Source organism: Perca flavescens, chromosome 15 (genome assembly GCF_004354835.1).
Source record: "Perca flavescens isolate YP-PL-M2 chromosome 15, PFLA_1.0, whole genome shotgun sequence".
Classification (NCBI taxonomy): domain Eukaryota; kingdom Metazoa; phylum Chordata; class Actinopteri; order Perciformes; family Percidae; genus Perca; species Perca flavescens.
Genome location: NC_041345.1, coordinates 20,095,385 through 20,200,914, shown reverse-complemented (window position 1 = coordinate 20,200,914; position 105,530 = coordinate 20,095,385). Strand labels below are relative to the sequence as shown.

At 40.2% G+C, this 105,530-nt stretch overlaps 10 protein-coding genes across 21 annotated transcripts in view; 6 read left to right on the top strand and 4 right to left on the bottom strand.

The window, feature by feature from the left end:
* Window positions 1-1,635: 1,635 nt before the first annotated feature.
* On the bottom strand, window positions 1,636-11,631 carry ddx42 (DEAD (Asp-Glu-Ala-Asp) box helicase 42). 3 transcript variants are annotated; one of them, XM_028598923.1, is made up of 18 exons: window positions 11,450-11,631; window positions 9,596-9,809; window positions 9,319-9,469; window positions 9,151-9,212; window positions 8,695-8,731; window positions 8,193-8,345; window positions 7,990-8,094; window positions 7,658-7,777; window positions 6,533-6,709; window positions 6,284-6,412; window positions 6,074-6,173; window positions 5,944-5,991; window positions 5,745-5,842; window positions 4,486-4,762; window positions 4,070-4,296; window positions 3,874-3,984; window positions 3,291-3,398; window positions 1,636-2,884 (listed from the first exon to the last, which is right to left on the bottom strand). In XM_028598923.1, the coding sequence occupies exons 2-18, from the start codon at window positions 9,805-9,807 to the stop codon at window positions 2,240-2,242; spliced, it is 2,760 nt and encodes a 919-aa protein (XP_028454724.1). In that variant the 5' UTR covers window positions 9,808-9,809; window positions 11,450-11,631; the 3' UTR covers window positions 1,636-2,239. The 3 variants fall into 3 exon arrangements, with proteins under 3 accessions (XP_028454724.1, XP_028454723.1, XP_028454725.1); XM_028598922.1 differs by having other exon boundaries at window positions 9,596-9,814; window positions 11,450-11,629; XM_028598924.1 differs by lacking the exons at window positions 8,695-8,731; window positions 9,319-9,469; window positions 9,596-9,809; window positions 11,450-11,631.
* strada (STE20 related adaptor alpha) lies at window positions 10,364-25,408 on the top strand. 4 transcript variants are annotated; one of them, XM_028598926.1, is made up of 13 exons: window positions 10,364-10,647; window positions 13,595-13,652; window positions 14,129-14,186; window positions 17,021-17,049; window positions 19,497-19,599; window positions 20,024-20,145; window positions 20,395-20,503; window positions 20,627-20,750; window positions 22,768-22,939; window positions 23,209-23,313; window positions 23,543-23,796; window positions 23,899-23,941; window positions 24,396-25,408. In XM_028598926.1, the coding sequence occupies exons 2-13, from the start codon at window positions 13,641-13,643 to the stop codon at window positions 24,549-24,551; spliced, it is 1,287 nt and encodes a 428-aa protein (XP_028454727.1). In that variant the 5' UTR covers window positions 10,364-10,647; window positions 13,595-13,640; the 3' UTR covers window positions 24,552-25,408. The 4 variants fall into 4 exon arrangements, with proteins under 4 accessions (XP_028454727.1, XP_028454726.1, XP_028454728.1 ...); XM_028598925.1 differs by lacking the exon at window positions 10,364-10,647 and adding an exon at window positions 11,332-11,678; XM_028598927.1 differs by lacking the exons at window positions 10,364-10,647; window positions 14,129-14,186; window positions 17,021-17,049 and adding an exon at window positions 11,334-11,678.
* Window positions 25,409-25,442: 34 nt separating this feature from the next.
* rnf113a (ring finger protein 113A) lies at window positions 25,443-28,318 on the bottom strand. The gene is made up of 10 exons (XM_028598917.1): window positions 28,118-28,318; window positions 27,599-27,678; window positions 27,424-27,522; window positions 26,964-27,071; window positions 26,492-26,601; window positions 26,276-26,382; window positions 26,078-26,167; window positions 25,899-25,992; window positions 25,706-25,812; window positions 25,443-25,595 (listed from the first exon to the last, which is right to left on the bottom strand). The coding sequence occupies exons 1-10, from the start codon at window positions 28,221-28,223 to the stop codon at window positions 25,528-25,530; spliced, it is 969 nt and encodes a 322-aa protein (XP_028454718.1). The 5' UTR covers window positions 28,224-28,318; the 3' UTR covers window positions 25,443-25,527.
* On the top strand, window positions 27,768-43,882 carry rundc3aa (RUN domain containing 3Aa). 5 transcript variants are annotated; one of them, XM_028598912.1, is made up of 12 exons: window positions 27,768-27,928; window positions 29,217-29,458; window positions 38,229-38,356; window positions 38,729-38,862; window positions 38,982-39,067; window positions 39,341-39,430; window positions 40,106-40,186; window positions 40,274-40,439; window positions 40,534-40,691; window positions 41,942-42,055; window positions 42,163-42,269; window positions 42,670-43,882. In XM_028598912.1, the coding sequence occupies exons 2-12, from the start codon at window positions 29,352-29,354 to the stop codon at window positions 42,810-42,812; spliced, it is 1,314 nt and encodes a 437-aa protein (XP_028454713.1). In that variant the 5' UTR covers window positions 27,768-27,928; window positions 29,217-29,351; the 3' UTR covers window positions 42,813-43,882. The 5 variants fall into 5 exon arrangements, with proteins under 5 accessions (XP_028454713.1, XP_028454712.1, XP_028454711.1 ...); XM_028598911.1 differs by having other exon boundaries at window positions 29,214-29,458; XM_028598910.1 differs by having other exon boundaries at window positions 29,170-29,458.
* On the bottom strand, window positions 34,849-35,806 carry LOC114569092 (autotransporter adhesin EhaG-like). Its single transcript, XM_028598920.1, has one exon. The coding sequence runs from the start codon at window positions 35,693-35,695 to the stop codon at window positions 35,447-35,449; it is 249 nt and encodes an 82-aa protein (XP_028454721.1). The 5' UTR covers window positions 35,696-35,806; the 3' UTR covers window positions 34,849-35,446.
* On the bottom strand, window positions 36,874-37,720 carry zwi (zwilling). The gene has a single exon (XM_028598921.1). It carries the CDS (start codon window positions 37,651-37,653, stop codon window positions 37,405-37,407), a length of 249 nt encoding a protein of 82 aa, XP_028454722.1. The 5' UTR covers window positions 37,654-37,720; the 3' UTR covers window positions 36,874-37,404.
* An 862-nt stretch (window positions 43,883-44,744) lies between the features above and the next one.
* Window positions 44,745-53,364, top strand: fam117aa (family with sequence similarity 117 member Aa). Of its 3 annotated transcripts, XM_028598914.1 has the most exons (8): window positions 44,745-45,292; window positions 46,698-46,843; window positions 49,264-49,359; window positions 49,544-49,657; window positions 50,459-50,575; window positions 50,818-51,049; window positions 51,175-51,349; window positions 51,990-53,364. In XM_028598914.1, exons 1-8 carry the CDS (start codon window positions 45,169-45,171, stop codon window positions 52,207-52,209), a joined length of 1,224 nt encoding a protein of 407 aa, XP_028454715.1. In that variant the 5' UTR covers window positions 44,745-45,168; the 3' UTR covers window positions 52,210-53,364. The 3 variants fall into 3 exon arrangements, with proteins under 3 accessions (XP_028454715.1, XP_028454717.1, XP_028454716.1); XM_028598916.1 differs by lacking the exons at window positions 44,745-45,292; window positions 46,698-46,843 and adding an exon at window positions 47,227-48,610; XM_028598915.1 differs by lacking the exons at window positions 44,745-45,292; window positions 46,698-46,843 and adding an exon at window positions 47,231-48,754.
* Window positions 53,365-54,159: 795 nt separating this feature from the next.
* Window positions 54,160-60,550, top strand: slc35b1 (solute carrier family 35 member B1). The gene is made up of 10 exons (XM_028599522.1): window positions 54,160-54,446; window positions 54,529-54,779; window positions 55,712-55,815; window positions 56,378-56,508; window positions 56,616-56,646; window positions 57,019-57,179; window positions 57,315-57,441; window positions 59,004-59,110; window positions 59,263-59,416; window positions 59,866-60,550. The coding sequence occupies exons 2-10, from the start codon at window positions 54,655-54,657 to the stop codon at window positions 59,916-59,918; spliced, it is 993 nt and encodes a 330-aa protein (XP_028455323.1). The 5' UTR covers window positions 54,160-54,446; window positions 54,529-54,654; the 3' UTR covers window positions 59,919-60,550.
* Window positions 60,551-61,430: 880 nt separating this feature from the next.
* Window positions 61,431-63,319, top strand: ndufa4a (NDUFA4 mitochondrial complex associated a). Its single transcript, XM_028599603.1, has 4 exons — window positions 61,431-61,612; window positions 62,256-62,344; window positions 62,586-62,646; window positions 63,038-63,319. Exons 1-4 carry the CDS (start codon window positions 61,571-61,573, stop codon window positions 63,092-63,094), a joined length of 249 nt encoding a protein of 82 aa, XP_028455404.1. The 5' UTR covers window positions 61,431-61,570; the 3' UTR covers window positions 63,095-63,319.
* A 26,115-nt stretch (window positions 63,320-89,434) lies between these two features.
* The window catches only part of LOC114568978 (speckle-type POZ protein), a 98,691-nt gene continuing 82,595 nt past the window's right edge, over window positions 89,435-105,530 (top strand). Inside the window, 1 exon segment of the mRNA XM_075447448.1 lies at window positions 89,435-89,557. The gene's annotated coding sequence lies outside the window, so the exon portion shown is untranslated.

Below are 105,530 nucleotides of genomic sequence, written 5' to 3'. Positions count from 1 at the left end.
TACTACTAACAAAAATACTATAATGTACATTAGCTATATTATTGATGCATTGAGTACATTGTTGATTTGCATCATCAACAACATATCTAGCTAACTAGGTTATCAAATAAATGTAGTTGAGCATATTTGTATCTAAATTGTAGTGGAGTATTATAGTGGAGTAGAAGTATATAGTAGCATAAAATAGAAATGCTCAAGTAAAGTACAAGTACCTCAAAATTGTGCTTAAGTACAGTACTTGAGTAAATGTAGATACTTTCCACCACTGCTAACCTTTATTTAAGTTTGTAACTGCTCTCAGGTAAATTATAATTGTTTGGATTTTAGTGTTTTTATTGTTGATCATATTCCTCCTGAATTTGTTTTGTGTTTTTGAACATACAGCTAGTTGGTCTTCCCATGTCTATGCCATAACTAAGTCTAAACACTATTATCTACCTAATTATCATTTTGGCTGAAAAATAACACACAAAAACAACAAGGATGAGTATTTCCATGTTATGCTGCTTTATGCTACTCTACTACAATTCAGAGGGAAATATTGTACAATTTTCTCCACTACATTTATTTAACAGCTAAAGTGACTACTTTGCACACAAAACATATGATCTGCTTACAAAATATGATGCATAATAATATTTTCAAACAAATCAGACAAGATTGGCCATTGTAAGACTTCCGGCCAATACTTTAATACAGCAAAAATAAATCTAACTGTTGCAATCAGAAACGTATTAACAGGAATGATGGTTTTAATAGTTCTGTAGTGATCACTGTCGAAGACTACAACTCAACATTATTAGTGTTATCAGTGTTGATAACATTCCCTTTGTCATCAGACAAAAACAACGGGGAGTTAAAGGGTTGATTCAAGTGCATTTCGAATCATGGTTGTTCACTGTCCCCTAGTGGTCACAGTGAGGAACTGCAATGCTAAATTTTTTCGTGGCTAACTGTTGTATAACCGTTATTTAAGTCAATATTTACAACTTATTATCATTGTGCAATAATAATATTATTATTGCACTATTATTGCAATATTAACTCTACAAATGAAAACTTGTTTTAACAATTTTCTGATCTAAAGATCAGTTTAACTTGCTAAAGCGGTAGCTTCCGGTGTCATTTGGAGAAATAGGATAGCATGCTACTGCTACCGGTAAATACTTTCAAAATAAATACATTTCTTTCCAAATCTGCACTAAAATCTGAATACATACATAGTATTTTATGGCAATATTATAACTTACTCTCCAACAAAATACTTTTAATGCAACAAGTCTTATGAAATCTATTTTTTCACAGTGAACTGTGCCTCACATCCAGGGTTAAACATTTTTCATCTACCAGCCAAATGGCTAGTGAATGTTCAAATTTTACCTGCAATTCAATAGATTACCATTGTTTTTTTGGGCTGGTGAGTGAAGCAAATATACCAGCTACTTACATATTTTACCAGCATTTGGCTGGTGCTAATTTTGAACCATTCTTACATCGCATGCCTGATGCTGTCTGCCCCATGAATGAAACATTATAGGACAAAATAAGCACAAAATAACCAATTCAAGCAGTGCAGTGGTTTTCAGTCACAAAAGAGTGACATAGTTTAACTGTCATAGCAAGCAGATACAAAAGTAGATGCCAAAGGAGTCTTTTAATCAAAATATCACATTTTCCATGTTTGAACACTTCCTCTCATACAAACAAATGCATCTTCTTGAAAAACATTTCAAAAGCATAGACAGACTAAATGCCAAAGAAAGGCACTTCACTAGAACTTGAATACAAGACACAAAAAGAGCTATACATAGTTTAAACGTGTACGTGTGTGACTGTGAAGTTACAAGTTAGTTTTTTAGATTAACAAAATGCAAACACACAAACACACTTGGCAAAAATAAAGCTTCAGGTTTGCAAGCACAAAATAATGTTAGGAGCTCAGTGATGGGAAACAAAGCAAAAACCAACATGTCCTATATGTACAGTGACCGTCTCTGAGCTGTTTGTGTTTATCTGTCTGACACACTCTGTTGAGCGCTGACCAAATCATGAGGTCCTAACCAACCTGACAGAAGCGTCAGTACACTATTATTTGAAATAAGTCCACAAAATTCCCCCTACAGTCCTGTGCTTTTGTCCGCCTCTGATATGCTCTGCTATCTGCCTACACAACAGACAAGCTCATCATCGAGCAGTTGGTTGCACATATTATTCTATTGATGGGTTTATTTTATTTTCTTCAGTTGTCCCACCTGCTCTTTCTACGCTTTGGTGGTTCAGGGACAGCAAAGCTATCATCTCCTCTGTCCCTGCCCTCCCCATTCCCCCTGTCTCCCCCATCCCTCTCACTCCTCCGGTCATCTCTGTCCCTCTTGCTCGCATCACCGTTGCGACTATCGCTGTGGCGGCTGCTGCTGCTGTAGCGGTCCCGGTCCCCGTGGCGGTCACGATCTCTGTCGCCATAGCGATCCCGGTCTCCGTCTCCATGCCGATCCTGGTCTCCGTCTCCATGCCGATCCCGGTCTCCATAGCGATCCTCTCCACTGTGTCGATCGCTCCTGTCGCTGTGGCGGTGGTAACTATCGTGGCGCCCTCGGTCCTCCCCGTGTCTGTCTCGTGGGATGTCTCTCTGTGGGGGAGGTGCAGGCGGAGGGTAGCTCGGCTGTGAACTGGTTTGACTGGTGGGCACAGAGCTCAGGGAGCCAGCGCTGGTGAAGCCAGACATGGACAAGGCGGCGCTCTGGGACCTTTCTGAACTGTTGGGGGACTCAGTCGGCACAGAGCTCAGGCTGCCGGCACTGGTCCAGCACGACGAGCTATTAGACTTGGTGGTGAGCTTTGGAGGGCCGCTGGACGCAGCCACAAAGTGGCTTTTATACTGAGCCTAGAAGAAAAAGAGACATTGAGAGGACAAGATTAGCTGCCTGGGAGGCAAAACAAGAAATCCTTACTTTGAAACTTTAAAATAAGGATTGCACATAGACTGTAAAAGAAATAAGGAATTACCCTGCATCACAACACAAAATGACCAAAATATATTTGCAGGATGATAATAGTAGTATGCTGACTTATATATTATATATTTCTTGGCCAGGTGCTGAGATTTCTGCTTCTGAAAAGTCACTCTGCTGCTTACGCCGTTTGAAAATTTCAAGACTGTGTGCTAGGAGTGACTGACTGGCACAACACAACTCTCTCCCTCATAATAAAAGTAACAATACAATCGTTTTTTAGTAATATGTTAAAATGAATGAATTGAAGGCAGAACGACAGACAGGAGAGAGTTCTACCTGGAAGGCTTGTTTCATCGCAGACATGCGATCTCCCATAGCCCCAGTGGCTGGTTTGCTGTAACCTTCAAAGTTACTAGTGGAAGACAACAAGCTGCTGCTGCGTTCCTGCAAAAACAACATAGTTACTCACATCCCTTTTAATTTTCTCCAAATATCACCACGAAACTCAGGAAAAAAGAAAAAAAAAAGAATTATCTAAACCATCATAGAACATTTAATGCTGTCAGAGGGTCAACATTTACAGGTATTACTATGAATATTAGTGCAATTCAGAGAAAGATATTGTACAATTTTCTACACTACATTTATTTAACAGTTACAGTGACTACTTTGCACACAAAACATATGATCTGCTTACAAAATATGATGCATAATAATATTTTCAAACATGAAGTCAGACAAGATTGGCCATTGTAAGACTTCTGGCCAATACTTTAATACATCAAAATTAATCTAACTGTAGCAATCACAAAAGTATTAAAAGAAATTAAGGCTTTAATAGTTCTGTAGTGATCACTGTTGAAGACTACAACATATATTAGTGCAGCAAAAAAGCACAGTGTGGTAATTAGTTACTCACAGAACTTTCAGCCCCCAGGCCTGGTCTCTCTCTGTAACCAAGACCACCTCCACCAATATTCATCTTTTTTCCTTTACCACCCTTGAATCGGGATTTCCTGAACCAGGGATTCTGGGAAATAAATGTGAAGAAAACGGAATTGAAAATATTCAATTTACTTTACAGCTTTTTTTATTCTTTGACATATTTATCTTACCTGCATGGCTAAATCCATCAGTTCTTTGGAAACGGCTTGATTAGCTCCCTCTAGATTTCTCACGAGGTCACCAGCAAATGTGGTGTCTTTGTTGGTGAGGAGAGTGTAAGCGACACCCTTCTCACCAGCGCGACCAGTTCGACCAATCCTGTGTGTGTGCGTGTCGATGTCTCGTGCCACGTCGTAGTTCACCACTGTGCGAATGGATGGGATGTCCAGACCACGAGCTGCAGAGGAATGCAAACAGGAAGCAGAAAAGTGTTGATACTATAGTTTTGATACTTGGCTCTCGATATACAATAGTCTGAACTGTCACTTCACTGAGCAAGTGTTCTAAATGGAAAGAGACAAGGACGGAAAGAAATGGGAGGTAGAAAACTTCTCCCATTTCCCTCACCACCTCCTCTTGTACTCACCAGCTACATCAGTGGCCACCAGAACAGGCAAATTCTGCTTCTTGAAGTCGCTGATGACCTTGTTCCTCTCACTCTGGTCCATGTCTCCGTGTAGTAGGCCCAGGCTGTAGCCCTCCTGGGTCAGATTAGTAGCCAGTTCCTCACAGTTTGCCTTCTTGGTAACAAAGATAAGAACTGAGCCGGAGGAGGTGAACTCGACCAGCCGCCGAGTCAGCCATCCCCATTTATCTGTCGAGCTGGGCAGCATCTCCACCATCTGGGTGACATCCTCATTGGCCTAGTCAGAGAAGTAAGGTAATTAAAACATGGGATCTGCGTGTTAAAGCGTGTCTTTATCGAAATTGTATTACATTTTAATGAAAGTGGAAATACTGTACACCTAAAAACATAAAACCTTTGCTACATCAATATTTTACCAGGACAAAATTATCTCTGCCTTTCAAACAGTGACTTTTTCAAGTCACACTTAAAAGGTCCAATTTGTAGGAATTTCTCCCATCTATCGTTGAGATCATATATCGCAATCAACTCTCTCGCACCACACAGTTCAATGTACGTATTACAGCTTCGGAAGCCTTCACGCTTCAAAAAGCTGGTCTCTTGCTCTTTTCAATATCCTTTTCTTTTTCTGGGTGAAGAACACTCCTGTTCCTGAAATTTGGATTTTGAATAAGTGTGGTCCTCCATGTTTCCTTCTTTAAACTTGCCGGGGCCAGGAAGCGACGATACCCATTAGCAGCATTAGCAGCACCTGTGAGTTTATCATGTGACAGCGAAAACGCGAAAGGCGGAGCATTATGTCCTGTATGTCCCTTACCGGCTAACGTATTTCAAGATGGCGCATGAATATGGAGTGTTTACCCCAGTTCATGCAAATGCAAATGTTAAATTTGCATTTGCAAATGTGCTCGATTGAAGAAATTCTTAGTCGACTAACACTCATTCAATTGTATCGACTAATCGATTAGTTGATTTAATCGACAGATCTGTAAATCTGAGTTTCTCCGCAAAGAGTCATGCAAAAGCACCACTTTAATTCTTGTGTTTACGAGATGTGCGCATATGTTTTTTGGAAATAAGTCATCCAGCATGAAAAAAGCATAAAACATAACTAAGTATTGTAACTGTGTTTTCATTTTGTAGCCTTGAATTTTTGTTTTGGGAATTTGAGGCACAGTGAACAAGGAATAATTTATCTCTTAGTGTAGCTACATCTTTAGTAAAAAAGTTTGTTTGCAGATATGTATGATGCTGCATACCTCTCCGATGTCTCCCTGCACCACACGAATAGGATCTACCAAGATGTCTCTGGCCAGTCTCTCTATCTTCTTTCGGAAAGTAGCGCTAAACAGAAGGGCTGAGAAGGAAATCATATTGAGAATTATACAAAAAAAAAACGCTCTGAAGCCTTGCTATCTATGACAATGAAACACCTAATACTTAAGGAAACCCACTTACTCTGTCTGTCTGGGCGGACATGGCTAGCAACAGATCTAACCTGATATTCTGAAAGGGAAAAGAGAAATAAGCTGCAGTGCACAAAACAGGTTTAAACATCTCTGATACAGCACTGATAATGCCAACCCACCAAAGCCCATATCAAACATGCGATCTGCCTCATCAAACACCAGATATGACACTCTCTGCAGGGACGTGGCCTTCTTCTTAACGTGGTCAATCAGACGACCCTGTGAAAACACACAGAAACCGTAAATCTCTCATTCGTTATGGAAGTGGAGTGTGAATTTTCTTCTTAGAAGGTGGGTTAAAGACAAAAGCTGGTTGTCTCTTTTCTTACCGGAGTGCACACCACAATCTCGGCTCCCTCCTGCAGAGCTTTGGCCTGCTCCCACATGCTGCCTCCTCCATAAACCGCCACAGAACGCAAAGAGTAGGCTTTCCCAAAACGCTTACATTCTGCATGGATCTGGCAATGTGACACACATCAGTGGAACAACTCGCTTAACAATGTTTATTTTAGTTAACACTACAGCAAATATCCTCTATACGTTTACAAAGCCTGACTCAGTCCCTTCCCATTTCTCACCTGCTGACAAAGCTCTCTGGTGGGACACACAATGATGGCGATGGGCCCTTCTCCTGCCTCCAGTTCCTTTTGGTCCATGATGTGAACCAGCATGGGCCAGATAAAAGCTGCAGTTTTGCCACTGCCAGTTTTTGCAATACCAATCATGTCACGTCCAGACAGAGCTATGGGCACACCCTAAAACCCAGATTGAGAACAAAAACAACAAAGATTCATTATGAAATCATCAAAAAAACATTTGATATTAAACTATGTTGCAACATTAAACAAGTATTGTACCGACAGAAAAAGGGCCTTTTCAGTAACCTGGGCGGTCTATGCAGTAGAATGGCGCAAAATTGTTTTTTTTTTTTTTTAAATTGGTGCTGCATGGCTAGAAAAATCAGAGAAAAGGGGCTGTGGTATTCCCTATCACTCAAAAATGTAGAAAACATACAACTACCAGAATGCACTGCGCAGCACCAGACCAATCAACGCACCCACTGGTGGGTGACAAGGATGTCACAGAATCAATAGGGCGGTGGGCTGGTAACAAGCAACCATGTCTTACAGTTAAACGGTAAGCTAAAATATGTTTCTGAAAACATTTCAGGCAAGACATAGGCAATACATTAACAGATAATTGGTTGATATTTGATTAGAGCTGCCTAGTTTTACCATTTCATCTGGGGTTTTTGCCTCTGTTTTCGCAATACAGGAAACAGTAAGGAGCCCACTTTCTGTTCCCAAACTCTCATATTTGCGCTAAACAATGCACTGAAATAGGTTTCTGAAAACATTTTAGGCAAGAAATATTCAATACAGTGACATAATTTTGGGTTTATATTTGATCAGCACTGTCTACTTTTAGAGTTTGGTCTGAGTTTGAGAACGAGAGAGAAGGGTAGTTGTCTCTCTCAATCTGATTCTATAATCTTTGTATCTGCATGCAGAAGTACATTCTGTAGTTTGAGCAGCAGCGTCATTTGGCATTTTTCTGCTGGCCTGTGAGTATGGAGATCTGGGCACTGGTAAAATGGAGGCAAGTTTAACATAGTTCATTTACACATACTATCAATATTATTATGGTACAAAGTTGGTTGAATATTGGCTAAGTATCCCTTCAAGATAAACGTGCAGCATTACCTGGCACTGAATCGGTGTGGGCTGAGTGTACTCAGACTTGCGGATTTGGTGCATTAGTTGCTCATCAAAGTTGAAGTGGGCAAAGCTAGTGCAAGGTTTTGGAGGGGCAGCACCAGATACCTGAAAGAGACAAAAAAAAAATAAGAACAAATTTAAAGACATTCAAAACAATTACAATGACAATTTACACATGACAAAGGCTCTCCAAAGAGCAATAAGTGTTGCTAAAAGTTTGACCAAAATAACTAAATCAAAGTAATAATTACTATGACATGTGTATCATTTCAGCCATATAACATTTATATACTTGTGTGCATAAATCCTGGACTTACCCGTAGGTTCAATTTGTGCCTTAACTCTAACACTTGGGTTCCAGTCAAGTTGCTGACCTCTTCATGCTCATTGTAGAAGTTTTTCTCAAAGGGTGGGTAATCAATCTATAGGAAAAACATGACACACGTTAAAGACATAAAATGGTGATCCATTATTGAGACAACTAAAACTGTCTGTGCTCAATCAGTAGTGTCAACTGTACCTCGGAGTGGTCAATGGGAGGAAGCGGCAAGATTATTTTCTTGGTAGTAGAGGCGATTGGGTTACCATCACTGTCATAGTCAATGTTTTCATCCTCTTCCTCCAGGGTCAGCCCGGCTGTGGGATTCTCTGCCATGTAGCGAAAGTAGGCTTCCTGCAGAGAGCACAGCATTTCAAGGTAAAATTGAGCCAGCGTCCAGGCACCAGTAACTGACAGGAGACATTCAGCTCAACAGAAGGACAGCTTTACTATTCACAATCTGATATCATCATATGACATTTCCTTACATAAACATGCTTTTAAACAATTTCTAAACAACAATAATATTCTACACAAGAAAACCAACTCCATCACAATAATCCTAAATGCAACCTGCATGTTCAAATAGATGGGAAAGCAGGGGGGCTTTATAACATTAGAGAAGGTAGATTTAGAGAATGTTTGGTCTGAAGACCTCTGATCAACGATGTAGTGGATGAAGAACTTTGGAGGGCTCACTCACTTGTTCATCTTCTTCTTCAATGTCATCACGAATACCCCTGAAATGACAAGCGGAGAAAAAAAAAACTTCCCTGCGGCTCGTTCATACACCCAAGACAGCCCACATCCCATTATGACTAAGGTCCGTGCTTACCTGATGATATCTATTAAGCCAGCAAAAAAATTGCTGGATGTGCCATGCTTTGTGCCAGAAATAGAATAAACTTAAGATATGTCTGCATTTGCCACATTGCTACTGGTAGTTAAGACAGTGAATAGTACAGGAGTATACAAATTAACATTATTATCATCATCTCAAATTAGTGGGCTTATAATTTCGCTCACAAAATAATAATTCATGTGGGCAATCCTTTTCTTTCCCCTTATGGTCAAATTTAAATTTAAGCACATACATAAGGACCTCAGAAGTGACTAAAAATCAAACAAATGAAAACATCTGAGCACATTTGAATCTTACTTGGCTGACTTTTTCTCCTTTTCCTTTTCCTCCAGTTTCCTCATGTCTTTAGCTGCTTGGTCCTGGAGGAGAAAAGAAAACAAGATTTTTAGAGCAAACTGCAGATTAAGCATTTGGAAGCATATTCTAGTTTGCCTCTTATCTGCCGAACTGTAATTCTCTTCTCACCTCAACCTCTGCCATGAAGGCATCCAGTGGGTCATCTTCACTGTCTGACCCACCACCAGACTGCATCTGCTGCCGTGTGGGTGAGTTCTCAGCTGGGATGTACGGCAGATCCACATTGCTGCTGGATTCCTCCTCATCATCTTCAAAATACCTTGTTGAAAATGACAAAGATGCAGTTTTCTAAATATTTAACACAACAAATCACTTTATATACTGATATGGGGTTGAACTGAACATATGTAGAAGTGTATATGTATGTGAAAGATGCAACACTCACGCATTTTCCTCATCAAAATTAGCTCTTTTTGTCCCTATTTTGTAGAACGATGGGAGCTGCTGGCCCCTCCCATATCCACTTGATCCTGGAGGTCCTCCAAATGTTGTGTGAGATTTCTGAGGAAGGCTGGGTTCTTCTTTTCGCCCTGCAAGGGAAAAACCTCCAAACCCAAACCCTCGCTTCACACCCGGACCACCTTTGTTCCAGTTCATGGCTGTGCTGTGAAAACATAGGGGGTGGGGGGGGACACAAGCCTTTAAGATACCTCTGTTATTACACCAAATCTCATTGCATTCATTTGTTCTTGGCCTGGTTCTTTATTGAAGGTATTACCAATTAAACATGACTTAGCACTTGTCTGAATCATGGAAAACTCTTGTCAGCTTGCCATTTAGTCAACAGTCCGGAGCCCCCCAGGGATGTGTTTTGAGTCCACTGCTGTACTCCCTGTACACACATGACTGTGTAGCCACTTTTGACTCCAACACCATCATCAAGTTTGCCGACAACACAGTTGTGGTGGTCCTGATCACAGACAACAATGATCAGGCCTACCTGAAAGAAGTAGAGAGCCTGACCTGCTGGTGTCAGGACAACAACCTACTCCTGAATGTCAGCAAGACTAAAGAGATGATAATGGACTTTGGGAAGAAGCAGGGAAGGAACTTCACCCTCCTTAATAGCAACAGGTCCTTGGTGGAGAGGGTGGACAGCTTCAAGTACCAGAGAGTCTGACCTGGGCACTGCATACAACAATGACTCAGTGGTGAGGAAGGCAAGGCAGAGACGGTTTCATCTCAGGGGAACATCAATGCCTGGTACGGAAACAGCACCGAACAGGACTGCAAGGCCCTGCAGTGTTTTTTTCCAACTGAACACACAATAGACGGTGCCCTACACTGCCTGAAGGACATTTACCTTACGTTTTAATTAGCAAAAAACGTGTACACTGCAACTTCTTAATAGGTTATAGGATATACACTTTCCTAACCTCTCCTAAGTTTTCATGTTGTGCACGCTATCGACGGAGCAACAGCAGACTTGAGTATATGGTGGGTAGGTGACACATGAATCCTTAATGTTGCCTATGGTTTTCTGTATCACCTCAAATTACTTCAGTTTTCACATTTGTTTATCATTATTAGCCAAAAGGCCAAGTAGTAAATGATTAGCCCTGACTGTCATTCACTTTGCTAGTTGATTTGAATTGCAACTAACAAAAAAAAAACGACTTAACTAGCAACCTCACAGAAAAACCCTTTGAATACGTTTTGTTACCCCCAACGCAGCAACGTTAGCGCAGCATTAGCTTAACAACACAGTGTGTGCATAGCTACAAGTCATATCTAGCTACGTAGCGAGATGTGAGAAGACATTTCCACTCACGTCCATGGATAAACGCATGTTTCCCAAAAAGCAATAATACATTACATTAATCAGGCATAATTTAAATTGTACTTTGCAGCAGGAGACAACGTTATCAGGCTTAGAAACTGACGTAACCGCGTTAACATAAAGCTAATTAGCCATTAGCTTAACACGGCGGTACAAAGCAATACAACATTATGATTTACTTGCTGGCTAAGGGCGATTAATTAGATTTAGAGTAACTTGATAACACGACAACATTAGCCACGATGATCTACACATAACGTTAGCATTAGCTCAAGGCCGCAAAATGAGCTAGGCCGTGATGTGATGGGGGTGTGCCATATAGTACGGGTGTGCGAGGCTAGGGTCAACACCGTGAATTTAGTGTAGTTGGGCTGCATTTGACAACCGATATACGACAACATTATTCGTTGACTGAATGTATCAATTATTTTGTAACAGTGGCTAACAGGGCTTATTTACCTTTTTCTGATGCCAGTAAACGCTCCAGTGTTTTCAGTAGATCAAGCGGTGCTTACGTCATCTGTGCGCGCAACGTGCCTGTGGTTGTTGGAGTGCGACGACGACGATCAACCAAAGCGTAGTGGAGAACTGCCAAAAACATCTCGCTGGAGAGGATGGCTAGCTGAATAAGTTATCATAAAATACAATTGCACTCCAGCCAGGCATTGCTGTTCTAAACTTTATATAGGTAAGTTATTAAGTCAATAAAATAATGCACTTCTTGTTGCTAAAATAAGTCAAGATAGCTCTTTAGCTAACGCAAATCTACTATTGCTAGCCCTGCGCATTTTATTAGCAAGCCATTTACAAGAACTGAGCTCTACTTGTGACGATTTCGATATTAGTGATTTGTTTTTGCTTGGTCTGTTCAGATTACTTCGCTTGCTATCGTTGGAAGTCAGCATCTCTGTGTTTGCATTTTAACCACTATTTTTCAAGCGTGAATGTTGATTGGTTTCAGCCCCACATAAGCATAACGATATAATCACTCAAAGCCACCACTAACTACTGAGAGATCATCTGGCTGGTGGATTTTGTTTTACTATATAAGGTTTAATAATCACTCTAATAACGTATATGCATAACATGCATTAGGCATGACAAGTTAACATGTTTGCTTAAGTAATTTCACTAAGTATCACTTACATTTTAAAATATTTATGTTCTACAGATGTGTGCTGTTTGTCAGGATATATTTATTCTATGATATAATTCTAAAGTGTAGTAATGATAATCACTCTCATCGACAAAGAGGATTCAACTAAAGGTTAAATCTCACCTGATTTCAGTGTTACCATTTATTTCTTATAAATAGAGTACATATAGTTAAAGAAGGGAGGGAGGTATACTTTATTAATACCTTGAAGGGGAACTACATTTTTCACTCTGTTTTTTTTTATATATATATATATATATATATATATATATATACACACACACACACACACACACAGAGAATACACACATGCACAAACAGGACCTATACACATGCATTAATGTATGGAGAGATGTAAGAGTGGGGGGTCTGTCCCATAGGATGGCGCCCTGAAAGTTTATCAGATATATTCCAACTTCCATTGTTACTGAATCAGGAGCACCCCAGGTATCCTTCATACATTTATACAGATGCTTGTAAAACATATATTATTATATATATTTTTTTTAGGTTTTCAGATTACACTACACTGTTGTCTTTGTTATGCACTGAAGATGATCCTAGTATTTACCACTATTGTACAAATAATTGTTGGTCTCCCTGTGAATTCTAATGCTCTACCAGCTACTGTCCATAACACACAAATTAAACAAGTTTTAATATTCAGGCATCGATGCTGCTTTATCTTGGAGTGCAAATATAGATTATATATGTAGTAAGGTCCAACAACGTTTTTATTTTCTTTGGAGACTGGTCATTTGGAGCAAAGACACTGATTCTGTTATTGTTTTTCCTGTCTATAATAAGGAATGTTATGCAGTATGTAATCAGTGCATGGTTCAGTTGTCTCTGTTCAGCTCAAAGCTAAACTGGCTAAACTGCTATGTATCTGTGCATCAAACAATTAAGTCAAGTTTTCAAACTGTGTATAATAAAAGACCCCTGTCTCTGGCTGGTAATATTAGCCTACTTCATAACCCTGTCATATTTTATTTAAAGAATATCAGCTTTTGCCATTAAACAGAAGATTTACAGTACCACAGGCTCGACTAAACAGACTGCGGAACTCTTTTGTTACTCTTGTATCAGAATTTAGGTCCGGAGTAGGCCTCAATGTATCTGTATCGAGTAGGCATTGAATGTGATTGTGAATGATTACATTGATTACATTGCAGCTACTTATCATAATGTCTGATGGAATATACTGTACCTGTATGTTTGTAGCATTTGTTTTGTTGTTTGGTTTAATGTTGTGTTTTGTTAAGTATGTGAAACAGTGTATGCCTTGGGATGCATTTATTAAAGATTCTGATATTAAAGTGAAATCAAATCAGATAAAATAAAATAATTAATATGATAGACCAACCACAAGTGACTTTTGTCCCCAGCAGGAGTAGACCAAATGAAGACATCTTCTACTTCACAGTTTTTTTTACTTGTCTTCACAGGTATTCCCTGGACGTGTTTTCACGTGTAACACACTCAAGAGGATCCATGTCTTTTCTTGTAAGTGTTTGCCAAGTACCTCCTATTTTAGACATAGGCCAATTTAGGGATTCAATTTAATCCTAGATCTAGGATTTAAATCTACACTACTTGTATGTTTTTAATCAATATTTTCATTGAAGCCTAATCCCTATAAGGGAAATCTGACATTTACAATATAATTACCATGTCATCGTATGACAGCTTTCATTGCAAACAGCCAGACACTATTGTTATCATGAAGAGACAATAACGTACAGTTATCTTCTCTTCAGACGAAAGTATTGCTAGGCTTTTTTATTTTTATTTTTTATTTAATTGAGCTTTCTGTGATATTCTCTTTAATATAAGAGACAGAAAACTTTTACAGCTGCAAATTTGGAAGTCAACATGAATCATCTTTAAATATGTTTATGTTTCTGTGGAACATTTCTTTATTCTTGCTTGCATTTTCTCTCTTCTCTCCTTGTCTGGTATTAACCCTTTGTGTCTGTCAGCGTTGGGTAACTGAGAAACTGAGTGTGGAGAGCCTGCGGGATTTGGAGTTATTTGGAGGTGAGGTCCAATGCATACTGAGAAACAAAATGTTTCAACATTCCCAAACCACTGCTTACACACTAGGCCCTTCATGAGCACAAACAGAAAACAACATTCTGCTCTAGTTGAAGCTTTGCTCTGCTTCTCAGATGTCCTCCTAGAATTACTTAATTCATTATTTTGAAAGCTTTCCATCCAGTAAATCACTCATTTGTTACCTGTCTTAAGTGTTACTGCCTTATTGTTGCTGTTTGCTGCAATAATTTATGAGAAAATGGCCATTTTATTTAATGCTTCTTGTGAATGTGTTTATCTCACGTGTAAAAAGGCTGCCTACTTGTTTTTGGCTTTCAAATATTTTTAATTTGCCATTATACCTAAATCATTCTGAAGTTACCTCTTGTGGTAACTCATGTCTTTAACCACATTTGCTTTATTGAGAAATAACGTTTGAATTTAGTCAGAACTCTTTGCTCTTCAGATAAAGATACAACAAAGTATAGAACTCAGTGTGGTGCTATAATGAAATTACTATAAATATGAGCTGATAACTGGGAAAACGTATACATCAGTGGTAATTACGAATAAGATATACATGTTTTTGCGTGGGCTGGTGTATCTCCTACATGGTATAATGAAGGGCAGAATAATAGCAGTCCAGGGGGAGAAGAATCTGAATCAACAGTTACATGTAATTGGTGGTACAATAAACATCTATAGTGTTATCAGCTGCTGCATGATGCACAATAACCGGCCTAAAAGAGTTTGATATGCTGAACTCTGTACAGCAGCAGCAGGACACCTTTGTTTTAACCAGAGTATCAGACAAGCGGGTTGTTGGAGGCGATGACTCTCACATACTCATGTCACGACCGGTAGCGTTTCATTTTTGCTCCGACAGTGTGTGCGTAATATTTTTATCACAGTAGAAAAGATGAGTGAGTATATGTAATATCGACAATGGTTAATAAATGTGTTGGGGCTTAGTTTTGCCCTTTTAATGTGTGGTACTATGTTGTGTACCAGGGCTCTAGACCACTCGCAACAAATCTACACATTGTCCCTGTCAGGCAAAAACCTTGTATGTCTAAAACGGTTGCTTTGTGGAGAATGAAAAAAAAGGCTAATTTGAAAAAACTTGTGTGGAGCTATTTACCTCAGATGAAATCGCTTCGTCACTGTTTAAATATTTGTAAAACCCACAGACCAACGTAAAAGGTGACTGATAGCATTGATTTATGACAAAATATGGAGAGTCAAGGTTTCTGCCTGACGGCGACAAAATCTACACTCTGTATGAAACCCTCCCAAAGACACTCCAATGATGAGCAGGCCATAGATCTTCCTGCTGACACATTTTGTCAAATGTTTCATTGTGGGGTGGATCCTTAGACACACAGTTGGAGAAAAACAAACAAAATGGTTGACATTGTACCTGAACCCTAGTCTGGCTATCACCAGATCCAGCTCAAGCTTTTTAAGATTATTTTTTAGGCATTTTCGGCCTTTATTTTTGACAGGACAGATGAAGATATGAAAGAGGAGACAGAGGGGGAATGACATGCAGCAAAAGGCCGCAGGTCAGAGTCGAACCTGGGCCTGCTGCATTGAGGAGTAAACCTCTATATATGGGCGCCTGCTCTACCAACTGAGCTATCTGGGCACCCCAAGCTCAATCTTTTAAGATTGAACATTAGTCTGGGGAGTCTGCTCTGTATTTTCTACTGCACAAGAGGCGTGATCAACGGGCATAGTTCCAATGACTCTGTACGAAATTGGATAGTCCTTCAACCAATCGGACCAACGATCCGGGTGACGTAGCAGCGACAGCGGCATCATCGGGTTGCTGTGCTTCGTTGGCCGCCATGTTGAATGTAAACAAGAAGCTGCTTGGTCGCTTCTCTATCGTCATCGTGTTAAACCTGCCAATAGCGCGCCAGGTGGATAAGCCAGTTTGTGATTGGTCCCCGCAAAATTGTAACGGAAGCAGGATAGATAAACGTACAGGTTTCCAGCCTGAGCTGCAGGGCCCGGCAGATCGGGCTGGGTTTACCCAGTCTACCTGAACCTGTGACTGCCACAACTATTCAGACTGGGATACTTACTTCTTTAATTAGTTTTTCACCTTTGGCTTGGCTCCAGAAGTGCTTCTCTGGAGGGATTGGAGGTTAAGTGTCTAGGAACTAGTTTGGGCAAATACGATATGAAACCTTTTCCAATCAACCTGAAGCTTAGACATCACATTTGTGGCTGTTTATCAGTGGTTTGATTATCTGTTTAAGTGTAATGTTTCTCCTCATTAATAATTAGTATAATTTGTGGCACATTATTAAAGCTTTTGTGTATTATGGAAAGGTTCTGGGGTGCTTTAATTCTTTGCCTTATTTTCTTGCTGGCAGATCATTACTCATTGTTGCATGCTTTTTGAAGTGTATCATTTCTCATATGGCTGTGCTGTATTGTCATTGCTGCATAATATTTGGGAAGAACCTGCAGGGTTTAGCTGGATTGTTTTTCTTTCTTTTTTTCATTTGCTTTGGTAATAAACGATTTGATTAAGTCTGTTATGCCGATGTAAGCAGTTTACTGGGGTGAGAATTTTTGCAGTTGCAGTTTAATCATAATCCCACAAGTTACCATGAAAACCATCTGACTTGATAATGATGCGTCACTTTGTGGCTGGTCACCTAAGACAAAGCTGCTGGTTCAGACATCAAATTCTGCAGCATGTGGCAAACTCCCACTGCCAGATGCTGCACTTCCCAGTTCAAGAGCTGTTCTAAACCCGGCTCCTTCTCCTTCTTTGTGTTTGTACATGTCTTTATGTCATTGATGTGGTTTTTCTACCCCAGAGCAAGCTCAGGGACTCTCTCACAGGAAAGTAAGTGTGGTACTCCTGTCATCATCATCCCCCATCTGCCCTTTGTGTATGGGCGTGCATGCATGTGTATGTGCGCACACAGATTTAGATGTAGAGGAATCCACAACCCCTGCCCCCCCCCCCCCCTTGAGGCTTTGCACATGTATGTATGCATGGGTGTCTAGTTCATGACACACGCTGTACATGCTCATAGCTCAGAAGGTCACCTCACTCACTAGTGGAATAGAAAGAGAATAATGAAGTCTAATGTAAAAAGTCCTGTCTGAGTCCTTTGTGTGCTGTTAAAATGCTGCACTCCAGGTAACTGCACTGTTTTGGATTTTGGTGTCACCTCACTAACAGTCTAATTTTGTGTTGAGTGTTTTGCGTTTTGACACTGCTATCTGTGTTGACGGTCTGTTGAGTTGATGGCGAACTTCTTGTGTCACAATTTGATGTCAGACACTGTGTGTCCCTGCAGGCTCTAGATGGATGGAGTTCCATGTGTTCAGCTTTAGCAATGCATGGCAACCCCTTCTGAATCTGATCAAGATGGCAGTTTGTACAGCAACCTATGTGATTAGATCACCATTTACAGATGTTCCCTTACCTGATGGCTACTGCAGAATGTTTGGCTTTGCCGTCATGCCAGTTTTAATGTAAACTCTGTAAAGTTATAGTAGTATAAGTATGGCAAAAGGCATCGTTTGGCTTCACATCCAGAGAACTGGAGCAACTCTTGGTTTTATCTGTATTTTCAGAGTTCTGTGTCTGATCTTGATCTTGAAGCCACTTCCGGTCCGTAGGATACTATATTATGCTCGAGGAAGTGCACTATTCTGATTTTGAATGTGTGTCTTCATTCTGGTCACCATGGAAACAATCCAAATATTCATTCAGCTTGCCTTAATTTGCCTTCACAGCTTGCTACTGCAATCTGTCCATTTCCATCATTTTTTGACATTCAAATGATGGAAATCAGGAGTCCTCACTGCCAAGAATATTAAGTTTTCTCTACATTGTGTTTGTGATGCAACTAACACAGGGCAGCTTAGGCTACATATGTGTAGACCACACTGTGGGATTCTTTATTTGCTGTTCTGTTTATAGTATTGTTGTTGTTGTTGTTATTATTATTATTATTATTATTATTATTATTATTATTATTATTATAAGCAGTATTTCATCTGCTATTATCATTTCTGTCATTCGCCATAAAAACAACACAGTTTTATATTGAGGGCATCTATGGTATTGGAATATTTTTTAATTACTAGACCGACAGTAGACACTTGTATTCACTAAATATTTTTTCCGAAGATGGTTTGAGTGCCAGTATGTGTTACCAATGTTTTCCAATTCCATTTTTTTTTTTCTTTGGCTAGTGTCAGGGGTCACGCTAACGCACCTTGATGACACACCTCCACGCCTGTCTTCTAGTGATCTTTTAACAGTTCTCACACTACCTTCTTACACTACCGTTCAAAAGTTTGGAATGAGCTGTTTTCTTTCCTTAAATAATATTTTAACAGAGATAAAAACAAACAGTATAATTAAGACAGAAAATGTATTATTTACATTTGAAATAGTTTTGGTCCAAAAAGAAGAATAATTAGATGATTAAAACTTCCATTTAGTCAATGTCCCAACAGTGTTACATGTCTGGGGCGAATACTGTTGGAACTTTGATTTTGGATTTGTTTTTCAGTCCAGAAAAGCATAAGTGACCCTCGGTCATTATTGAACGACAACGGTGCAATTTGACTCTTAATATTGAGTTAGTGTGTTTTTCTTTGAGCCCTCTGCAGTATAGTCGGTGGTTAGATTAAAGAGGTTTAAACAGGGATTTGTTAGTCCATAGTATGTTCAGATGATTTTCCTTGATCCTGTTCCAATAGTACTAACCCTAGACTAACCTATTTCTATTGTGAAGTCTGAAGAACAGTTTTACTAAAGCAACACATTCCCTGTTAATTCCAGCTTGGTCTGCATTACTGTGCGCCTGCCACCTAAACAGGAACCTGTTTACTTAAATCTGCACACATTTTGATGCTAAGCTTCCAGTTTCTTTTACCAAGGACTGCTGATTTATTCTATTCTTATTCAACTGTTTCTCAGAGGGATCTTTGTCTCTTTCTGCCCGGTCAGTTGTCAGTCTGGTTGAATCATTGAACAGCATTTTGTTCTCCATGTACAAAACTAACCCTTCATACATATTTGTAAAGAGGACTTTCTACAACCTAAACGCATCAAATACTATTCAAAAGTATAGAGTAGTCCTCCTAGACATCGGACTGTACACAATCAAGCTTCTGTGGCAGGAGATTATAAATGTTTGAACGGTAGTGTATGGCCAACCCTCCAGTAGTCGCTCACAAGTTCTTTAACACAGTCCTGCACTGTAGTTAGTGAAGTCATGTGTCACAGCCCATCTTCAGTCACTCTTGTTTCCTTCCTTCTACCTTCAGGCCCATGAGGACAGCCAGGAGAGTCTGACCCCCCTCCCACATCGGGACACCATGGGTAGCTTCCTCCCTGACAGCAGCTCCTACGAGCTCCTCACCGTTATCGGTATGTAAAGGCTAAGACACAGCCGGACTGGGCTGCGCGTATTGATTTTAAGACACATACGTTTCATTCTGTTTTTCTGTTAGCAGAAAGGTATTAGAAGTAGTAATATAGTAGTATTAGCTAAAGTACAGCCTCTTGTGACATACTGATTTTATAAAATGAATTCACTGCGTCATTATATTAAAAAATAAAACTTCAAAACATCTTGGGTTTTTTTTTGTGATTGGTATCTAAATGGTAAAAATGTTATTCTTTCACTTTGACAATATCGTTTTTGAACAGTAGCTAAACAGCACTATTTCCAAGATATGCATTTGTTGTTGTTGATAACATCATTACAACATAAATACTCGACCCCCGACGACTGTAGCATACTTGTGTAACAATTAGATGAATAGTTTATTAAATGAAGTCTGTGTTTTAGGCCGGGGCTTGGACGACTTGATGACAGTGAACCTGGCTCGATACAAACCCACCGGGGAGCACGTAGCCATCCGACGGATTGACTTGGAGCCGTGCACTAATGACATGGTTACCTACCTGCAGGTCTGCATCAGCACTCGATCCCATCAACCTGCCATGACTCAACTCCTCCCATAGTCTTTGTCTCTCTCCTGTTATAAATAAATCCCCCTTCTTTCATCTCACTGCTGCATTGGGAATACTCTGTCGGTGTTCTCATTAACTTTTCTTGTCTTTACTGCTCACCCTCTTATGCCTAATTAGATTCACAGTCATCTGCACAGTCGTCGTCTTGACATAATAAGATGCAGTTTCCTTTTCTCTGCCTCCTAGGGCGAACTACATGTATCAAAGTTGTTTCACCACTCCAGTATTCTACCCTACAAGAGCGTCTTCATAGCTGAGAATGAGCTGTGGGTCATCACCCCCTTCATGGCTTATGGTAAGAAATACACTTAAACTGTCACTGTATTTTATTATTCATAATAAACACATTTCACAATAGCCTGCACTAATAGAGGACATCTTTCAACTCATGGTTATCTGTGTTTGATGGTGCTTTCAGGGTCAGCCAGAGATCTGATCTGCACACATTTTGCTGATGGAATGACTGAGCTGACAATTGCATACATTTTACTGGGCATGCTCAAAGCTCTTGAATACATCCACCACATGGGATATGTGCACCGGTAAGATACACTTCCACATTGGGTTTGGGGTTTTTATGTCTTTTCTATCACGTATAATTTTACACCAAATCAAAATTAAACAAAAATGTTTGGAAACTGTTCAAGAAATATTAAATGTTTATCCTGGAATTGTGTAACACAGTATGTACAGTACAGGCCAAAAGTTTGGACACACCTTCTCATTCAATGTGTTTCTTTATTTTCATGACTATTTACATTGTAGATTCTCACTGAAGGCATCAAAACTATGAATGAACACGTGGAATTATGTACTTAACAAAAGAGTGTGAAATAACTGAAAACACGTCTTATATTTTAGATTCTTCAAAGTAGCCACCTTTGCTTTTTTTGATAACTCTGCAAACCCTTGGTGTTCTCTCAATGAGCTTCATGAGGTAGTCACCTGAAATGGTTTTCACTTCACAGGTGTGCTTTGTCAGGGTTAATTAGTGGAATTTGTTCCCTTATTAATAAAAAAGCAAAGGGTGGCTACTTTGAAGAATCTAAAATATAAGACATGTTTTAGGGCTGGGCGATATGGACCAAAAGTCATATCCCGATATATTTTGGCTGAATATCGATAAACGATATATATCCCGATATTTATTTCCGCAAAGTGAGAGCAGTTCAGTCAAAGCCAAAGCCAAATATGACATGTCACAAGTAGTTTCATAGAAACCGGCTATTTCAGTGAACAGTTGCAAAATCAAATGAATAAATATTAAACAGGTTTCTTCACCTTATTCATGATTAAATGCTCAACTGTTCAAATAACAATATAATTTAAACATAAATATTGTATAACAACAGGAGTATCATTTTTTTTTTTAAATCAAAGCTCCATAAGGTGCACATTTAAATAAAAAAATATCTTTTAGTAAAAAGCCTATAAAATAAAAGAGGCCAATCCAAAAGGAGTCAGCAGCTTGCTTGGAGCAAGGATCAAATTTGAACTATATTGATATATGCGACATTGGTCTAATTCCATATCTCATTTAAAAATATATCAATATATTTTTTATATGGATATATCGCCCAGCCCTACGTTGACTTTAAGACATCAGCAAATATTGTATATATGTCGTTGGTAGGGCTGGGCGATATGGAGAAAATCAGACATCACGATATTCTTGACAAAATACCTTGATATCGATATTGCGGCGATATTCTAAGGTTGACAGTTGGTGCTTTAACAAAATACTTAGATTTTTGCTAAATAATCATCAGTAATGTGGATATAATGACTAAGTGGGTAAAGGCAAATAATAGAACAGCTAGAACAGTCTGATAAGTTCAGAAAATGACATCACTTTACTGTAATGCAGCCTTTAAAACCAGGAAAAGACAACACTTATCTCATATCACGATATTACGATATCCAAAATCTAAGACGATATATAGTCTCATCTCACGATATTGATATAATATCGATATATCGCCCAGCCCTAACATGTTTTCAGTTATTTCACACTTTTTTGTTAAGTACATAATTCCATATGTGTTCATTCATAGTTTTGATGCCTTCAGTGAGAATCTACAATGTAAATAGTCATGAAAATAAAAAGGAAACTCATTGAATGAGAAGGTGTGTCCAAACTTTTGGCCTGTACTGTATGACATCATAGGACACTAAAACACACCACTGAAAGCCAAACTAATGATTTTTGTAGGTTTAGGGGAGGGTGGAGGAGGTCTTGTTGCAGGTTTTATAGATTGACACTATGAAGCTGTTGCATAAGATCAACTTTGACCTAAAACAATAAAAGCAACAAACCTATTCAAACAGTTATCAGGAATCTAAATAAAAAAGCTGCACATTGTAGCATTACTTGTTATTGGCATGACTAACCAGTTGGGGAGATATGATGTCATAGTTGGAGATTAGTCAGCATCTGTTGTTTTCTTGTGCTGGTTTCTGGACCTGTGCATTGTGTTTTATTATATTTACAGTACTGATAAACCAACATGCCAGTCTACATGACATTCAGTGTTTTAAACTGTCTTTGGTTATGTGTAGGAGTGTGAAGGCCAGCCATGTGTTGATCTCAGCTGACGGACAGGTCTGCATGTCAGGTCTACGGAGCATCTTCAGTCTGATCCGTCATGGCCAGAGGGCCAGAGTTGTCCATGACTTTCCCCAGTATAGTGTTAAGGTGCTCCCCTGGCTCAGCCCTGAGGTGCTGCAGCAGGTACAGCACTTCATTCCTTCACAATCAAGCATTTTATAATACTGTGATAATACCGTCTTTGCCTCTGGTCCACAAGTTTTGGAAATGCTGTTCTACAGCCAAAGTTCAAGAGTAACATTAAATTGTAATTTCCCCACTGGGGATCAATGAACGGTATAATTATTATTATTATTATTATTAACAAAAGTTATCTATGATGCATTTAGCAGAAAAAGTAAAATGAAATAGCGAAATAGTAAATTAAATTTTGAATGTGAATGTTTTCTCAGAACCTGCAGGGCTACGACTCTCGGTCAGACATCTACAGCCTCGGCATCACAGCCTGTGAACTGGCCAATGGACATGTGCCCTTCAAAGACATGCCAGCTACACAGGTGAGAAAAAGACCTAGCAACTCCCTACCTGTTCTTCTGCATCACAATATCTGTTTGTAGCCAGAAATTTAGGGACAAACTGGTGAAATACATTTTTTTCAGTATTAAAAATATTTACGAGTATGAAAGGGCTATATCTTTAAAATTGAAAGGTAAAGGTCTGTATGTTGTTTTCCTGAAATCAAAGGGTAGGTTAACCAACTCCTCCATATCCACTTCACTTCCACAGATGCTGCTGGAGAAGCTAAATGGAACGGTGCCGTGTTTACTGGACACTACCACTATCCCACCAGAGGAGCTGTCAATGAAACCGTCTCGCTCTGGGGCTGACTCCGGGATCTGCGAGTGTCCAGGAGCTGGAGGTGGTCGCCACTCCAACGGAGAGCCCTCCTCCTCGTCAGGGGGACACCCCTACAACCGGACGTTCTCCCCGCACTTCCACGCCTTTGTCGAGCTGTGTCTACAGCGAGAGCCAGAAAAGAGGTTGGCCTATCTCTTCCTACATGCTTAAATATAGTACAGGACATGTTGTAGAATATTAACGGCTCAAGGCACTAACTCTTTTCCCTTTGTTTTCCTTTTCAGACCATCTGCCACCACTCTCATAGGTCATCCCTTCTTCAAACAGGTGTGTAAAATACCAGGTTAATCTTGACATTATCACTCATGAAAACAAATCTGGTCTGGCTACACCGATTATCTATTCTGGGATGTTTGTATTTCTTTAAACCAATCACAACCGTCTTGGGGGTCGCTAAGCCTGAGATGCAGCGACAGTGCCCTTGCAAAATAGATAGCAGAAGGAGAGGGACATGTGCCGGATGTCAGCAATGTACATCCGGTGAGCTAGACTAGCTCTGGTACAACAAACTTATATTTTTAGCTCAGCAGCTAAAAACCAATACGATTTCCTTTGGATGTCTTTTCTTGTAACTTACTACACTTCTGGTTGAAACAGGACTTAGTGGTGTTATAGTACAGAGAGAGATGTTTTTTTTTATTGTACATTTACTCTATGGTGACATTAAAAAAAAGTAATATTTAAAGATTGTCCTCCAAATGTTATTTCTTCCCCCTCTCAGATCAAACGCCGGCCTTCGGAGGCGCTGCCTGAGCTGTTGCGGCCTGTGTCGGCAATCACCAGCTTGGAGATCTCCCAGCTGCAGGACTCTCCCTCCGGACTGGCCAGTCTGGAGTCAGGTCTCAGCCACCTGGAGGTGGACGACTGGGACTTCTGACAGTGGAGGACTAGGTGGGGAGTCGCTCGTGGTATTCTGATGAAACGCTTTCTGAGCATACTGGACGAGATTTGTTTTTGTAATGGTCCCCTTGTAAATAATTTAAATCTCAAACTAAAAGGAGTTGCTGTTCTTAAAAGCCAGTAGCCATCTTGTCGGGTTTTAATTCCTCACAAACTTTTGTTCTCTACATGTAAACAGACTCTTGCCATCAGCAATGCACTGACCTCTCTCTCTCTCTCTCTCTCACACACACACACACACACACACACACACACAGAATGTACTTACACCTCCATCTGGAGCCAAAACCCAACAGGATTCTTCTTTTCCTCATGCTGTTGCTGAGGTTTCAGAGGACAATCTATGGAGCCTCAAATGTTTAAGTTAGTACTAAATATTCAGAGGGGACACTCCACCTCTTGTTTGAACATGGCCACTTGATGTGGCCCATCTGCTCAGTGAGACCACCATAAGGGTGCACACCGGTCCTCACAGCTCACTCAGCCCCTCTCTACACCAGATGGAAGGTTTCGACTTTGTCCCAAGGGTCAACTAAATGAACAGCACGTATACACATTTCTTACCTCTCTCTGCTTGTGTTACAGTGTAAACTACATCTCATGCTTTACACATCGCTTTTGTCACACAGAGGTTAAGCATAACATCAGTTTTGTTTATCCTTCAGAGCATAGAAGTGTGTATTTCCTTGAACTTACTCTGGGTGTGTTACTTATGTCACAAGTGAACGTTACATTGGTGCTTGTTTTGTCTGCATGTGCATTTGAAAGTGAGGGCAAAGAAAATTGTTGCAAATGTCAAACTTGACTTTTAACAATAAACATTGTTCACTTCGATGTTTTAACTTGATGGTACCACACAGTGAGGCAGTTGTCTTAAAAAAAAATTCTTTTATTTTATTCAAAATGTACACAGACAAACACATAAGGGGAGGGTTGACAAGGTTCAGATGTTGTTAATCTTCCTCATCCGATGGTGGCTGGTCTGTTGCGGCATTGCGTTTTTCCATCTTGGCCATCAACTCTGGAATAACAGGAAAATAATAGATTGAAGGGAGTCATTGAGTTGCATTCATCATTAATTTCTAGTAGTTTATTCCCCCATCTCAAAAGGTCTTGACAGCATCTACTTACCCTTTGCAGGGTTGAAGACACCGTTGGTTTGAGTGTTGCAGACATAGCAACGCTTGGACTTGCGGTAATGCTGAAGAGCACAGACCTCGCAAAAGTAGTGCTTACACCTGGGAGATATTTAACTGGTTAACAGATTGCAGCTGGTAATAAACAAGGCTCTGCACAGTCAAGAAGCAGAGGAAATGAGTCTTACTTTGTGATGATGGGATTCTTAAAGGACTCCCTGCAGATGAAGCATTTAAAGGGCAAATCCTCATCGTCACTGCTCACCTCGTAGTTCTCCTCATCTAGATGAAAGCACAGTATTGTTCAGGAAATGCTTATGCAGCAGGCATAAACAAAAATGACATGAAATCACCCCCCTGAACTCACCATTTGCTCCATATCTGCCCTCTTCCAGTTCCCGCTCGATTTGCCAGCCATGTTTGTAGTCTGATCTGTCGTGGAGAAACTTGCAGCTGTCTAATAGCAAGAGAGAACATTAAGAACACTAAAAGGTCAATATGTTAAAGAGTTTTAGTTATTCAACATATGGCTTTTATAATTTAATGTTACAAATCTCATACCCACCTCCAAAACCACAGAAACCAGTTTCCTTATAGTCTTTGCAGATGTCTGGCTGGTAGTCCCACCTGACTGTGGCTCTCAGGTGTTCAGGAGCTCGGATTGGTCCTTTTCTGTTCAAAAATGATATGCATCGACAATAATTGATTACACATTAGCATTCATAGGTGATGAAGCGTTTCATGAAAGCATTTGGTGAATATGTCTTGCCTTAATACATACCTGACCATGCCAGAGGAGGCATTGCCCATGGTGGTATCTTTGGGCTTGATGAATTTTTGGTAGTTATTGATGCCGCGGTAGATTTTGTCGTCCTCTTTACCCGTCAGCTCCTGTTGAAGGGGTACAAAACGGATTATACAGTCAGTAGGAAAATTTATAATTATATAATTATTTGGCAGAAAAACTGTAAGTTAACATTTAGCAAGATGCTACTTTTTATCTTTTATGAAAAGCTTTGTGAGGAAAAAAATCAAAATCACAATTTGATTTCAGGTATTACTTTGTGTAGTTATAAATTTAAAACTCAAATTTAATTTTAAATGTAATATTTGTTGCTAATATACAAATACTGAATATTTAACTAAAACATCTATCAAAATGTACAAAGAAACACTCCATTAATGTAGATTAAAATTTAGCTTTTTGCAAAAAAAATGTGCCATTAATAATAACATTGTGTAATCCCCTATACCTCCTGGATTTTCTGACTCCTCTCAAAGATCGCCTGAGCGTCGTTGTCTCTCTCTGTGTCCAGCTCATATGTAGCAGTTGCACCCATGTCCTCAGGTCCCTCTGGTTTCTTTTTTGGGGCAAGATTGAGAGAATAACAGAGTGAAAAAAAAGATTTGTACAGTACTTCCATCAAGCCAACGGATTGTGGCTTCACAACAACATACCTGTCTGTGAATGGACAAAAACAAACGTTTTAAGTTAATTTATCAGAACTCAGACAAACACGGATGCAGATGGAGAACAACACTTTTCGGCCACTGAGCAGCTTCACTGGGAGAAGCTGGGAGGTTACTTACCTCGCTCATTGGCATCTTAATATAGTTACTGTTTCTCATATACTTTCCCTGACAGGGGGATTTAAACTGTATAGTTCCTGTGACTCTTACAAAATGCAATAAGAGAAAAATGCCTCAACTTACTGCTGATCGTGTGGACTTGTAGGCAACAGTGATCTTCTTCTCCTCTTTGTCTCCTTCATTTTCACTGGACGATTCTTCATCTCTCTCCACCTTCTTTGTCTGAACAGGGACAAGACCAGGGTCAGGCCTTACTATTAAACTAAAAATGGATTTTGAAATATTATAATTATTGTACCCTTTGAATCATGGGGTTGACTCGAGTGTCTTTCTTTCCTTTTCTGACCACAGAGCTCTGGTCCTCATCACTGTTGCCATCTGAAAAAAGAATGAGTTAAACTTATTTTTTTGCATCTTCTCTTGAAGTCGGAATGCTGTTCTCCATAAATGAAAGCTCTAACTTTTTACAGGCTGCCCAAACATGTCACATAACCTTCCATATTCCGAGGGAGCTGGAACGCAGCAAAAATGAGGGAATTGTTTTTTTTTGTGTGTGACGAACATTTGAACAACCTGCCCACAATTTACAGAGTTGCTCTCATCTTTCGGTTCGCCTGGCTCTTATCAGGTGAATGTTATTGTTTTAATAAGTAAATTAATACAAAAACGGACAAATACTTGCCAGTTAACGTAAATGTTAAGATGACGTAGCTAGCTAGTTTGTGTTTGACAATTAAAGACCGGTGACAAAGCCACAGCGTTCCTAGCCCAAGGGATTCTCATCCTGAAAAACATTAGCTAAACGATAAATGACTACCTTTGTCGCTGTCGCTTGCTTTTCTCTTTCGTCCGGAGAATTTCTTAGTAGATTTTTTGAACAGAAAAGTGCATGGACCCGCTTTTGGCTCTTCAGACTCCGCCATCTTGCCTTCTCTTCGATATAAACAATCGCTATCACCACAGCGCCCTCTAGTGCCTTGGAGTCTTGGTTAGTGGCCGTCTGCTGGTCAAGGTGACAATCACTACTGTCCATAATTTATTCTAAAACCAACACATATTCAACATATTATTACATTAAACAGTATTCTTAAATGTACTTTTTTTCTCACAAACATGATGCCTTCACTGCTCACAGAAATATGGCAATTGTATAATAGATTTTACTGGTTATTGCTGTATTGTTTTTCTTCTGCATGTGTGGTATGACACCATATACTGATACTGAAGTTGTGCCCCTCTGTAAACCAACATTCTTTAATCAGTCAATTAATTATCCATGTAGGCCTACACTATTTTTGGATGTTCTTCTTAACACTATTTTTTCACTTCATTGAACTATGCAAAACAAGGAGATATCAGATAAAAGTCTAGCCTATAGCAGCTCTAGAATTGTAATATAAAGCAAGTGCAATAAACATAAACAAATGAACTATAATAGAAAATAAATAACAACGATTTTACAAAATACTGTTACCAGAAGATAGGCTATTTTGTTTGTCACAATGATTAAAATGCATTAAAAACATATCCACATCAATTCAAAAAATTGGGGATTTTATTTATTTATTTTTGAATATGATACTTTCCTAACAGATAAAAGCGTTTTGCAAGTAGGTAAACTAAAAATTAACATATGTATTTTAGGGTTTATTTAAGTATTTAGCCTGAAATGAATTTACTAATATACAAAAGTACGTGAAGGCATCACTTATCTCAGCTGTGCCAAGCAAGTGCATAACGTTCGCTGACTACAACAGGAAATAAATGTGAAAATAAAAGTATTGTTATTCGACAATCAACACAGTAAAAACGCAAATGAATGAGGGTGATTTTTATTTCGAAAGTTCTAACCGGAACTTATACATTTAGTCATCTCTGGTCGTCGCTGCTCTGTCCTCCTCCTCCTCCTCCAGCAGCAGCAGCAGCAGCATCATCATCATCATCCGTGGCTCCCCGAAGAGGACAGCGGGTGTTTGTAGGACACAGGGCCCGCGGAGGGAGGGGTCCTGGCCTGGACACGGATCCCGAAGAGGCCCCGGGGCCGCCGCTGGATGGAGTCGGGCTGCATTCACACAGCAATGGCTATGGGTCTGACATCGAAAAAGCCGTCTGCTCGGAGCGTCGGTGTGGAGCGAAAGAACCTCATCACGGTTTGCAGGTATACCTCACGACTCTGTCGATTTACAGCATTACAAGTAGCCTACCAGTCCCTGCATGCTGCTCACTTCACAATTTTATGACGACCACAATGGAGGATGTGTATTTATTACTGGGGTGAAACAGCGGGCAGCAGTACACACAATATATGGAAAATAATGCAGGAAAAATGACATATTTCTAGAAATGCTAGGGATGAAGAGGAGTCAGGTGCATTTTCACCTTCACATACCCCTGCTATCACACCCGCTTCTGTTCTATTCTATATTCCCTTAATCTTCAATGTTGTCCTTTGAATTTCCTGGATGCACTTTGCTGTAGCATAGCTCTAAAGATCATATAATTGGTATCACGTTTATGAAGGATTATGCAGGATAAAACCTCTTAAAGGAAAGTCTCTTTTAATTTAAACAGGTTGAGACACCTGCTTGATTCCATACTGATAGATGCAGCTTCAACGGATAAAACATGAGACTAGTCAGCTAATTTTGTCTATAATAGAGCTGGACAGAAAATACAACAGCCAACAGCATGTTTCCTCCTCCATCACAGTGAGGTTGATTGCCTGAATGGGACAAGGGCATTGGGAGCAGTGCAAGGACTCCTCCCCCATCAGTGTCCCTCAACCTACACAGTACAGCAAGTGCTGATGGACCGCGATGTGCAGTCTCATAAATCACTGGTCAGAGTGGTTAGGGCTGTAAACTCATGTGCATCAGAGAGCTGAGATGACCCTGAACTCACGTATCCAGTTGCTCATGTAAATTACATCTCTTGGATTTTACTCGGCGAGTAATGAGGCTTCTTTCACAGTAGTGGCATTTATTTTTTTATGTAAATAGTTGACATTTTAAGTCATCTGTTGTGTATCTCAGTATGATCTAAATCAGTAGTTTCCAACCTTTTTTTGTCTTGTGACCCCCCCTAAAATGAAAATGTAACCCCTAATTGGAGATTGAGTCCATAATGTGAACATGATCGGTGAGTAGTTTGACCAAAGACTGATTTTTGTTTTTCTTATTTTGAATAAGATTTTTCAGGTGCCCAGAGGATGTGAATGTATCCAGTACCTCAGAAGAAAAAAAGCACACATTTAGAGAAAAGTCAGAAATAATAAATATATATTTTTCCTTCTTATCCCTTAAATCATCTTGTGACCCTCAGATAGGAAACCCCTGATCTAAATAGCCTGCATGAAGTCTTGTATAGATTTAAGTACGCTTAAAATCTATTGTAGTATTTCTATAAATATTCTTTTTTGGATGAAACTGTCCCTGACGGACTCAATAATATATTAGTGATGACCTGTTTTATGGTGTTTTAGTCAAATAATGTAATGTTTTGCATTGATAAGTGTTCTTGAATTAATAATAGTGTTCTTACACTGAGTAGCTGTTATGTTTTGAGGATGCCCCCCTGATATTATCTGCAGGATGACTATAATTATTAAACTGCAAATAAACTGCAGTCATGAATGGTACTTCTGAAAATACACATTTTTATTATTATTGTCTCAGTGTTGTACATAGCAATGTCTTAAAAAATATTTTCATTATCAGTTAATCTGCTGATTATTTTCTTGATTCATTGATTCATTGATTAACAGTTTAGAATATAAAATGTCTGAAAAATACTATGACATATTTATCTTCTTAGAGCTTAAGGTGACATCTTCAGATAGCTTGTATATAGCTTTTATTCTATATCACTAGAGACTTGTAGGAAAATTACAGCTTTACTTTGACACTTTCATGGTGCTCTCGTAAAATGTATTATAGCATTGCTTTATGTCTTGAATTGTAAATTGACTATAGTCATAAATGGTACTGCAGACAGCAACGTAATTATATTTGTGAAGTGTGTGCAGGCGTTCTGCCAAAGTGACGTTATGCATCCACATCCTGCTCTTACCTCCTTTCTGTTTTATTTCTAAAGAATTCAAACTGTCTTTGGCCTCATTCATGAACATAGTCAAAAGTAAAAAAACCAACAAAGTCAAAGTCCAGACTCTCCAATAGACACACAATCAAGCGTTTTTATTCCAGTACCTTTCTGTCCAAGGTCCTGTCTGCCTTTTAGTGACTCATACAGTGAAACAAAACACAAAACATCACAAAGAGCATGCCTGCAAAGAAAGAAAAGTTTTCACAATAGACTCACAACACAAAGATTAGCGAGGGAACAAAAACACTGTTGTTTTCAGGTTGGCCTGACCGTGCTAAGACCAATTTAAGCATTTAAGCATTTTTAATGACAAACACACACGACAACACATAAATAAATCTCAAACTGCTTTTCATCAGTACTGCTTACTACACAGCATCTTTCCACTTTCTAATGAACAACATGACATTGATTAGGTTCAGTTGGAGGGAAACTTCTTCCAGGCAGATCTGCATCTCTTCATTCATGATGTTTCTGACCTTTTTAAGAAAAATGTTTTTCCTCTTGATGCCATTCTGGTCAGCGTTGATTCAAGTAGTCAAAGGTTGTTGTGTGTTTGTACAGTCTCACTGGAGAGAGATCCTGAATCAGCAGGGGGCCCCTGGCTGTGCATTAAATCAGGCTGGGCATCACGTTGGTGCAGAATACAGGGTCCAGGCTCTGTCGTGCTGCTGAGACACAGCTACACAGCTTGAACTGCTGCCTGGCTACAGTAACTACGCTGACGTTAGTGCTAGATTAGTACACCAGGTCAAGCTTTTATTTCCCCCCCCAATACATGTATGTGTATATAAAGTCTGACCTCTTTCACCTTTACTGTCACATCATACATGTTTAAAATACAATCAGCACACACAGAGATTAACATTTTCACAAGTCATTTGATGAAGTTATGTTTTTTTCTGGGACTATAGAGAAGGGGGCTGTTTCTGTTCAGGTGTGGGGGTCAAAAAATTCACTTGTTGTTGTCACGTTCCCCTGTCTGTTACCAGGGGTCTTAACAAAGACAAACTGGCATCACAGTTCTTTAAAAAAAAAAAGAAAGTGTATTTGCGTGATCTGGCATAATGTGGGTCACAAGTACCAGGCACAGAGGTCTGCTCAGTGTTTCAGTGCCTCGTGTTTACAGTGTATACTTAACAGAATGAGCCCATTTGAATAGCAACACATATGTACAGCAATAGACATTTGTGTATAGTAAAAGGAAAACCTGGTCAAACGTTTGCACCACCACAGGAAACTGTTTCTGCATGAGGCCTGTGTCACTTAAAGATCTTACAATAAAGACTTAAAATTAAGAAAAAATAATAGAAGACACTGCTGCGGTCAGGTGAAAAAGTTGCAACTTCAAAATGTCAACTAAGAAGAGTATTCAGGCATTTTTGAGTTCATCATTAAATGTTTTCACCAGGTTAAAACTTGTCTTATTAAAAAAAATGTCCTTCTGCAGTCACACTGAGGGGTAATACATTAAAACAATAATGATTTTAGCTGCAATGTTTTTTACCCGACAGCATCAGAAAATCCAAAGATGCTTTGTCTTAATTGCTTTGAAGAGACTTGGGTGATATTTATCATGTCCATAGTGACAGCAGTGTCATCATGATCTACTGTATCTTTGTGCTGTTGCCACTAGCAACAGGTTTTATCTTTTACATGGCAGGGCTAAGGCTTCCTGCAGTCGGTGGGAATTTTCATGCAAGTCCAGTTTGTTTATCTGAGCCAAAATATTGAAGATCAACAGTCACTAGGCAATTTGTTTACAGGCAACAGGCTGTTCTGTAATGTTTACAATTTACGGTTTTGTTGCTTTAGTCTGGCTAAGAGCTCTCATGCCATCGTCCGCGACTGGAAGAACAATGTTGCCGTGGACACGGTGAACCTAAGAAAACATAGATAAGATGAGTGAGACTTGATGTAAGCTGCTCTCCCTTCAGCTGCTTCCTGTAAACAAAAGGAACGGGGAGGAAAAGGAGTGACGGAGGGTGGCGATGTGGTGCATCTTGGCTGAGGTTTGAGCTCTTCCGGGGCGTGGCTCGAGAGTAGAGAATAAAATTTCCTGTCTCATGGACATGTTTCTGCAAGTGGGTGGCTCTTTGTGCTTTAAATTATTATTTTTTTTAATTCTATACAATAGTAATGGGTGCCACTTTCCACCTCTCAGTTCCATTTTTATAGAATGATAGGAAACGTCAACAAATCTTTGCATGTCTGGAATAACAGTTGAGTTTCTGTGCAGCCTTCTTTTGCATTTTTACTGATTTCCGGAGCTACACTTATTTTTACCATCAAGTATGTGAAATAACAGCAGAAGTTTTTGTGGGTTTGACTAAACATTCGGGCGTCTCTCATCTGTGGATCAGCCTACTCTCTCACCACCACTTTCACTTATTCTTCATTCTACTCTCCCTGTCAGGTTCAAACATCTGCTTTACACTCTCAGCGCTTCTCAGCCCAACACCCTCACTGTCCATCTTGCACACTTATCCCTCTACACCTCCTCTGACCATGAAACACTTTGCCCGGGACGCTTATTCACAGATGGGGCCGGTGAGAGAGAGACACACCCTGCTGTAGTTTCATTTTTACATCTTTTAGTCTATTCGGATTTGGTGCAAATTTATCGTTCTTGTCTTAATATTTATCAAAGCACACGCATTTTTTTTTTATCTTGGCTGTTTGTGCAGATCCAGTACAGGACAGGACGACTCCCCGACAGTCCAGGACGATAAACAACAGCACTGACTGGTGTTACACAATGCTGCGGCCAGTAGGGAGTCTGCCTGTGTCATCTGATCCTGCTGGTTATGCGAAAACTAAAGAGAGAGACAGAAAGAGGGAGAAGGAGAAAGGAGTCAGGGAAAAAAGAATTAAATGAAAGCTAAGAGGGTTAATGTGAAGCATTGTGTGTTAAGATAAGGTTTCACTGCTGATAAATGTAATTTTGGTTATCCTAGGTGGTGCTGCAGATCAAACACACATGTGTAAGTACAGTAGAGGGGTGAGAAAGGAGAACAAGAGGGCATTTAAAGAGAGCTGAGAGTGGGCTTGGCAGCGATCCATGCTGAGTGAGAGGGGGCACAAAAGAAGCTTGTCAGAAGGCCTTGCAGTTGTTTTTCAGTGTCAAATCGTACCAAGAGCATGTTGCCATTCCACTCCATTCATTTGCATTTGAGGCACGCCAGCAATTCCCCTTCAGATCAAAGGACTTCAGTTAATTTAAAATAATCTGCTGTAATGTTCCTCTTGAGAGAACGCTGCCACTTTATCAGGTCAGAGAGGCCTTTTGCAACAGTTGACTTTCTTCTGTTATGATTTTAAATGCTATCACATCAACAAACGCATAGCCATTAATCAGTGGTTCCCATACTGGGCCCTGGGAACCACTGGGGACACTTGGTGGTTTTCCAAGGGCTTGGCACTCTGTATAATGAGGAATTGCTTGATTTTATAAATGTTTCTGTCATTGGAAGTCTTCACAAATATGACCAGATTTGACCCTATGTTTCACTACCCACTTTTCATGTTAAGTTTTAGACAGAATAGTACAATTATCTACAAAATCAACTTTTCTGAGGGAATTACTTAATAAAGTAATGTCAAGGAGCTGATCTCTTTGGGGAGCTTAAATGTGGCAATGGTTGTGAATCTCGCCCCAACACACAATATTTGTGCTAACTGGCCAACAGACATCACCTGCCAAGTGGATTTTTTGACCATGTGGGTCATGGTGGGGTAGACATTAGAGCACATAACATGCTGGAGCTCTATTATACCTTGAAACCTGACTGACCTAGTTGTTCTTTGCAGATAACATTACGAGACAGAATGTAGATGCCACTGACCTGTTTCCTCGATAAATCCGGCACGACCAAAAAACAAGTCAAAGGTCCAAAAGTAAATTTAATCCAGTTTTGGCTCTCAGTTGGAACAGGTCTTGTGCAGATGCTGTAGTGGTGTCCAAATGTTTTCTGTGATGGTGCTTCTTTCTTCTTCTTTTTTGTGACATTTTTTCCCCCCACCCCACGACTAGGTCCCCTCTCATCTAGAGCGTCTTGCGTTTTGGGAAGATGGCTTTCCGAAAAGAGGTGGTGGTGGTGCCTCTGCTGAAAGAGGCGCCCCCCAGGGCGATCTTGGTCTTTCCGCTGGTGATGGTGGAGGAGCCCAGAGATGTTGTGCTCTTTCCCCTGGTAATGGAGGAGGTCCCCATAGCAAGCTTGGACTTTCCCCTCTTTATGGTGGTGTTGCCCAGAGTTAAGGCCGTCTTCCCCTCGGTGAAGCTGGTGTTGCCCATTGAGGAGAAGCTCGTCTTCCTGACCCAGATTCGACGCTAGGGTTCGGGGCTCACTCAACGCAAAGCATCGCACACTCATGCAGCACGTCCTGCTCTGCCCCTCGGGGGTAATAGTAACATCAGCTACAATCCAGAGCAGACCAGAATGCTAAGCGTGGATAGTGCGACCCCCGTGTCGCATAATGCCTTCGTTGAGATGATCGACGTGGGCTCTGGAAGGCCACATACCACCCATGTGTCCCTGTGAATGGACAGAGGCAGCCGTAGGTGGCCACAGCCTATCTGGGGGGACAGGGACAGTGGAGTGATTGTCCCATCTCCACGACGACACCGGCCGGTTGAAGGACACATTGTTGCAAAAGGGGCAATCTGTGGTGACATCACTTTCTTCCGAGCCATTGTTCCCTATAGCCTCTGATTGTAAGACATAGCCTCTGTGTTTGTACGACTGTATACAGTATACCATATGTGAAATAAGTCGCACAGTGTCATATTTTAAAATGGGAAAGGAGGAATGTGTTCATGTTTTCCACATGTAGTTGAGTCTTTGATTGCACTCCTGTATTTGTGTCGTCCCTCCATATGAAATATGGGTGTCGTTCCCTCGGTTGATGTTTACCACCCATTTGTGTCCTTGCTGAACTGATCGTTTGCAACTCATTATAGCATTTGAGTCTTTAATTTCTACTATTTATGTCGTTTAGATCCTAGAATATCTCCCATATACTCAGATCTATTTACAAAACAATCAAGCCAAGCAGTGTTTAGACATGTTACTTTTATAAGCATTGTTACATCAACCAGCTTTTACAGTTTTCTAGTTCAAAACTGTGTTTTCTGGTGGAAATATGGCAGCATATAGTTATGGAAATGCAGGCAATCAATCGATCTTATCAGCGTGCACAAAAATACCACATTTGTACCAAAGATGTAGACATGGTGATGACTGTACATGCACAATTTACAGGAGAACAGTGCTGATGAAAAACACACACTGTAGTGTCTCCACATACATCCCACATGGCTGTTTCACAGTTTCCCTCCCTTCCAAGTAGACACACCATAAACCATCATCTCATCGCTGTCACATTTGCATAACACGCTCAGCATGGCTTTGGAGAATCTCACTCTTGATTGCAAACCCATTAGATCTCACTTAGCACTTTCTTACTCGGGAATCTACCTTGTCCAAACGGGTAACAGATGATGTCATGCCACATTGGCCTGTACACACATTGATCAAAAAACATAGCAGCTCTTTTTTTATTGACTACTGACCTGCTAAAACTGACCAGATAGAAATATCCCTGGGTTTTTGTTTAAAGTGTGTGCAGGAATCATGTGTGAAAATCCCAGTAGATGTTGCTGTGCGTTTCTTTGCCCCTGATGAGGGTGGCTTTGACCACAGACACAGACTTGGTCCCATGGGTGAAGGTCAGGGTGGTGAGAGAGCTTGTGGTCTCCCCTCGTGTAACAGAGGTTTTGCCCACCGCTATGCTGGTGTTGCCCAAAGTTATGGTGGTTCTGCTCCAGAAGATCGATGATTTACCCCAGGAGATGGCGTACTTAGTCCTCAGTATCGAAAACCTGCCTTTGGTGAAGGAGGTCTTGCTTGACAAGAATGAGGTTTTCCACTCATTGTTAGAGTCTTTTTTGGACTGCTTGGTTGCTTTGCGTGTCTTAGCCCCGGCTTCAAGGGTCCTTTCCATCTAGGTGTTCTTACGCTTGGACATCAAGGCTTTGCGGAAGGAGGTGGTTGTGGTTCCCCGGCTGAAGCTTGCCCGTCCCAGAGCCACCGTCGTCTTTTGCCTTTGGATGGTGGAGTCTCCCATGGAGGTGGTGGTCACTCCCCTGAAGATGGAGGAGTTGCCCATGGCTACAGTAGTCTTTCCCCTGGCTATAGAGGTGCTTCCCACTGCCAGGGCAGTCTTGCCCTCGGTGATGCTAGTGTTGCCCATCGAAGCGGAGGCAGTCAGCCCGAGCCCGTGCCTGGATGTCGGCTCCTAACATGCAAGCTGCATAACTGCCTGTGGTGCAGCAGGGTCAAAAGCCAAACTAAAGCAGCCGCAGCGGCTGCCCTAAATAGATCAGACCACCGTGTATAGATGAGGGGGAGGGAATTATTTGATCATTCTTTGATGCTGACCGGTCCCTCAGAGAGACAAGACCCAAAGGGACCTGGAAGCACAGCATGCACAAGGGCTGAAAAAGACAGGGGGTTAATTGTATTGTTTTCATGATAACACTGCCAAAGCACTGAAGGGGTACATTGTGTAGTACACAAGACAATTGGGGTGACCTCAGTATGATAAGATGGCGTGGTTCCCAAAATAAGAAAAAAAAAACCTGCCTCCCCGCTAAATACAGTAGTACATTTGTCTGCTTGGGTACAGTACACGGCTGCGTTTCATCGGCTTGTGCAGCACACAACCAACAGAAAGTTCAAATCCGTCACATTTGCAAGTAGAGTGTTTCTCCATTGCATTGTATCGGGTTTTTCTAATTCCTCTTTCTCTGTGTGCTTCTGTTTCAGATTCTCTGTAAAGACTCTCCTAGAAAAGTACACTGCAGAGCCTATAGATGACTCATCTGAGGAGTTTATTAACTTTGCCGCCATTTTAGAGCACATCCTCAGCCACCGCTTCAAAGGTAACACTGCAGGTAACATATGGTACAGGAAAAGATGTACAAATCAGTTAATATGACTTGGAATGAATGAATGAGACAATAAAAACCCAGATATGTAATATTTATTCTAAAACTGGAATAGATTGGGGAATCCGACCTGCTGCCCTTTGCTGCGTGTCATCCCCCATCTCTCTCCCCCTGTCATATCTATCCACTGTCAAATAAAGGGAAAAGCCCCCAAAAAATAATCTTTAAAAAAGAAGATTGCAGGTTAATGTCTGCTTACTGCAGACATTAACCAAAATTAACTTTTTATCAAGAGGGCAACAATGTGTATGATTGTTCAGTTAGCTGCACTGCTTGCAGAAATGATTCATTGCTGTGTTTTAATCTTTTTCGGACCAGGTTCAGGAAGCTGGTTCAGCTCAGATGGACAGCGCAGTTTCTGGGAATATATTCGGCTGGCGTGCAGCAAGGTTCAGAACAACTGCATCGCCAGCATCGAAAACATAGAGAACATCAGCACATCACGAGCAAAGGCAAGGACATTTGTATGCAGAATCGTGTGCATGACTGAATGTGTGTATGTGGGATATTGCAAGAGAGAGCAGCAAAGAAAGCTCTTCTGTTCCTACTCACTTCTCGCGTTGTCCTACAGGGACGTGCATGGATTCGAGTGGCGCTGATGGAGAAACGTCTGTCTGAATATGTGTCCACTGCTCTGAGGGACACGAGAACAACCAGGTCAGAAAGGGACAATCAACCAATTTAGTTTATTTTAGTTTTTGATTCTAAGTGACACCTGCTGCAGGGATGCTACACCTTCATGGTGGCTATGTCTGTTCATCCTAATCACTCAAATTAATAGAAATCCCTGTCTTTGCACCAGAGGAAAGTACATGCCTGCTATGATGCTTAACATGAAATATATATCGTAAAATGCAGACAGAATCTCAGTTGTATCAGTATTATATCTGAAAGTTAAAGGGTGATTATTATCACCTCTTCACCTGGCAGGAGGTTCTATGATGATGGAGCCATTATGCTGAGAGAGGAGGCCCAAGTCCTGACTGGCATGCTGATTGGACTGAGTGCCATTGATTTCAGGTAAAGACACACACTGCAGATGCTGCTGTACAGGTTTCAATATATAAGTACACCAGTACACCCCAGGCTTTTATTTGAATCAACAGTTACTGTAGGTGGTATGTATTTGTTAGCTGTTTTAAGTATCCTAAGTAGGTTAGTCTTCGAACTTTCTCTGCCCAATATTTAGGGATTAAAAAGTAATCAAGTAGTATTGTGAATTTGAGTATAGCACAGTACAGATTAACAGATTATACTGAAAAAAATAGGCATTTCAAACCTATTTTATTACTTTTTTAATAGGACTATATTGAATAAATATTAACATATCTGTCTTAGGCATCTTCCTCGTGTACCCCACATGAATTCGCAATATATTTCTAACTCCTTTTCTACTCTGTTAAAGTATTAGCAGGTAGTATGTATTCATGAATAAATAAATAAATAATCGTGATAAGAAGATGTATACGTACTTTCTCATGTTTCATGTATTTCTGTATCAATTATATAAGTGAAAGTATGTCTGACACATATACAGTATAAAAGGAGCATAGTGCATGCATTGTATACATATAAAGCCAAACATTTTTGCATATGTGACTTCCATACTTCATTTCAATAATTGATATTTGCTGAAAATATACACAACTCTTTTTCAGTCACAAAGCAAGTTAGTTTTTTTTTGTCTTTGTGCAGTTTTTGCTTGAAGGGGGAGACTCTGGATGGGAAATCCTCAGCTGTGATTGACTACACACCTTACCTGAAGTTCACTCAGAGGTAAGACTGATCCTGCCTCTACAATTTTAGCGTCACATTTTTCATGCATGTACGACGCTGCAACACTGTCGCCTCTCTGCTGTGTAGCTACGACTACCTGAGTGATGAGGAGGACCGTCGCAGTGTGGACAGCAGTAACAGCGAGGAAAGTGTCCCCGAGCATCCGTACATCCCCTTGGTGACGGACGAGGAGAGCTGGAGCAACAAGTGTCGCAAAATGGAGCAGAGGTTTAAGATCGTCTATGCCCAGAAGGTGACTACCAACAGCTGCTAGAACCAAGTTAATGCTGTTTATTCTTGTTTATTCTACGCACACAAATCCCCGTCTACTTACTGTGATGTCGCAGGGTTACCTGGAGGAGCTGGTGCGTCTGCGGGAGTCACAGCTAAAGAACGTGGAAACGGAGAACAAGCGTCTGAGAGCCAAGGTGGAGGAGCTGACGGTCCAGACCAAGCAGGAGAAGAAGGAGCTGGAGGCCGTCGTGCTCGAGCTGCAAGCACAACTGTGAGAAACACAAACTTTTGGAAAGACATTCACCGAATGAAAAAGCTCCAACAATAACTATGTGCTCCAGACTTCATCACTCAACATTTATTTGTTTGATTCATCTTTCCAGCATTATACATTATGTGCACGCAAGGTTTAGAAGAGGAGTTAAAGTTGGAGTTTTAAAATAACCTTAAAACTAAAACAAATTGTAATTTTTTATGGAAATCTTTCCTCAGTAGAAAATAAAGGATTGCTCTATTAACCTAGTTAATGTAACTAGTCAATATGAAAAGAAACTGAAAATGTTATGCAGATGCAATTTCTGATTATCCCAGTTTATGATGCAATACTCATATACGGTAATATGCAATATTTTGCTCTGACACATCTGATTTGAATTGTTTTAAAATACAATAAAAAAAACAGACCTAAAGGTGCAATACTTAATATTGTTACAGCACCCAGTAGCACCCCCAAATCCCAAGATTTCCTCCCAAGCTTACCGTTGATGTTTTAAACTCAACTATAAACTTTGTCAAATTTGGGGGGGAACTATGGGTTGCTGTAACAACATCAGGAAGTAGTGTTATATTAAAGGTCCGATGGCATGAAAATTTCACTTTATGAGGTTTTTTATCATTAATATGAGTTCTCCCAGCCTGTCTATGGTCCACCATTGGCTAGAAACGGTGATAGGTGTAAACCGAGCCCTGGGTATCCTGCTCTGCCTTTGAGAAAATGAAAGCTCAGATGGGCCGATCTGGAATCTTCTCCTTATGAGATCATAAGGAGCGAGGTTACCTCCCCTTTTTCTGCTTTGCCCGCCCAGAGAATTTGGCCCACCCATGAGAGAGAGACATCATGGCTTTCAAACGAGCAAAGTGTCAGTTGATCAAGGCCACACCCCCACCCTCCACCTTGCCCCCCCCCTCTCTTCCTCAATAGCTACAGACACAGAAATGGCACATACTAAGGAAAGCTCATTGTGGGACTGGCTCTAGTGGCTGTAATTCTGCACCAAGTCTGAATTTCGGGAAAGAGACTTCAGATACAGTATTAGGGGACCACTAAGGTCTATATAAAAGCATCCAAAGAGCACCATGTCACGGGACCTTTAATGAGACACAAAACAAGTGTCTCGTTGCGTTCACAAGAGATAAGTGATTTATTTAACTGCCACCTTTGATGTTCAGGTACATATTTGCTTGCTAAAATGAAAAGTATTACTTCTGAAATTAATTATTTGTGCTCTGTGCTTCACGCAGCTCTGCCCTCATGCCCTGTGATTCCTCCCATCTGGCTAAAGATCTCTCCATCCCGCTAGTCAACCAGTGGTCCACCATCACAAACAACCAGGGCGATGTCAAGCTTTTCCGCAGGTAAACTTACACAAACAGCATGATTCTATTTTTAGCAGATGCTTTTAGCTGCAGTTAATGTAGAGAACTTTAGATATGTGTGTCACAATGATGTTTTGTCCATCCAGGAGGAGTTTCCACAGTTTGGAGCAACTTTCTGCTGAAGTCAGTCTGAACTCCGACTCCCAGAGGACTGATGGGAAACAGAATGGAGATGCTGGCTGGACTTCAGCAGGTAAAAAATACTTTTCACTGCTACTACAGTCATCATTCAACATGTTCATGCAACATTTAAACCTGCAGGGATTTGTAGTGTACTGTAAATCTGTCAGCCATGTTATGCAGTATTCCTGGGTAACTGAACAAACTAACACAAAAAAAAAACATTTTGAATCAGCTATATTTTACTTGTTTTACTCCAGTATAGAAAACACAGTAGTAAAGTAACATTTCTGCTTGAGTAGGAATATATTTCCATAAAAGCCTTCCAGAGGCAGCCACCCATGCACACGTACATACATACTCATACAAAGGCAGGCTTGATGGCTGTTTATGGTGTTTCATGTGGGCAGCTTGAACAATGCACGATCACAGGCTCAATTTGATTGTGCTTTTTCTCTGTTTTCTCCCTGTAGGAAAAGACAACACTCCCTCCATGCTGGGTTTGTGTGGCTCTCTGGCCTCTTTACCAAGCTCCAAGTCCCTGGCCAGCCTCAAGTCCAACGAGTGTTTGGTCAACATCAGCGCTGAACCCAGCCCTGCGCTCACTCCCAGCTAGGAGCTCCACAACAACAACAACAACAACAACAACGACAATGGAGATTTAACCCCCAACCTTTCTGCCTGCCTGGTGATGCTGCGTTGCTCATAAACCCGACTAAAACCCTGCTCCCACAATCCACCAAGACCATTAACAGCTCCATGAGAACAGGATGAAGATGAGAATGAAGTCACTTCTTTCCCTTCTCCTCGCCTTATCCGCTCAACTCCTCTCTCCCACAACCACTTTGTACTATCTGTGAATCCCTTCATCCAAGATCATGCGATTCCTCTGCAAACTTTCGTCAGACCTATTTTCTAAAGCATCCGTTTATTTCCTTAAATTGTATTGCCACCTTGCTCCTTATTTGAACATCAATGTTCTTCCCTTATATGGTGTCGCCTCTGTGTTTGTAGGCCTGTTTTATTAAGTTTCATGTCAAAATGTAACCAAACTTGCAGCTACTTGCAAAGAGAGATGTGATGATCAGATACAGATTATCCATATAAAGTAGAGGATGGGTTGTACAGACTGTGCTCACAGTGACACCACTGAGAAGTATGTTTATGGGTGTGACTGAATGGTGCCTGCCACCCCTGAACGTGCACATCATTCCCGCTTCAGTAATCAACCACTGTTTAAATCTGTGCAGCTATTTATTGAATCTATCAAATCATAAGCTACCACATATGTTTATTTATCTGATTTTATCAAATGCAACAGCAGTATGTTCTTTCAACATGTATGCAATGGGTTATTTTTTGTGATTTTAAAGAAAATCGTTTCAAAATGGGAGGTAAATGGAGATGTTGGATGGGGCAGCCAGTTGCATGGGACAAATGTGCTCTGGCTCCATCTTGTGGTTTACGATTATAAGGTTTAATATATTGCATTAATGCCAAGATTGCTTATTACTTCCTAAGAACAACCTGAGGGTATTAAAGAGAAAAACATAGGTAGCTAATTTATAAAATGCCACAGCACCTTTCAGAGAGCACCACAGTTAACAGCGCATCAGATAGTGTGAGAACACATTATTCATGCAACTGAAATGAAATGGCTGTTAAATACAGGGTTTATAAAACATCTACACGCCCACTGGATTCATTTTTCCTCATGTCATTTTATATGATGCTATAACCATATACACATGCTCAATATATCTTTCAGGAGAACAATAATAGAAATACAAAAATGGGGCACGATACAAAAGTTAGCTTAAAGCCTTTTGGTCATTATTCAAACCATATCTGTACATCAATATTAGAATTGAATGTGCTGTAACTAGTAGGAACATATACATCATTAGTATTATTGAATAATTTGGGTGAGTTTGTATTGCACTTATTGTCTATAAAACATAGTGCACTCTTTACATTTGGTATGATTTTAATTATGTTAGAAACTTTGACAACAGTTGAGGCCTTTTTTTATGTTTCGTGTGGTTTTGTTGCATCAATAATAACAAATCTAAACAAAAACTATTGTTTAAAGGGTGTAAACGGTATAAAAAGACCCAGACAAAAATTTGTATTAAGGATAAGCAAGTTAAAAACTCACTGTGAATGCATGTGTTATGAACATATGTGCTTATTTAGATAGGAAAAAATAGTTGTTGGGAGACTATATGACAATGCCATGATATCAAACAGAACATCATTTTCAAGTGTTTATTTTTTGAGTTTGGACCCTCTGAGCCTCTGTAGTGACCTTTAAGGGTCCCTGAACCACACTTTGGGGACCACACACACAGCCACACACAGACAGACACCATGGTTGGGGGTGTGTGTGTGTGTGTGTGTGTGTGTGTGTGTGTGTGTGTGTGTGTGTGTATGTTGGGGGGGGGGGTTCCCTTTAGGAGACAGATGGATGTGATGACCAATAAGTGTTCAGTAGTATTCTGCAGCAACCAACCAGATCGTCCTGCCTTGGAATCATATACTGCACAAGAGTTGCTCAGGTTGAGCAGAGCTCTTGGCTGTTGTGTTGTCACTTTGCATACATGGTGAGCGAGCAGCAGTGTGTGAGAGCAGCGCGTGGTCTCTGCTGGTGTTCTCTTCAGACAGCGACGTGAAGGCTAATATGCGCGATTTATTACGATGCGTTAAACTGCAGAGCTGCACTCCGCTCGTCTCTGCTGCTCCTTCGACCCGAAAGTAAGCAACAAAAATCATGGTCATCATCATCATCACAAAAGAAAGCTCAAGCTGGGTGCCCAAGAAGAGGCCCGATCACAGTTTTGAATCATAACTGTGGGTGAACTGAATGTGGGCAGACAGTAAAGCCAGCGCCGCGCAGAGTTGCAGTGAACGACGGGACGAAAAAAAGCAAATTGCCGTGTGGGTGTTTTCGTAAGCGGAGCTCGGAGTGGGGGATGTCGGGCAGAAGTGGAGGAGCGCCTCGGGGATGCAGCAACCCCAGCCTGCTGCCCCTCAGAGCCACGGTGCCATACCAGCTCCAGAGGGGCTCCGCTCTCCTCTGCCGGGAGGTCAAGACGGGTAAATACACACTCAGGAGGAGGGGGGTTACATCTGCGTTCACTTCCATGTGGTCCACTGTTAAAAAAAGTGTATTATCAGTATCGAAATTATGTTACTTATGGCCAAGGGTTTAATTTACTAACTGTCTTTCCTTCCCTATCACTTCTCTTTTTTCCCCTTTATTGTAGGCCTATCACAAAGGAAAGTAGAGCTGAGATGATCAGTCGATCAATCAATTGACAGAAAATTAATCAGCCACTTTTTTGATAGTCCATTAATCGCTTGAGTCACGTCGTCAAACATTTGCTTCTCCAGTGTGAAGATCTGCTGCTTTTCTTTGTCTTATATCATTGTAAATTCAATATTTTTTTAGAGTTTGGACAAAAACTGGGGCTCTGAAAAACTGTGATGGACATTTTATAGACAAAATCGGTTAATCGAGAAATGAATCAGCAGATTAATCAATAATGCAAATACTGTTAGTTGGTTGCAGCCCTAAAGGAAAGCATATGATATCAGTCACAGGCACTCACCAAATGAAATTAAAAAAGTGTTGATGAAGCCATTTTTAAATAAATAAGTTCTTCATTCATTATTCAGAAATAAGTATTTAATTAATTAATTAATTAATTAATTAATTAAAAGGCAACTATTAACCAACTCAAACTTTTCACTTGATTTGTGATCTAAAAAGTAAAATTCCAACATGCTATGAGAAAGTTAAGTCAACAATGAAGGCTGCTAACCCTGAAACAGAACACTGTTCTCATAATGTTATTAGGACACTCAGTCGCCCTTTTGCACTCTGACCTGTGGGATCTCTGCTGCATGCTTCACGCTAACACACTAGCAGCTTCACAAAGCCTCTTTGTCGTCCTTCAACTGTATCCATGCAAGTGGCATCTGCATGTAGTGGTGTTTATTTATACATCCTATCTGCCCTGCAACATGACAACATACTGTGTGTGTGTTTTTTGGTGGTAGATATACTTGTATAGCATGTGTCGACTGCCAGTGTTGTGTAGTTGAATGGTTTTGCAGGTCAAAGGCATGGTCCACACCTGCCAGAGATTACAAAGAGCCACACACACACACACACACACACACACACACACACACACACACACACACACACACACACACACACACACACACACATACACACACACAACTCTGCATACTGCATGCTCATTGGAAGCCTGGGAGCAATGTTATGAACAGCTAACACTGGTGTTAAAATACGTTTTAGCTTCTCTAAAATGAGATTTCATACACCTGCAGTGTTACTACAAGCTAAGCGTGATCAGACAGGCATGAGTTTTTATTACGTCTGCAAGACGGACATTGTTCAGGCAAGTATTGAGGCTTATACAACACCAACATGCTCACTGACTTTAATATGTTTTATTTCTGTTCTTTAAAGCTGACAGGACCACAGCTCGCCCACCGAAACCCACCATCCGCCGAACTCTTTCTTTGGATGCCATCGTTGGACCCTATCTGCAGGGACAGTGGCCCAAAGAGGCAGAGAGCACGGCTGTTACCTGTGTCAATGACAAAGCCACACAGGTGATTCATATTTATTAATATATCATGACACTGTCAAGTTATTGTTGATACCTTGGTGTAATTACTGTAATAACCAGGTCTAGATGAGTGGCAGGCTGTTATACCAGAGCTGATACTGGTATAAGAACACTTTCCCCATAAAACCTGTTGCTTCATGTTGCAGACAGGAGACCAAATGTTCTCTCTCGGATTTCTATAGAGGACAAGATATCTGACATTGGCTCTGCAGGTGTCTGGTGGTTCCAGTTCGACGCTGAGGATGGAAGGCAGCCAACTGGAAATAGTCGTTTTTGTTCTTCTTTAAATTCTGCTGTTCTTCCCTCGCTTCCCCCCCCCCCCCTGCAACTGTATCTGCTCCTAACTAGTGCACAAAGCCCCGACTAACATCACCAAGCTCTGCAGCTTCGTCTTCGTCTCCTGACACAATTTAAACTCGAGCGAACCCCCTTTGCTTCCATTGTAAGGAACAGACCCCTTCTGACCTCATTATACAGACACCCCATCCCCCAGCACTCTCCTCAACCGCACACACACACACACACACATGCACACCAACACCACCCCACCCAGCACCTCCTTGCCATAGTAATGCCATAGTTCTTCTGCATTACTTTCATTCTTCATCTCAGATGTGGATTTATATTTCATGAAGATTTTAAAGTTATTCTATTATAGTCAGTTAGTCAGTCAGTTAGTTTTTATTTCTTTGTCATGCCAACAGTGGTCAACCCCACATGGGATTACAAGACATCGCTATTTATCAAACATTATCAAACACACCTCTTCCATTAACATTTATACAAAATCAAAAGAAAAAATCAATATACTTTCAAATAACATTATGTGAAAGATTTCTAATAAATTGTACACAGAATAACCCTTATCAATGTAGTTAACCCTTTTAAACTATGCTGTAATTTGACAGCTTTGTGCTACAGATGTGCATATGTATGTGTGCGGGCAACCTTTAATACAACACCACTGTTTAATGCTAATATTAATCAATAAGTTCGTAGATTGAAAGAAAATAATTGCCAAGAATTTGAATAACCCAAGTAGATGTACTGTATAAGGCATTTATCAAGAAAAAATGCTAAATATTATCTACCAGCAGCCTTCCAAATGTGTGCTTTTTTATAATTTATATAATTTTAAGTTGAATATCATTTGGTTTTGGACTGTTGATTAGCTAAACAAGCAATATGATTTGACATTTTGCGGACTGATTAATTGTTAGTCAAAATAATCCTGTTCCTATTATTGTGGCCATATTGCTAACAGGAATTAAGTATACATGAATGAGTTGTCCAAGCTAGAAACACTAGCCAGACCAAATGTTCTGCTACCTTGAGTCTTTTTATAGGTTTGTGTCCCATGATCCCCATGTTCATGTTTTGGGCAGGGTGGGGTTGTTGGTGTTGGATGATTGGGGGGGTTGGCAGCTGTAACTCTACACCGATGTCACTGTATGACGATTCATGCCGCGTTCTAACTTATTTAGCCAGGCGATGCACTACGTCCACTGAACAGGACAAGATGGTGTCGGTGTTTTCCTGCAGGCAGTTATGGCACCAGTATTTCTCTGAGCTTTGAGGCTGACACCTAAATAACAGGTTGTATTTTGGGGACAGAAAACCATGACAGAGCCTTACTGCAGACAGTGAGAGCTGAATGTGTAATGTTAGCTGTCTTATGAATGGCATGGACACCAGTGAGTGGATCATTGTCTGCAGCTGTGTGAAGCAGTTGACTGGAGGCACCAGAACTGTGAGTATCTGATCCTGTGGCTCAACTCAGCCTGGGTTTCACCTGGTGATGATGAACTGCCAGTCGTCTGCTCCCAGCCAACAGTCGGGAGTGGTCAACCAGACTCCCTCTGGTAGAAAATCAAGAGTCAATGTGAAGAAATCGGTATGGTCATATGAGTGAAAGTGATACGTTAAGGAGTTGTGATTAACAAAAGAAGAAGTGTGCAAAATTCTCCTTGTTTTCTGTTTGTCTTTGTTGTATTTCCTCTACAGTACGTGACTTTGTGAATAATTGAGTGCACTGAGGTGTTGAATGCCGATACTTGCACTGTATTTATAGTCTTTACAATGATTGTGGTTTGGATGTTTTCAAATGTGTGTAGAAGCGGGGCTGTTTTGCAGCTCAGGGTGGTTTTCTCTTCGCCTTCCTCTGTACAGCTGTTGTGGGGCAGGTGCACAAGACAGCTGTGGGGCTACACTTCTGGGTTGTACTCTCAAGTTGTACTGTTGATTGGAGTTCACTGGGTTTAACAGAAAGTATAAAGAGGCTTCCAAAAGGTTGGCCAGAATTGCTGCCAAAAAAAGGCCTTTTGCGACCAAAGCCTCAAAAGGTTTGTGAGAAAAACACTGGACTCTTTATTCACCACAATGTAATCATATTTTTTTTCAAAGACTCCAAGTTCCTGGGCAGAGGAGACCCGAGGGAGGAAAAGTGCCGGCAAACACAAGCGCTCAGCATCGTGGGGCAGTGCAGAGCACCTGAGGGAGGCGAGTACTTGTTTATCACTACAGCAGTTCTATAATCAGGTCTTCTCTCACCCTCTTTATTATGCATCCTCCCACCAATGGCATGAAGCATTAAAGGCCCCTGAGGGGAAAGCGAATAAGCTCTCCCTTTTCAGAATGTATAGTAGTGACTCCTAAATCATTTTTCTTTCTACTCTACCCTCAGGTGGCCAAGCTGAGGAACCAGTTGCAGAAGCGCTCCCGCCACGTCCCTCCCTCAGCAGGATATGAGCTCCCCCACAACCCCCTGCCAGCAGGTCATGCAGCAGGCATAACTCAGGTAGCCCATTGCTCTTTTGTCTTTTGATGACAGAAAGAACAAAGTTTTTATGATGACTACTGATGCCAAAACGGTCTACAAACAGGCAGACTGGGAAGCGCTTAGTAACAGGGATATAAAAAACAGCAGTGCTTTTCTTAGGAACTGCTGTCATCACGTCTCTGTGTTGCCATGCTGTCACAGAAAGACATTCTGAAACCAGCATATCATGCTGTCACAAGGGCAAAATGCTCAGGCAGACATTGGCAGGTCTCTATTATATATATTTAAATTATTTATAATCCATTAAGGTAATAAACAGCGTTAAAATAAAGCACTAATAGTCAGTGTGGCTGATCTGGCTTGTACTAGCTCCTATTTGTACCCAAATATGCACAAACCTGACACACACACAGTCGGTATACAAATACATTTTGTAAAAATGATGAAACACTAAGTGTTTCTTTGTATTTCAGTATTAACTAAAGCCAGGCACACAGCTGTTGTGTTCACTGTTGCTGGTTGACATGTACACCAACATGGAGCAGGAGGAGTTCAGTGAACATCCCAATGTATTTTAGAGTCGGTTTAACACTGAATATTGTTGGGAGAAAATTAGCTTTCTTTTTGCTTTTGGAGGCATTTTATGACTGGTCACTGATCTGAAATTGGGGGAGAGAAATTTCCGTTTTTTTAAACACAGCCAGTATAGAACCAGAACAACAACACAATTTTACACAATTCAAGAAACACCATTGCTTTTAAAGTAAACAATTAAGCACGCTCCCTCAAGTTTTGCCTGTATTTGACTGTTTTCTCCAGACACTGCCCCTGATACCCCTGAACAGACTCGCTCCACGACTGCGACGTAGTGTTGAAGGCCTCAACTTGGAGCTGGAAGAGGTGTTTGTTTCTGAGAAACCTGAGGAGCTGCACGAGGTTAGGCCACTGAGCTATGCTTACAACCACTGAGGGTTAGAGTAAAGATTAGTAAACTATTGAAAGTAAATAATTACTTTTGTATCTAACTTTTGATACTGAGACTGTTTTATAATACCCAGGGGGCCTACATTTTGACCTAATGTCTATTTAGCTGCATAGCACAGGTTAGCAATCCTAAGAGGATGAGCTGGTTGGCATGAAACACCTTAATTATAATTGTTTTCTCTTGAATATTCCAGATTCTGGATATCCCAGATGGTCACAGGGCCCCTGTCCCTGTCCAGAGATGCAGCAGTGGCTCTCAGAGTGAGCCCTCCCCTGGCCCCCTGGATCTGGATCCTTCCCTCTTCTCTCCTTCTCAGTCCCCCTGTCCTTTAGATCCATTGCTTGTGTCTCCTTCAAATTCCCCTTCTCCATTGAACCCATCTCTTCTGTCTCCGTCACTGTCTCCCTGTCCCATTGGAGAGCCAGGTTAGACAACTCTACTTTTTTTGTGATGTACTTTTTAACTGTATGATGAGGTTTAAAACAGCTATGTATAATTTTCGTATTATTAATCAGAGTTTGGATATTTCTGTTCTGTTTCTGTCATGCAGAGCCAGTGGACTGTGAGACGCTGTGTCCCGCTCCGTCCACATCACTCCCTTCATTTGCACTGGACCCTCCTCTGTTGCAGCCCTGCTCTTCCGCTCCTCGGCCAAACAAAACTCACGGCTTCCAGCGCGAGCCGCCAGAAGGCTGCGAGCGAGTACGAGTGTGCGAGGAGGCATTGTAAGTGAACACCTTTTTAGACCAAAACATTATGCATAGATCACATGATCATGTATTTCGTAGTCACTGTAGCTAGTAAGCCAATAGGGGCCAAACATTTACTTTGGGAACCCACCAAAACCCCCTAAAGTACCAAGAAAGCAAAAGAGCATATCATTAAAACTCTAAATCAGATCAAACCAAAACTAATTTGAGACAAATTATCTACACCAGTTTTTTTAACATAGGTTGGCAGAAGATCACTGTGTGTGTGGACATATAGTTTACGTGATACAAATTTCTGTAACTTCAGCTTTCTGCAGTCCATTTTTAAATTTCAATTTTCCAGCATGGGCACATATTTTGATTGAAATTAGAGCTAAATGACAAGTTGGTTATTTGATTGACAATAAATTGTGCTGTAACTATTTTTATGATATTTAAATAATTTGATCAAGTAAATATGTCAAACATTACTGGTTCCAGCTTCTCAAATGTGGGAATTTCCCTGTTTTTATATATTTCAAAATTCTAAATTGAATCTATTTGGGCCATGGACTAAATAATTCTTAATTTATTAAACTATACACGCAAAGCTGTGGTTTTAGAGACCTTAATTATCCAGTATCCTGGGTTACATGCCAACTCTCCATCTCTTTAGCTCCAGGGCTGCCTGTCAGGATGAGCCTCTCCTTCAGCCATCCTGCCCTGACCCCAACAAGGTCAACTTTACCCCCCATGGAGGCTCCGCTTTCTGCCCTGTCAGTCTTCTAAAGCCCCTCCTGCCCTCCATGGACCTCCTCTTCCGTGGGCTGTCAGTCTCTCCGGTCACCGGCTGCCCAGGTCAGGCCTCTCCTACCAGGCACCTGGGCATGCAGTAGGTGGATATCTGAGTAGAGCATCATCTCAGGGCTAAACCACACTGCACTGCCAGAACCTGCAGAAACTGGATTTGTTTTACAGATACACTTGGCTCATCAATGCTGTAACGTGCCATGATCACTGTGATCAAAACAAGAGACTGTGATTTATACTTCAGATTGACTTTTAACTAAAATCTGGCTGTTTTACTGATTATTTCCACCTGCAGGATGTTTTGTTTAAGCTGATATTTACCTCATCCGTATTTAGTATTCCCAATGTGAGCTGTGGATTAACTACAGGACTGGAAATGTGTTTGTTTTTTTATGGCTGACTAAGTTTTTGATAAAACTTAATATTGTTTTAGTTGTGCATCAGCAGTTTAAACAAAGACTGCAGTCTGCTGGGGATGTTTTCATTTTAAATTTAAAATAAGTGAATTCAGAGTAAAAAAAAAAAACCAAGCACCTACAACATACAAGTATTACTTTTTTACTATCCTTTACTGTTTATTAAAGAAGTGTTAAGCTTAGATGAACTTTCAGGTTAATTTGAGAAACTTGATGGGTTTGTTCCTGAAATTTCAGAAAATCTGTTTGTTTGAAGAGACATATTTTTTGGCCCATAGTTTAATGGTGGCCTGCTTTTCTACAAATGTATTTCTAAGAAGATATATATTTTTGTATCTTTTTAAGGAGTTATGAGGCTGGAGATACTGTTGTATTCACTGAAAGAATTTGCCTTCTGTTTATACTTTGTTTTATAAGCAGGAATGGATGTTTTATTAGCTTTACTTGCCTAAGGGGGGGCATTGTTCTAACCAAATGTTTGCAATTTTGTCAACTTTTTAAGAATTTGAGTGGGTCAAGCTGAGTTTAAAAAAGTTTTTCTTTGGACACGTGGTTCTGGTCAGAAATGGATGTGGTTTAGGTTGATTCTATCTGAGTTCATGTTCAAATGGATAACACACTGTCTTTGTCAGCATGATCCTATGCAACACTCATATAAAAAAACATAGCCTACCTATAGTTGAAAAAATAGGTATTTTTTTGTCAGACCTGTTTTCTCAGACCTGATTATGCACCCTTTAATTGTTTAGTGTGCTGTTGTTGGCATTGTGAAGAAAGTAAAATAACGAGATGTCCTAGCCGTTTAAAAACCTTCTGTACTCCTTATCATTCCTGTGGTGTTGTTGTTACTTGCATTTGACACGTGGATTTGCGGCTTTTTAATCAAAGCACCGCCTTTTTTCACCAATATCTGCTTTGTGATTGGTCAAGAGAGGATCTGTCTTGCCTTACATGGACCAATAAGTGTAATCCACATCCTAGGACGACAAAAAGGCACGCAACGTTTTCGAGGAAGGACCTCATTTTTTGTAATAGCTGCCTTTGCAACTGCCACACGACATAACACAGTCAATGAAATTATAACAGAACAATTCATATTTCTGCAGTGGTGGAAAGTAACTAAGTACATTTACTCAAGTACCGTACTTAAGTATAATTTTGTTGTACTTGTACTTGAGTGTCTACTTTATACTTTTACTCCACTACAATGTGGAGGCAAATATTATACTTGACTTGTTACTCTACTACATTTATTTAACAACTTTAGTTACTTTGCAGATTTAGATTATTAATACAAAATATAAATCAACTAATAAATGATCATGTATTATTATAGATTAAGCTACCAGCAGTATACCGCAATTAAAATAAAATGCAACTGCAACATAAGTGATGTACACATTCCAATAATATTATATATATCATTGTGAAATGGGCCATTCTGCATAGTGAGTACTTTTACTTCCGGTACTTTAAGTATATTTTGATACCAATACTTTTGAGTACATTTGTTTACACACTAAAGTTTAGCGTCTACACACATACACACACTCATGTATTTGTGTTCAAAATTTAATTAATTAAACTAATAACATAAACATGTAATTGTTCAGGCATAGCTGTTGACACCACTGAGGTCCTTTCATAAAATCAATTTTCCTGACGCTACCATATACTGTCTATGGACGCTACCGCTTTTTTCTCTACTAATTATAGTCTTTAATTTCTAAATGAAAATACGAACTGCACTTGCCTGACAGGACAGCTAACTTACAGAAACCCAGGTGGGAATGGGATGTTTTTGAATTTACAGCTGTCCTGGAGGAGAAATTTAGATACATCAGAATGACACAAAACAAACACATGACATGATATTTGAGTGTCTGTGCAGCTCCAGACAATTCAAGGTAACGTTACCGTTAGCAAGCTTTGGCAATTAACAATTACTGTGCACAAGAAGGTTTGAAGGCAGAACCGTTACTACCACAGAAACACCTAAGGTGAAAACGCGACCACCATATACCGGCTCGCCTCATCGTGGAGCGGGACGTCGGTGTGAGGGGCGCGGGGAGCGGAGCGGTGTCGGTTAACATACCCGGACTGTTGGACGATAGCATGGCTGCGGGAAAGGGAGCTGGGAAGCCTGCCTCGATGTGGGACAACATGCGGATACGGTTCATTGTTTGCTTCCTCGGAGTCTTCGTGTGTTACTTTTACTACGGAATATTACAAGAAACTATGTAAGTAACAGTTAGCTAGTTTACCTATTTGGTTTATTTCACAGTTCTGTTCTGTGCCAAACTCCATTCATAAATCCTCCAATTGTAATGGTGGCTTTCAAGCCGACAGTTCCCGAATCAATACGAGCCATTACGTAGCTAGCTAGCTATATATAATGCACAACAAAGTACAGCATATGCTAGCTAGTGCGTTCAAACTGTTCGTTATGCAACGTCATCCGAGGTATTAACGTTGACTTTACCAACGCAAAAAGGCAAATCGGACATTAAATCGTCCGATTTTGTAATGGAGTTTGGCTTGACATTCTGGTTATATTAAGTGTATTGACCCATGCACCCTCTATTCATAGTTCACTAAAGTTGTGTGTCATTATTCTTCATAGATAGATTATTATCTGATTAAATGTTTATTAACATTCGACTGTAAAAAATAAACGAGTAATTTGTGGTTGTCTATAAAAAGTGAATGAAATAAGGGGAGCTCAGTTACTATTGCATGTCACATACTGAGGAATGAGACAGATGTTATGTTGTCACTAACAGGGATCATATATGGTTTCAAAATGATGACTCGAAACTGGTGTCTCACCCAAGCAGCCCTTTCACAAACCTAAATGATTGACTTCCATTATACATAGTTATTAAACAACATTACCGTTTCCCATGAGTTCTTGACGATTGCCCATTGACACCAGCAAGCAAGCTGCTAAAGATTCTTGCCCCCCTAACAAAATGTCACCACCACCAGCCCACCCTCTTAGTTGTAACTTAATGCATTATGGTGTCTTCTTTCTGGGGGGGGCCTTTTCATAGCTTGGGGACTCACGAGAGCACTCCACTCTTTAACATATAAACACCCATGCTTCTGCCAGGAATGCCATTGTCTGTGATCTGTTGCACTCAACCCAGTGTTGTCTCTCTGACTCTTCCAGCACGCGAGGTGATTATGGACAGGGAGACCAACAGGAGAAGTTCAGATTTGCCCGGACATTGGTCCTTATCCAGTGCATTGTCAGTGCTCTGTTTGCTAAGATCTGTGAGTATTTGCTGCACAGAATAGACACAAAAACTTTTTTTGGCAACGATTTTTAAAATTGATTCTTTTCCCTAGAATGTTGATTTTCTATTCATTTATTTTTTACCAATGATTCACCTAAATATTTTCTGTTATTATATGGTACCGCTGACGCCCACTACATCATACCCGTTTCCAGCAAAACGGAGCAAAAGCAGAAATACATGTTATGTACTTCTTTACAAATGAAATAAATGTCACACTGACATGTGATGTGCATTCTTCTTAGAAAAGAAATTAGTTTTTAGAAATGTCTTATGATATATTGTCTCTGAAGTATATTATTTAACTTTTCAACTTTTGTTTTTGTTAAAGAAGGAAATGAAAATTTCAATACTATCAAATCACAATACTTCTAGAATCGCAATAAATAAAAATCGCAATACAAATCAAATCGGCACCCATGTATCTGAAAGAATCAAATCGGGACAGAAGCCCTAGTCCTAAAAACTAATAAAAGTGGTTAAAAAAAACAAACATCCAAAATATATTTCTGAAGCCAACTCTTCCTCTTTATCATCAGTGATCCAGTTTTTTGAGGGCTCCAAGCCAGATCACACCAAGAGCTGGCTCTATGGGCTGTGTTCCCTCTCTTATCTTGGAGCCATGGTGTCCAGTAACTCTGCCCTTCAATATGTCAACTACCCCACACAGGTGAGTCTGCACTTTTTAGATAGGGCAGTGTCAGTTGGTTAACATGGTTCTTATGGATTTATTAATGCTTGGTGCCATCGTATCCTAAAACTATGTTTTTCTGATAGGTGTTGGGGAAATCCTGCAAGCCCATACCAGGTAAATCTGATAATATCACTTGTAGTTAGCCTTCTGCTTTCTGCCTACATACAAGAGTGATTCTGTTCTATATTGTTCTAAACTGATCAAGGACACCTTGAGTAAGCAACTTCTTTTGGCACATATCCATTGTTTGTACGTGAAGGTTATAAAACTAGTTATCTCTTGTTACAAATAGAGAAATACACACACACACACACACACACACACACACACACACACACACACACACTCTTTCACAATCCACATTTTCCACTCTCAGGGGTAAAGGTCTGACATTGTATCCAGGGTAGGATTACCTCAAACCCTAGAGATGTCCCCTTGGTATCCATTGTTAAAACCGTCCATCATGTCGTTGTCGTGTTGTTGTAGTGATGATCCTCGGTGTGACAATACTAAGGAAGAAGTACCCACTGGCAAAGTATCTGTGTGTGCTGCTTATTGTGAGCGGTGTAGCACTGTTCCTCTACAAACCCAACAAGAGCTCAGCCATTTCAGATGACCATGTTTTTGGGTTTGGAGAGATTCTGTTGGTGAGTTAATATAGCTTTATATTCCATCCACTTACACCCTGATCCATCTGTGTCTTCCAACTGTAGCCATAGTTACTGTGACATTTCTATGGCATTTGTCTCATGGCTTGGATGGTGCGTTTCGCTCTGTCGTAGCTGATCTCTCTGACATTGGACGGTCTGACTGGTGTGGCCCAGGACCACATGAGGGCTCGCTTCCAGACAAGTGCCAACCACATGATGCTGAACATCAACATGTGGTCCACTCTGGTGCTGGGGCTAGGTGAGTCCAGCAACCATGCTCTTTGCCCAATTCTCATCCAAATGAATATGTGCCGTGAAGTGCCAGGAAGCATGGAAGGCTTCATTCCAACCAAAACTACACCGGGCTGATTGGCACACCTGCAGCCAGAGAGGAGAAACTAATCAGCAAAATTACCTTGATCTGGCAAATTGTCAGAGAACGCTAAAAGCGAAGATTTTAATATTTGTTAGGCTTTTTGATAATTTTCAAACCCCAAACAATGTAAAAATTGTTGTTATATTAAACTGCTGTAGTGTTTGTATATCCTGCCATTTGGCACATATTTGCTTGTTCTTGAGCTAAAACTTGTAATTGTCATATTGTGTTAACATGCTCACCAGTGCCACATTATACAAGTTACTTGGGTATTCTGCAGTTTTGCACATGTACTGTAAAATGTATCTTGACAAGACTGAAAAGGTCTAAAATTAATTAGGCTCAGATTAATTAACATGTCTTGAATACAAGTTGAGGTATTTTATTACCGTGCTGGTATATAAGTCATATCGCTTTATGGTGTTTTCGTATCAACAGCTGAATTATAGCATTGCTGTCAAGTGTTATGTCATTATTAGTTGTGTTGATTTGTAGTGTCATAAAAATAATTCAGAAATGGAACGCTGCTGGGATGCAGTAGCTTATGGCAGTCCGGCTAAGTAAAAAAACAAGAAGCTCTTTAGCTGAAGACTATTCTCTCAGGAGCCCAAAACTCATTAATTCAGTCAACTCAAAGTGTTCAGTGTTATCTTTATAGATAAGGAATCCTGCACTTCAAAGCCCCGCAGTTCAGTGAGGAGGTTGCTGTAATATGCTGAAGAGTAAAGCACATAAAAATAATACAATTTAATGAGGTGCTTTCTAAGGTTAGGCACTAATGGGCTGTGAGATAAAGACCAAAAGGTCAAAGCCAGTGTGAGAACTGAGAAACACTTTTTGGGGGGGGGGGGGCATTTCCACCTTAATGATAGGAAAGGAATGCATGGGGGAGAGAGAGGGAAGCCATGCAGGAAATCGTCCCAGGTCGGACTCGAACCCTGGACCTTCTGCATTGAGGCACGAACCTCTGTATATGTGTGCCCGCTCTACCGACTGAGCTATCCTGGCCACAGAACTGAGAAACTCTTATCATTCTTATAGCTAAACTAATTGACAGTGCCTGTCTCCCTCTTTCGTAGGATTACATTACATTAAAAAAAACATATTTTTTCAAAGGTGATTTTTAGAGGTCCTCAGGTTTAGTTTCTGCACACACCTAAAGACACTCCTGCTGCCTTTTTATCAGAAGTCGATAAGCTTTGAAGGGCTGGTATTTCCCAAGATACAAAGGTATTCCTATATTTCCACTCCCACAACAACTCCACACCAAGGCTTCATCTAACTGCTGTTACTGTATTCCACCACTTGGTGATGCTGTATGCCCACACTATGATCTGGTTGTCTTAGCACATCAGTGCCAAGGATAAGGCAACTATATGTAAGATTATGTTCAATTACAGAGTTGTTTTTGAAATGACATTTTCTGACTATTTTCTTCCTCTCAGCGGTATTGTGGACAGGGGAGGTATGGGAGTTCCTAAGTTTTACTGAACGCCACCCGAGCATCATCTACAACATTCTTCTGTTTGGACTGACCAGTGCTTTAGGCCAGGTGGGTGGATGGATACTTGTATGAGATGATGGAAAGTGTTGTGTTGCTCCCTTGGAAGAAATCCTTTACTTGGATCAAAGTTTTTTGTCTAAAATCTAAATTACATTTCTTAATTTTTATTATTTTTATTTTTTCTAAACTCTTTTTACCAGACCTTCATCTTCATGACGGTGGTGTATTTTGGCCCTCTGACCTGCTCCATTGTCACCACCACAAGGAAGTTCTTCACCATCCTTGGCTCGGTTATTCTGTTTGGCAACGTCATGAGTACGATGCAGTGGCTTGGCACCATCCTGGTGTTCCTTGGTGAGAGTTAATTCTGGTTTAACACACTGTTCCCCTCTCTGCATTTTTCTCATTAATGCATTGTATCACTGAAAAATTGATGACTGACTATAACACTAGAAAATGCTTGCAAAAACATGGTTGAAGCCTTCAACTGTAGTCTGAGGCAATTACTGTATGTGTTTGTTATAACAAACAATTAGGTCCAATTGGGGAATCCTTCCCACGCAAACAATTTTATTGAGTGGTAAATTATTCATTGAGAGTATAGCTGAAGGCGAGTCAGTAAAATATAACACAGACCTTGTTTAAAAAGAAACCGAAAAGAAGGTGGAATGCTCAAATTATTTGTTTTCATTGGGTACATTGGTAATTTTATTGTTTTAATTCCCGAGTGTACAATCATTTCTGTTTAGCTGCTAAGGCTTTTCTTTGCTCCTTAATCACACCTAATGGTTTTCTCTCTTTAGGTCTTGGATTTGATGCTAAATTTGGCAAAGTACCTAAGAAGACGACGCACTAAAACATCTGGAGCACACGAGAGAAAGACAGAAACATTGCAAAAGGAAACACTATAGCCAGTATTTTATTTTCATAAGACGTTCTGCACAGGAATACTGTATGTGCCTATGATTTGTTTAATATGGTCAGATTTTTAACTTAACTGTATTTAAAAGAGAGTCCAGCTTCTGTTGTGTACTGTTGATATATCGAAGAGACACGTTTTACTTGGGATCAAGTCCTGAATGAACTTTGACCACAAGATACCACACTTTTGTGGGGGAATTTGGACTGGCTGAAATACACAGGTGGAAATTACTGTATTTAGACAAATCTTATGTTTCTGAAACCAGCTCACCTCCCTTGGGCGGAAATTAAAACCAAACAAGGCATAAGGCATATGTTTTCCATCATTTAACTCATGAACTTGCCACCGAATAAGGCTTGGTTTACAAATTGTTGCTTGAATATGCGTAATTATCACACGTAGTTTATTTCTTGGCAAACAATCAGCCAAGCATCATGCCATTTATAAAATATTAACTGTTGTATGTAGCCTGTTGTGTTTTGTCCAATCTTACTATTGAACTGTTTTTACTTTTATTTTCTACAAGTTGAAAATTACTTGCCATAAAAAGAAAAATTGTGATATTTCATGGTGATTTACTTATTATTAAACAGACTGCACTTGATTGGTTCACATCAGTCAGTTGAGATACTCTGATTAGATGCTGCTTGGTGGAAATGACTGTAAAATAGCCAACAAACACTAAAGCTACAAGGGAAAATAATTACCACCAGAAACCTGATCTGTTAGCCAACTGATTAAAAGTAGGAAAAGGAAACATCGCCCCCTGCTTGTAAGCCTAGTGATGATCATGCACAATTTATCTGGAGGGTGGCGGTAGTACAATAAGTTAGTCCGCATCCGCCGTTAAACAAGCAACTGAAGAAGAAGACGATCGCCCCCTGCTGTAACCATACTGTCTATGACTGTAACACTATGATAGACCGTTCACCTGCTCACACTGATGCAAGAGACGGGAGCAGTGAACTATTTTATCTCCCATCATGTCACTGACATCAATTCAATTGACATGTTATTTATTTTTCATTGAATGCTGCCATTTTAATTATCTAAAGATAATTCAACTAATGAAGTATGAGATACAGTTCATCATACTACAACTAGATAAATAAAATGATCAGATGTAGCCACGGGGACGTTAGTGAAACATGATTAAACACACATTTTAGAGTGTAACAATAATGTTTGTGTTACCTATAACGTTAGGTGTATGAATGGGTTTTGTTTTGGGTTAGAAATCTGGTGATTGTAGCAACATTTCAACCACTTCAGCTTTGCCAGTATAAAATACTGTTTGAAAATAAAAAAGGAAGCGAAACATCAGCATATATTGATGAAACCCTACAAATTTAATCGACATTTATTACATCCAGTATGACATAAAACCTCTACATAGTACACAATAATTAATAATTACGTGTTTTCGCCACCGTCAGTCAGGCGTTATGCCTAGCATCCTGTCTGTGTTTCTTTGGCCTTTTCTTCCGAGCGAGCCATAGACAGATCGCAGATTAAGTAGTGCGTTTTGGCAGGACTGTCCGTAATCCGTTTATTTCTGCTCAAAATCGGCACCCACTAACGTCGAAATGCTCGCTACAATGCGCAAACAGCTTAGAAGTCACCCAGCTGTAAGTATAGCCCGGTTATATACAGTAAATATTCATGTTAGAGGTTTTAAACCTTGGATCTGGGAATTTGTGTTGCTAATTTAACCTAGCTAAACTAGTTAGCTAGCTAGCTTCAGCAAGCTAGCAAGCTAGTACTCTTGACTTTGACCCCTCTGACTTTGAGAAAATATGAAAATATGCTTTACTGTTTTTTTTTATTCTGCAGCAATTATAGAGTAAAACACGGTTTCCCAAATGTAGCAAGTGCCAAGACCTTTGGCAGATTATGTTTTGGAGTCAAATCAGGTCACAGCTTCACCCACAAGACGATAGCAGCTGATTACCAGCCGAGAAGAGGGTCTGTTGTGCTGAAAAGAGCAACTTGTGCTACATTACTGGTTAGCTGGCTAGGTAGCGTTAGCAACTAGCTAGCATTTCTATGTGTTTACTAGAACTTTTTCTAGTTATTTCTGTACAGTTTATTTGACTTGAGTAAGTTGGACTGAAAGAAAGTTGTACACATGCAACGGTCCGTTTCCATGCTGTTTTGCAGGGCAGTGTTTTCTGTTTACACAAGATGTGAGCAGGCTCCGTGTGTTTAGCTTCTTCCTTGAGCTTTGACGGTTTGCCTTTATGTTGATGAAGGTTTCTTTGTCATCTACAGCTGATCCCCCTTTTATTCTTCATCGGTGGAGGGGCAGCCATGTCCATGATGTACCTTGCTCGTCTGGCCTTGAGAAACCCTGATGTCAGGTGAGGACTCTAGTCGTTACACAGGAATTCTTCTTATTCTATTTTTGTTTTTTGCCCTTTTTCCAAAATGGCAAATGGGGTGGTTATCTGCATATATTAAGATTTGCAGATGAGAAAAACGGTAAAGAAGCTGACAGTTGTAACTCAAATAAATATGTTGCTACTCACCCATGAATGTCTATGTCAAGTTACGGTCTATGTGGATTAATCTTTCATAATGTGTACCTGATTTCTCCTCCAGCTGGGATCGCAAGAACAACCCAGAGCCCTGGAACAAGATGGCCCCAACTGATCAGTACAAGGTGTGCCTTAGTCACCTCTTCAGAAATCTTAATTATCATGCTGTGTTCCAGTCTTGATTGTCTTTGCTGAAGCGTAGGTGGTTATATTCAGGGTTTACAGTATGGATCTTTGCCAGACTAGTTGCTGAGCCATGGATTATTCCTTCAGTGGAATTAATCAAATTACATAATCTGGTTAACCCTGACTTGTAGTAACAAATCCGATGAAGTCATTAACCGCTCACACTTGATCAAGGTAAAAGTATTCAGTATACTTTATTATAAGACCATTTTATGAATCACCTTTTGAAATTGATTCTGTAACATGGAGGGAAAGTATTGCATTATGTTGTGCATTTTTTGTGAAATATCTGTTGAGTAAAGTTTTTTTATTTATTTTTTTTATTCTCAGTTTTACGCAGTTAACTTGGACTACAGCAAGCTGAAGAAGCAGGGCCCTGATTTCTAATCTGCTGGACCAAACAAACCACAAAGATGAGCTGATCCACACAGCCCCATTTTGAACTTCCTCACAACAACCTGAGGGATGCAGAGGCTAAACCCGCACAATTAATCATATTTAAGTTTCCTCATTGCATTCTATTGGCATTTGGAAGCCATGTCTCTTATTTCTCATTTTTGATGGTCATCAATAAAGTGAGAGTCTCTTCTCCTCCATACAGGAAAAAAAAACTGTTTCATTTATTCTGATTTTATTTTTGGGCACTTTGAGTTCCATGTCATTTATCTTGGTTCATGTCTTAATTTGTGTTGTCACTTTAAGGCATCAAACATATACATATTTGCATGACCACCCTCCACACTGTGTTTACAGTTATGTCATGCTCTGCTGTTACTATATGGGCTCGGCTTTCACCTTATTTCACCTTGTCCTGCCTTCACCTAGCTGCTGGTGAGTTATGTACTACTCTTCTTGGCTGCCATCCAGAGTCTTTCGGTATGGTGGGAGCAGACTTTAACCTGCTCGCATTTGAGCAGTGGGCTTCCTCTGGTGGCAGCTGTAGCAGGGGGGGAGAGAGAGATGGGGGATGACACACAACAAAGGGCACCCGGTCGCATTCGAACCGGCACCAAAACCACTATATATGGGCGCCCACTCTACCAACTGAGCTATCTGGGTTCCCTGCCCTGTGCTTTTAATGCAAATGTGACGTAAGCTTTCAGAAGATGCTGCTTAAAGGGAAGAATGAGAGAACATGGCTCTCTCCCTGCAAAGGTCGACTTGTTTGTTTAAAGCAATAACCTGTTCATGTGTAACACTCTGAGCGGTGGAAACAGTGGTAGGACATGTGGAGGTGTTTCTCCTTATAGAATGCCATCACTCTCAGCCAGATGAGTATGTAAATGTCAACAGGTTGGGCTGGCCCATATGCAGCTCAGGGAAAATGCATCAAGGATGAGCAGCCAACGCAGTGCAGAAAATGTCAAGGAGACCTTCATATTTGAAAAGAAGCCCACATCTAAATCTTCACCCGCCCTCTCCACGACTGGAGTGCTCACATATCTCTTTTTCTTCACCTGGGGAAATAAGAATTAACTTCTGGCACAGCATGTAACCATGCTTCATTTTGGAACTTTTGAGTTGTTTCAGTTCGAAGTAATAATAGTCCTTGGGATTGAAAGTAACACAAAAGTTCCGTTATTTTCCTGAGCTCAATTATTTGTTGATGTAACCTGTGGTTTTCATCTTAATAGAAGCAAAATGAGAGCAAGTGACATGCTGTGGCTGAATGTTTGAGGGGGACAAAAAAATGAATGAGTCATTTTCAGATAAAACTTTTTTTTTTCTGCAGAGTACCAACAAAACTAATTGATTCCATCTTGAAATGTGAAAAGGTCGAGGTTTCCTGAATTTACTTGATGCATTCTTGTAATAAACAGTTAAATTGCAAAAAGAAACATCTCGGAAGTAAATTCAACCAAAAGTTTGCCATCCAGCATCTGTACAGTACAGAAAATATTGCAAATCAGGGCTTTGATATACTTTACTAAACTTCACAAATGTTTAAATGTTTTGCATCTGTGATTTTATAAGTCAATATTGCTACAACTGACGAATAAAATGCCTTGAAATGAAGACTTGTTTTCATGGCTGTTGAAATCAACAAGGCGAGTGAGTGTGACGCTGTACGTCAAAATGCTAACATGCTCACAATGAAAATGCTAACATGGTAATGTCTTTTTTTTTTTTTTTTTTTATTTTTTGGGGCATTTTCAGCCTTTATTTTTGACATGACAGATGAAACCTGGGCCTGCTGCATCGAGGAGTAAACTTCTGTGGGCGCCTGCTCTACCACGTTGTGATGTTTAACTGGTGTATGTTTACTATGTTCACCATCTTAGTTTAGCATGTTAGCATGCTAACATTTGCCAATTAGCACTAAACACAAAGTACAGCTGAACCTGATGGGAATGCCTTTAGTTAGTTAGCAAGTATTTAGTCATAAACCAAAGGCTTTGGCACTAGATGGAAAGTTAAGGGATCACCAAGAGGGTAGCGTAATGTCTGTACCAAATGTTATGGCAATCCATTTGGTAGTTATCAAGACATTTCACTCAAAACCACAAATCTAAATTGTGGTGGAGTGACAGGAAAAGTACGAGGATCAGTAGGATACATCCTCTGGGGATCATGAATGTCTGCAGAAAATTCTGTGTCAATCCATCTAATAGTTGTAGACATATTTCAGTCTGGACTAGAGTGGCGGACCGATCAACGTTGTTTTATGTTTTTGCATTTGGCCTGAGAGATGTTGATTCAGGATTATAAAGCATCACAGAGAAAATGAATTAACCTTGCACATGTTCAGTGTTTTGTTGCCTGACATTAAAGCTCTGTAGCCAGTGTCCAGGCTTTCCTACAGTCAACAAGGTCAGCTTTTGACAGACAGCTTGAAAGTTCAGAGTTCAAATGGCTTCCTGGCAGTGAATTCTCAGAGGACACTGGCTGAACACAACTGTAGAACTAATCTGACCTGCATCTTTACCCTCCTCCTCCTGAACCCTCGACCCCTCTGTTAAATCCAGCTCTTTTCTGCAACACTGCAAAGGTAACATTGAAAAAATAATGAGGGAAAATAATGTGAGGCGATTTCTGCAGCAAATTGTCTTCTAAAGGTCAAGCCAAAGGTCAGGCAGTCCAGAAACAGGGGGAGTGCAGAGAATCCTGCACCATTAATACTAACAAAGTTCTTACTAAAGCATCTTCATAGTGCCTGTGTAAGTTTCAATGTGTGTGCAAGGGAAGGAGTGATAAATAAACATGTCATCTTACACCCACATCCATGCACAGATGTCTTGGTTGCTTAGTAATATAAAAACCTACATTATATAGTTGAAATTCAAGGCATTTCCCTCTGTGATTTTCCATTAATGACAGTGAAGTGCTCATAAAGCTTATACAACGCTGACCAAGTACAGTCTGTCAGCGGCAGTTAGACTCCTGTGTTATCTTTTCAAGTATTTTTATCTTGAGTAGGCCTACTCTATATTTTATCGCTGCGATTGGGAACGTTCAGCATTGAAGATTATGCAGAAACAGATGACATTTAGCTTGCTGAAATTACTGCTTTTTATCATTTCTAAGAACCATCACTGGCTAGAAAATAATGTGCAGTGTTTTTCATTTTTTGCCTTGACAGCTTTTTTTCCCACACAGAAGTGATGTTACAAACTTTATACAGATTTTTACTTAAGTTCTGCTGCTTTAAAATCTATTGACCTTTTTGTTACAACAAGCTGCAAACATTCACATATTATCTCTTGTAAAGTTGTTGTGCTCAATGTGTTTGCAAATAGTTGCCTTTTTTATGCATCCAACATATACGGAGCAACATTATGATTCATTTGTTTCTGGCCATCTGATGAATGTATGTCCAATATTCACACTCTCTTTTTTTAAGCGCTGCAGGTAGTGCACATGTGGGCCGTTTGCTGAAAACAACCGCCTGTTGCAGCGAGAAATGAGACTGATGAGAGCGGTGAAAGTGAACCAAAACAGTAAAGATTCATCATTTGGTTTTTTAAATCTGTTATTTGTTTAAAATCTTATTTATGAAATGTAAATATTGAATGTTCATATATATATATATATATATATATATATATATATATATATATATATATATATATATTTTCCCTTTGGTAAACTAGGTTCCAAAACGTGTCAGTCTTTATACAATGATACAGTATATATAACTGCAACATGCAATTTTGCCAAAAATGAATTGAAGACATGATTCAAATTTCTGCCCATCTCATTTAAATTGATCCCTCATTCATAAGAAGAGAGGCTTTAAACAAACATACTCAGATATTTTTGCCATAACTGGAGAAAAGAAATCACACATTTAGAAACTTTCCATTGGCGCCTCCAGACGTACACAAAACAATGCTGATGCATCATGTTATCATACAGCATGGGCTGTTTGTAATATCTCCTCCACTTTACAGCTCCTCTTGTCACTAAACACTAATAGATTATGTCACCTTATCTTTCTTACTCCTGTTTTTCTCTCTATGAACTTCATATCTGCAGATGATAATTATTCTGTGCTGTCTCAATTAAACACACAGGACAGAAAAGTTCAATAACATGGCCACAAATGAGTACACCCTCTTCAGTTTATTATTTTACCAGTAATCTGAACCCAAGAGAGTCAATATTGCCTCTGTAATGTCTTAGTTACCTCTCAATTACATCTCTATTTTCACTAAGTCTGACACATACATACACACTTACAGATGTATTACTGAGGGAATACACTGCTTTCCCCTCCCCTGCTGTGAGCTGTGTTGAGTAATGACTGAAAGCCTTTCTCCCTCTGATTCTCGCAGAGGGAGTGTCTCTCATTTTTTGCCATTTGGTGCTCAACTCTGAGCTGCTCGGCACTCTTTCCCTTTCTGTTTCATCCCTTCTTTGTCCTTTCTTTCTTCTTCTTTCAAGAGTTATTCAGTTTCATGAAGCCCAGACGTGGACACACACTTCTTCTGCATCATAGAAGTTTTATCCCAACAAAATCACATTGATCCTTGAGCTTGCACACTCAGAATGACAAAGTGCCATTTGCAGCATATGCACAAAAAGGTCAGGGTTGTCGATGTATTTCTGCTTGAGGGATTGAGTAAGGATGCTGCAATTTAACAACCATTTCAACAGGAATACCACAGGAATTAATCATCTCCGATATCTCAGGGACAGAGAAGCTGTGCGAGCATGCTTTATGTGGTGTTTCAGAGCATGCATCACTCACTTTGCAGCCAATTCAGTGCTGGGCTGGCTGGATGGTTAGATATTGTCTCATAAATACAAGGTCTCACGTTTGATCCCTGAAACAATCAGGGTGTCTTGTTAAAGTGTCCTTGAGCAAGACAGCGAAGGCCTCAGGATAGATTGTCAAACAAATGGCTGAAATGAAAAAGGAAGTTAAAGCGCAACATCTAATGTGTCTCTTAATGCTTTACGAGGATGGAAAGATATGAAGATTTACATGTTACAGAAACACACCAGATCCAAGTTCCCATCATCATTGGCATCTGTGTTTTGATGAAATCTGTTTTTTTTTCTTCCTTTTTGCATCCATGGTAGGAAAGCAGGTCAAAATTTAAATAGCTGAAAATAGAACATCTGGCTGGGCCTTGTCAGTCAGCAGTGCGTAATGAAATATGGAAATTGGGGCGCTCTTCAAAGAGATGCAGGCCTCTGGGTGCCGTCCTGGGTCTCCAGCAGGCCCCTCAACAGCCCCAGCGGAGCCCCGCCCCTCTGAAACGTGTGCTACATATCCAGGTGCTGCCGCCGCGGCCCAGTCCGCCGCCAGTGCCAGCTCGTTAGCACTCACAGCCTGGTAGAGCTGGCAGCTGGCATCATTAAACTTCAAACCGGCTTTCGACCCGGGGTGCCGCCGCGGGGAGAGACCGCCCGCTCATTTGCCTGCCAACAGCTGATTAGAGCCATGCTGACACCAAGCAACCAGACTCCATCCACACGCTATCCAAACAGCATACACCACCAAACACACCACAAACAATCCAAACATCAACCTCTGAGGACTAACTAGTGGCCGTGACACCAGTCTGTCCCACAGGCTGATTGAGAATAATTTAAGTTTTGGCAGTTTTGATCTTTATGAAGTAGCCTACAGTAGTCTACGAGTAACATCTATTTGGAAGCAGTAGGCCATATAAACAAATATTCCATTGTATTCAAATAGTTTGGCCATGTGACAAAAAGCAAAACTGTTCTAAAACCAATAGCTTCCATGTTCATTATAAGAAATTCTAAATACACTCAAAAAAGCAAAAATGTAGGCCTACTTTTAATAAGAGTCAAGTTAGAGAAGATCAATTCAATTAGATCAATTAGCTTAGCACAAAGACTGGAAACAGCTCTGGCTCTGTTCAACATCTCTAAAGCTCACTAATTAGCATGTTATATCTTGTTTGTTTAGTCCATTTAAAACCCAAAGTGTATCAACGGCATGTTGTGGTTTTACGGAGGTTTACGCCCATGTGCCAGACATTTCTTGACAGGGAGCAGTCACCTTCTGAAGTCTTTGCAACCTTGCAGCGATGACAAGACTTTAGGAAGTCGCAGCTTCGGGTGCTCCACGTTTCAGGTTTGCTGTTTTCCCTGGGTTTCTGTCCTTGTGCCGCCATATTTAACAGATACAGTATGAGAGTGGACTCAGAGCCGGCCCAACAAATAAGCAAACTAAGCGGCTGCTTAGGGCCCCGTGGCTACCAGAGGGCCCCCAAGAGCGCTTGAAATGTCCCACAATAGAGCTCATAACAGAGCCGGTCTATTTAAAGATAGTGTTGCTGCTAATAGGTCTCACATTAGTCTTTAAATGCATATTTGTACATTATGAGTGGTTAAACTATTATTTACAATACACAAGTTGGTTAAGTGCCAAGTGCAGTGGCAACATGTTGCAATGTGGAGACTCCCCTAACCAAATCCTGCTTAGGGCCCCCAAAAGTTTAGGGCAGGCCCTGAGAGTGGTATCTGCCTTCTCATCTAACTCTTGGCAAGAAAGCGAATAAGCACATTTCCCAAAATGAAGAGAATATTTTTCTAAATAAATTATTGTGTAATGGTCAGTGTGCGGGACTTTCTCTAAACCAAAATGAAGAATTGACATTTTGGGAAACTGAACCCTATGTCTCCTGAAAATTGGCTGATAAAAGTCAGATTGGAAGCACATGCAGGACCATTTTCCTCCATCCACTTATCACTATGACCTCTACATCCCATGCAGTTCACACAACATTATCCAGTTTTTTTCTCCAAATGTCACTTTTTGGGGCATCACTTTACAAAAACATATCATTCCTCATCAAAACTTCCAAATCAACCTTTATTGACTTCATTTTAGGGATAAAACCAAACACCAACAGACTTGCAATGTGTTGTTGTGATAAAATGTTAGATGTAATTCACCAAATGCAGTGAACATGGTCCCTCAATGCTCTTCTGATATGATTTTCTTTACAGATATTGCCTCCAAATAGATTGTTGGCCATTTTCTCTCATTCTTTGCCTTCCATTCAAATGATGAAACAAGATTTAATTTGCACTCAATCAGACTCAGGAATGGCAGAGCGCCCATATCTCGCCAACCTCCAGTGACGCACATGAACAGTGGTCCCACTGGAGCCACAAACTGGTTCGAGCTCCATTATCATCCTTTTGTTTCCTCACGTCTGTTCTTTTTTTCCTTCCACATTGCTGGGCATAAGCAGAAACTTGATAATTTCCACTGTGATTGAGTCATGAATGATAATGGCTTGATTATTTGGCGAAAATTGGTCTCTTTAGATTCATTTCATGTTCGGTGATAATTGAGAAGCTTTGTCGGTCTAGATAATACCAAACTGTTGGACTGACAGCCTTTACACATTTCTCAGTCAATTCTTTGGGCCAGTAAAAACTCATTTCATTTTTTATGCGGTGGGAAAATCTCCAGATTATTTCCATTAAATCAATGTATTTAAATACCGCAAGGCTTTAAAGGAAACCTAAAAGGCAAAGCAAGAAACCTCTAAGTCTTAACCCTCCTTTGAGTATAGACAGACCTCCCATGATACTTTGCAGTTTCTTTAGAGAGCTCTCAAGGAATTTTGTCCCTCCCTTTGGGCTCCAGGTCGTCTTTGAATTGTCCATTCTGTCACTCTCTATAGCAACACCCCGAAGTAAGCCACTGTCACTTCTTTACAGTAAAATACCAGATACAAGAAGCCTATTTAAATATCAAAAACTACCTTGGGATTTAGTCCGATTTGTTTATCGCTGAAAGGAAGCTTTTGCTACGACCATAACTTTCTTCCTGAATGGCAGAGAATCCATTAATGTGCTCTAAAGGCACCTCTGGGAGCAGCTGGGAGGAGAAACAGCCCAGTTATGCTGCTTTTGGAGAGATTAACTTAGTCATAATTCAGCTCTACCTTTTAATGAAACAGACGCTCACAAATATCAAGGCTGATATGAGCTACTACAACAACTACATTTTAGAATTTTCTCCTTTCTTCTTCATTTGGAACAGCTCCTTTTAACGAGAGCCGTGTGCATCGTTGGAAAAAACGAGCGGGAGGTTAATAGGAGGTCCAGTAGAACAACTGGTGTGGGTGGCTCGCTTCTTAAGGGATCCCTAATGAGCTGGCAGAGCTTCTTTAGAGACTTCATGCGTTGATTTATCACCAAACCAGTGACATAAAGGTCACCAAGCCAGTGTGACGGAATTCAGGACTTTGGGGTTTGACACAACCTTTTGACCTCCACCATGCATCATGATGCTTTTCGTATCATGCTATCACACAGTCCACATGCATCACTATACATCCAAAGCACTCCCTAGGGATAATACAGCTTCACATCAATAAGTATGACATATTCAATTTGGCACCTCTCCCTCTCTATCTCATTGAAAAACGAGCCGCTTACATGAAGCCTCCAGTCTTGATCATCTCAAAGCTGGCATCGCTGAGAGACATTGAGAGGGCATGTTTTTGTCTGAATGAAGAAAAGCCTCCTGCTCAGACTTCAAAGCAAGCATGTAGTTGTTGCTTACGTCCACGGGGAGGCAGCACAGTGTTTGTGGGAGAAAGATGCGGCAGGGCGACCCCTCTCTGTAAAGCAGTTGACCCTTGTGGCGGTGGAGGTCCGGGTGCAGGGTGCTGCCCCAATTTTCCTCTGGCACCGTGCCCTAAGGCCAGGGCGGTACAGAGCTGGACAGACTGAAGAAGCAGCGCTGGGACCAGAGCAGAACTCGGACTCCATCTGTTGCTTTCTCCACAGTGGAGAAGAGGGAGACGGGGAGAGACAGGTGGGCCCACCCCCTACCAGCTGGCACTGCAACCAGCATCTGCCCACAGCCAAGGCAACTTTCCTTTCTCCTCGTCGTCACCCATCAGACAGCTCACAGTTCTTTACTCTCAGCGTTCTCCTTCACTCATCCCTCAACCTTCTACACTTCTTTTAGGTGCTTGTGGACCAGCAAAATGAGGAGTACTTACATTTCAGCACACTTCTACGCTATTCTGATCAGATTCGACTCTACTACCTGCTGTTCCACTACTGCTGCTGCCTTCAGTCCACAGTTCCACAATTCAATACTAAATCAATAACAGCCAAAAAAAAAGGAGTATTTGAGGGGTATGCAGAGGAATGTAAACAGAAGTATGTATATTTAGTAAACAGACACAGAGAGAAATCTGACCAACAGTCCATGTTTTAGAGTTAGAGAGGGGTCTGGTTCTTTCTTGAGGTTATTTAGGGGCATTTAATGCCTTTTATTAGGGAGTCAGGAGGTAGAGAGGAGGCAAGAAATGAGGAGAGAAAGATGGGGAATAACATGCATTAAATGTCCCTAGCCAGACTCTAACTGGGATCACAGAAAATGGTTAGTGCCCCAGGCCATGGGGGGCCCTCCAAAAGCTTTTTTTTTTAGTGTCTCTTAACCTCGTTTTCATCCAGGTGTTATAGAATCTACTTTGAAAAAACATTCAAAAGATAATTGGGCCTTATTTTTTCCATCTATTGCTAGCATGGCAATTTAAAATGTCATTGCGAAGCCCTCACCTGACTCACAATGTGGAGTTGGGTCCACTTAGGGCCCCCAAAACTCTAGTCCTGGCCCAGGAATGTACTGTATGTCACAATGAGCTGGGCCTACAGGGGGCGGTATAACCTCTCTGAATGTATCACTGAAATAATACAAGAACACAGTGCTCTTTTGACACATTAACGTCAGCTAACCCAGGACACATGGACTCAGTATGAGCTCCTTTGACTCTGAATGACATTAAGCACGATATGCAGCCTTCACTGTGGCAGACTGTGAATACTGTGATGCTGAAATTAAGTGCTGTGGTAGCAGCCCCTCCACTCCCCCCTGCCTAATTCTGCTACATCTCTGGTGGACCGGGCTAATTTAGTTGAAAATTGATACAAGGATGGGGATAAAATGTTAAGCAAGACAATCCGGCATGTCTGATTAGGCTGTATGTAGCCAATCAGGTCTACTGGCTACCCATCTGAAGTCGAACGGGAAGCAACCGCAGGCACAATTAGCCTACTGGAGAGCTTTTCGTCTGTCCCATAACATAATTATATCCACACTGCAACATTTAGTCAGATTCATGTCACATTTAACGTTCTTTTAAAGAGCAGACAAACAATAAAACCAAAAGGGCAAAATGAAGCTTGTAGATCTATAATTCCAGTGACCATCATAACATAGGAATATTTGCTGGTGCTGTTTGATGTCTCACATCACACATAGGCCTAAAAGTGTTACTTAATGTTGATGTAGCCACTTGTTTATGAAAGTATGTGCAAATATGAAATGGTTTGGGTGTAGCGGAGAAACATAACATCATCTTCTCTTTTCGAGCTCTGCCATAAACACACAAACAGTGCAGACTTCAATGAGGTTTAAAGGTCCAAAGTGAACTGAGTTGAATTTTCTTTGTTACACTACTCACACGCACACAATACTTTTCCATTTTAAATCAGAACTTAACAAAACAGGATCTACACTATTACCATACGTATCATTTTGGTTGAAATCTTGCCTGTTGTTGATGAACTGACAGTTCCTCTTGAATGAATTCGGCTGAAGGTTTCTTTTGTTTATAGTCTTTAGTACCACTTCTTTGCTGGTAGCCATTGTCCCTTGAGTTCCCTTCAAAAGAAGAGGAGTTCAATTTTAAAGCCTGCTCCATATTTCCTGTTATCTTGAACAGCAGTTGGCGGATGGCTTACCCCAAAATAACATGCAAATTGCGTCCTATATATTGCTTTCATAACATCATGTGAAATGCAAACTTGCTGCCACAACGCTAAAAACAGGAAATAAAAAAAATAAAACAAATTGAAATGCTTAACTTCTTATTTGAAGTCAAGACATAATGTACTTTGTCACTTATGCCAGAGTTATAAACAGCTTGTCTGTGCAAATGTAAATTCATCATTTGAAAACACCACTGGTCACGTAAAGAGACGAGTGAGTGATCAGTGCAAAATAATATTGCTTCTGTTTTGATTTTGTCTGCATATTAGCTCCAATGCCTTGTATTGTTTGTCTCTGCCACCCGCTGGTTTTAATCTCAGCTCTCTGTGGACCCCAATGTCCATCTATTCACGATGATTAGCCTTAATAGATGTGCAGTTTTGTTCTGTTTGATGACCCAGGTTGTTTATGACAAATCCCTGATACGTTATTTTATGAAATGCATTAAGCTGCAATAAGATGATTTCCTTCCATGATGACTCGAAGTCCACGCAAAAGGACCAGAGGAAGTGGGTAATATGCACTCCTCATACAGTCCATATTTGCTCATTACAGTGCCTTTGATTGCAGTTTAGTGTGATGAGACTAAAACCACATTTATAGTTACAAACATAGAGACTAAATTTTCACAACACCATGTGTGACAATTAATACAATGCACTAAATTGCATGTATGGGATGGAAATGAATGGCTCAAAAACATTCAGATTATTTTGTTCACTCTCCCAATTATTATCATAAGGTTGTCAGAAACCTTGGATAATGTTCACTGCAGTAATAAATGATATGTGACAGGCTCCAACATCCTGAAATCAGTTGAAGTTAAATGAGGCATAAATAGGTATTTCAAGGTGTGATAATATACCTCTCTCACACACAGACACGTTACTAATATAGACGCTCCGAAGCATCTGATATCTCTTGCAGGTAACAGCAAGTACAGAAAGAACAAATGTCTGACAATTGCCTGACAATTAGTTTTCAAAACTGGAGAGCATTTCAGATACCACATGTATATTTAACATTGACGTAGAAAATTAAAATCAGGTGCATATACATCAAATTGCAATTTATAGTTGGATATATTTGTTATTGTTTTCTTGGCTAGACATCATATGGGCAGTAAGTGACAGTTATATAGATATTATTGTAATTCTATTTGTTAAATTTGTTTAATAGGCATATGCACTAAAAATGATAAAAATGAAGTGACGATTCCATGATAATGTCAGCTGAATATGGTCCACTAAAAACTCACACTTGCGTTCACTGCACTGCACTGCCATATTTGCACTGTAGTGGAGGAGACAAATGTCCCAAATTGCCCTCTTTCATACTTTTATATAAGTCTAATCCCATTGCTAGTTATTGCCTTCATTTATCTCTGGTGTTATCATTACTGGAGGTGATTGGCAGTCCTTCGAGATGCTTTTTGGCGGGACCTCTCTTCACTTAAAATGTGTGAGCCAGGGGTGATGGAGGCGCCTTCTGGCACCACGTAGTACCTATCTTCTGATCATCTGTTATCTCTGACTGAACATATTGGATTATTGATTTGAAGTGGGAATGTGTTTTTGTAGGCATTCAAAGACCAGCGTTTGTCTGTAGAAGACTAACACTGTTGTCTTAGCCTATAACTGTGACCCAATAAAATGCACACATTTTCTTTGTATGCTGGCATTTAACAATTTCCAGACTGGAGCTGTCCGTGGTGCTGAACCTGATATTTCCATTTCTGATTGAAAGTAGCAAGGAGAAAATGTGCTTCAGTTTTAAAATAGAACTCCATCCTTTTAGAAATTGCACTTGTGTAAGATTGTTGGAGTCGTGATGCAGAGTTTTAAGGAAAAAAGGATCAAAATCAATGCAGCAGAACCAGATATAACGTATTTTCCTTATCTAGCCCTGGCACCTACATTACACAAAAGGCAACTTAACTGCTGACAGACCGTCAGCGGTCTGAGATTTGAGTATGTTATGCTAGTAGTAGCTAATGTAGCCATGAGCCTGTTAGCCTTAAGCAGAGATGAGGAGTGGGCTACAGAGGTCTGCTACCTACTGTATCTGCTAACCTCACTTCTTTCTAACTCCAAGCCCTCAAATTTGTTTCATTTTTAGACTTGTCTCCAACTGACACTGACTCAAGTAATCACTTGAGGCAATTTACCAATTGACCTGTTTCCTATACGCAGTAATACTCCCCAAAACTTGTGAGCAGACTTTAACGTGTAAACTTGGCAGAGTTCCCCCTTAACAAACATGCCGTGAAGCTCCTTCATTTCAGCTTTAAACACATCATGCTGTTGTGTTACTAACTCCTGGGTAATTCTCCCCACACAGAGGTCCAAACAAAGAAGCTTTAGCTACGTTAAAGAGAAGAGGTGGTGAGAACACACACTATAAACTTCACCATCTGGGAGTAGGATTCATTTCTGGACTGTTACCCAACCTCCACTGTTATGGGCATTCATTGCACCAAATGTGTAAAAGTGTGCACAAAGGGGTAAAATGAACAGGTAAAGCAGATGAAAGATAATAAAAACACAGTAGGCACTTTGATGGTTCCTCAGGAGAATCTATGAATTAGGACAGCTTGAAGATCAGCAGAGGGAGAGAGGAGGAGTCTGTCAACAGGAGAACGAAGTGAGAATACCTGGCAAGGAATTGTATTGATATTTCTCCTGCCTTTGTGTCTGTGTGCATGTGCATGCATGTGTGAAAGAGGGAACGAGTGAGAGAGATTGACCAGAGACATCAGCCTGCTCTGCTGCCAAGTCACATTAATTGTAAATCAGTAACTCACTTTCATTCCTCCAATCTGCAGCATCTTGGTGCTGCTTCAAGTAACACCATGATTATTTCAGAAAAGGCTCTGAGAGAGACATTCGATGGTTGCTATCTTTGGGCTTAATAAGGTTTCAGCTCATCATGTTTGCTAGCTTTAACTGACTTTATTTAAATGCACCTTGCTGTTAAAATGGTTTCCTTCTTTAGGGGCTTATCACTTATAAGTATTCAGTACTGTACCACTTTCTTCTTAAATTATATTTCAGTCAAACTGTACAGTAAATGTAAAATCCATAAACTCCTGCACATTAAAGTTTTTTCCCCAAACCAGTCAGTGGGTGATTGGTAGACTTCATGTATATTCATGAACTGGGAATAGGTTGAATCACTTTTATGTCATATCATCTCTGTCGCTGATTGATATAATCAGGCATAGAGATTGCTACTCATAATCAGGGATGAGACGAGAAAAGATGAGTATTTCTTTTTGTGACATGTTGCCAAATTTTTCCTTTAAACAAAGCTTATTTTTTCCCTCTCAAATGGGTGAGTTTAAACTTTGAACCCTTTCCTTTCTGTATGTTCCCACATTGGCTTGCTCTCCCTGTTCACTGAGGCCTCACTGGAACAATGAGGATCAAAGTGTGTCTGGCTGCAAAATTCTGCGCTCTCTCATTTATGGCCTGTGAGAAGTGCCTTCTTTCTCAGTTGTACTACTACCTGGCCCTACGTTCTCCTTTATGCACACAGACACATTACACACACACATGCCCCGGCGATATTAGCTGCCGCCATGTGGCTTTCTGGAAGCGGGTAAAGCACCGGGGACCTGCTCCTACTGTCCCCAGCTGTCTATATGAATTAGTAACACACAGTGCCACTAATGCTAGCAGATCACAGTCTCAGGCACCGCAACATCTGTGCACATCTGAGCACATCAGTGTGAATCTGAGAGTCCTTGAACTTAGCGGGTAATTTGCCCTAAGGACTCTCGCAACTGTCAGATAACCTGTACGGGGTGCTCTCTGGTTTAACCTACAGGAAAGAGCAACATGTCCTTTTATTTACTTGTCCTAACTGCTGCCATATGTAGGGGAAAGTGGAGACCGTCTCTGTGTGCACAGGTGGAGCATTGAGTTTCTTGTGTTGACAAAGCCCTCCTCGTCATCCATCCATCCACCTCTGCTAGACCGCCACTTCACCCCAGAACTCTGCCACCATTCCTGCTCATCACTTCTTAAACAATCCCTTCTCTCTCTGTTTTTTATTTTAGTTTTCATCTGTTTGTTTATCTCTCTTCTTCTTTCTGTTGCCACACAGCCCACTCCCCCTCCCCCCCTTCTGCACGCAAACAGAAGCATTGCCAAGAACAGCTCTGTTGGCCTGCTTAGAATTTACATATGTAAATGAGGGCTAGTGTTGTAAATCTGCAATTAAGCAAACAGCTGAAGCTTACAAACAACGTCGGTGCCTATTACTTTACCAGTAGTAGAGTTTTTTGTGCACTGATTTATATTGCCAACCCCATTACCTTTTTTCTCCTGCCTGTATGCCATTGGTTGACATTAATGTCCTGGACCATACTCAAGGTCTTTGATTAGTGGAGCAACAAAATGTGTTCAGCTCCATACTTTCTCCATATAGACAGGAGCAAAAAACAAACTTGACTTAGTTTTTATGCTTTTAAGGTTCAAAGATCGTATAAGCATGTGTTCATCAAAGCACTGTAAATCTATTTACATACTGTACTCTGCAAAGAAAACTGCTCTTTTAATGAGTTGCAGAGGTCAAAAGTCATGACCAAGATTTAGAGTTCATTTTTATCCTTCAGTCAACAATACACACACACACACACACACACACACACACACACACACACACACACACACACACACACACACACACACACACACACACACACACACACACACACACACACACACACACACACACACACACACACACACACATACACAGAACAGTGCAATACAGCTAATGTGTGGCAATCTCTTGCTGTTACTTCACTTTACTACACATCCAGCAGACACAAAGCAACATCTATTTGAGTCCTCTTTCTTGTCAAAATCAACCCTGGTTTGGTCTGCAAAACGGTCCCACTTCTTTTAAGTTATCATTTATAAGTAGTATGCTATTGATAAGCATTGCTTTTATTGTTGCTCTTTATCTTTTGCTCTAAGCTGCTGTAACAGTAAATTCTATCTATCTATCTATCTATCTATCTATCTATCTATCTATCTATCTATCTATCTCGGAGCAAAAAACTTTACATTGTGTGACTTCCACTAGTCCAACTTGGAAAGAAACAATGAAAAACATAGATACCACAAGACTTTCTTCAATACTGCTCCCTTTGAAACAGATAATGTAACGTTGACTGAATTTATCAAGATAAACTGAATGGATAGCACAAACTGCCTGCTAGATATAAATAGATAAATAAATAAATAGATGTAAATAAAATTCAAGATAATTGTGAGGATTATAGTCATGTTAAAACTTATACAGATAAAGTACACTGTACGTTGACAGGCTAGCATAATATCAGATAATTGCTTGGAAATCTCACAGTGAACCCAACCCAGTTTTCGACTTGGATTTCCTTGCAGTAGAACTATCCCTCAACACTTTGTAGAAAGTTGGACTTTCTGACTTTTTAACATCCTTTGGATCTAGCACTAGATATGGTATCTTGTGCCATCTGGAGATAAGGAGGTCGGTCTTATGACTGCATCCTGGTTGCCCCAGCGATGTTCAGAACTTTATCTGTGCAGATTTGAGGTCACTGTGACCTGCCCCATGTGTGAGGTGAGTGAAGGTTCTCCAACATCACCTCCCCTCTGGATGCTTCCTCTACAGAGGGAATCAGAGGAAGCATTCAAAGTCTGTTTGGTGGTCTGGGAGTCTGAAGTAGTCAATCCAGGTCATGCATTTTTGTCCTGATCTCTTTTTTTTGCAAACACTTTTTGCAAAAAAGATACAACTTATCAGCTGTACCACACTGTAAAACTAAATAGACTGTGTACTTAAAAAAGAAGCCAAAAAGCTTGAAATAGTTTGGATTCAAACCTTGATTTACGCAACCAAATCAAAAACATCACCATTAAAAAGCACAAATTTAAGGATTTGTGTCAGTAAAACGTCCATCCCCAGTTTTATTTATCATTGGCTAGGCAAGTGTGAAGGTGTCTTTACAGGTCTCTCCAAAAAGCAACCAGACAGCTGGGGCTAGAGTATTTTCTCAGACTAAGGAAGAAGAACAATACTACAGTTCTCAGATCACTGCACTCTGCAGACTGCCTGTATGTCAAAGGACTGCTTTTAAAATATTATTAGTGTTTCTTGCTTGTAAAGGACTGAACGTTTTAGGGCCAAAATATTCATCTGTTACCTGCTTCTGTGTTACAAATCCTATTCTAAGGTTGTCTGGGGCTGGTTTGCTTACTGCAGCAAGGAATACAAAAAAACAGTGGGAAGCGGTTTTTTTAAGGATATATGACTAACCATATATCTGGAACAGATGTCTGAAGATGTGAGGCCTGATCCATTTAATTCCAGAAGGAAAAACAAAGTGTTTTTGGTCGGGACTGGCACTCGACCTGTTAAAATAAATCAAGTATCTTTAGACAAGAGCAACACGTTTCGCTCAGCTCAGGCTCATTTACATGTTGATTTAAATCTGCAATAACTGATGTTTTGCCATTTGGGAGCAGCAGAAACAAAGCTGTGAACACAATACTGACATGTGAGCGCATTTTACACATTAAGCTGATACTTATTAGCAAACAATTGCCAGAAGATATAGAGCAACATTAGCATTAGATTTGTCTTCTGATCACCAAGTTAAAGGAACACGCCGACTTATTGGGAATTTAGCTTATTCACCGTAACCCCCAGAGTTAGACAAGTCGATACATACCCTTCTCATCTCTGTGAGTGCTGTAAGGCTGTCTGACGGCCCCAGCGGCATCAGCCCATCAAAGAACATGCAGGTGACTGGTTCCAGCAATCCTACTGCTCCGAATAAGTGACAAAATAACGCCAACATGTTCCTATTTACATGTTGTGATTTGTAGAGTGACAGTGTGTACAAAAAACAACGTAACATAAGACACAGTCTCTTCTAACCGTAAACAAACCGGGAACTGTATTCTCAGGTGGAAGAATATAGTACTTGGGCGGAGTGATATGCTCGCAGCAAGCCTGTCTGAGAATATAGTTCCCAGTTTGTTTTCTGTTAGAAGATGGCTGTGTCTCATGTTACGTTGTTTTTTGTACACGCTGTAAATAGGTACATGTTGGCGTTATTTTGTCACTTTTGTCACAATTGGGAGCAGTAGGCTAGTTGGAACCAGTTACCTGCAGGATCTGTGCTGGGCTAAGCTAATGCTGGAACTGTCAGACAGCGTTAAAGCACACACGGAGATGAGAATGGTATGTATTGACTTTTCTTACTCTGGGGTTACGGTGAATAAGCTAAATTCCCAATAAGTCGGCGTGTTCCTTTAAGGTAAGTCCAATATTGACTCTTCTTTTAGCTTTGTCTTGGTCTTCACCAACTGAAAAACATATCTTGCTCTTCCGAAGCTAAATGCTCCATTGTGTTCACCAGCTGGTCGCTAACTTTATCTGACCACAGAAAGCATGGAGTCCATTTTTAGAGCTCATTCCCTGAAAACTGAAAAAAAGCTGCTTTCTGCGGCCAGAACCTTGCTATAAGAGTGGTGAGAGTGAACCAAACATTGAAAACAATGAGTAAAGAGATGCTTTTACTGTAAGATGAGAGGAACCGCAGAGTTGAATGATTATTCTCTGTAAGGTTGTCACAATGAGCAACCCCTTCCACACACAAGCAGTCGAGCATTTTAAAAATGCTTTACAAATAAACTTTCCTTGACATGTTGGTTGGGGTTAAAAGAAAAAAAGTCATATTAAATGGTGGAATTGGATATGGCACACAATGTGAAATTAGACCGGGGACTGCTGAGATGTTAAGTGTTACAGTCCCAGACCTTCTCTAATAGCGTGAAATGAGAACAGATCTGTTAAAGCCTCAAAGAACACAGAAATGGGATGGGATCGGCTTTATGCCGTCGTACATTACCTTACATTTATGAGACTTAATGTAAAAGTCAATGGCATCTTTAATGGCCACGGCACTGGTTGTTTTTCTCTGTTTTTTAAACGCTGGTTCCCTAATGAGCAGAGGCAGCCTCATTTGGGAGATGGAGGACAGAAAAAGGTTTCGACCTGTGGCACGAGGTCATTATGCCCCAGCTGTGTTAGGAACAGATACGCCTGTGCTGTTCTGTGCTTTGGCTGCTGGTCAGTGAGCAGAAAATGTTATCGAACAGGTGAAGCCCTTTACGGATACACTACCAAGACGGAGGTGAAGTGGTTAAATGAAATGACAAATAAGTGTGTGTTGACAGAAAGCTGCTCGGTTTGTTCTTCATGCTCTGACTTTTTGGCATTTTGTTTCATGTCCTTGTTTATCTCCTGAATTAGAAACAGAGTAATAGTGCAACATGTTTGAGATGGAGCCAAGCGTGTCAAAGCCTTGAAAGACAGCCAGTGTCCTTTCTGTCTCAGAAAATACTTTAGTTGAAGTTAATGACTGCAGTTTGAAAGACACATACAAGGGCCTCTTAGGAGTAAATGAGGTGAATGATATTTTTCACAGATCTTAATGATTTATCTTTGAATTATGATTTGTAGCCCGAAGCAATGTTGGATGTGTGTTACCATTGCTGCCATTCCTTTTGCATTTGTTTTCCTGCTAATTTCTGAATGTATTTTTTGTTATTATAGGTTTCATACAATAAGTTAAACCAGTATTATTTAAAGAGGCACACCATTTTACACAATATCTTCTTTGGCTTTGAAGGGAGAGAAAAGGTGTGTTACAAATTAGGTATGGAGTTTGAAATGTGTCAACATTTACCAGATAATAAAGAATAAAAGACACAATGAAATTGCATTATGGAAAGCGTAGGATCCAGGGTTTGGGGGCTGTCATAAATACAGACTGAAAGTCGGTTTGATTGGTATGCTGGGAAACATAGCAAAGTAGTTAATTATCCGAGCAATGTGTTTCCACGCATTGTTGTCAAGTCCCAGTACCAATTGTTAAATTTATATCAAATGACTGGGAAAGACCTCTACTGCCATTTAACAATTTTGTCTAAAGTGGTTTTACACAGTGGAGTTGGATCTAACAGCTAAGCTGCTAACAGCTGGAAATCAAAACAAACGTGATTGGTTGGTCCAGGTTGTTGCTCGTTGATTTTAAAATAGGCGATAAAGCAAAGGGTGTTTTAGTGCATGGCTATGATGTGATTGCCAGTGAAAGTGTGTAACGTAGAATGTAAGCAGCTCCTCCCTCACTCCTCCTTCTCGTCTAAAATCGTCAAATCCGCAACCAGGATGGCTGGATGGGTGACGTCACACATGCGCTGTCCATTATTATACAGTCTATGGTAGGAACCTTTCAGCAGGTAACAGGGGGTGCTGTTAATCTGAGGAGCACAAATAGTTTTTGACTGCATGATGCATTGATGTGTAAATGTAAATGTAAATGTCAATGTCAATGTAAATGTAAATGTAAATGTAAATGTTTGTTGATGGAGCTTAATGGACACATGGATTCTTGCATGTTGAGTTGAAGAACATTGTGATCAGTTAATGTCCATCAAAACGCAACAATGACTATTGGAGTCTATGATTTCAACAGAAGGCTACTGAGCGGTGTAAGGTATAAGAGAGCGCATCAGCTAGTTTACTAGCCATAGACTGTTTGTTTCAAGTCCGAATAGCAGCCCCCCCAACTTTGTAGAAGAACACTACCAAATTGCTGGAGTACCCCTTTAAAGTTTAGGGTTTGAAGAATTGTGTTTGAGCTTTGATTTAGCTATTACATATTAATATGTTGCAATAAGTTGTATCTTATTGTATACATGTGTCTTCACATGTAGTATTTCACATATTTTTACTCTTCTTTCAGCTTCTATATCACCCTTTAGTCAAGTCAATGCTGGAGGGGAAGTAGCTTTTTGAGTCCTTCAAATTGAGCTGCATAGCTCAGCTTCTGAGAGTGTAAAAAAAAAAACTCTCATTTTGGTTATGTGTCTCACACTTTTCATATTGTAGTTGTTAATTAAGATATTAATAATTTGGTTCACTGAGGCAAACTATGCTCAGAGCAAGGATTTGCTACTTTCAATACAACAATTTGCTGAATTCAGAGTGACACATCTGAAAGTGTGCAACTTTTCAGTGCAGCATTTTTGTTGACATAATGCTGTAAGCGTTGGTATAAAAACAAAACAAGTGGAAAAAAATAGTGGAAATATATTGAAAACAAGGAAAAGTGAAGTGGAGATACCATCCATAAAATACAGTGAGGAGATGATCTTGAGTCTGATCCAGCAGATGCATTTAACTCTCTTTTTCATAAGCTGTCAACTCCCACAAGGCTTCAGTTGCTGCCTGACACTGTTAAAAATATTTCCCCACCTTGATAGTTTAATGTATTTCCAGCCTGTTCAAGCCTGACATTAGCGAGGGACCAAGCATCAACAGCTCTTCTTTCTCTATCTTTGAAAAAAAAAAGATCCTCGTTTAGAACAGCGAGTCTGTCTTCCAAAGGATGCCTCTAATTGGAGGAAAAAAGGCTTCTTTCTTACAGAGCTTGAGATTTCAAATAAAGCCAATTTGCCAATGTAAGGAGTCATTAAACATGTCATTAAATCCAGCTTATTTGATATGAGTAGATGAAGCTCTGGATCCCATTTGGTCTTTGAAAAGGATGAAATTTAAACTGGTCTTATGGCAGTGAAAGACTCATGCTTGACCTGCCACACACACACACACCACACACACACGCACACACGCACGCACACACACACACACACACACACACACACACACACACACACACACACACACACACACACACTGAACACTCTGCATACACAATATGTGGGTGTATATTGTGCTTTGAAAGGAAGCCTCTTAAAGTCTATCATTTTCATACAGGAGGGCACCAAATCATCCCATTACTGAAGGAGGAAAGTATGACATTCAGCCACCAAAAGACGAGCGCTTGATGTTCTCAGACTGGTCACGCTCCTCTGTCTGACTTGCACTTCTTTGTTTCACTGTTGCAGTTGATTTTTTATTTATTTTTTTAACTCACTGGTCTGATTTGGCCTGCAGCAAGCGGCTGGTAAGTCCCAGTGGAGATGTCGGCCTAAACAGCCGGGTGTGAAGTGATTATGTGAGTGCAGTGTGAGAGATTCCTTTAGGGCCTGTGGGAAGCCTGCACATTCTTTGTTGACAGTAGCAATGAGAGAAAAAGAGAGTGAAGGAGAGAAAGGTAGAAGGGAAGGAGATGATCTAAATAGAAAGAAAATTGCTGGAGATTAAAGGATATAAAATCCCTTTCTGCAGTAAGCTGTTAGGTTGTCCTTTATTTCTTCATCCAAATATCCAATTAGCATAAGCTTTGCATTCGTGTAACTGCTAGTAACATCTTAAAACACTGTCGAATTGAATTCAGGTAACCTCCCCATATGTATAACACTGCCACCCTGTGTTTTTGCAGCCTCCAACTTATTATACTGTAAAAGTGATTTCAGAGTTGCACATTTTCCCTTTGAAACCTTTAAAATCTCACTGTGCAAACATCACAACAGTAATTAAGCACCAAGAACTCTTCATACGTCTTTATAACAATTAATTATTCACATATCATCTCACATTGTCTTAATAAGTACAGGCAAGTAATCAAATTGATTTTTTTCTTCTTTCCTTCAATGCCATTGGTCTGTTTACTCCAAAAGCATGCCCTTCAAGCATCTCCTTCTCAGAATTGAGGAGCTAAGCCGGAGAAAAGCGAGCTGCCGTTTATCGCTGCCTCGCAGACAAATCCACTCTAAATGGCCGGTGATTTTCACTCATTGGCTCAATAATCCATTTGAGAATTAACTCAGGGACTCTGACACATTGTTAAGGTTGTTTTTTTTGTTGATCCTTTTCAACAGATTCCTCTGTACACCCTTAAACTTGAAGGAGACTTGTTTGAACAACACAGAAAAATGGAAATGAATGCACATACAGAGGCATTTCAAATCAGTGAAGTACTAGTCTTTGCAGCGTCGGGGAAGTCTAATAGCCTACCTCAGATGACTGCATGTTTTCAGATGTCCTTGGTGAATCCAAGGCCAGAACTTGGATTGAGGGAGACCTGAGTCACACATGAATGGATCTCTCTCCAATTGTTTGTCCTTGTATTTGCATGGATCTGTCCTGATTAAAGACTTGGCTCAGGCCGCACCATCATTCAACATCTCATACTTTTTTCTCTTTGTTCCTTCCTCCGCCACCTTGCTGCTTTGCCCTGATGCATTCGCTGTCCACCTCTCCTGCCTGTTGTCCCTCCTCCTATAGTACACTGTGGTAATTGAGAGAGAGCAGTGGCCCTGGAGTCCTTGTGTAATCCACACTTTATAAGCACTCTAATTGAAGTGCAAATTCAATACTCCCTCATCAGCCTTTTACTGGCTATGCCTTTGCCTTCACCCCTTAGGTAATTACAAGGAGACTGGCAGTTCAATCATTTCGCTGAAAATAATGTAACAAAAACATAGCTGCATACACCAAATCATTTTACTGCGGCTGTGTCAAGAGTGTGAATGTTGGGTTCAAGCAAAAAACCTTCCTCTCTGTTGTCAGGAAGGTAACCTGTGTGATGAAGAAATTTAGAGGACTTTACCTGAACACAACACAGGATTACTCTACATTCACATTTCCCTCCTCGTGTACTGATTTGACTGAAGACATGTGCACATGCATGTTCAAAAGCGAGCATGTGCGCGTTGATACTCATGCACCACGTGCACTCACACAGTTTCCTCTTTTGTATAGTTGTAGCTATAAACACACATTCACACGGTCAAGTGAAGTGCACACACACAAACACATAACTGGTGCGTATTGGTTTGCCTATATTGCTGTGTGTCTGTGTGTGGGAGTGCAGTTTGCAGCTTTAATTAAACTTCCTCTATTTTTTCTCTGCTTGTCCCCATAGGGCCCTGTCTTCTTCCCGACCACATGCTTATTTATTTATAATTGCATTAAACTCCGGAGCTAAGCCATGGCTGAACACGGTGCCAGACCTGTGGAGTAAGCTGGGATTGTCACACAGTAATACAATTTTGTATACTGAAACATCACACCAGCTGGGAAAATTCCACATTATGAATCATTGCTGTAGATTAACAACAACAACAAGATAACAAAAGAACATTTGGATTATTATTCCAAACACCATGAGTAGCTACACAGAATGTCAACACAGATGTATATAATTTGAAACACAACCATATAAGTCGTTTGTTCAAGCAGCAATTACGACCCACTCTTATGTTTACAGGGGAGGCGCCCTCTAGTGGTCGTAGTGATCATGACCGTCACGTGCGTAACTTAAAGTGAACGTATTCAATGTACTAATTCTACCCAAATCACAATCTTTTTTGAAATATAACCAAGTGGTTTGTGTGCCTTAACCTAACCAAACTGCAACAGTTTAACAACGTTAACAACGTGTTTAAAACCGTGATACGTTTGGAAATGAGGACAGAAAACGCTTCTGTGGGCGGTGTTTCCTGCCACCACGCTATGGGTTGTATTAGAGGGTAGGAATAAACAATCTATATAGTTGTATGGTTTGGAGGACATGTTTAAAACTGTGGAAACGTGGACTGTTTTGGACAACAGAGAAGCAAATTCCACCTGTAAAAGGATCATATCAATACCCTCCTGCAGCATTTTCTTTCTCCAGAGATCAAACATTCCTGAGACAAAAACAATCCAGGTGAAATAACAACTTTTTTCTTCTTCTCTTTATTCAATTGCCAGATTTCTCTTTCCTTTTTTGTTTATCTTCCTAATTTGCTTTATCTTAAACTAAATATCCCACCAGACAAGCTTTTGGATGAGCATCACAGCAAATTCGTAGTGCATCCCAATTGCTTTTGTTCAAGTTGGATAATTGTGATTCAGATCTTCAAAAGAGAAAATCATATTATGATATTCTTATAACATTGAGAAATTGCCAGGTGATCCTACATGGGCAGCTACCCACATGTGGTGACTTAATATCCACAATATTGCGTACTCACATCTGCAACATAAGCGTGCACACCATTGTTTTCATAGCCAATTTACATGCTGGCATCAAGATCATAATCATATTATAGCACATCTTTTCATGTCATATCATCAAACCGGAAAAAGCTGTAAATCTTTAAAAAGACACTGCACTATAATTTATGTTTTGCATTATTCTCTGTACGCTTTTAATTGCTTGTTGCATTACCTCCTGTATCCTCACATGTGTTGCTTGCATATATGACCCATTTTCCTCAGGCCAATAATTAAAAAACAAACAAAAAAGCATGCATGACAGAGTCCCTGCATCTAATAGGGTTTTATTTTTTTATAAATTATATTGACTAGAATTCTGAGAATTAAGTGCAGCAATTACTGGTGACAACAAACAGTCTATCTGTGTGTGCATGTACAATAAATAACCAAGCACCCAGCTCCAAATAGAAAATGGGTACTGCATGCTGCCTTAAAGACACTTATTTTTTTTTACTTTTAGACATGTCTTCTGCATTAATGTCTGGCTACATTTTATCCTCCATATAATAAGAAATGTCACATTTTATGTGACATGTTTTATCTGCACATAGTTTTGACATCAGCCCCAAAATGTCTGCATTTGGGTCCTTCTCTTTGTTGCCCCTTTCCTTCAACATTTTGAGAATTTCAGCCAATAGTCTTTTTTATTACTCTACTAACTAATGGAAGTATTTATCACTTAGTTTTTCTAAATATAAAACAACTAAACTATTCATTTTGCACTTGAATTACATTCATGCACACAATAGAAATTTATTTTCTTGGCAGTGGTTACATGTAACTAGTACTTCTACTCTGTACTTAAGTATACTTTTTGAGATACTTTTACTTTACTTGAGTATTTTCATTTTCTTCATTTTCTGCTCCTTCATAATTCTACTCCACTACATGTCAGAGGAAAATATTTTAAGTATTTACTCCATTACATTTATCTGAAGGCTATTGTTACTAGTTACTTTGCCGATTGAGATTTTTCATTCAAAACATATATGAGTTCTAAAATATGATGCCTCTCTCTAGGCTAAAAAAAAAAAAAAAAGTTTATACTTATATACATGTATAAATATTCCTTCACCTCCACCAGCTGCAACAATAAAATTAATTGTACACAATAATGCATAAATAATCAGATTAAATCCACAAAATAAGATAACTCTGACATGGGCCATTCTGCTGCATAAGAAAAATTTTCACATTCAATACTTTAAGTAGGCCTACAATTTTCCTTAAAATGCTCCCTACTTTTACTTAGAGAAAGGATCTGCATATTTTTACATCCACTGCTCTCTGGTGTATTTCTTACTGTAATGCTAAATTTTCCTCCTGGGGGATCAATAAAGTTGTATCTCATATCTTAATTAACATTAATAAGTAATGAGTTATGTTAAAATTAAATTAAACTAAACTAAACTAATCACAGTTTGGGCACCACTGGGGGTTAAATGCAATAGAGGAGGTGGTGGTGTTGTTTTCTAGTGTAACACCCAGAGACCCTAAAACCAAAACAATCCCAGCATGGTGTAGGGCGCCTGGACACGTCATGAGCTAACCCGGAAGTGCAGTGACATTTCAAAAGTCCTCCATCCCTTTCGTGGAACAGCGAAACAAAGGTGAGTTTTATAGCTACGCAATTGTCTCTTCGCACACTTATCGTTTGTATATTGTGCTACTTTCCCCGTACAACGTGCGTTTTGCCTCGCTTTAACGCTGGGAACACTTTTACAGGGCTTAAATATTAGCCGCTAGCTGGCTAATGTTAGCAGGTAAGTAACGGCTCAGGTTTGTTATTTGAGATGTCGTTATTGTGTGGAGGACTTTTCGGGTGCTTTTTGTCATTGTCTGTGTCATATCGAGGTCTGTTGGTTGTTTGTATAATGCAAAATAATGAGCACAGAGAAGCCCGGTGCAGCATCCTCCGGCTCAGTCTGAGTATCCTGCCAAATAGTGACCCCGCCTCTGTTGCGTCTCCATGCGCAGTGCAGGGCAGCTGCAGGTTAATACATCCATGGTTGCACCTGTACAAACCACAAACCAGCGGAACACTGCAATGCAGACTCCGGTCCTAACTTTACCTCTGCAAGATGCTTGAACATTTAGCAGTAAAAGTGGTTTCAAGCCACAATGAAAATAAGTGATGTAGTGTATGTCAGTGGTGGAATGTAACTTCATTTACTCATGTAGCCTACTGTACTTAAGAACAACTTTGAGTTACTTGTACTTTTACTTGAGTGTTTTCCATTTTACGCTACTTTATACTCTTACATCTCAGATGCAAATTTTCTAATGTTTTACTACATTTAGCCTATTTGGCAGCTATGCATACAGATTATTAATACAAAATATTAATGAACTAATAAATTATGATTATTATTATGGATTAAGCTACATGGCAGTAGGCTGTATAAAGTAGTTAAAAAAAATCACCTTTACCAGCAGCAACAATAAAGTGATGTTGCACATTAATGCATCAATATTCCAATAATATATATTATTCAGAAATTCATTCAAACCATTTTACATAATGAGTTGACTTTTAGTCAAGTAAGAATTTGAATTAGTAATGGGCGATAGAAACAATATGCAATATAAACGATACAAAATTGGCCTACAATAGAGATTTTAATTATATTGCACTATTGCGATAATGCATGTTGACCTGCATTGACAGCATGTCTACCTGCGAAATTTAGAGCCACGAGCTGCAACCGGCTGCAACGCAACAAAATAATTTTCTTTGCCTAATACTGAAAGTATTTTCAGTACAGTGTCTGTTCCTTGACTAAAAAGACACCAGTTTTTCCTGTTCTTTGCATCTTGGGTGGCATTTAAGAACCAAGGACTTAAACTAAGTGTAGTGCCTTTTGGTTTGTACTAAAGAAAAGAACCCCAATACTTTAAGCTTTTTCTTTGTTAAAGTCTCTGCAACTAGTGCACTTGAAGTTTATTTAACTGCAACAATATGTTATATAATTACAGTTTTGCACAATAAATGTTCTCAAAACTACATACTACGTTTCTTTCTTTAAAAAAATACATTTATCAGTTTGGCTTTCCTTAGGGTATATTTAAACTGTTCTGAAATGGTTTTATTATTTATATATCGTGACCTATACCGTTATCGCAAAAGGCTGCAATGTATATCGCAATATGAATTTTAGGCCATATTGCCCATCCCTACTTTGAATGCTGGACTTTTACTTGTAATTACTTATATTTCTACATTGTGGTATTACTACTTGTATTTAAATAAAAGATTGGAGTATACCTTTTCCACCACTGTGTATTTTTATTTAAGCAGATCAAGAACTGTGACATACTTTTATAAGTAACCTTTTTGGGTCAGCAAGATCAATAGAATTAACCCACAGTTACTCAGGTACTTTAACTTTATTTAACTTAATTTAAAACTTTGACTTTGAGTGTGCTGAACATATAAAATATTACTACCAGTTTTGAAAGAAGTACTTAGATCTTTTACATAAGTAGCAATACCACAGTGTAAACTTCAGAATAATGTATGTTGTATCAGTGGATTATAATTAGTGAGGCATTTGTGTTTAAGCATCACTAACATTGCAGCATACTGCCAGGTTGCTTGCTTTATAATAATAATAATCATCATCATCATTTATTAGTTGATGTTAGGGCTGGGCGATAAAACGATAACGATATGTATCGCGATAGACACATAATCAATATCAATAGAAAATGCGGTCAATAAAACGTTCGATAACTTGTTTTTCTTCATCAGAAGAAACCAGAGGTTGTGAATCAAGTTTGGTTGCATGAACAAAGGCCCTCACTCTCTGGCAACCTAGCAACGTGGGGAGTGACACTCTAACAGCCAATCATGTAACAGTATCATGTTTGGTTGCGCCACATCGCTGTCTCGTGTTCTTCAATAACAGAACCGGCGTGGAGTGGAAAGTGAGTGCCGCAGCGAGCGAGGAAATCGTTGATAAAACAGGAAAAGTCAGTATGGCAGTTTTGGGGATTTTATAAGTCTGACCGTAGTCAGACCAAAAATCAGACCGTCGTCCCCACCAACACTGGTACGACCACAAACTTGTTTTACCACTTTAGCCGCGCTCACACTTTCGAGCACAGCCGTATTCGCCATCAACGTCCAACAAAATCTGCAACTGCAACACGGCACAAGCAGCAGACCGCCATGGAGAGGTACTCTGCATCAGCGCCTTACTAAACACTACAAAGACATAACGGAGGCAGACATGCTGAGCGCTGTCCAGAAGCCAGGTTACCAACCTAGCACTAAACCTGCAGAAAATAGTTTCTTCTCAGGTTTCTTATATTTAGTTAACACTTTGCACTATTTTATGACACTTTATTAAGCATTTCTTACTTACTTTTTTACTCTTTAATTTTGCACCTTAATGTTAAGAGATAATTGTTAAGTGTTCATTGTGATTTTAGACCTGTTTACATTTGAATTATTTGAGTGTTTTCCATGGTTGTGTTGACATTTCTGCTTTTATAACTGAGGGGATTATAATCAGAGCAGGGTTAAGTTTTTAAAATAAACATGTTTAAATTTAATATATTTTTCTCCTGGTCCTTATTTTAAATAGGTCATAAAATATATCAATAATTATCGATATCGACCAATATGAAAAATTTATATCGTGATACAGTTTTCAACCATATCGCCCAGCCCTAGTTGATGTATATTTTGTATCTGAATCTGCAAAGTAACTAGTTGCTAATGTTGTTCAATACATTTAGTGGAGTAGAAAGTACAATAGTTCCCTCTGAATTGTAGTGGAGTAGAAGTATAAACTAGCATAAAATGGAAATGCTAAAGTACAAGTACCTCAAAATTATATAAACTTGAATACAGTACTTGAGTAAATGTACTTAGTTAGATTCCACCACTTCTTACTACTAAGGCTAAAGAGTAAAACACCACTTTTCTAAAAACAAATGAACAAGGATGCTCCAGCCTTTTCTCCCCCGATATAGAAATACCGATCCAATAACAGTGCTGTCTTTCTCCACAATTTATTATTTCTTTTCTAAGGTAATATAATGCCAGTGATTGCTATGGCAATAGAAACTGTGTTGACAGCCCATTCAGTCTGAATGTAAACACTGAATTCTGACACTGATAAAGAAACTGGCGTATCAGGATGGTTGCCTACAAGTTAACAGCATTCAAAAGAAATGAACAAATCAGACAACAAATCAATTCACAAAAGTTAGTTTCACAGTAGAAGCAAGTAACAAAACAAAACATGTCTTTCACTAGAAAGATAAAATAATGAAATAACAAATGAGTCAACCAGAAATTGGTGGAATAAATCACAAAATGTTTCATGAAACAAGTCATTTAAAACTTCAGATTAAATAACAAGAATAGTTGGTGGAATTGTCGAATGCGTTCTTATAAAGTTGTATTTGGCAGTTACAAGTCCTGCTGTCTATTTGAATTCAGATAGTTTGCCCCACAGTGTTTTCTGCTCAGCTGGGCTGGAATTGTATGCATGTGCAGGGAGGCGTGTGGGAGTTCAGAAACACTCTGAATGGGAGTCTTGTTTGATTCCTAACAGTCTATGGGTGAAAGTATTTGAATCTCAAAGATAACTCGCCGGCTGGCTTTGCATTCTTCTCATTTTTACAGCTATTTCATACTGCTGCACAAATTCTTTACATAGCTGGTAAAGAGGGATTGTTGACACGACCATGACTTATAATGGTGTGAAAGTTTTGTTAAGCTGCAGGCAGCTCTACTTGAAATACAATACTACAACCTGTAGTCTCATTTAAGTCAGACCTGTCTATAGTCCAACAAAATTACCCTGAACTCACCACATTAAAAGGATCTGATGTCAACGTCTAGCGTAAGTAATAAAGACTAGAGATGCACCGATTACAACTTTCTAGGCCGATTCTGATTTTCTTTGAGTTAGGCCAGCCTATACCGATTTTAGCTGATTCCGATTTCATTTTTTATAACCACTTCACAGCACACACAAATATTTATTTTCTATCTTTTCTTTAATAGAACATTTTACATAGAACATTTTTTGAATAGATAATCGATCGCTATAAAATAGAACTAAATAAATTACTCCTGGTGTGGGAAATTCACACACATCTAAAGTGTTAGAACCATTTCCTTCTTTTCATATCCAATATCCAACTTAATATAATAAATATAGCCTTGCAGTATAAAGATATTTCTCAAAACACACACGCAGGCCTGTTTGAACGTCATCAGTAACGTTACCTGAAAACATAAACGTCACCACTCATTTTACACACAGTTTAGCAACAGACTAAACGCTGGGGGAAGATTACTATGTTTTTAATGTTGGTTTTGAGTGGTATGCACCCCCACTAACCTGGAAAGCGTTTTAAACAGTAACGTTAATACAGCGTGTCGGAGGAATACAGCGAGGGACAGTCACCGCAGCGTTCGCTAACGTTAGCTTCTTGTCTCATCTGTGGTCTGATAAACAGTTAATTCATCAAAGTCAGTGTGCCCAACGCTATTTTCTAATAAACTGTAGCTGTCATATTTCACGGGACCCGCGGTTTTCATGTTCCACTTATTCAGCCTCAGAGGGGAGAGAGAGAGAGCGGCTGAGATCAGTAGAGCAGACGGCTCTGAGCCGTGTATAATAACGACTTTATAACATTTCATAAACAGCTGATTGAGCGGCGGTGCGCTGATCTTGCGCGATGTTAATCATGCGGCGCCCGAGTGCATTTGACCGGCATAAAATCGGCATATGTCAGACTGACCGGCAGGTCGCCGGTCATGGCCGAGCACGTGAAAATCGGCCAATTGGTCACTGGCCGGTCAATCGGTACATCTCTAATAAAGACATATTATCCAGAGCGATAGTAGACTGTAAATACTGTAATTTTTACAAAATGGGTGACGATGCATAGAGGCAACACTTTTTTCTTTTGGCTAACCTTAAACATTTTAAGTCATATTTGAAAAAAAAAATATGCCAGAAGAAACAGAATTGGGTTCACTGGCACGCACAGCATTTAGTGAACATAACATAAAGCTCTATAGACACTACTGTTGATAATCAGGAAAAATAAAAGAAATACAGTAGGCCTTATTTGCTGCAGGCATTTTGACATGACAAAGAGGGAAAACCAGAGGCGTAATATTCAATACTAACAAGGACTGCACTCTATTTTGCTTTACTAGTTTTAGGGCCCGGTCACTGTACGCATGTGCTTGCTCAATAGACTTAAATAAAGCAGAGCCATCATTAAAGGTAATAATTAGGGCTGGGCAAGTTAACGTGTTATTATTGCGTTAACTCATTAATTAATTAACGCAGACAATTATTTTATTGCACATTAACGCAGTTTTTATTATTTCTTTTATTATTGTAAAAGTCTGTGCTGACTGCTGCCGCGCTTACAGGAACCGGAAAAAAAGAATTGGCAGATAAACAAACCAACAAACATGGAGAAGGTTACAGAACTTTTACATGGCCATTTTCATTTAAAGTTCTTCCAGACGGCGCAGTCGACGGAACCAAAGTTATTTGTAACCACTGCAAAGTTGAATTTTCTTATCACCGGAGTACTTCCAGTCTGAAATATCACCTAAATGATATACACACAGTTGATACCAGCAAATCATTCAATGAAACAAACAGTGGCGCGAAGCTTCAGCAGACTACATTAGATGCAGCGTGTGGGAGAAGTATAGATAAACAAAGGCAAGAGAAGCTAACAAATGCTAGCAAAGTGGATAACTACAGACTGCAGACCCATTTGTGTTGTGCAGGACGTCGGTCTGAGAAACATTCTGAGAATCGCAAAAAATGACGGAAGATATGAGATTCCCTCAAAACGCACCATCACAAGAAGAATACACAAGTTGTATGAAAAGGAGAGGACTGCAAAAGCGACAACTTTACAACGTGCAACCGCTGTTATTCTCAGTGGGGACTACTGGACATCACTGGGTAACCATAATTACTTCGGAGTTACAGTTTTAATGTTATGATTGTGGCTCAAGATTTTGTGGGCAGTTTTTTTTTGGTATATATAACAAACAGGATAACATGAATGCCCTGGCAGTGGCAATAAGCTTTAATTTTGTATTTGCTTTGATTACATTGTGTAAGTTGAGATTTACACTAAATATTTTATTTATCTGCTACTGTGTAAACAAAATGCTGATGTTAAGTGTTTGCAGAACAAATGTTATGGCACTTTGGTTCATATGACAGAACATTTAAAATAAAATTTTGCTATACACTACTTTTGAATTCAGTATTGGATTTTGCGTATAACAATGCAATTAATCAGGGAAATCATGCGATTAATCGCAATTAAAACTTTTAATCGTTGCCCAGCCCTAGTAATAATTATACCTGTGCTTTTCCTGCTATGACATGTCTGCTGTGAAAAAGGACCAAACAGAATGATACAAAAACAATAAAATGCATTTAAAAATGTTTTAGTCATACATGCAATAAATATTTACTATTTATCATAATTATACTATTGATGATTAAATAAGAAATATTTAATGTGCTTTTGTGTAGTCTTCCTAAATAGATTTCTGTATTTTTCTGTATTTATTTTCTTTTAAAAATTCAAACAGGTAGCTGATAGTCAGTCATTTCATTGTGTGAGCAGTCTTTCTTCTTTCAGCAGACTGAGCTACAGTCCAGTTAGTTTTTTATCTTTACTCTCTTGTATAAGGAAATGTTTTTCAAAGCCATAAAAAAACAAATTTAGCCACAGTATGTCAAGCATGGCATTTTAATAATTCTTACCAGAATTTATTATTACATTTTGTTTCACTCTTGGGGTGTTTGGATTATAAAAAACAAGTGACTTATTTTCAGAATAGTTCAAATGATTCTCAGTTTCTGGTAGACAACAAAAAATAAATTCTCACACTGAGGGAAACACTGTGTGCTTATAAAAAATATCCAGTGAACATCTGGTGGTTGAGAGTTGTTGGCAAAACTGCATTCACAAGACATAATTGGTTGAATTAATAATCACAAAATCATGTTTTTGGGTAGGTGAAAACCTTTTTGGGTTCAATAAATTCTATATAAGAGGAATACAAACAGTACAGGCCAAAAGTTTGGACACACCTTCTCATTCAATGAGTTTCCTTTATTTTCATGACTATTTACATTGTAGATTATCATTGAAGGCATCAAAACTATGAATGAACACATATGGAATTACGTACTTAACAAAAAAGTGTGAAATAACTGAAAACATGTCTTATATTTTAGATTCCTCAAAGTAGCCACCCTTTCCTTTTTTGATAGCGCTGCAAACCCTTGGTGTTCTCTCAATGAGCTTCATGAGGTAGTCACCTGAAATGGTTTTCACTTCACAGGTGTGCCTTGTCAGGGTTTATTAGTGGATTTTTTTCCCTTATTAATGGGGTTGGGACCATCAGTTGTGTTGTGCAGAAGTCAGGTTGATACACAGCCGACAGCCCTGTTGGACCACAGTTAGAATTCATATTATGGCAAGAACCAATCAGCTAAGTAAAGAGAAACGAGTGGCCATCATTACTTTAACAAATGAAGGTCAGTCAGTCCGGAAAATGTGTCCCCAAGTGCAGTCGCAAAAACCATCAAGCGCTACAACGAAACTGGCTCACATGAGGACCGCCCCAGGAAAGGAAGACCAGGAGTCACCTCTGCTGCTGAGGATAAATTCATCCGAGTCACCAGCCTCAGAAATCGCAAGTTAACAGCAGCTCAGATTAGATACCAGATGAATGCCACACAGAGTTATAGCAGCAGACACGTCTAAGAGGAGACTGCGCAAATCAGGCCTTCATGGTCAAGTAGCTGCTAGGAAACCACTGCTAAGGAGAGGCAACAAGCAGAAGAGATTTGTTTGGGCCAAGAAACACAAGGAATGGACATTAGACCAGTGGAAATCTGTGCTTTGGTCTGATGAGTCCAAATTTGAGATCTTTGGTTCCAACCGCCGTGTCTTTGTGCGACGCAGAAAAGGTGAACGGATGGATTCTACATGCCTGGTTCCCACCGTGAAGCGTGGAGGAGGAGGTGTGATGGTGTGGGGGTGCTTTTCTGGTGACACTGTTGGGGATTTATTCAAAATTGAAGGCATACTGCAACCATCATGGCTACCACAGCATCCTGCAGCGACATGCCATCCCGTCCGGTTTGCGTTTAGTTGGACCATAATTTATTTTTCAACAGGACAATGACCCCAAACACACCTCCAGGCTGTGTAAGGGCTATTTGACCAAGAAGGAGAGTGATGGAGTGCTGCGCCAGATGACCTGGCCTCCACAGTCACCGGACCTGAACCCAATCAAGATGGTTTGGGGTGAGCTGGACCGCAGAGTGAAGGCAAAAGGGCCAACAAGTGCTAAGCATCTCTGGGAACTCCTTCAAGACTGTTGGAAAACCATTTCAGTTGACTACCTCTTGAAGCTCATCAAGAGAATGCCAAGAGTGTGCAAAGCAGTAATCAAAGCAAAGGGTGGCTACTTTGAGGAATCTAAAATATAAGACATGTTTTCAGTTATTTCACACTTTTTTGTTAAGTACATAATGCCATATGTGTTCATTTATAGTTTTGATGCCTTCAGTAAGAATCTACAATGTCATGAAAATAAAGGAAACACATTGAATGAGAAGGTGTGTCCAAACTTTTGGCCTGTACTGTATATGCATGTTAACAAGATCAGTTTGGAGGGGACAGGCCAGATGCTCAGTTTCATACTGCTGAGCTGTACGCATCAAAAACAGTTATTAGACAGGTGGCCTTTCCTTAGACTTCCACCTGGCAGCTGGCAGATAGACACACTTTGTCTTTTGCTTATAGGAGTGTGTGTGGAGTGGAATGAGACCACTTGTCTTGATTTAGAAGTGCTTTTCTCGCCTGGCTGCTTGTATTCTTTTTAAACACTAGTCAAATTTAAACTCTTAGGCTGATGTGTGTCGAGCTCTCCCTCTAGTCGACTGTGTCCATTCAGCTCGGTGCTGTATATTAAACGATTCAACCACTCTGTCTGATGTTCTTTACACACAAGTGCCCAGCTTGCCGGAGCCCTCCCCTCGCCGCTTCATACACTACAAGATGCAGCCATTTGGTTTATTTACGCGAGGTGCTTCTGGAACTGCTGGGAATAGGCCAAGAGCCAATCGAAACACACGGTGGAGGCCAAGCTAATAGAACCTGACAGAAATGGAGTCATAGAGGCCGCTCAGGCATCGTAAAGCTGTCGCCGTTTAAGCCCCTAAATTTGTCGCTATTACCTGCTTGCTTCTCCCTTTACATGGCCAAAGAGTTGTGAGAAAAAGTGTAGTCAGGTGCTGGAGTTGGAGCAAGTGTTGTTACTCATCTTTTCCTGTCACATACTTGCACACATGCTTGTGCATTTTCAGCATCTAATGCAGAATGCACTGACTGTTAATGTAAGGATCAATAATATAGTATCCATCGTAGTGGTATCATGTACTTCAGAGTATGGTACATTTTACAAAACAAAATGTTTCTGCACTGCACCATTTCTTTGACTGCTGCACCGAGCTAGCCATGTACTGTATTTGTTTACACTCATATCCTTACTTGGCTGTGTGCTTTTGGGGAATTGCTTTGTTAATGGCGCTGCAGGGGAGCATGTCAACATGTGTGAGTCTTTTCTAGGTTGTCGCAGTGTAAAACGCTACAGCAGTTTGTACATCAAACACTATTTAGTCAGGGGAAAGTCATTTGAAATTGTCCCCTAGTCAGAAATCCATTGTAGAATCTCTAATGGCGCTTACCCACTGGTAGTACAAGCTCTATTCTACTCGACTGCGGTGCCCTGTCCTCCATTTTCCATTGCAGATTTAGTACCGCCTCATGCCACGCTGGCTAAACTATTTAAAAAATGGACACCCACGTCTGTCTCTAGCAATGATGACGCAGTGACTAGTGACGATTCTCTCCGACCAATCAGTAGTCTGCAGGTTTTCACGTCACCTTTTGGTATCGCCTCAGCTCGCTTGGAACCTCGCCTGAGGTGATACTAAAAAAAATTTACCTGTTTTTGTAATGGAAAACCAAAAAAGGCGAGTAGAGTCGAGCAGGTACCATGTAATGGAAAAACGCCATTTGTAAATGGAGTTTTTTTTCCACCAATGAGCCTGATTAAGAGAATATACTGTACGTAAATTCCCCTAAAATTTGGCTCATCACTTTGGACAGTCTGGCTCCTGAGCTGTGGCAGTGGATCAATTCCAAAAAAGTGTTGGGCGAAGGCATCACAGCCTACAGCTTTGGCATTTCTCTGTCTGACTTTTTGACGGACTTTTACAAATTCACATATGGGAACTGATAAATGTAGAAAACAAATGTTTGTGCGATATTTGTTTGAACCTGATTTCCACTTTAAAGTTCAAATCTTGAATTAGAGTACATCATATTTTAAATACTTATTTGACTGACATCCCACTGTTAGCTTAAAGCATGAGTAGTTAAGCTCTAGATTTAAGCACTGTCAGATGTAAAATATGAGTTTGAAATGTAGCTAATGTGGGCTGAAAGCATTCTAGTACAGAACATATGGAGGAAAGTGATCTGCATTTGTTTGGTGAAAATGTTGAAAAGCACTGATTTTCCATCCTTTAATGCTACTTCCAAGAATCTTCCTGTGTGCGGACATACTAAGACATAATTGATATAGGCAGAGGCCCACTCAAAAATGTTTCTGATTGGGCCTTTTATAGATGCAGCATGACAAGAAGCTAATTTATCACATTGCTGAACAGTTGTGAGGGAAGGCAACAAGTATTAGACAAGAAAAGAATTAGTTTGCATGAGAGCAGGGAAATTGAAATATGGATTGGGGTCGCAAATGCCTGCCAGTGCTATTGGCTGTTTCGGATATGGAGGATGAAATGTATTTTCTGTGTATGTGTGTGTCAGTGTGTGACTGATGCAGACAGTGCCGGCATCGAATGGTTTTCCAGCTTTTCTATTTTCCAATAACAAGTTGGGAGCAGGAGTGACACAGATGAAGTGAATGTTTTAAGAGGAAAAGTAATCTTAAAGACAAGCCAAGCCATTCCTCACTCTAATACGCAGCCTCATCCTCTGCTTCTCCTACATCACTGCTTCTGTCTCGGAGCCATCACGAGCCAGCTCTCTCACCATCTGCCATTTAGATGTATTTAAATCATGCATGCATGCTGAGTTTGGACCTGTGATTTGAACTGGTCAGGTCCCCGGTCTCTGCCAGGCTGCTCAGCACACCTCGTGACCCAGGAAAGCCATCTGAATATGAATTGATGACTACACATTCGGTTAAAAGTGTTACTGCCCAAACGTCAGATCCAATTCTGCTGATATTAACTGGCATTTAAGCCTAGAAAATGGTGACCCATCCTAATGGTTTGATTACCAGATCCAGCTCCGTCATGGCTGAAATATCTGATTTGACATTTGAGAAGGATGTAATTTTTAGGTAAAATGTTCTAGGCAGCTGTAATGTATTATACCCAAAAGTCAAGAGGCCTAGTCTCATTTACTCATACATGACTAGTTGCATGAAGATTGATTACAATATTACAAATTTCAAGTAATACTATACTGTTATTTAGGGTTATAAAATAGGCTATACAATCTTTTTTCCTTGCTACTGCTAGTTACCTTGCTAGTGCAAACTTTTGTTTTTGTTGCTAAGCTCGTGGCTCTCTGCTGGACGGCTGACACATGCCACTCTATCGAGGACTGGCACGCAGAGTAGGCCAGGCAGACACAGAGCTGACAACCTCGCAGGTGGATGCGGTGGAAACATGTGCGGGCTCTGTGGACCGCAAGTGGTTTCAGGAAAGTGGCTGCATGTGTCCACAACAATGCATGGAACATTGGGGCTTTGCGACTGGTACAAGTCGGCAGCTGTAGTACGTCCGAGCCTTCCAGACGGGTGAACTGGGACTCTGTCTGCTTGTCGGTTAACGGTTAATGATCGGTTAACAAGGATTGGCTATCAGTCTGAAAAATAAATCTTAATTAGCATCCCTACTGTCATTGTGTGACATCAAACATTTACTTACATATTTGTTTAATTTTTTTTTAGTGGCCTCCTAAGTTAGTAATGTGCCACCTGATATAGCCAAATAGTAATATTAAAGATAATAATAATAATAATAATAATGGAGCCAAAAGTCGATTAATTGGCCAGTTGATCGACCAAAAATGAAGTAGCAAATAATTTAGATAATTGGTTAATCGGATAGGTAATTTTTCGAGTGCCAAAAATGAACTGGTTCCTGCTTGCATGTAAATGTTTGCTGGTTTTCTTAGTCTTTTTTATAATAAATAAAAAAATAAATTAAATGTAGGGGAATCTTTCTCTATTTTCTGATATTTCTTTGAAAATGTATTGAGTGTTTAAGAACAACTGGCAGCTTATATAATATTGAAAATAATTGTTGGTTGCAATTACAAAACTTAAACTATATATGTAACACCTTTTTATACAAGAAGTGCTACTATAACTGCTTATAGATTGAAATCTGAAAAAAGAAGGAGGAGCAGACAATTTAAATAACAGTGAAATATTACAACATGCATCTAAAGAGTAGGAAGTAGCTGTGATCTTTTATGAAATATTTGCTATTTGAAGAACTAAACGAAACGACTGTAGTGCCCTCATGGAACTTCTCTTAGAAGGACCTTGTCCCAAACCAGTTGAAATAAAGTCATAGGAAGCCACTTAAGGGATTTGAATGGTCTACAATGATGTTAAGTTCACAGGTAAGAACCACTCCACCAGTGACGGACTGGGATCAAAAAACGGCCCTGGCATTTGCAACACACCGGCCCTATTTTTGTCAGTAACCTAGCTTGGAAATCAGGAACTCTGCCTTCCTAGTGAATCTTTCCACGCACCTCACTGCAGTACAATCTTGAATATTTGTGGCTGCATGCATAAAATAATTTATCAAAATTTACCAAAGACAAATTATCAGTAGTGGCCCATTGGGGTCCATAGGGGGTGGCCCTTCTGGCATATTTGCCCAAATTCCAGATGACCAGTCCATCACTGCACTCCACCTTCTTCACCCCCCACAGAAAACACTCTTTGTTAAAGGAGTTGCATGTCAAGGGTAGGGGTCTGGAAAAGAGAGGGGACAGGAGGAGGCGGAGGGAGAGTAAGAATCGTGGCTGTGAAATCGATAGTTCATACTGTTCTGAAATTGAAGTTTTTTTTTTTTTTTTTTTGGCAGAAACTGTGTTTAGAAGGTGGAATATGAAATAGCTTTGGTAGAGGCCCCTGATGTAAGCAGCAGTATTGATTTCCAAAGACCTGGTCCAATTATGGTACCTCTGGTTTTGTCATAGCCCTTTGAAGGACCTGAGTGACTCTGGTGGGGCAAAATTTTGGACATTGCCCAACGTTACCTCATCTCCTCCTCCCCGAGTGGCCGGCTGTTTCTGTCACCAAAGTCACAGGAGGAGGAAATAGAGTCTTCTGTTTCTACAGTTTTCAGAGTCTCTTTGAGGACACAGCTGCAGGATGGGAGATTTCCCCTGTTGGCAGTTCATGTTAAGAGATTCACTGGCATTACAACATAAAGAGAAAATAATCCCCTCTCTATGTGTGGTAGTATCTGTCTGCATGTGTGTCTGTTGGCAAGTGGTTCGGAGAGAAAGACTGACTGAGTGGACTGACAGAATCAGTGTCTGCGTGTGAGCAAGCCTGGCTTTGTACGTCTGTATGTGCGGGTGTGTTTTGTTACCGAACAAGGTTGGGGCTTGCATGAATGTCTGGCAGCAGCTTGCGTTGAGGTGTATTCACACATATCCCCTACAGTTTAACAGTTATTGTGAACAGCCAGCTATTACTGGAGAAATTGCAGCTGTTTTAAAGCTTTTTATTGCTGGAGGATTTACAGGGTAAAATGCTCTGTAATTCCCACCCTGGGCTCCCGCTGTGCTGTCTCTGCTGCTGACGCTGCTTTCATACTGCCCTAGTCTGGCGTCATAAGGAGAAGCGACAGGAGGCTATCAGCTCCCTCCACTCTTGAGATTCAAAAAAGAAGTTTGCTGGCATGAAAAGAAGGCTTTGCCTCTTACTCTGTCTCTCTTCCCCTTTGCTTCCTCTACAGTCACTACGTGTCCCATCTCTTCTTTCCCTTTCCTCTCCCTCCCTCAACGCTCGTCCTCCCTCCAAGTAACGGGAGTCTCATGCAATATGCTGTGTTTCCCCACTTGAGTGTTAATGAGGCAGATGAATATTCATGAAAAGCAGGCTGACATCGCTCTATGGCGATTGTGCAAAGGATGTTTGTGTGCACAGGCACTGTGGTGGCCACATTTCTGAGGGATCTGTTGTGGACATCAGGGTACTCTTGGCTCCTCTGCTAATGATGCAGATGTGCATCTCTGAATTTTGTTTTGGTAGTTTATAGTAGATGACCCCCTACCCAAGGCCTCTCCTATCTCTCTGGTGGCTGTTGGCGGAGCTTAAGTTTAGCCTCCAGCTGCTGGTGGAGGAAAGCCAGGGAGCGCGAGACTCAGAAGAGGAGCTACCTCTCAGTCTGCTGCCTACACTCGTCCTCCTCCTCTTTCTCCCTCTTGGAACGTGTGTTGTGATGTCTGCAGCCGCCAGCATTACTTTTTGAAGGACATATGAGGAAAGCATGAGGCCCATTTATGCAGCAAAAGGCAGCATGATGTGTGCTCGTCATATTTCATGCGTCGCCATTTCCTCCTGTGCTCGCTATCCCCCCCACCACACTTTTTTCATTGTCAGCTTTGTTCTGGTCTTCAGCTTCTCTTTCAACAGTCCCTATAGTAATCTCTCACTTTCTCTCTCCTCTCTTTCCTCTTTTGCGCGGCAGCCTCTCATTTGCATTTTCTCACTTACTTCTCATTCTTCCTCTTCTCTCCCTTCCATCCTTAGCCTGCGGCTTTTGCTGCGCCTCTTCCCCCTTTTATTTGCTATTACTCCTTTTTCCCCTCTCAGCCTCCCTCTTTCCTCCCTTGCTCCTCTGTAAGATATCCGCCCCCTGCAGTCTACCTCTAAAGGAGCTCCTATGGTTCTGTTAAACATCTGTTAAATCTTTGATCTCCCACCAGCCATTTTTAACATGAGGGGATGTGTGTTTATGTCTGCCACACAAGGTGGAAATGTGTGTTTGTCTGTGAGAGGGTTCTCTGCGCTTCTGCAATCAACAACAATCCGGTGCAACCAGGGCAGGACAAAACAGTGTAGAGTAAAAATTAATCGCCGGTGCAACACAGATGTCTTCTTACTTTATAGTTTATTTTTTATTTTTTAAGGTGACTAACGTTTTGATGTAAAGTTACATCTTCATCAGAGTCCTTGTCTGTCTTTCTCCTGCTGTTTGTACTGAGCAACCTTTAATTTGGGAAAGGTGAGTCTGTTGGTGCTGTAGAGGAGGACAGATAGTCTGACTGGCTCCTTTTATGTCTACTATTCGGTGACATAATAGAGGCCTTCCTGGCCCATGGTTCTTTTGGCCTCCCTGTGTTCATGAAAACTGTGGCACTGCCACTTAATATTGTCAGTTCCAGTCTAGCGGGCGTCCGTGCTGATTCTCATGCACACACACA

What these genes read in the sequence shown, in the direction of transcription:
- ddx42 (XM_028598923.1), bottom strand. Translation starts at nt 9,807, where the DNA reads ATGAACTGGAACAAAGGTGGTCCGGGTGTGAAGCGAGGGTTTGGGTTT. An exon ending in CCTTCATGGCAGAGGTTGAG is followed by an intron (nt 9,213 to 9,318) that starts GTGAGAAGAGAA and finishes TTTCTCCTCCAG; the next exon opens with GACCAAGCAGCTAAAGACAT. An exon ending in TTGAAGAAGAAGATGAACAA is followed by an intron (nt 8,346 to 8,694) that starts GTGAGTGAGCCC and finishes TGCTCTCTGCAG; the next exon opens with GAAGCCTACTTTCGCTACAT.
- strada (XM_028598926.1), top strand. An exon ending in CACCCCCTTCATGGCTTATG is followed by an intron (nt 20,504 to 20,626) that starts GTAAGAAATACA and finishes TGGTGCTTTCAG; the next exon opens with GGTCAGCCAGAGATCTGATC. An exon ending in CACATGGGATATGTGCACCG is followed by an intron (nt 20,751 to 22,767) that starts GTAAGATACACT and finishes GGTTATGTGTAG; the next exon opens with GAGTGTGAAGGCCAGCCATG.
- rnf113a (XM_028598917.1), bottom strand. Translation starts at nt 28,223, where the DNA reads ATGGCGGAGTCTGAAGAGCCAAAAGCGGGTCCATGCACTTTTCTGTTC. An exon ending in AGCAAGCGACAGCGACAAAG is followed by an intron (nt 27,679 to 28,117) that starts GTAGTCATTTAT and finishes TTCTTTTTTCAG; the next exon opens with ATGGCAACAGTGATGAGGAC. An exon ending in GCCTCCTCTGGCATGGTCAG is followed by an intron (nt 26,383 to 26,491) that starts GTATGTATTAAG and finishes ATTTTTGAACAG; the next exon opens with AAAAGGACCAATCCGAGCTC.
- rundc3aa (XM_028598912.1), top strand. Translation starts at nt 29,352, where the DNA reads ATGGAGTCGGGCTGCATTCACACAGCAATGGCTATGGGTCTGACATCG. An exon ending in TACCTGAAGTTCACTCAGAG is followed by an intron (nt 40,187 to 40,273) that starts GTAAGACTGATC and finishes TCTGCTGTGTAG; the next exon opens with CTACGACTACCTGAGTGATG. An exon ending in TGCTGGCTGGACTTCAGCAG is followed by an intron (nt 42,270 to 42,669) that starts GTAAAAAATACT and finishes TTCTCCCTGTAG; the next exon opens with GAAAAGACAACACTCCCTCC.
- LOC114569092 (XM_028598920.1), bottom strand. Translation starts at nt 35,695, where the DNA reads ATGGGCAACACCAGCTTCACCGAGGGGAAGACGGCCTTAACTCTGGGC.
- zwi (XM_028598921.1), bottom strand. Translation starts at nt 37,653, where the DNA reads ATGGGCAACACTAGCATCACCGAGGGCAAGACTGCCCTGGCAGTGGGA.
- fam117aa (XM_028598914.1), top strand. Translation starts at nt 45,169, where the DNA reads ATGTCGGGCAGAAGTGGAGGAGCGCCTCGGGGATGCAGCAACCCCAGC. An exon ending in GTGCAGAGCACCTGAGGGAG is followed by an intron (nt 49,360 to 49,543) that starts GCGAGTACTTGT and finishes CTCTACCCTCAG; the next exon opens with GTGGCCAAGCTGAGGAACCA. An exon ending in ATGCAGCAGGCATAACTCAG is followed by an intron (nt 49,658 to 50,458) that starts GTAGCCCATTGC and finishes TGTTTTCTCCAG; the next exon opens with ACACTGCCCCTGATACCCCT.
- slc35b1 (XM_028599522.1), top strand. Translation starts at nt 54,655, where the DNA reads ATGGCTGCGGGAAAGGGAGCTGGGAAGCCTGCCTCGATGTGGGACAAC. An exon ending in GGAATATTACAAGAAACTAT is followed by an intron (nt 54,780 to 55,711) that starts GTAAGTAACAGT and finishes TGACTCTTCCAG; the next exon opens with CACGCGAGGTGATTATGGAC. An exon ending in GGTTTGGAGAGATTCTGTTG is followed by an intron (nt 57,180 to 57,314) that starts GTGAGTTAATAT and finishes GCTCTGTCGTAG; the next exon opens with CTGATCTCTCTGACATTGGA.
- ndufa4a (XM_028599603.1), top strand. Translation starts at nt 61,571, where the DNA reads ATGCTCGCTACAATGCGCAAACAGCTTAGAAGTCACCCAGCT. An exon ending in AGCTTAGAAGTCACCCAGCT is followed by an intron (nt 61,613 to 62,255) that starts GTAAGTATAGCC and finishes TGTCATCTACAG; the next exon opens with CTGATCCCCCTTTTATTCTT. An exon ending in TTGAGAAACCCTGATGTCAG is followed by an intron (nt 62,345 to 62,585) that starts GTGAGGACTCTA and finishes TTTCTCCTCCAG; the next exon opens with CTGGGATCGCAAGAACAACC.